The 144179-nt window shown below is 42.8% G+C and overlaps 1 protein-coding gene across 2 annotated transcripts; it reads left to right on the forward strand.

Annotated features, from left to right (window-relative positions):
- Positions 1 to 66322: 66322 nt before the first annotated feature.
- On the forward strand, positions 66323 to 119473 carry VSTM2B (V-set and transmembrane domain containing 2B). 2 transcript variants are annotated; one of them, XM_069968576.1, is made up of 6 exons: positions 66323 to 66780; positions 68116 to 68662; positions 69321 to 69505; positions 72394 to 72426; positions 76366 to 76741; positions 118784 to 119473. In XM_069968576.1, exons 2-6 carry the CDS (start codon positions 68581 to 68583, stop codon positions 118870 to 118872), a joined length of 765 nt encoding a protein of 254 aa, XP_069824677.1. In that variant the 5' UTR covers positions 66323 to 66780; positions 68116 to 68580; the 3' UTR covers positions 118873 to 119473. The 2 variants fall into 2 exon arrangements, with proteins under 2 accessions (XP_069824677.1, XP_069824678.1); XM_069968577.1 differs by lacking the exon at positions 66323 to 66780 and having other exon boundaries at positions 67808 to 68662.
- The last annotated feature ends 24706 nt before the right edge of the window (positions 119474 to 144179 follow it).

The following is a 144179-nucleotide window of genomic DNA, read 5'->3' on the forward strand; positions in this document are numbered from 1 at the left end:
GTAGCATCACAAAGGGGGACACTTATTAAAGGATGTAAATTTTAGACTGGTGCAAACTTCCCACAGCAACCAATTACAGCTCAGCTTCCAGCTCAGGTGAAAGGAAAGAGGAGCTGTGATTAGTTGTTGTGGCCAGTTTGCACCAGTCTAAATTTTACACCCTTTCATAAATCTCCCCTTAGGTATTTACTGTGTGAGAAAGAGGCAGAACAGCAAGGACAGGTGTGTGTGAGAGCCGGGGATGCAACACATGGCACTCACATTGTCACACAGTGCGGCTCCTGGCAGTGTCACTATGGTTGTGCCTCCTCTGTGTTACCTGGAGGAGGTGCACACTATAGAGAATGGAGGAGTACGGAGGTGGTGCACTCAAGAGATTGGAGGTTGAGGGGATTGAGCTGTGTGGGGAGAGGCAGTCTTGGATCTGTGTTTCTTTTGGTGTTTGGAGTAGAAGTTAATGTGGCCCAGGGTCTGAAGTTACATGTTGGGGTATGCATTTTAGGTCTGTGTCATACATTTTTGGGGGGTCCAGGTTATGAATTTATTTCAGGGTCTGTGGATTCCATTTAGTCAGACGTCTGGGATAATTTATTTAGGAGTCTGATAGGGGAACAGCACAATGACAGGAGAGCGGACAGATCCTCTGTAATGGTTCTGTATTCTACCTGTGACTGTCTGACCACTGCTGTATACTCTTCTATAGTCTGTGTGGTGTAATACTCTGCAGCATCTGTGTCCACCTGCTATCCGATATCACTGCTGTATACTCTTCTATAGTCTGCGTGGTGTAATACTTTACATATGTAAGAAAATAATGGGACAGTAGTAAAGCTAAAAAATGTTTTGCTTAACAGAGTTGGTGCAATAGGTGTGTGTGGGGGGAAATATATGTGGGCTGGTGGGGTTTTTGTGCCAGGGCTGCTTTTCAGCCCCAGTCCGGCCCTGTAGCTACTATACATAATATACTATTTTACCTGTTCTACATTACAGCATTTATATTGAGGATCAACTGTTACCAATTATGACTGTGACATTTGTTCAGTATCTCAGAAGCCAACTAATATCCTTGGTGAACACTCTAAACACATTTACGCAAGTTTTCATGCCTCTGACTATTATGAATATATGTTCATTTTCAGATGCAACTAAACATGTTAGGGTGTTTAAATGCTTATTTCATGAAATAGTAAACTGTGGCTATTTTCAAGGGTACTGGAGCAAGCTACCGTAGGTGGCTATCAACACTCAGTGAACAGGTAGAGAATACATTCAGCAGCACTTATTCCTTGTGTAGGCTAATTAAAATAGACTTATTGTAAGGCTGGCACCCCTGCTAAAGCAATTAGCAAGAAAATATACCTTTGGAGATAATTCATAGCAGGCATTAATACCAAAAGAATTGAGAGAGAGCGCTTATTGTCTTGATAACGTCTTTGTGATAGGATTATGCATGTCACCAAACATACCGACCTCTAGCTAAGCAGAATCAGAGCTCTATGTGGGCACAAGCAATGATATGTATGCAGGAGGGGAGGTAAATCAGTCTTCAGCTGAGACATGGTGGGAAACAAATTACACACTAGAGCTGCAACACAAGAATCTAGAATTCATCATAACATCCTACACAGTCCTTAAGATACCTTAGATCTTGGGCTTCCGGTTCCGGCGCCATGGTGTGAGGACGCACAGAGAAGCAGCTCCGCTCCTCAACCGACTGAACGGCCACATATACCCGCAATCTCCTACCATCAGGGACTATAAATGAGACGCTGATCGGGGCACAAGTTATATGGATCGTTTTGTGCAGAAAATGAGCCCGAAAGTGAAAGCTACAGGGAAAGGGAAACAGCCGAAGCAGCCACCAAAGAAAGACAAGATGGCGCCGACCGGTACCAGAGCGGAGGACTGGCAGTCGGAAGGTGAGGTGTCCGAGCAGGAGGGGGACGGACAACTATCCTTGCTAGATCACAAGAAAATCGCCATAGAGGAGGCTAAACAAATCGCCCCCGACCTACAAGAGGCACTATCTGCCACGGTGGCGTCGACATTGCAGAAGCTGCAGCAGGAAGTCACCCAGGCACCCAGAAGATGCCATGGAAGGTCTGGCTAAACATTATCCGAACACCTCGCCACCATCTTCAGCTGGGCCGAACGGATCTTCTCCCAGAGATCGTCGCCCTGCGGATCGCTCAGAGAGACTTTCTGGATCGGTGTGGTATGAGGGTCACCGGGTGGATGGTTCACGGGGAGTGGAGGCTCCAAAGGAGCAACGTAAAAGGCGCTCGTCATTACCGCATATTTGAGACATTGACTGCGAAACTGAAGTGGCCCGGTAGCACTACAGTAATCATAGCAATATGGTGGGATACCCCCCTGGTTGGTTAATGGTTAATGGCTGTTCTAAATGATAAATGCAGTTCGATATTAATATAGTTATGCTAAGGGGAGCGGAGCTGGGTTGACTCTGATAGATGAGGTCCTTATGTATTTCCGCCTCCTCACACTGTGGGAAGAAGGAAGCCAAGAGGCAATGTTTTTCCCTCATGGTTCTCTGCTGGAAGAGGCCAAGGAGGGAATGGGCCTGGTTTGAGAGTTTCCTATGTTTTTCTCTTTGTTCTATCTTAGTTCGGGTGGGGGGGGGGCAGGGGGGGCGGTTTTGTAGGGGGAGATTCTTGTTCGGGGGAATTACATGTTTTGGGAGGGGGGGAGGGAAGTCTCGCAGAGAGGGATGTTATATTGATATCAGTAAGTGGTTAAGTATTTCTCATTCTGCCACAGGATGCGGATAGTGTCATGGAATGTAAAGGGCTTGAGGTCACCGCAAAAACGCATGATGGTGCTTAGACATTTAAAAAAGCTGCGACCCGATATAGCCCTTCTCCAGGAAACCCACTTGGAAGAGAAGGACTTTGACAGAATGAGAAAACTGTGGGTGGGAACTGTGCTGGGCTCAGGGGCGGTAGAAAGAAAAGCAGGGGTATTAGTACTGCTTAGCAAATCCTTCGCATGCACCACAAGTCATCACATAGCAGACCAGGAAGGGAGGCATTACTCCTTGAGGGTTCATACCTCCTCTGATAACATCGAGATACACAATATATATGGACCTAATGATTCTAACAAAACTTTCTTCCTTTCCTTATCTGCCCAGATAAACACTAGTCCCTCCCCACATATACTAATGGCGGGAGACTTCAACTCGGTACCATCAGCTCTAGAGGATAGGAGACGCGGAAACTCTGGGGGTGGGAGACCGACTGCCAACGATGATAAACTCGCAATCTTTCTCAAGGATACTGGGTTGGTGGACACTTGGAGACACCAACATCCGGATGGGAGGGAATACTCATTTTATTCCCCTGTTCACGATTCCTGGTCTAGACTTGATAATATGTTGGCCTCGGTCTCCTTACTCAGCAGAGTGATAAAATGTGATATAGGAGACATGGTGATATCGGATCACTCCACACTTATATTTGACCTAGCGGATACTGTGCCTAGGGGCACTGACTACCAGTGGAGATTTCCATTGGGGGTGGCCAGGGGGGAGGATTTTCAGGCCATTATGAAGGGCTGGTGGATGGAATACGCAGCTCATAACGCTCCTCATGCTTCCAACCCCCAGCTCTTTTGGGATGCGGCCAAGGCGGTACTAAGGGGCCGTATTATGGCCTATGTTTCCTCTAAACGAAGGCAAGCAGCAGATAAGGTACTAACCTTTGGCCTCCGGCTGCGGTCTGCCTACACCTCCTTTTTGTCCACTCCTGATGTCTCCCATAAGGAACAGTGGCAGCAGGCGAGAAGAGACTATGAGGAGTGGCTGGCTCGCAAGGAGGATTTGGGAAGGTCGCAGTTAGACGCTCAGTTGTTCCGATATGGGAATAAGGCGGGGAGACTGCTTGCCAAGTTTGCTAAAGGTCCCCGCCCTATCTCCCACATATTGAAACTCAAGGACCACATGGGCACTATACATACTGACCCTAAAGATACCTTAGATCTTGGCACTTTAAGCTTTTCAAAGCCAAAAACACCAGATCATAGTTCTGTTTGCAACAATGCCCACAACCTGCAAGGTCTTGGATGCAGTTCATACAAATCAAGAAAGATGTTGGAGTGCTCACAAAGTAACATGCTTCCATATGGTTCCGTCTGTTATCCAATTATGCTGATTCAGATGGAATGGGTAAGGGGGTAGAAGAAAATTTAAAGACTTGTAGACTTCAAATCAGGATACTCCCTTGGATCAATCTTCACCAGAATCTAGTAACTACAACTTGTAATGTTATTTTATAATATAGTATTAATGGAAGACTTCTAAGCCCAGTCTAAACTAATTTATTTTGTTCACAATGACAACTTTCTCTGGCAGAGAGCTCCATAATTTTGCAGTAAAGAATCCCTTTCTATGTTAGTGTAGACGTTTTTTTTTCCATTAGATGAAGAGGATGCCCACTTGTTGTGGTTTCATTCACATCATTATTCCAAAGAAAATAATATTTGTTTGTTTTTTTAGGTACTATAGTCCACCCATTCCATTTTATAATGCTTTTGTGACCAGAATTATAAACAGTGATTTTTAAACAGGTAGAACAAGTGGCCAAATATTAACCTTTCCCATTGCTCCCGCACACAGTTATGTAGTGTGTACGTTTTTGCTCCACAGTTAAAGAACAACTTCGGAGTGGGCTGAAAAAAAATCTAATACAAAATCAAAAAGGGATCTTGTGTACTATGTGTATAGTAAACAATTGAACCCAGAATCTTCACTCTCCAACCCCTATATCGCCCATTTTTCAGACTGTCTATTCTTCCTTCACTTCTAGCCTAAGCTGCTGGTATGCTTAGCTGAGATCCTACATTTCCCAGCATCCTCTTTTTCTGCCAATTGAAAGTTCACCCACTTTACTTCTACTTGTTCCACCCACTCACTCAATGCTACCATCCTCCTTGCATCCTGCACCCGTTTTTGTGACAGTATGCGTCTGTGTGTTCAGCTCACTGGTTGTATCTCCTCCCACCATAATAAACATTTTTCCAGGATAACGGGACCTGCACCTGTGTGATGCATCAGATTGCCATTCAAAATGGTAGATCAATGTAAACACACATTACAATATTAGCCCGATGCATTTACGGGTCAAACACAGTATGATCAGGCTGGATCCAGTCCTGAGAAACTTTTTCCAGTTACCTAGGGCTGGATCCAGATTTTCCAAGCACCCAGCATGAAGCATCAAAGAGTTCAAAGGCAGACGGCTGAAAAGCCAACTACCAAGCCAACAAAGTGCATGGCTTTTTTAACCCTTTGAGGACCAGGCCCAAAATGACCCAGTGGACCGCGCAAATTTTGATCTTAGTGCTTTCGTTTTTCCCTCCTCCCCTTCTAAGAGCTCTAGCACTCTCAGTTTTCTATCTACAAGCCATGTAAGTGCTTGTTTTTTTCAGGAATAGTTGTACTGTGTAATGGCGTCATTCATTTTACCATAACATGTATGACGGAATTCCAAATATATTATTTATGAAGATATAAATAGGTGAAATCGTAAATAAGAATGCAATATGGTATCTTTTGGGGGGTTCCTGTGTCTACGTAATGCACTATATGGTAACAGCGACATGACACTATTATTCTATAGGTCAGTCCGAACACAACCATATGCAGGTTACACAGATTCTCTAATGTTATATATGTATTTTTTTATGAAATCCTTTTTTTTGGCAATTAAATATTAATAAAATGGGCCTATTGTGACGCTTATAACGGTTTTATTTTTTCACCTACGGGGCTGTATGGGGTGTCATTTTTTCCGCCATGATCTCTAGTTTTTATTAATACCATATTTGTGAAGATCGGACGTTTTGATCACTTTTTATTGATTTTTTTTAATATATAATGTAACATAAAATCGGTAATCTGCACACTTTTTCCCCTCTTTACGTGTACGCCGTTTACCGATCGCAATGACGCTTGTTATATTTTAATAGATCGGACAATTATGCACGCTACGGTATATTATATGTTTATCTATTTATTTATTTTTATATGTTTTATTTATATAATGGGAAAGGGGGGTGATTTAGACTTTTATTGGGGGAGGGGCTTTCAGGTAGTGTAATAGTGTTTTGAACTTTTTTTTTTTTACACTTTTGAAGTCCCTTTGAGGGACTTTTACATACAGTACTTTGATTTCTACACTGATGAATGCTATGCCATAGACATAGCATTGATCAGTGTTATCGGCGCTCTGCTCATTGAGCCTGCCTGTGCAGGCTCAGTGTAGCAGATCGCCGATCGGACCGCACGGAGGCAGGTGAGAGACCTCCGGCAGTCCGTTTCAACGATCGGGACCCCCGCAGTCATACTGCGGGGGTCCCGATCGGTAAGTGACAGGGGACTCCCCCTGTCACTTACACTTAAACGCCACGGTCGCTGCAGCGTGTCATTACCATTACCATTACCATTACACTTAATGCGCGATCGCTGCAGCGTGTCATTACCGGTGAGGTCCCGGCTGCTGTTTGCAGCCGGCCCCCACCTGCTATGAAGCGCGCTCCGCTCCGGAGCGCGCTTCATAGCGGGAAAAACACCCAGGACGTAAGGTTACGTCATGGGTCGTCTGGGGACAGACTTCCATGACGTAACCCTACGTCCAGGGTCGTCTAAGGGTTAATACTGTAAATTTGCTTATCTCTAATGACAATCTTTATATACTTGAAACAGGATGTCCTCTCCCTCTCATCATTGCTCTCCCCCTTCTGAGACATGGATCACATGTCCTTCGTCTCTGCAGCAGTACAGCTTATTGCATATAACCCTGCTTGAGATGGAGGACATGTGATTCACTGACATCTCTCGTGTGGGCTGGTCGGTGGGCGTGCCTTTGCCGATATAGTGCATTGAGTCAATGTACATATCGTCCCCCATCTCTCCCTGCTCCCTTATGTCACCCCACTCTGACAGCCTGTTTCCCCATGTCTCCCTGCTTTTCCATGTCTCTGTTTGGACTCTGAAGTACACTAATTAAATGGCAACAGGTAGATACATAACACCTCCAGAGCCTATCTCCATAGTCATAGAACGACAGCAGATTTCAGCCCAGAGAAGTAATGGTACCTGGACTGGGGCACACCAGGTAACAGAATAAAAGGTGATAACTTTGCACATCCACTCAAAGCCATCCAACCATGCCCTCCCTCCCCCATGTCTCCCTGCTCTGGCAGCCTGCTCCCCATGTCTCCCTGCTCCCCTCTGTCTCCCCACTCCAGCAGCCTGCTCCTCCATCTCTCCCACTTCTCTGCAGAGGGCCGGGTTAGAAGTGATTAACCGCTAAGACATGGGAGACATATTCCAGTCACAGCGTTGCTCCGGCAGCCTGCTCCCCCATGTCTCCCCACTTCATCAGCCTACTCACCAATGTCTGAGCAGATGGAGGAGGGGAGAAAGAGTGAAGACATGGAGGAGAGGAGGAATGGCTGGCACCATGAAGAAATCTGGAAAGGTCTCTAATTACTCATGGAGGGCTGGCTGATACAAAATTTAATTTAAATTTAATTTAATTATTTTAATTAAGGACCCATGACGTACCCGTATGTCATGGGGTCCCTTAGAAGGTACAGAGAGGAGTCACATCATTACCCCACTCTGTTCTGCACCAAACTATTAGCTGGCGAGGCCTGATCGCTGTGTTGGCTAATTAACCATGTAAATGCTGTTAAAACACAATCCCCAGTAGTTTAGTAGTGGGATTGCTCACCGTAATGTGATCACGAATGGGTCTTAGTGAAGTAATGACGCTGGTCCTGGCATGCCACTCAATTACCATGGGCTTCATGAGCCCTTAGCAACCAGATACATGGATCGATGCAGTATATATATATATATATATATATATATATATATATATATACTGCATTGATCCATATGACCAATTAGTGCATTGCTCATAGACGACCCCTAGGGGCACTAAAAGTTCATGTAAAAAAAGTTGTTGTTTTTTAATACAACCCCCCTTTCCATATAAAAAGTTTAAATCACCCTCCCCCCTTTCCCATTTTATAAATAACAATAAATAAATAATAATATTAATAAATATTACAAAAATAATAATATTAAATATTATTAAATATTAAAATATTAAAAAATAGCAAATATTTTCTATCACTGCGTGAGGAATGACCTGAACTATTCAATTATCACATTCCTGATTGCAGGGTAAACGGTGAACTCATTGACATGGCCAGAAAAAAAGTCTGTTTCTTATTCTGACTGGAAATTTATAGTATTGCAGAAATAAATAAAATTGGTCTATGACAAGGCACTATCCTGCAAAGCTAGTTATATGTCAACCATTTTCTGACAAAGGTGAAACTATCTTTATGTAGAGTGTTGTTTATCATAAGTCCATTGCTTACAAAATTCAGGCCATCTTCACAAAACCTTGAGAAAGCGTAACAGTATCTGAACCAGCCGTAGGCTGAGGGATTTCTGCTCATCTCAGAGGTCATATTATTACTTTGTGCCTAGAAATGAGGATACAAAGCATACATGCCACATTAGATTGCTACATAATATAAACTGAGCATCACCATCAATCTCAAGGTGATATGTCATTGTGCTCTTAGAAGCAACTGTGAATCTCTGACGCACTTAGGCATTAGGTATGGAAAGAATACGGTAGCATAGTGCCGGTGTCAATACTAGTAAATGTGCTACACACTTATGTCACCAAAACTTTAAAGGGGTAGTTCACAAAAAAAAAAAATCTTTCAAATCTGGTCCCAGCAAGTGCCAGAGATTTGTAATTTACTTCTATTAAAAAAATCTCAGGTCTTCCAGCAGTAGTGGATTATAATAGGGGCGTTTCGGGTGGCAGCCCGGGGCCCTGAGCTCCTGGGGGCCCATGACCACCCAAAAAGACTTTTACTTTCAGTGGTGTACTGTCTCCTGGCTACAATTCCGCCATGATTTGCAAAAAATCACTGTTTTTTATGGCAATTTTGCACAAATCAGGACATCATGACATTATCTGTCCTGTACTATGAACGCCAGGCTAGTGCTGCCATAGTTACAGTGGGGTGGGGGGCCCAGGCTTGGTGAACAGCCCGGGGCCTATGGTAAAGTTAATCCGCCCCTGTCTTCCAGTATGTATTAGCTTCTGTATGTCCTGCAGGAAATGGTGTATTCTTTCCAGTCTGACACAGTGCTCTCTGCTGCCACATCTGTCCATGTCAGGAACTGTCCAGGAAATCTCCATAGAAAACCTCTACTGCTCCTCAGACTGGAAATAATGCCACTTCCTGCAGGACATACAGCAGCTGAGAGGTACTGGAAGACTTGAGTTTTTTAATAGAAGTAAATTACAAATCCCTGGCACTTTCTGGCACCAGTTGATTTAAAATATATATTTTTTTGTGAACTAGCCCCTTTAAGTCATCCTGTGTGTGGCATGTTTTAAGGGAAAGGGGGTAATCTGTGAGGTGAGGTTTTCAACATAGGGGCCATTTTGGAACCAAGTTGATATTTTTTAAATGGGATGGGGTGCATGTGACATATTTTCATTTTTGTTTTTGCAAAAATCAATAGTCCAGGCGATTTTAAGAAACTTTGTAATTGGGTTTATTAAGCAAATATGACATTATCTCCTTTTAAAAAGACTTTTCCCAGCCCCCTCCTCTCCATTTTGTCATCTTCTACTCAGAATTAGGAAATCTCAATCAGGCGCATCCTGTCTGTGCTATGGAGAGGGGAGGGTGGAGGAGGAAGCAGAGGGATTAGTCGACAGCAGAGAGCAGAGAACAAAGGATTACACAACAGAGGGAGCTATTCAGAGTGCCATTCAGAGGTCAGAGAGGTCAGTGGTGACATCAGAGGAGAGAGCTGGTAGTGTAGCTTTTAATTAACTCTTTGTTGTCCTGTTTTGGTGCCTCATCTCCCTCTCTCTATAAGAGAACAATGAAGACAGGGGGAGAGCTTCAAACTGCTTTTTCATTATAAAAATTCATTTTTCGGCTAATAAACCCAATTACAAAGTTTCTTAAAATTGCCTAGACTATTGATTTCTGCAAAAAAAAAATTCAGGACAGTGACTCTTTAACCTTACCTGCTGCCATGTATCTGCAGTTGTTACATGACCAAGTGTTACTGTCACTACGTACAAAGAATATGGCCTAGTCCCTGTGTTACTCCAGCAGGATGCCCTTGACATGATGTCTGCAAGTTTTTGGATTAACAGTTTCCAGGGAAGTTGACTGGGCATTGTAGCCTGCTGGAGTAGCCCTGTGCTCACCACCCTCTTTGACTCCTACCTGTAGTGTCAAGTCCAATTTTTATGAAGTGAAAATTAAGAGTGTGCAGCACAAATGCAACAGCGGATCCTGAATGTAAGCACTTCTGCTGAGGTGAATCATGAATGAAAGAAGAGGATTGCTGTTGTGTTCCATGTTCCATGTTTCATGTTCCAAGGAAAATTCTTAATGATTTTGTCAAAAATAAAGGTATGTTGCATTTAAACACATATTGAAAATTTGAACTTTTTAAAAGGACCCCCATGTTGGGCATCACTCCTCATAGATTTGCCCACTTCCTCTTAGCAACATGCCATACACAAGATGATGTTCCGAACCACCATTTTCCATTTATTTAGGTGTCTCCATACATTTGGACCATTCTGTAGTTCTATTGTGATTCCATTGTGAAGGATGATGACTGTCTGTTAAATGTCTGTAAAATAAGAAATCAAATCACAGTCTTACATAGTCACTGCAATGCAGGTTAGACAAAGCATCTTTACAGACATACCCTGTGTTTTCGTTCTAAATAATAGAAGTTCATTTAAATGGCTATTACTAGAGATGAGTGAATAGTATTCGATCGAATAGCTATTCGATTGAATACTGCACTATTCGAAAGATTCGAGTTCGATCAAATATGTGATCGAATATTCAAATCCAAATTAACTTAACTAAAACAATAAAACAAAAAACATAAAACAATAAACTAAAAACAATTGTTTAGCTGTTTTAATAAAGTTTATGCTCCCTGGGAAAACAGGAAAGCAGTATTACAGGGAACGGTGTTACCGGCAACAGCAATTGCCGGCAATAATATCGCTCCCTGTATTAGTTAATATTTAATTAATAAAGCAAATTTTCATTCTAATAAAGCTATTTTCATTGTACAATAACTTAAAACGAACCAATGCTTTTGCAATTAAATATATTGTTAATAAAAAAAATAAATATATAAATGAATGTATATATATTTATTGATTGATTGATAGTATACATTGGTACCTTGGTTTAAGAGTAACTTGGTTAAGGGAGTTTTGGTATAAGAGCTTACAGTTTTTTAAAATTGTGACTTGGTTTAAGACCATTGCTTTGGTTTAAGAGCTCCCTGTACTGTGTGGGAGCGTGAGTGGAGGAGGGGCATAGTCTGCATAGCGGGGTCTACAGCCCAGGTACTCTGACCCAGGAAGTCTCCCTCACCTTCCAAATCATAGCAGATCCACTTCCGGCTGGGGCACACATCAGGGAACAGGACTGGGGAGGTCATCTCCTTATAGCTATAACCCCTCTCTCCCTAAACAGAGAGTGCTGCATGCATGTGCCCACATCTGCCCTGCTCATTCCTGCATGCTTCCTTCAGTCTCTGTCCACCCTTGTGTTTCCCATCCTCTCCATTACTGTACAGTAACTTATAATATAACATATTCAGCCGTTTATGAATGTTTGTTTCATTTGTTTTACATGTTATTCGGAATAATAAATCATTATTTTTGGGGTATGGAACCAATTGTCTGCATTTCTATGATTTCATATGGGAAAATTTGCTTTGGTTTAAGAGTGGATTTGGATTACAAGCACAGTCCCGGAACGAATTATGCTCATAATCCAAGGCACCACTGACTTTAATTGAAAAACTATGTATTAGTTTTAATTATGCTAATGTATAAAGAAAATAGTTTTATAAGAACGAAAATGTGCTTTATTAATTACATATCAACTATTACAGGGAGCTGTATTAATGCCGGCAATTACTATTGCCGGTAATACAGCTTAATGTAATACTTAATTAATACTTTACTTTAATTAAAACAGCAAATGTTTTTTCTAATTATGATATTTTTTTTTATCACAATAGCAACATTAGAAAAAACATTTTGATTTATACTGTATGTCCACCCAGCTGATCGGCTGAGTGGACATATAAAGAGCCGGAGCGGGCACACTGAGCTCAGTGTGTCGGGGACCGGCGAAGAGACAAGACCTGGGAGGGTGAGTAGAAAGCTCTCCCCCATTCCCTGCACTGCACCCATCCCAGCAAGGAAGTTAGCCAGTATAAAATGGCTAACACTAACCCCCCCCCCCCATTATTACCCCAGTAACGAATGCCACCAGGGGTACTGGGAAGAGCCGGGTGCCAGTGGTCCCAGAGCGTCAAAATTGGCGCTCCTGGACTAGGCGGCAGCAGGCTGGTAATATTAGGCTGGAGAGGACCAAAATAAATGGCCTTTCCCACCCTGGAGTTACAAGGCTGCTGTTGTTTGGTTTTTAACCTGGCTGGTTAGGAAAATAGGGGGAATCCTACGCGTTTTGTTTTTTTTAAATAAAAAAAAACAAAACACGAAGGGTTCCCCCTGTATTTTTAAATAAATATACTGTAAATAAACATATTATATATATATATATATATATATATATATATATATATATATATATTACATTTATTTATATATAAAAAAAATTATTAACAGTATATTTAATTGTAAAAGCATTGATTCATTTTAATGATGCTATTGTAAATGAAATATAGCTTTATTAGAACGAAAAAAGTTGTCACGGCCGCGGCAGCGGCCCGTGTTCCGGGCCGCCGCCGCGACCTCCTCCTGCCCCATGCAGCCGCCGGGGTCCTTGTGCAGGGACCCGGCGCTGCTGCTAGTTCGGCCCGTGGGGGCCCCTCAACTCTCCTCCGCTCCTGTCTCCGTCTGTGCCAGCCGGCGCACGCGTCCCCGCCTACTAGGGTGCGCGCGCGCCGGCTGTCTCAGATTTAAAGGGCCAGTCCGCCCCTAATTGGTGTTGCACACTATCACTCCCTATAAATTCCAACCCTGCCCCACTACAGGTGTTGGAGCCTCTACTCGCTTCCCATAGCATTTGGCCCAGCTCCCTGTTGTTCCTGACCTTAGTCCTTGTTCCTTGTTCCTGTCTTCAGTCCTTGTCCCTACTCCTTGCCCGCTGCCTTCCTATTGTTCCTGAGTCCTGTCCGCCACCTGCGAGCACGTCTACAGTCCTCTGCCGGCACTATCTCCTGCCTACTGCTCTTGCCACGCCTCGCCTGCCGCCACTAGCAACCAAGCCAGGGGTAGCGACCGGGGGGTCGCTTGCCGCAGCAAGTCCATCCCGCCTTGCGGCGGGCTCTGGTGAAAACAAGCGTCCCCTTAGACTCCGCTCCCTGGTAAGGTTAGTACCATCGCTAGTGACGGTCCAGTGGATCCACTACTCCAGGCGTTACAGTAGGCTCCAACCATGGATCCCGGCGAGGTGCCTGATATCCGTGACATAGCCCAAGTGGTCGCCCAACAGGCTCAACAAATCCAGCAACAGTCGCAGCAGATCCAGCAACTCACTGCCGCCTTTCAGCAGCATACTACAGCCCAGCGCACACCACCTCCTGCTGCTTTTTCTACACTTCGACTGGCTCTCCCAAGCAAATACTCTGGTGACTCCAAGTTGTGCAGAGGATTCCTGACTCAGTGCACTATGCATATTGAACTTCTAAGCAGTCAGTTTGCCACCGAGCGCTCTAAAGTGGCTTTCATCATCAGCCTATTGGAGGGTAGATCTCTGGCCTGGGCCACGCCGCTGTGGGACCGAGATGACCCTGCTGCTGCCAATCTCCGAACCTTCCTAGTTGAGCTTCGCTCCGTCTTTGAGGAACCTGCCCGTGCCTCTTCAGCTGAAACTGCTCTCCTCAACCTCTCTCAAGGGAGCTCCTCTGTTGGTGACTACGCCATCCAGTTCCGCACCCTGGCGGCAGAATTAGACTGGAATGAGGCCGCTCTAATAGCCACCTTCAAGAAGGGCCTGTCCAGTCGGGTGAGAGACGTGCTTTCCGCCCGAGACCTACCTACCTCCCTGAACGAACTCATCCTACTGGCCACCAGGGTCGATACTCGTTTTTCTGAGAGAGAGGAGGAGGTCTGGCATGAACGGCGACTAAGCCTGTCCCGTCGCCATCACCAGCTGGCGCCGGTCTTCCAGAATCCTGACGTTCTGGTGTCCCAGTCGACTCCTGAGATTCCTATGCAGGTGGAACGGGCTCACCTGACGCCTGATGAAAGAATTCGTCGTCTGGAGCTGAATCTCTGCCTCTACTGCGGTGGTTCAGATCACTTTCGGCTGAGATGTCCCCAACGTCCCCAAGCGTCCGGTGGGAGAGGTCTCCCTAAGTGTGAATGCCACCTCTCCAAGATTGTCTGTGCCAGTTTCCATCCAGACACCCTCAGGACAAACTCACCAGACTACTGCCTTTCTCGATTCTGGGTCAGCAGGCAATTTTATCGCAGCTACATTGGTCCAGAGATGGCGGCTACTCGTGACCCCACTAGCCAGACCCCTGACTATCTCCTCGGTCACGGGCGAGATTCTTACCGACCATGTGCACTACCAGACCGCACCTGTAGTCCTCCAGGTGGGCACTTCACATCTGGAGAAGATCTCCTTCTACGTCCTGCCCCATTCTTCTTCCACCATCCTCCTGGGACTCCCTTGGCTGCAATTACATGCCCCTAAGCTGGACTGGAGAACCGGGAAGATTCTTAGTTGGGGTCAGGACTGTTCCAACCAGTGTCTGAGGTCACCTCAGCCCAAGTACTCTATGTTGTCACCCGAGCCCGCCAAGCCTTTGTCCGGCCTACCGGCGGAATACCAAGACTTGCCTGATGCCTCCATCTGCAGGCAAGAAAGAGGGGGAGGCCAAAGGGGGGGGGGTACTGTCACGGCCGCGGCGGCTTCCCGTGTTCCGGGCCGCCGCCGCTACCTCCTCCTGCCCCATGCAGCCGCCGGGGTCCTTGTGCAGGGACCCGGCGCTGCTGGTAGTTCGGCCCCTGGGGGCGCCTCACCTCTCCTCCGCTCCTGTCTCCGTCTGTGCCGGTCGGTGCGCGTCCCCGCCTCCTAGGGCGCGCGCGCGCCGGCTGTCTCAGATTTAAAGGGCCAGTCCGCCCCTAATTGGTGTTGCACACTATCACTCCCTATAAATTCCAACCCTGCCCCACTACAGGTGTTGGAGCCTCTACTTGCTTCCCATAGCATTTGGCCCAGCTCCCTGTTGTTCCTGACCTTAGTCCTTTTCCCTTGTTCCTGTCTTCAGTCCTTGTCCCTATTCCTTGCCCGCTGCCTTCCTATTGTTCCTGAGTCCTGTCCGCCACCTGCGAGCACGTCTACAGTCCTCTGCCGGCACTATCTCCTGCCTACTGCTCCTGCTACACCTCGCCTGCCGCCACTAGCAACCAAGCCAGGGGTAGCGACCTGGGGGTCGCCTGCCGCAGCAAGTCCATCCCGCCTTGCGGCGGGCTCTGGTGAAAACCGGCGGCCCCTTAGACTCCGCTCCCTGGTGAGGTTAGTACCATCGCTAGTGACGGCCCAGTGGATCCACTACTCCAGGCGTTACAAATATTAACTAATACATAGAGCGTTATTTTTGCCGGCAATTGGTATTGCCGATAATACAGTTCCCTCTAACGCTGCTTTCCTGCTTTCCCAGATGCATTCCAGAGGTGTTTGCATCACTTTCTAAAGATGTCTTGGACTTAGTGACCTCCGATTTTTCGAGTCTTGATTTCCAGCTCCCATAGACTATAATGGGATTTTATATTCGGTTGAATAGTCGAATATCGGGAGCTATTCGAATCAAATCCAATCGAATTAAATATTTCACTATTCGCTCATCTCTAGCTATTACCATCCTATAAATATTTTTTTACTATATGTATATATTGTATATCAAAGTGAAATAAGTAAAGTCAGGGGCACCAGAGCTTCCAGTAAAAGTTAGCATTAATTCTCATCTTCATAAAAATTGAGTTTCAGCTTTGCAGGGTCATTCTCATGCCAAAAAAATGCAAGACTAACAAACACAGGTCGGATATGAAGCACTACAACTTACATTCCCTAACTACCCTGCCCTTGGGACACACCTATTATGCAAAAGCAACTGTAAGTATAAGCAAATAGTGACTGTTAACCCTTAGACGACCCAGGGCGTATAGTTACGCCATGGAAGTCTGTCCCCAGACGACCTAGGGCGTAACTATACGTCCTGGGTGTTTCTCCAGCTATGAAGCTTCATAGCAGGTGGAGGCCGGCTGCAATCAGCAGCCGGGACCTCACCGGTAATGACACACTGCAGCGAACGCGCTGCCGCGTGTCATTAACTCTTTAAATGCTGCGGCCGCAGCGTTTAAGTGTAAGTGACAGGGGGAGTCCGCCGTCACTTACCGATCGGGACCCCCGCAGTGTGACTGCGGGGGTCTCGATCGTTAAAACGGACCGAAGGAGGTCTCTTACCTGCCTCCCTGCGGTCCGATCGGCGATCTGCTGCACTAAGCCTGCACAGGCAGGCTCAATGAGCAGATCGCCGATAACACTGATCCCCGTAGGTGAAAAAATAAAACAGCTATAAGCGTCACAATAGGGCTATTTTATTTATAATTAATTGCCAAAAAAAAGGATTTCATTTAAAAAAAATATATAACATTAGAGAATCTGCGTAAACCTGCATATGGTTGTGTTCGGGCTGACCTATAGAGTAATAGTATCATGTCGCTTTTACCATATAGTGCATTACGTAGACACAGGAACCCCCCAAACGTTACCATATTGCATTCTTTTTTACAATTTCACTAATTTATATCTTCATAAATAATATATTTGGAATTCCATCATACATGTTATGGTAAAATGAAAGACGCCATTACACAGTACAACTATTCCTGTAAAAAACAAGCACTTACATGGCTTGTAGATAGAAAACTGAAAGTGCTAGAGCTCTTAGAAGGGGGGGAGGGAAAAACAAAAACACTAAGATCAAAATTTGCGCGGTCCACTGGGTCATTTTGGGCCTGGTCCTTAAAGGGTTAAATACAGGTTCAAATAATAATATGGTAAACGTCAAAAAAAGAGAAAAGGCATCCACTTTTTAAAAAACATCCGTCATTGCTGAGATTTGATTGACTTCAATGTAATGCATTGAAGTCAATGGGATGACGGACGTCCAATGCAAACAATGTATAAAAAAAAACGACATTGTCCGGACGTCAAAATGATGATTATGTCAATTATTTTCGGTTGTCTGTTGCAAACAGAGGACATTATTTTTTAGTTGTTTACACACAGTTTTTCTTTTTTCACCGTCCTTGCTCTGTTTTTACTATTAAATTCAATGGACTTCTCAATTAAAGCAACTCCGTACCCACAATCTGACTCCCCCCAAACCACTTGTACCCTCAGATAGCTGCTTTTAATCCAAGATCTGTCCTGGGGTCCGTTCGGCAGGGGATGCAGTTATAGTGATAAAAACAACTTTTAATCCGGCAGCGCTGTGTCTAACGGACGGGGCTTACATTTGTATATGCATTAGGCTGGCACAACCGGATCAGGTAATGTATAATGCACCAACACTTCCGGGTACATGGGCGGGGGTGGTGGGACACGGGGAAGGGGGCGATTCACAGACATAACATACATTACAAAGTTGTATAACTTTGTAAAGTGTGTTATTCTGTGAATAATTTTTTAGTGCCGCACTACCCCTTTAATCGATTTTGCATATTTATAGGGTCATGATGCTTTCTTTAAGAGATAAGCTTTTTGTTCTCCTAGTCACATGTGGCCCCTTCTTTAACATACAGTAGTTGCAGGAGAAAAGAGTCTAGAGAAGTCATTCAGGGAACATTCTTACACAGTTCCTCATCCTTCACATGCAAGAACTAGGTTTGCTCAGAAAAGTTCCCCATTCTGATTGAAGGCTCTATATCGTTAAAATATAGACCCCTTTAAAGGTGAATGCAGGGTCCCCTAACTTTCATATGTATGTATGTTAGCATATAACATACACACTATAGATAGAAAGGTTTCCATAATAGTAATAATTGACACTTGTCGAAACTGTAGGTATAGAAAAATATAAAAGGGACAGGGAGATGACACAGACAGTGGTCCCTCGCCTGGTCCCACCCAGCTGACCCTGCCTATTTGCATCAAACAGGCCTAGGCAGTTGTGGACAACCACGGTGACAATCCCTTACCTGAGGCTATAGTGATAACACAGAACAGAGACAAGCAAGACAAACACAAAGGAAAGGTCATACAGGCCAGAGTCAAACCAAACGGACAAAGCAGCACAAAATCAGGAATCATGGGACTAGTCAGGGAAAACAAGAGCCATGGTCAGGAAAGCCAGATAACAATGCTGACAAAGGAAATAGGAGACACTGGCATGCTAGTGAAAACTAGTCTAACAGCTAGCGAGTACTGGGAGAAAAAGAAGCATTATATAGGGGGTCAGGGGCTCAATCTAGGCAGATTGGACTGCCCTTCTGATCCTCACAATAATCACCTGTACCAAACTATACTGACACCTTCAAACTTTAATGCTGGGTGACACTGCGGCACTGTGGTTGCTGGAGATGCTGTCGGGTATCCCTGACCCCATCCAGCTAGGAGTGCGGCAAGGAAAACACGGAGTGCACACCTGCAGCATGCTTATTGTGAAGCTGCTAGAGTGTGCTCCTGAAGGTCTAGAGCTGTGCTTCAGCGGATGAAGAAGACATCGCTGGAGCGCTGGAAGGTAAGGATATAACAACACTAGATATATCCTAGACCAGTGGTTTCCATTGTATACTTGGCTTCTTGTAGGTGTTTACACAACATTGAGGATGCTTTTGTAAAGCTACAACTTCCAGTATGCATCTATGAGTTGTTGTTTCACAACAACAGAAAGCCATAGTGTAACACATGCACAGCTGGTTCCCGCAGCTGCTCTCCAAGGTGCTGAAGTTAAATTAGATAAAAAAAATAGTGCAGTAATCTACTAGCTGGATGCTGTAACTAATCTTTAGTGCTATTCCTTATCAGACTAATTACTGAGCATTACTTACTAGATTGATCCATCCAACTTACCCAACCTTGATAGTTACAGGTATTTAAATGTTTTATTAAAAAATAATTGTTATGTGAAGCGTAACATCATTAGAACTGTATGTCTGCAACACAGAATTCTACGGCACTCATAGTATAGGTTGAATGGACAGCAGTGGTGTGGTGAACATTGTGTTTTGGAAAGTTTATTTTTAGCACAAAACAAAAAAAAGTCAGTATACCACTAACCTTTTAAAGTGCAAAAGCGATCCTGAACGCCAAGGGTCAGTGTGTACTCATTCCGAAGATGCCACAGCTCCATACGTCATTCCTTTGTGACCTTGAAAATCTCATTATATATACAATTGTCAATGGTAATCTTTATAACATAGAAATTATTCCCTGAAGATTTCCCTGTAGAATCGCATTATAGTCTTATAATTAGCAGTTATAGGAATCTAACCCATAGATCTATAATCAATCTACATATGAACCTTCCCGCAAGTAGACCTTAATATAAAGTCAGGGCACTCTTGGCAAAAGTTGCAAATCAGTCCTCAGTCCACCATAAACAGAAAAAAAACTACAACCATACTTTTAGTGGCTTTCCTAATGCAGAGCTGTATTTGCAACCAAAAGACAACACAATGATAGGTCTACAATTCAACCTGCAATTTCTTTTGTGTGGCATACATTTAGTTTTTTCTCATCTCTATTGTTCTTCTTTATTTTACAAGCTATTTCTACTACCTTTTAATCCTTACATTACTTACTGTTGTAGTTGAGCACAGCTCCAAGTTCCTAGAATTCCATGTAGCATAATACATGATAATATCCAACTATAGCACATAGTACCAATGCACACTATTCTAATGGAAGATTAGAATACATAGAATGATACATCATGTGCTTTTTCTATTATGCTGCTAGGAGTTTTCCCAGCTGTGACTGTTACTGACACCACTATTATTAAGCCTTTGTTATACAGACCCCAGAAGGACCCCAGATAGGCCAAAACAGCATGCTGACTCCTAGTAGCGCCCTTACTGTGAAATGTTTATGCCTTCTCTTCACAAGTCATGTCGTAAGGCCGGCTACTTTGTTTACAGCATAAACATTTGAAAAGGCCAATTAGTAATTATCCAAAAGTCTTGAAAATAATGAGAAAACTGATACTAACATTTCTATTAGAAAAAAAAACACACTAAAAATTAAGACTCGGATATAACAATGAGCATTTGTAATCTGGAGACAGTGTTCCCCGTCCATTTCCTTCATCACCATAATTATCACTTAAACATGACTGCGGTAACATTGTTGCAATCCGTCTGATTACAATGGACCAGCCGATTCTTTCTGCTAAAACACTAACTTAATTAGAGACTGCATCATTCATCCGTACTTTTGAGCTTCTACCTGACCTTTAATTGCACAGGTATTAGCATCCACAAAAGAAGCAGGGACTAGACACAAGGAGCAAAATTAGAAAATTAAATAGAAGCTTCTGCGGAAAACTGGGTGCTGATGATTAAAGGGAATGTGTCACCTAAATTTTCTTTTACATATTAGAATCAGATACTAAAACTTATTCTTTTCTTCTAATCTGCTTTTTATATTCTGACTTAAATTTTTTAAATTCCCTTTTTTACATTGTTATGGAGGCAGCCATATTGCCTGAGCTGTTCTTAACGTAATTTAGCAAGACTCATAGACAACAATAAACAGAATCTTTCCCTTAGAGATGAAAGTAAAATATCATTGAGCGTGCTCTGTGACCTTTGAAAAGGTTATTCCACAGGGATCTACTGGTGTCACATGTCGCTGCAATGCTGTACAGATCACTTTACAGCACCCTCCTCTCATCACCACAGAGACAACAGGAAGTCTCAGCTTAGTTTTAGCCCCAATGGTGAGAATGAAAACTGCAACATTTTGGATTATTTTATAATATACATAGAAAAATGGAAAATTAGAAAAAATGCCACTAAAAATTCCTGACATAAAATGTTTAATCTAAAAACATTATTTAAGCAAACAGTCATTCTGATGACACATTCCCTTTAAATGAAATTCCTTGATATGCAATATGGTGCAATTGTCGCATCTATCTTTACATATTGGCCTAGAGTGAACTCCTCTGGCCTGGCACTGGGTAAGTTATCTTTTGTTTGCCTTTTTTTTACAAACCCCCTACTGGCATTTGAGACGTATTTTAGGTATTCATCAAAGTGGCATACATAGGGTTGTACCCTTAGGTGGTTAAGATTGGGAAATTGAATTTTCCTACATACAACACACGTGTTACTATTACTAAATGTTAATGACTGGCATGGGATTTAGAGTTTGAAAAGGTGTTATGCTTGCAAGTCCCCATAACTTATATACAGCCTTGTCTACCTGCAAGTACACAAAGAGACAAAGTGTACCCCAAAAGTGCAGCAGATGCTTTTTACTGGCTAAAACCCTTCCTCCCGGGCCAATCTTCATTTTTGTATTATCGTTTTTTCCTCCTCCTGTTTAAAAGGTCACAGCACTTGAATTTTTTCACTTACAAACCCACATGAGCCCTTATTTTGTGTGCCACCAATTGTACTTAGCAATGACAGACTTAATTTTTGCATAAAATATGCTGCAAAACCAGGAAAAAAAAATTAAATTTAAATTTAAAATGAAACACAATTTTTTTATTTTATTTTTTTGGGGGAGGGGGGGGAGTGTGTTTACACCATTTGGCCCTATGGTAAAACTGACATGTTACCTATGTTACTCAAGTCGATATGATTACAATGATAGGCAACTTATATTGATAGGATAACTTATATTTTATTTGACAGCTTTTAAAAAATGTAAACCTTTTAAAAAAAAGAAATGTTCCTTAAAATTGCTCTATTCCTATCCTTATAACTCTTTTATCCTTTGGTCTATGGGGCTGTGTGAGCCATGATTTGTACTTTCTATCAGTACCTTACTTTCTGATTGCTTTTTATCACAATTTTTCTGGATTTGATGCGACCAAAAATGCGTAATTTTGCCCTTTGGAATTTTATTGCTCTTTACCATGTCAGATGTGACAGAAATGTGACAATTTAACAGTTCGGGCGATTCTGCACACAGCGATACCAAATATGTTTATTTATTTATTTTTATTTATAAATTTCACATACATTAATTTGAAGCCTCCTGGGGGTCTGCTATATACACAGCACTGATCACCGATTGAGATCAATTCTGTGTATATAATAAAGCACTGGTCCATCAGATCAGTGCTCTATTATTCTGGTCTGCAACAGACCAGATACATGGATTGCCGAGCCAGGATCAGCATCATCCTGGGTCCCGGCCCGGACAGTGTACCGGTTTTCGCAGAGAGGGGGGGGGTTCGCCAGTAAACACCAGGGAGAGGGGCTACAAAGGACTTAAATCCAGTTGTCATGTTTGACAGCCGCATTTAACTGTCCTAATTAGCGTGTGCAGCGATCGGCCACACTCACTAATAGCCGCAGTCCCGGGCTAAAAAAAGCAGCACGGCCCCTCTCTAAACCTCCCCATCCGCCACAGGATGTGTCGGTACACATGTGTCGGGAAGGGGTTAAAGGAGGGATCCCAAGATAGCACAGTGTAGAAGTAAACCTGGAAAAATATTTGGACTGTGTAAAGACCAAATTAAAGGGGTTATCCAGGCTTTAAAAAACATGACTACTTTCTTCCTGAAACAGCACCACTCTTGTTCTCAGTTTGGGTATGGATTTTGCAGCTCAGTTCCTCAACTTCAGTAAATGTAGTTAAACCTGAGGAGAGATGTGGTTCTACTCTTGCAAAAAAGTAGCTGTGCTTTTTATAATCATGGATAACTCAAGCCAAAACTTCAATTAGATAATAAGAACTAGAATGAAACTTTATCTTACTCTTGAAATATTTCAAAATGATGCTTAAATAAAATAACTATCAAGGTTTTCCTTGTTCCCAAGGAAAAGCAATGGGCCGAGTCAGAATGACTTGTGTGGTAACCAGGGGTTGCCAGGTAGTGCAGTAAAGCTGGGTAAGACGGAGGCCCTTGTCACAGTGGCCAGGAGTAGTATGTGCTCACCTATGAACACACACTTTTTAATTAGAACTGGTGCAGGTGTAGGGTTAGGAAAACTGGTGAACTTAAACAGAAAAAAAGTTTACTGGAGGATTCCTTTTGTAGTGCAGTATACAACAGAGAGACCTAACTGAAGAGGACTTGTTAGGAAAGTCACTTGTACTAACGTTTGGAAGAAATACCGCCTAATGCCAGAAGTGATCACGGAGTGCCAGGACTGTGAACATGGGCCACAGGCCTATACAAACGGGGAACAGATATCCCCTCAAGATTACCAGAGTAGGCCAAGCGATGATAAATGGAGTCCGGGGCTTTATAGCAATTTGCTCAGCTGGGGAAAGTCCAGACAGTAGAATAGCTGAATAGCACAACTGAAGAAATAGTCACCTCCAGGCATAGGCAAGGTTTGTCTCTTTTTAGGTAGTTGCCCCTTGTTAGGTTTTAGCACTGCATACTGCCTGTGACAGGAACAGAGAGCTAATAAGGACTCCTCACTAACAGCTCCTCTGGATTACACTACCTAGCAACAACTAGCTCCAACTTTTTACCTCAGTAAATCTCCTGTTCTGTGATTGGGCAAAACTAAAATGCAAGGCCCTGTATACTAGCCTGTGATAGGTGGTTAAGGTGTGTGTGGTACCCAGCTCACAGATTGGCTACAGCAGAATCACCTAACAGTGACTGACATAGCATCATCAAACAGTTATATTTAAAGGGGTAGTGCGGCGCTAAACATTTATTCACAAAATAACACACATTACAAGGTTATACAACTTTGTAATGTGTGTTATGTATGTGAATGGCCCCCTTCCCAGTGTTCCCCCCCATTATATTCACCGAATTCGTGTCAACCCCCAGCCGCCATCTTGTGACAATGACGACATCTTTGGGTGCCGCGTCATCAGCTGCTCAGCCGCGAGTGGCTAATTTGTAATGTGTGTTATTTTGTGAATAAATGTTTAGCACCGCACTACTCCTTTAACCTTTACAACATATTTCTCCTTCAGCTGTGCATACGGTGTATACAGTGACCCTAAGTGGCAGAAAATAGAAAGTGCAGGCTGAAATAGGAAATACATGCAGAGTGCAGATACCCTTCACTCAGAGGGTCTTATAAGAAGGTACCTTACTACAGGCGGGCAAGAACAAAGCAGGGGCCGCACCCATTCTGGGACACTGCACTTGTTCAGCCCCCTTTTCCATACATTCAATACCCAAGGGCCATGACAATCAGACCTTCTGCTCTGCTTTTGCTTTAGACTGGAAGGCCTGGGATGAAAAGAAATTAAACTGCTGCCGGATCAGTGGCGAATGGAAAATGTAATAGACTCTACTGAAGTAAATTGTGGTCTTTGAGGATCTGTTTGTGTTTGTTGGTGGAGCGGTCCATTCATCTTTTTTTGTCAGTGGCAAATGTCAACTGTGACAGAGGCTAAGGACACAGTGTCAACCTAACAATGTATGAAAGTATATAATTTGAACATGCATATTACCATCAGCATCTCATACTATATATACCCAAGTTTTCAGTTTTACTGTTGCAATTTTGTGCTTTATTATGGGGAAACTCTAGCGCTAATCTTTTTTTCTACTCTGGCACAACACAACAATGTTATATAACTTTATAATGCCATGCTTTTACCTAATCTGCATCAACCTTTTTTTTTTAACCTCCCCTCCCTTCCCCCCTGCTGGAAGTCCAGTAGTTCCTACTTTTTTCCGGATTGAGTACACCTATGTTCCCTCTCGGTCACGACCATTATGTGACAATGCGTCACATAATATATTCAAAGCTGGAAGCTGGTCTTGAATCTGTCCAATAGCTAGACAGTGGCAGTCTAAAAGGTAAAAAGAGACATGGGAAAAGTCATAGATGATAACAGGCAATAATGAGATGATTTAAGCGGTAGCAAGAAAGTCACGTCAGTACCCATCTAACATTGTGAGAGCCTCCCAATTAGCAATGAGGACTATGAGGCTCAATCTGAACCCATTGTTTATTATATTGTTTGCCACTGCATTGCACTGTATTTTCTTTTTACATGTAGAATTACATACAGGGGTGGATCAAATTTGTTAAAAATTGTAAAAGTCAAAAATTCAAAGATATTTGTAAATTTTATAAACCAATCTACAGATCCAATGGTTACAAGAAGAGATGAGATAACCCCCCAAAACTGGTTTATGAAGAATTCACTGCTAATTGGCTGTAAATTTGATTCAGCTTTGATGGCTAATGTAACACGTCCAGCCCAACAAATGTAATGCGTAAAGTGCACAGCATCCCACTTACTCATTTTGGCTAGATAGTAAAAAGCAATGTGCTATGCTATTAAAATGACTGGAGTCTCTGCTCCTCTACATAGTTTCTGTGGCAGTATATGCTGGAGCGCCATAGAAACCACCTAGAGGAGTAGGAGACTGTATGCCTTCCTGCTATGGGAACACTTCTGGGCTTTTAGAAAATGGCAAAATGGCCATGAGATACATTTCCACTGGGTTCCATGTCATGTTTTTATAGGCCAAAAATAAATACATAAAAAACTAGAACCAGAATTTAGACAAATTAAAATATATATCAAATGTTTAAAAGCATAAAAAATTAGTTAAAAGAGGATTCTCCCCATGTGGGAATGTTACATATCGCTTATACCTGTTTGACTTGTTTTGTCCTTCAGAAAACAATTGAAAATCAAAGAGGTTGTTTCAATGTTAAATATTACGTTCATTATATAGATTATAGAAATTGTGTTTGACATTTATGTGCTCTTAAAAACGATCCAGTGAACAGGACAGACATTTTCTTACATTATGTAGTATGAAGTACAAAACATATAGGGCAGACTTTGCTATGATTGAGTTAAACATAGAAAATGGCATGGTGTGAGGTTTAAAAAGCAGCCAATAGAGAAAAAGGCATAAATTAAAATGTCTGTGAATATAATATTAGGTGCAAATGTAACTTCACAGAACATGAAATTATATTGAAGGTTGACAGATAAAGTCTTATCACTTCCAACTGAAAGAGAGCCAGGTTTAACTAAATATAATAAATGCTCATACTTGGACATCATCATGTATTTTAAATCTTAATTCCAAGCATGGCTTGGTTGGGGGCATCATATGAGGAAGAAACTTTTCAGCAGGGGAATTTCACCAAGGGAATTAATTTGGGGTACCTACTATAGGAGGAGAAACTAACTGGAAATAGAACCCTGTGGCCATGAAGTGTCTGTGTATGGTAAAGATAATCATTGATTTGACTATAAACTTATAGAATTAGATTTTTTTTTTTGTTATATATAAGGAATAGAGATGTAGAGAGTTTTCTAGGCGGTCCTCAGGCTGTATCCACCCTTTCCATGGAGCGGGCAGACAGCGGGAATCAGAAGCCGAGAGTTCAGGTTCATATGAACCCTAACCTCGGCCGGTTCGCTCATCTCTAATAAGGAACAATTGTGTCTCTGTTTGCTTAATATGTATCCCCCTATATATGTTAAGTCTCATAAACATTGAAGCAATGATGTTGTGCCTTATACAATATATATTTTTGTACATTCACTTTTCTAACTCAATCCACATATTGCTCCTAACCTTAACCCCTTAACGACCGCGGGCGTATATTTATGCCCTGTGGTCGTTAAGGACGTTCAGAGCGGGGCCGCGCGGCGGCCGCGCTCTGAACCGCGTAGGTCCCGGATGCTGCTTGTAGCCCGGGACCACAGGTATTAGCGGACACGGTCCGATCGTGCCCGCTAATACAGTAATCGGATGCAGCTAATACAGTAATCGATTACTGTTTGCAGCATCATCCCTGGTGTCTAGTGGGGAGACCGCTCCTCCGGGACGTTGTCCCGGAGGAGCGATCTCCGTTACTGAAGCCGGCCGGGGACCGCTCCAAGATGGCGCCGTCCCCGGCTCGGCACTCGTTTACTTCCGTCTGCAGCAGCCGGAAGTAAACGAGTGCCTATCTCATGGATCTCTGCAGCATATCTAAGCTGCAGAGATCTCTATGAGAGATCAGTGCACTTATACTAGAATTCCCCCATGGGGGCTTCTAGTATAAGTGTAAAAGTAAAAAAAAAGTGTTGTTGTCAATAAAAAGCCCCCTCCCCTAATAAAAGTCTGAATCACCCCCCTTTTCCCAGGTTATAAATAAAAGTAAATAAATAAATAAATAAATAAACATGTTTGCTATCGCCACGTGCGTAATCGCCCGAACTATTAATGAATCACATTCCTGATCTCGCACGGTAAACAGCGTTAGCGCAAAAAAATCCCAAAGTGCAAAATTGAAAATCCAGAAAAAAGTTAATAAAAAGCGATCAAAAAATCGTATATGCGCAATCAAGGTACCGATAGAAAGTAAACATCATGGCGCAAAAAATGACACCTGACACAGCCCCATAGACCAAAAGATAAAAGCGCTATAAGCCTGGGAATAGAGCGATTTTAAGGAACATATATTTGTAAACAATGGTTTTAATTTTTTACAGGCCATCACATAATATAAAAGTTATACATGTTATATATCGTTTTAATCGTAACGACTTGTGGAACATATATAACAAGTCAGTTTTACCCCAGGGCGAACGGGGTAAAAACACATATCCACTAAATACACAAAATGTGGTTTTTTTTTTTCAATTTCACCACACATTGAATTTTTTCGTGCTTTTGCAGTGTACTTTATGCAAAAATTCAGCCTGTCATTGCAAAGTACAATTAGTGGCATAAAACATAAGGGCTCATGTGGGTTTCTAGGTGAAAAAATGCAACTGCTATGGCCTTTTATGCACAAGGAGGAAAAAACGAAAACGCAAAAATCAAAATTGCCCCGGTCCTTAAGGGGTTAAAGTGTCACTGTTGTGATAACTTTCAAAACATAAACCAACAGAAGATGTGATATAAACTTGGTTAAACGGTGGTGCTGGCTGGGATTTGGTGGGGCTTTTTGGGTCTGGTCCTGTGACATTGGGGTTGCAGGGCCGTTCCATGGCCTCCCTTCCCTGCACGTGCACGCTTTGCGGGGTTGGCGGTCGCTGACCGACACGGTGTGGAGTTAGCGTAGGGACCCGTGTGGACCAGAGGACCTGCGCGGTGGTACACGGGGCAATATGGTTTGATCAATTCATATACAGACACTCTGGTGTTGATTTTTAATATAGGCCTAGCGGCATTAGTATCAGCCATAGATGGGATGTGCAGCGGTTCCATTCTCTCCAGTTCGTGTTTTGCAATTCTCCCTCTCTGAACAGCTAGCACTCCTTTATAAGACCCACATGACCAAAATTAGCAGGAGATGCCTGTGCTCACATGTCTGGACCCTATGTCTTCCCCATTCTGTGAGAGCAGCAATGGTAAGTGTAATACCATATCCATACTTGTGTCGTTTGGGGGCAGCCTTCCCCGCCGGTGGTGCTGGCTGGGATTTGGTGGGGCTTTTTGGGTCTGGTCCTGTGACATTGGGGTTGCAGGGCCGTTCCATGGCCTCCCTTCCCTGCACGTGCACGCTTTGCAGGGTTGGCGGTCGCTGACCGACGCGGTGTGGAGTTAGCGTAGGGACCCGTGTGGACCAGAGGACCTGCGCGGTGGTACACGGGGCAATATGGTTTGATCAATTCATATACAGACACTCTGGTGTTGATTTTTAATATAGGCCTAGCGGCATTAGTATCAGCCATAGATGGGATGTGCAGCGGTTCCATTCTCTCCAGTTCGTATATTACATCTACTGTTGATTTAGATTTTGAAAGTTATAACGACAGTGACACTTTCAGGTGACCATATAATTTAGAGCACGGTGGCTCAGTGGTTAGCACTGTAGCCCTGCAGAGCCGCGGTCCTGGGTTCAAAGAGTTTGAATGTTATATCCGTGTTTGCGTGGGTTTCCTCTGGGTGCTTCAGTTTCCCCCCACATCCAATACATACACATAGGTGAATTCAGATTGTGAGCCCTCTTGGGGACAGGAAGCAATAATTGGCAAAACTATGTGAAGTGCTGAGGAATCTGTGTGCGTTATACAAATAAAAGCATTATTATTTTTATAATTTATTATAAATCCACCAACTTTAATGGAATTGGTCAACCATCTAATATTTACAGGGCTTTCCCAATTGTCCCCCAAATGCAGATTTTGGGAAAGATAAGTCACTGCCAAAGGAGTCTGGCAGCAGCTTACCTCCATCTCTTCATTCCAAAAATAAGATGTACACTCAGCCAAGCTCTGCATATGTTTAAATGCTCTGGAGAAATAGCCATTGACCAAGCGTTCATACAGCCAACAGCTTTCTTAAGTGTTTGGGCAGCTTTAGAAGAAGACACAGTAACTGTAAGATTCTTACATTGTAAGTTGTTTATTTCACTGTGACTGGTAAAAATAGAGAAGCCAGGATTCCTATTCATTTTCCTGCAGTCCTAGATAATGAGAACACCCCCTGCTATGCCTGACGGCGTCCATTGTATACCAGGCTATTAAACCAGCTGTATATTCATATCTTCACATTCTGTGAATTTCAAGCTGAATCGCAGAGTGACATGAGCAAAGCTTATTGTGTCTCCTGTTGACCTTACTTCTAACTACTTTCTATTCAGAAAGTCAATGTAATGTTACTATAAGAGCATAGTAAAAGCATAATATAAACCTCCTACAAATAAAATAGAATGATAAACTGTGTATATACACATTGTATAATGATACATGCATACTACCATTGCTCTTTGTGTATAATGTTACTTATAGTCTGAACGATACTTATTATTTTTTCAGTTTTGTGCATTTTTTTTCTAAGTAATATGCAATTAGGAATAATATAGATAGCATGAGTTATGAAAAATCCATCATCTATATTCCTGTGTGCTTCTGTATAAGACTGTGGTGTAAGGCTACTGAGAGTACTTGAAGACAGTGTCTTACAGTCTACATTACCGCACTCTAATGTCATAAAAGCATTCAGCTGAGCTTATTTTGTAAAAAAAAAAAAAAAAAAAAATTTACATATATCATGTCAAGCCTTGATCAGTGGGGTCCAGGAGGTGATACCGCAACCAGCTGCAAAAACGAATTGGCAGAAGCATTCAGATCAGTGCAGTCTCTTTATGACCCAGCAGTAGTGGATTATAATAGGGGCGTTTCGGGCAGCAGCCCGGGGCCCTGAGCTCCTGGGGGCCCATGACCACCCAAAAAGACTTATACTTTCAGTGGTGTACTGTCTCCTGGCTACACTTCCAGTTTTTTTAATGGCAATTTTGCACAAATCAGGGCATCATGGCATTATCTGTCCTGTACTATGAACGCCAGGCTAGTGCTTCCATAGTTACAGTGGGGTGGGGGGGCCCAGGCTTGGTGAACAGCCCGGGGCCTATGGTAAAGTTAATCCGCCCCTGTGACCCAGGTACAGAGGAAAGGTACAGAGCACTTCTGTACCTTTATTTTAATGGTCAGTGTGTGTGTGGTGAGGGGTGGGTTGGTTATCAGACCCATCAAGACTTAAAGCATGTCACAATAACATATTAAAAAGCTTTTAAAAATGATAGGTAGCCTTTAAAGGGAACCTGTCACCAAGACAATGCTATCTAATCTATCACCATCATGTTATAGAGCAGAAAGAACTGAGCAGATTGATATATATCTTTGTGGGAAAAGATTCCATACAGCTTTAAACTAGGGATGGTCCGAACCCGCCGAGGTTCGGGTTCGGATGAACCCGAACGCTCGGCATCGGATCCCCGCTGTCTGCCTGCTCCGTGGGGCGGGTGGATACAGCGGGAGGACCGCCTGGAAAACTGGGATACAGCCTATGGCTATGGCTGTATCCCAGTTTTCCAGGCGGTCCTCCTGCTGGATCTGCCCGCTGCACGGAGCGGGCAGACAGCGGGAACCATTACCGAGGGTTCGGGTTCGTACGAACCCGAACCGGACTCGGTTCGTACCATCCCTACTTGAAACTTGTTGATTGAAATCTCTCATGATTCTGTGTTCAGGAGTCCAGAGGATAATGTCACTCAATGGACTGGACTCTTTAGCATGAAAACATCAGAGATTTCAATCAATAAATAAGTTATACTAAATATTTTGCAATAAATGTATTTATCAATCTGCTCAGTTCTTTCTGCTCTATAACCTGATGCCCATAGCTAAGATACAATGTTTATGGTGACAGGTTCCCTTTAAATCCAAAACTATTAATTTGGCCCGGCAAGTTAGCCAAGCTCCTAACTCCTCTGACCACTGCTAACATGCTAGTGACAAAGCAGGCATAGCTAGATTTCACCAGGATTTTCACCAGACATACATATGCCTAGAAGTACAAACATGTAACTACCCAAAAGAAGCTATGGGCACCATGGATTGGATGTGAGAGTAAATTAGGAAAATGAGCGGGGAGCAGGGTGCATCAGTGTGCTGCCCTTCCCTGCTGTCAATCATCTTTGTCCAGGCAGTCTATATGGAGATCACTGCGAATTACTTCTCCCAGCTCATTCTCTTAATTGATGGACATCCCTGTAACATGTCAAAAGTCCTTTTAATGACAGTACCCATTTAACTCTGCAGCAAGGAAACCCAACGGATATGAGACTGCAAGACCACTCTAATTGCCTTTCACTTTAGCACTGCAATCCTATCAACATCATTTCAGAATATGAAACAGAATCTCTGTTGTTCCTTAGTTAGATTTTTTCTCATTCAGCATACAGAATTACAGGATTTGTATACAATTCTGATATCCAAACAAAACTACAAAAATATATTTACATCTCCATCCGCCCGCCACTCATTACAGATTAGGAACTGGTGCCCAGCAACTTCCCGTTACCTTTCTGTAAGTGAGAGGTGGTTTCCAGCAGCAGCTGAAAGCAGACTCATTTTTATAATTTTTCTGTTGTAAAGTCCCTTTAGAGCAAAAACAATATCACAGTTCATGTTATCTTTACAATGGAAATAAAATATTGTAGGTTGTAAGAAAAAAAAATCTTCTAAATGGCTTTTCTCAGTAAATAGTAAAAAAAAAGCCAAGAATGAGGCTTGGTAATTCCTGACCCTTCCACTGAACTGATGTTCGTATTTCTTTGTAGAAGCATGCTGACCCCTCTCTGCAAACACTACTCAAGTCACTGAGATGACTTTCAATCTTATTATGCCAAAACATAACCAATCAACAGCCCGGGGCTGTATTTATACCTCTCCTACCTGAAATTGCTTTGAGACCGCACTGCACTTGAAATCGGGAAATAAGAAAGTAATTGTGTATATTGAAAGCAATGTGGGCCCTTTGAACTCATTGCATTCACGACCTTTGTTTGCTTCTTTTGGGAGACAAATATTCCATTGCTTTTCCTTTTTTGTTTGTCTGCTTGTTGGATTGGAGACCAATTCTTATCAGAATGTGGAAAAAAATTAAAAAGCAGAGCGATGGCGTTAACACTATGGGGACGGATGTTAAATCAGTGACATTTGAAACAGCAGCCAGGCTCTTAGGTGTTAGTCTGATGTTTTGTGTTCTGCTGATGTGTGATGTTCTCAAATCTACAATGCCTCCCCCACAGATGTTGATGCCAAATCTGGGTGGAAATAACAGTTAAAGGATATCACATACTACCAGTCTTATTAACTCCACCATACCTTGCCTGAGAGGTGCAATGTTTCAGGAAGCCAGCACTATTTTCACTGATATAGGAAAAGCAGATAATTGTAGATTCATTTATATTATTAGGAGGATCTATTTATGTGCTCTATTGAAGTGAACGTGGGCTTGGCTATAATATCACACAGAACCTGTGGACAGATGTGGTGCTGTTCCTAGCCAAACATAACCATGTTTTTCTAACTGAAACCCAGATAAAATATTATACTGTGCACATCCCAAGGAAAAGAGGCATGAATCAGTGATTTGAACAACAGCAGAGCCAAGCACCAACCCCTTAGACCCTGCTCCACACATAACAAATTGCAATTTTTATGACTGCAATGGGGAAAAAAATTTCTCTGATTTAAAGGGGTCCAGAGATGAAATGTTAAAAAAAAAAACACAATTGGTTTCTAAGTTATATATAGGTTTGTAAATGACTTCTATTAAAAAAAAAAAAAAAGCTGGTGTATTCTTTCCCATCTGACATGGTGCCCTGCTGCCAAAGTGATGACACTGCAGAGCATCAGCTGAAAATTAATCAGTAAGGGGGAGATTTATCAAAGGGTGTAAAATTTAGACTGGTGCAAACTGCCCACAGCAACCAATCACAGCTCAGCTTTAGGCAGTGCTGAAAGGAAAGCTGAGCTGTGATTGGTTGCTGTGGGCAGTTTGCACCAGTCTAAATTTTACACCCCTTGATAAATCTCCCCCTAAGTGTTCTGCAGGAGCCAGCTAAAGGATTTCCCCCAGTATACTGAACACCTTCACTTACACATTAATTTAAGTTAAAATGACTCCATAAGGTAGCACATAAAGGTGCATGTGGGACGAGTATTTTCAATAGAGCTCCAATTATTCCGCTTTTTAATTTGGCGTCCCTGTACTTAAGATTGCAAGGGACCCACTTGGTCAGAGACTCCTTCAATCTGGATAGTTTAACATGTTACATGCCGCCGTCAAATTAGAACTGTCATAATAATGTAATGGGTTTCAATAGTGTGAAGATGCTATACTTACTGACTGAAAGTCCAGCGACGAGGTTTGGTTTCCAAACATCTCCTTGGCAATTTCATGAGCCTTCAGCTGTAGTGCAGTGTATTGTATCAATGATTAGCAGATAACTGGTTAATGCATACTAGTGTAAAGTAAAAAAAAAAGTGAAGTAAAAGTGAAATAAATAAAACCCTTCTACCTCACAAATAGCAAAATTAAATTTTACTTCCCATAGAAAATATATTGTTACATAAATAAACTATACATGTTTGGTATAGTCATCTCCATACAGACCCAAGCTATAAAACTATACCATTATCTATATAGCACAATAAGACATAAGTATAAAAAAAAATTCCACTATCCCCCCAAAAAAGGGTTAATAAAAGTTAATCAATAAGTGACATTAATCCCAAAATGGTGCCAGTGAAAAGTAAAATGGGTCCTACAAACAACAAGCCCTCATATTGCTACTTTGGCCAAAATAAAACAACAGTATGACCCTTGGAGGGTGAGGATAAAAAAAAGTAAGACAATTGCTTGGTCATATAAAATGTGCAGTCACTAAGGGGTTAAGTAAAAGGACTACAGTGCGGTTTAATATTTTATAGCAGGAAGCACTTTGGGAAACATTTATCAAGAGCATTGTGTCTATTTTTTGGTGAAGTTCTATTTATGAACCAATATTCAACAGTTGACATTTTGAGTATTCATCCAGAAATTTGCACAATCCAGGATTTATACCTGGATTATCATTTGCCCAAACAGGAGCAGGCCTGTCCTTGTCAGTAGCAGGTGAATTATTTTGCACAATTTTTGCAGATATTCTGCCAATATTCGGCTGAGTAAAAAACAAACAATTACATGTTTTAGACTCTAGTGACTTGTTGCATTTAAAATCATTTGAATGTGATTTGTTTTATGACATTAGAAACCTCCTTTACGTAAAAGTGGGTAGGTCCATTTTTTTATATCCCTATCACTTTATGAAAGATGGGAATTCAACCCCTGGCTCCCCCACCAAACATAAATATGGAGGGGCTGCATCACTGATTTAGTATTGGATTTTTACAATAAGTACTGAGGTTGCAACATTGAACCAAAAGAGTTGAATGAACAAATTTTTTGTCGTAAAATCAAAATCTTCTTCTCCTAAGCAATACGGAGTAGAATTGAGGGCAAATTAATGGGAGCAACACATTCCTGCATCAGACTACACATAATGGAAACACAAATGTCGGTAAGATATCATAAATTATTTTGCAAAGTTTAGAGATTGGAGAAATGCAAAATTAGGCTATGTTCACACAACATAAGAGACTGTCCGTCCGGGTCATGGAACGGACAGTCTCTGAAAAGATCATCCCTGCCGATACTGCAGTGCGTGCTAGCATCAGAACTCCCCACAGCACACAGTGTGCACTGACATGGTTTTTTTGCAGCCGCTATTCAATGAATAGCGGGCGCCAAAAGCTGACATGTCAGTTATTTGTGGCGCCTCTAGGGATCCCGGCCAGAGCGTATCCTATGTGTATATCCTCCGGGCGGGATCCTATAGACAGCAATGGCACGCATATTTTTGTATAAATCACGGCCGTTCTACAACGGCCGCAGTTTTTTACGAAGATATACGTTGTGTGAACATAGCTTTAATTTGCAAAAGTATTCATAGATTTAACTGTTTAGTTAATCCAAGACTGTATGTAAATACCGTGGGTTGCATACATAGCTGTGTATAAGAAATGATCAGTAATATTTCATGCTGAACACCTACTTTATAATTGAATGGAAAAAGTGTATCATTATTTTATGCAAAGAGCATAAAAGCCTTTCCAGTGCACGCAGTCAGATGTATAAATCATCACTTTCCATCGCAGGAACAAGTGCGAACGGTTCTTGTGGTAAACAATATTCCAAATGCAAACAATATTAAAACTCTTTAATCTTCCATTCACAGCACAAATCAGCTTTCTACCTTGCATAAATCTCTGCAGGGGGTAATACCAAAGTAAAAGCCTTTTGTCTTCCTTTATATATTTTATCTCCAATTTTGTTCCAGTATTGCAAGTGAAATAAATATCTTGTTGTAACAAGCCTAAATCTAACTGTGCATACTGCAGCTATGTACCTTCTACTATTACTAGGAGAAAACCCAATGAGAATTTTCTAAAAGGTCAGTATTACTAGCCTATGCAGCAGGTATTATCCATGAAATAGGGATAGGGGAATATAGGCCAACACCAGTCCCCAATGTCCCCCCAACAAGTCATTGTGGTGACCCAGGGGTTGCTAGATGGGACTTACAAGGGCAGGAGTTGCGGTACTGCTGTGGCACTTGCAACAGGGATTGGAGTGGTATGTGCCCTCCCTGGATCCCAACACATACCCGTTACAGAACAGTGTAGGTGCAGGTATAGTGTGGAGATCCAGCAGTAACTTAAAGTGGTTGGCAACTTTATAGTAAAATTGCTCAGTGTACAGTATTGGTAACTGTACTCACTGTATATACTGACAGCAGCTCTCTGTGTACCTCATAGAGCTTACATCACACTCCCCTCCTCCAGGCTGGGATGCCCTGCTCTGTGGTGTTTCTGTCCACAAGATGGCTGACATGGAGCAGCATGTGACCATGCCATGCCCCAGTGTTCACCACTGGGCTGTGTATGCCTATGATGGACACAAAGGGCTGGGCATAATCGCATGCTCCTCCATGTCAGCCATCTTGTGGATTCACTTAAGAGCAGGGCAGCCTAGAGGAGGGGAGCCTAAGTTTAGCTCTATGAGGTACACAGGGAGCTGCTGTCAGTTAGGGCAGTAAGTACACTTACTAATACTATACATTGAGCAGTTATACTATAAAGTGGCCAACCCCTTTAAACAAGTTGGAACTTTTACTGTAAGGATTCTTAAAGGTGCAGTACACAAAAATAACAGTCTCTTGTAATCAAGGTTCAATATAGGTAGCTTTAGAGTTTGCAGGCTGAAATCCCTTTTAAAAAATGTTTCTTGAAATATTTTCAGGTTTACTGAAGATATTTTAGATAAATCACTGCATATAAGCAGTACACTTTTATCACTTCCTACCAGGTATACTGAAATTACTAACAATCAATCACTGCACTGAGAATAAAGTCTCTGGTTACCTGTACTGTACTGGACTTAGAAGACAGTGAGCTACCTTAGGGGGAACCTATCCAGACACTTGGTATTAAGCTTTAAGGGGCTCTAACCACTAAGTACCTGTATCTATGGCTATGAAGTTCCACCTGTTGCTATTTGAGGGCACTGAGTCCCAGAACACAGGCCCCCTCTTGTGGAAAAAAGCTAGCAATTGGGATTACCCTATTTTTCCTAGCATGTTTACAGCAGAGTTCTCAGCTTTAGTTGCTCTTTCTCACCTGCTGACTTCTAAGGTTCCTTTCTAAGTTATCAGGGCACTTAGAAGAGAGAAGATAGCCCCTGAGCGTGGATAAGTTTTGGTCCCTGTCTATAGTAGTCTTACTGCAGGTTTCACTAGCCCAGAATGGTTAGCACAGAAACACTCAGAAAAAGGAATGTGAAATGGGGATACTCTCTCTATCTCTTGCTAATACTGACTGATCAAACTACTACTCCCCAGAACAATATACTCCTCACTATATAAAGGGCTCAGGGAACTAGCTGACTTGTGGAAAAGAAATCAGGAGACATTAAATCTGAGCTTTGATAGGTTAACTCAAAAGAGGAGGGACAACTGTGAGGTACCCTCAACAAGGATTGGTCTCAGCCAACGCTCTGCTGGCGGCAAAACATAAAAAAGTACATGACTTTGGTCAATTATACAATTGACCCATTAATAATCTGTGTCAGGCAATTAATAAACATACTAAGACATCTAGTGGTGGGAGTGCAGTAAAACACCTTCAGCCCAGAATACACACATGGTAGTACCGACCTACATACAGTACAGAACAGCAATGATACACCTGTTGTGGGACTTTGCATCATGGTTTGAGGATGTGTCATACAAATAATAGCAGTGGTAATACCTGATGCACTAATTTTATCACCTGTGGAATACTAATGGAATCTTCAAAACATGACATCTTCAGGGTAAATGAGAACTAGAGTTGAGAAACACTGGTAGAGCAGTGCTGTTCAGCCTATGGTCTCTCCACTATAGCCACCAAAAGAGGAAAATCTAGCGTTCCTGCTGCCTGAGGCAAAACTGAACTAGCATTCCCCCCAAATTAATAAGTAAGAAAGTTTTGCTTGCAGAATATTTTCAGAATATAACAGTATTAGCACAGCCAACTGTATACCTGTACAGTGATCTCTTAACTTACAATGACCTCAAGATACAATGTTTTCAACATACAATGTTCCTTTCTGGACCATCGTAACTATTTTCCAGAATAACTGCTCATTCTGAGCTAGGTAGTCATGTGGACAGCCCTACTCATTGATTGACGGCTATCTGTGTATGGCCACGACCACCATAATTTTTTGGATGGTCCTGTTGTGGCCAAATAACATCCATTATTTTGAAATAACAGAAGTCATTTGGCTGCGACATCACGGCCATCCAAAAAAATGTCCATCAAACTGCCAAAAAAAGACGTTGTGTGGTCGTGACCTAGCACCATCATTGACTCCTTAGCCAAGAAAAAGAGATTTCCATAAGTAAATTAAACGTAATTCTGGAACTTTTCCCACAAACCTATATCAGTCTTTTCAACTCCTCCTGCTCTGTAGCATGATGTCTGCAGATTTCATTGTCAACCTGACAGGTTCCCTTTAAGAAGCATAACACAGCTAAACATTTTTTTCTTTTGACTCCAAACTCAATAATATCTGGATGTGACATTTAATGTCCCCTGTATATGCAGAGCTGGTGCAGGTTAATCTTCAGAGACTCAATATTAGGAGCCCAATAAGAGGCTTCCACATTCTCTGCATGACCTCACATGAAAGGAGTCACATTATTTTCTAGAACGCAGAGAGGCGTATGTGTTGTAGACATGAAAAAACACCAAAGAAAGACTCAGCAGGAGGTAGTACAGTAAAATGCCACATGCAGCAGGTCCGTGCCGAGAGCGTGTTTTATGTTTTAAAGCACCTGCTCTCTTTTAACATGCAAAAAAGGGATGTGGGGAAAGGAGAAAATAAGTGAAATGAGTTATGCTGCAATATTAAGCAACATAGCAACATGGTATTCTGGAAAGGTGATGTCCATCCACACTAAGGTTGAACAAAATTTTTTGGACTGAGAGCTACCTGCCTACCTGTGCTACTTAAGAGTCCGGAATAAAAATTATGGGGGGAGATTTATCAAACATGGTGTAAAGTGAAACTGGCTCAGTTGCCCCTAGCAACCAATCAGATTCCACCTTTCATTTTCTAAAGTCTGTGAGGAATGAAAAGTGGAATCTGATTGGTTGCTAGGGGCAACTGGGCCAGTTTCACTTTACACCATGTTTGATAAATCTCCCCATGATGCATACAATTCTAGATTATAACAGACTTGTGTTTTTTGGTATTTATTTAACCAATAAAACAACAAAATGCTTTCAAAAGTTACCTAAAATAAAGAAGAATCTTTTTTAAGACTTCTGTTGATTTCTGGAACAACAATGAAACAATAACTTGACGCTTCCTTTGGAAGATTTACGTTTTATAACTCATTGGTGAACTATCTCCACCCACTTTGAAACAAGCTTCTTCCAGTTGAAGAAAGAGAACAGAGATTATCAGTTCCTGGTCAAAGTTTTATCCACCTAAAAAATTCTATTGGCTAGAGAATGCAATATGATGGGTCGGAATAAAAAGGCAAAAGCAAAGAGGCAAGTAACATGTATGACACAAAACAATGTTTTGTAGTTGAACATTTTAAGTTCATAAAACATACCTTAAACAAATAAAAGTAAATTATTTCTAGTCCAAATATAAAAAAAACAAACAAAGCAGGCAGGGGTTGGTATGAATATAATAAACTACCTGTACTTACCCGTAATGTTGTCCCCAGCAGCTGTCAGCAGGTCTTCCCAGACCAGGAGCGGTGGCACAACAACTGCAGGGGTAACAGGACAGGTAAGTATTGCTTGTTTATTATGTTCACATTATCCCCTTCCCACCTTGTGTTTTGTTTTGTTTAGTTTTTTGCATAGGCTACCCCTTTAACCCTTTGAGGACCAAGGCCAAAATGACCCAGTGGACCGCGCAAATGTGTTTTCCTTTTTTACTCTTCCCCTTCTAAGAGCTCTAGCAATTTCAGTTTTCTATCCACAGGGCCATGTAAGGGCTTGTTTGTTACAGGAATACATTTTTTTATATGATGTAACAGAAAATTGGTAATCCTAGCGCTTTTTTCACTCTTTTTGTTTACGTCATTTGCCATTTGCGATAACGATTGTTATATTTTAATAGATCGGACAATTGCGCATGGGAAAGGGGGGTGATTTTAACTTTTATTGGGGGAGGGGCTTTGGGGTATTTATAAAAACTGTTTTACTTTTTTTTAATACACATTTTAAGTCCCCCCGGGGGACTTTAACATACACTTATTAGATCAAATACACTGTACAATGCTATGCCATAGGCATACCATTGATCAGTGTAATAGGCGTTCTGCTCATTGAGCCTGCCTGTGGCAGGCTCAATAAGCAGAAAGCCGATCGGACCGCACGGAGGCAGGTAAGAGGCCTCCGGCGGGGGTTACACTGCAGGGTTCCTGATCGGTAAGTGACAGGGGACTGCCCCTGTCACTTACACTTAAACGCTGCAACCGTTTAAGGGGTTGCGGCATTTAAGGGGTTAATGATAGGCTGCAGTGCGATTGCTGCAGCCTGTCATTAACAGTGATGGCCCGGCTGCTTACTGCAGCTGGCCCCCACCTGCTATGAAGCGCCTGCTATGTCACTTACACTTAAACGCCGCAACTGTTTAAAAGGGTTGCAGCATTTAAGGGGTTAATGATACACTGCAGCTGTCATTAACGGTGAGGGCCCTGCAGCAGGCCCCCACCTGCTATGGAGGGGGCTTCATAGCTCAGGACGTACTGGTATGTCCTTGGTTGTCTAGGGGATAATGGCATATGCTTATTTTAGTTCTCTTTAGCTCACTGTTATCTTGTTTTCTTCTGTTCAAGTGTTAGTGCTGGTTTTCCTTTGGCTTTTATATATGTAAATCCTAATTCATTTGGTTGATTTCTTACAATTCTGCATAAACATAAACTCCATTTTTTACTGATTTGTTTTTTTCTTTGCTTCATTGTATATTTTCAGTTTTGGAGGCATATTGCTCTGAACTTTCTATCCTGACACTTTCATGTTTTTCTTATCAATCAATCAATCAATGTATGTTGCCCTTTTATAACTTTCAAATTTTGTTTATACTTTTACCAATTTTATACACAGCTGCTTGGGAACAACCAACATCTTTTGCTACATCTGTAGAAGTTTCAGGGTGGGTTCATACCTGCTCATAGTGTGGCAACTGAAATGTTCAACTAATAAAGAACTATTGTTTGTATCATAATTATGTTATGTGTATTTGCTACTAATCATGGTGATGATGACATATTGTTTTCCAGGATTGAACAAGGAACAATGAGGGGGTAGCTGGGAAAGATGTGGGGCCTAAGGGAGCATGCCTTCAGGAACTGGGTGGCAGGTGGGATGCCTACAAGCTTTGGTTAGGTCAGGGTATAGAGATACAAGATTAGGGCTATAAATTGAACATTTTAAACACAATGGTTTTATGTCTGTTCCAAAATCTGTATGATTTGGTAAATATTTCCGGTGGCAGATTTTGGTGCAGAAATATGTGTGGCCATACCCTCAAGACCTCTCCTGATCTAGTACACCTCAATGTAGTAAATATGGTATTCTTCATAATTGTTGTCATCACCATCTTCATTCTGATTAAGGATTCATGTTTTACCATCTTTCTAAATGCAAGGTGTACGCACATAAGGTTCTCCAGACAACAAAACAAAAGAAAAGCATCTCAAGTCAAGGTTTCTAGATATGTAGGTACACATATAATACATTGATGCAGAAAACATGAAGCAGGAAACAATGGCTTTGACCTGCATCATGCTCTGGTTGTGTTTACCTATGATGCACAATGTGACTATGATAGAACTGCCAGCGTAAAAAAAAAAATGACAAAATCAATATTGTATGAGGACTGAGAATTTATTGTGTTCATGAAAAACAACTGAAGCGAAGCATCACCCCAGAATGTTACAGTAAAACATAACTGTAATGGTCTGACTGGGGAGGGGGGGGGTGACAGATGGTATGGTGCAGGGCTAGCTGGGCTCAGTAGTGTGTTGCATAGGTCGCTTGGCAGGGTGGTGTTGATAGCGTAATGTCCCTACTGTACCACACAGTCTTTGTCGTTAGGCTGCTTCAGTGATACAAAGTGCAGGCAAATGACTTGTAACATAAGGATCCCGTGAAACAATTGTCACTTACCTAAATGGTTCTTGTGCAAAAAACCTACAGTCTCTTATAAGTTGTTGGACTCCATTTTTACCCACACATTGGAATGCCTCTATTAGGATACTGATAATTGCAGGTCAAATGAAAAAAAAATATAGCTTTGTTGTTGTGGTTAACAGATCTACTTATAGGAAACTCAGTCCACCGCATGGCTGACTGGGGTTAATAGGAAATAATTTGTACTCACAAAAGAATTCTGCAGATCTATCACACAATACCTGAAGAGATGCATGCAGAAGCATAATCGCCAATGTGGAATCCTGATCAGCAACCCCATCTCGATCAGAGGCCTACTAAAAGAATGGTAGATGCCAAGAGGCTCTGGAGCAGAAATTATCCAACCCTGAACTAGAAGTGGATGCTATCCTTGCAGTGCGGACTGGTGGTATTGACTTGCTTGTAGCCGCTTTGGGAAGTGCAACTCAGAGACTCTCAGGGGACAGTATGCCTTGCTTGTAGGCTGTCCTACTCATAGATACTAAAGCTCTTAGAGGCAGGGTCTCTGTTTGTGGCTTGTTCTTCTTGCAGACACTTATGGAACACTTGACTTTGACTACAGGTTCGGAGGCCTTGAAAAGAAAAAAACATTAGAACAGAAGAAAACAAGATAACAGTGAGCTAAAGAGAACTAAAATAAGCATATGCCATTAACCCCTAGACGACCAAGGGCGTACCGGTACGTCCTGAGCTATGAACCGCGCTCCAAAGCGGAGCGCGCTTCATAGCAGGTGGGGGCCGGGTGCAGTAAGCAGCCGGGCCCTCACCGTTAATGACAGGCTGCAGCGATTGCGGCGTTTAAATGTAAGTGACAGGTTCGGAGGCCTTGAAAAGAAAAAAACATTTTGTCCCTTGGAGGAAAAATCTTTTTTGGCCTTACCTTTACTGTTGTCTAGAGGCTGCAGCTTGGTCTGGTAACTATCCTCCTATTTGCTTGTCTCTCCCTGTCTATGCTGTACTGAATGCTGTACACAGGATATTAAGAAATCTGTACAGTCCTGCTCATCATTATTGGCACACATTTAGTTTAAGCACATAATGTGGAATATCTTCTGAAAAAAGGAACCAGGTGAAACAGCTTTTTTGTTTAGAGCACTCGTGTTAAATTCAAAAGAGCAAATGATTAAAAAAATATATTTAAAACCAAAAAACAATGGGAGGAAAGAATAGAAAAACCTGAAACTTGATGTGGCATGGGTATTGGCATCTTTTACTTTTAAATAGTATGGAAACACATCTTGACTCACCTGTGTTAAATCACAAATGAGTATGCAAAAGAAGAGCCCGTGTAGCCTCATCAAAGAGTCTCGAAACACAGGTCTAGCCAGATATCCCTCCGGGAAGGACCCAGCCAAGGGGTGGCTCCTGTAAGGAAACCACCAAAACCACCATATTAAGTGGCCCTATAAATCAATGTAATGACAAGGGAAAAACCAAGGCCCGGTAACCATCCACATACAGCTGTTTCGGAGTGTTGCCCCTCTTCAGTGTGGATCAGGATTCTGGCTAGGTGGGAGCAATGCTTAGTAGAGCCATAAGAGAAACAGATCACTGATCTTAGGGAGACCGGCAAAACAACAACACCGCCGGCTGCTAGTGAAAGCGCTCAAAGCAGTAAAGTCCTAGGTGCATTGCCCCCTGGGAAACATGAATATGCAAAAGAAGAGCCTGTGGAGCCTCATCAAAGAGTCTCGAAACACAGGACTAGCCAGATATCCAACCAAGGGGTGGCTCCTGTAAGGAAACCACCAAAACCACCATATTAAGTGGCCCTATAAGTCAATGTAATGACAAGGGAAAAACCAAGGCCAGGTAACCATCCACATACAGCTGTTTCGGGGTGTTTCCCCTCATCAGTGTGGAGCAGGAATCTGGCTAGGTGGGAGCAAATCACAAATGAGAATCACCCATGATAAATTGTCGGTGACCATGTGACACGAATTAGCCAATGAGAGATGATTTAAGGACATAAAAAAGCCAGATGTTGAGTCCTGTTCCTTTGTCACAATGGTGAAGATAAAGGAGCTGTCTGAGAACATCAGAACTGCTATTATTAGCAAACACAGTCCTTCCAAAGGGTATAAGGCCATCTTCAAAGACCTTAGTATTCCAGTTTCAATAGTGTGCAATGTTATAAAGGTTACCAAGCATGGAACCGTCAAGAACCTCCCTGGACACAGGGGAAAGAAAAAAGTTGATGTCTGAGATGTCTTCATGATTTGTAAGAATGGTGGAAAAACACCACGTCAAACATCCAAAGACGTGAAGGACAACCTGAAACAGTCTGGGGTCATTGTTTCAACAAGTACCATACGCCACACACTAAACCAAGCAGAGCTTTATGGCCGAAGGCCAAAGAAGAAACCATTGCTGAAGAAAAAACTTAAAAAAGGACACTTTGCCAAAGAGCACTTTGACAAACCACAATCCTTCTGGGAAAATGTATTGTGGACAGATGAAACAAAAATCAAGCTTTTTGGCAATGCAAAGCAACAATTTGTTTACAATGAAGCTTATAAGGAAAAGAACACCCTACCAACAGTTAAGCATGGTGGAGTATCCATAATGCTGTGGGGTTGCTTTGCTGCGGCTGGTACTGGAGGCCTTGACTGTATCACAGACACCATGAAATCTGAAAATTATCAAGAGTTTTTAGAGCGAAATGTCCTAGCCAGTGAAAGAAAACTTGGTTGAAGTCGAAGATCATGGGACCTCCAGCAAGACCATGACCCAAAGCACATATGCAAAAGTACACAGGAATGGCTGAAAAAGAAAAATGGACTGTTTCAAAAAGCTCTCAAGGAGTCCTGATCTCATCCCATTGAAAATCTTTGATGTGAGATGAAATCTTCCATTGGGGAAGAGAACCCTGCAAACATCCAAGAGCTTGAACAAACTGCAAAGGAAGAGTGGGAAAAAATGCCAGATGAGAAGTGCAAGAAGCTTATGTATGGCAACCAGAAACATTTGGAGGCTGTCATCAATGTTAAACGGTGTGAAACCAAGTACAGTGGTACCTTGGTTTAAGAGTAACTTGGATTGAGAGCGTTTTGCAAGAAAAGCTCACAGTTTTTCAAAATTGTGACTTGGTTTAAGAGCATTGCTTTGGTTTAAGAGCTCCCTGTACTAAGTTGGAGAGTGAGTGGGGAGGGGGCATGGTCTGCATAGTGGGGTCTACAGCTCTGTACTCTGACCCAGGAAGTCTCCCTCACCTTCCAAATCATAGCAGATCCATTTCAGGCTGGGGCTTACATCAGGGGACAGTACGGTGGAGGTAATCTCTCCATAGCTGTAACCCCTCTCTCCCTGGACAGAGAGTGCTGTTTTTTAATTCTTATGCACTTACTATACATTATACGCCACATGCTGCTTGCTATGCTGTACAGTAACTTATACAATGACATATTCTGCTGTTTCTAAATGTTTGTTTCATCTGTTCTACTTGTTATTCAGAATATAAAATGATTATTTTTGGGGTGTGGAACCAATTATCTGGATGTCAGTGATTTCTTATGGGAAAATTTGCTTTGGTTTAAGAGTGAATTTGGATTACAAGCATGGTCCCGGTGTAGCAGGCCAAAATAAAACCCGTCCAGATTATACCCAGGTATAGTTTGGCCTAGGCCAGTGTATACCCTGGGATATAAAATAGCCTAGGCCAGAGTATACCCTGGGGTATAAAATAGCCTAGGCCAAACTATACTCCTCCAGGCCAGAATATACCACGAGGTATAAAATGGCCTGGGCCAGAGTATACCCCGGGGTATTAAATGGCCTAAGCCAAGGTATACCTGGTATATAAAATAGCCTACACCAAACTATACTCCAGGGTTTAACATAGCCTAGGCCAGGGTATACCCATCTAATGTTAAACTAGTCCACAGTATACTCCGGGGGATAAACTCTATACCTGGGGTTGTAAAACAGCCTAGGCCAGACTATATGTCTCTGGGCCATAATGTTATTACTTCACTGGATTTCTCACCCCTGGCCCAGGCCACAGTATATTTTTGTACCCAGGGGTGTAATTTAGCCTAGGCCATACTATAAACCTGGGTATAATCTAGCCCATGTCACTATATAACCCGGAGGATTAACTCTATATTTGGGGGTGTAAAATAGTCTAGGCCAGACTATATCTCCCCAAGTTATCATGTCACTGGTTTTCTCAGTTCTAGCCTAGGCTACTGTATATCCCAGGGTCAGGGCCGTATTAACAGCTGCTGCTGCCCTAGGTGCTATACCTCAAGACGCCCCATCTTGGGGAGCATAGAGTAGAGTGGTTTCGGTCACATGCATCTCTCTACATGTAGAAACATTTTCTGAAACCTGTTTTTCATGGTTTTTAACTGCTTAAAACATGAACAAATTTCCACATTGAATCAAAGCTTAGAGCCGTCTGCACATTGTCTGAGGGAATTGGTAGATTGGTAGGTAATAGCTCCAGGCCTCACATATACCACCGCCACACTAGACCTGACCAATACGCCATACTGTGATTGGATAACACGGCCATACCAGACCTGGCCAATACCACCATACCCCCTCCCTCAAAAAGACACCAGATTTACTGGCAAATCTGAAGGGGAGGTGGGAGACTAAAAAAAAAAAAAAAAGAAAAAGATGTTTCCTTTCCCCTGCTCCCTGGTGCTGCCCCCTGCAAGGTGCTGCCCTAGACACCGGACTACGGGTGCCTAATGGTAAATACGGCCCTGGGCAAATGGATATATTTTATACCAGGGGGTGTAAAATAGCCTAGGCCAGACTATATCCATATGTCATGTTATCACTTGACTGGTTTTCTCACTTTATCTCTAATTTCTCTAATTTGTTGAAAAGTGCGCAGATTTTTTTTTATTTTTATTTTTTAATCATACTCGGACACATAGCTCCTTCCTCTTGTTGGGATATACAGTACAGTGCTTACATGGAACTGACAGTAGATGGCGCTGTCCCATCAGTGCATCATCTGCACTATTTTTTTTAGCAGGAGGTGGTTTTTATGGGCTGCACAAAATTTTACGGTTGTTGCGCAGAAATCATCATTAGACGCCTCGATACATCTTGCTTAATTTATTCTACAATTTATGCCTAAGGCTGGGTTCACACTGCATTTTTTGCAATCCGTTTTTTTCATCCTTTGTTTGTAAACAAAAAAACAGATTGAAAAATAGATCAAGACACCTCTTTTATTTAACGTACACACGGCCAACCGCGTTTATTGTGTAGGCTAAAAAAATGGATTCATTTTCATCCGTTTTTTGATCCATTTTTTATTATGGAAGTTAATGGAAAAACTGCTAAAACAGCTTGGTTAAAAAGCTACGTTAGGTAGGTGGGTAGGATTTTGTGCAGAAAATGAAAATTTGCACATGATAAATCCAATGAAAACTGGTTAAGAGAACACCCCCCCCCCCCCCTTTGCAAACATTGGAAAAAAGGTGCAGGCATTGGAAACTGATGTAAAATAGCGCAAAATCCTTAATAAGTATTGCATAGATATTTATGAAGTGCACAAAATCTCCTTATTAGACCAAAAATAAATAAATACAATAGAAAAAAATTGTGCAAACACAATGATAAGTGTCCCCTATGGGGGAGAGTTAACAAAGATTTTTAAGATTTCCATTAGTAAACTCAGCAGACAAAGCTGAATCCCCAATAAAATGTTGAAAAATTAAGTATTTCTTGTGCATATCACTCACTGCTGCTGATTTTATGAGGGTATAAAATGGCCTGAGGGGGTATGAATTGGCCTAGGCCAAAATATACCCCAGGGTATAATCTAGCCTAGGCCAAAATATACCCGGGGTATAATCCAGCCTAGGCCATTTTAACCCCAGGTATAGTCTGGGCTGGGGGTATACTCTGGCCCGTTACACCGGAACTAATTATGCTCGTAACCAAGGCACAACTGTAGTGTGGCGCTAAACTTTAATTCACAAAATAACACACATTACAAAGTTATATAACTTTGTAATGTGTGTTATGTATGTGAATGGCCCCCTTCCCCGTGTTCCCCCACACCCACACTAGACCCGGAAGTGTTGGTGCATTATACTTACCGCATTCGATCGACCCCCGGCCGCCATTTTGTGACAATGACGTCATCTTCGGGAGGCAGCTCCAGCCGTCCCTTATGCCGGCCCCCCTCTGGCGCTTCATCAGTTGCTCAGCCGCGATTGGCTGAGCACAGTTATGCTCAGCCAATCGCAGCTGATGACACGCCAGAGGGGGGCCAGCATGAGGGACAAGCTGTGGAGGGCACCAAGGGCACCTCTGCCATCAGGCTAGTTAGCAGAGGCGCCTCTGCTAGAAACACCTTATTTAACAGTAAGAGCATCGATAGGAGGCCCTTGCAGTTAAAGATGGTCTCCAACCCCTCAAGACAGATTGTAGCTGCAGAAGTAAGTTACAAATAGCCAAAGTGAGGAAGTCCGGCTAAATTTTTTTATTGTATTGCCCAAAAAATGTATACAAATCCCCAATATACACTTATTATGGAAAAAGGAACATGAAGTGTTTTCCCTGCACTTACTACTGCTTCAAGGCTTTACTTCCTGGATAACATGATGTCTCCCAGAGCTGTGCGGCTGTGGTTGCTGAAGAGGATGATGGCAGAGGGATGCTCAGTGTCCCTCCAGTGCCCCGTGTCCCTCAGTGTCCCCCTGCCATCATCCTCTCCAGCAGCCACAGCCCACACAGCTCTGGGAGTCGGGTTGTGACATCACCATTTTATCCAGGAAGTGAAGCCTTGATGCAGTAGTAAGTGCAGGGAAAAAAAGCACTTTATAAGCATTTCCCATAAGTGTATATTGGTGATCTGTATAACTTTTGGGGGGCAATACAATACTTTAGTAAAAATTTTCGCTGGACTTCTCCTTTAAGCGATTTGTGTAACTCCCATTGACTTTAGTAGGAGTTGCGTAAATGGCGTAGCCATTAAGTAAACACACTAAGGGGGACATTTATAAAGTCCCGCATTTTTTACGCCGGACTTAAAAATGTCCCCGCAGCTCCGCAGCTCAGGGGATTTATGTAGAGGCGCATTGCCTCTACGTGAATCCCGATCGCACAGAGCCAATCCGTGCGAAAATTTTGAAACCTACTCCAGCTAAGAGCTGGCGTAGGTTTCAGTCTAATTTTTTCCTGGAAAAAATGATAAATACGGCGTACTCAGAGGCCACGCCCCCTCTGCGTGCAGCCGCATCCCCCGTAACGCCCCCTCTCCACCCTACTGGCAAAGGTGGCACAGATGGGGCAGATGCAAAAAAAATATTCGCAAAAATACCGTTTGCAAATATTTTTACGCCGATTTGCCCCATCTGCGCCTAAAAAAGGCATTTACGCCTTTTTTATACATGTCCAGCTAACTAAGTGCTCAAGAGTATGCTGCAACCCTTTTTTTGTAGGGTTTTACCCCATTTTGTACACACTTTACTTTTTGTGGCAGCTGTGCTTAGATATTGTAGGTTTTTTCCACTGGATGTTTTTTTTCATAGATGAAAAACTCACTGCCAATGAAAAAATTAAAAGTGTGTGCAAGTGTTTATTATAATGAATATAAGTGGGCTGAGTGATGCAGTGTTTACACGGAGCGATTCGACCGATCGTATGATTAACGATTTCAAAGTAACAATTTTTTTATTTTTTAGATGGAACGATATATCGTACGGAAAAATCTTTTGCGATCGTTTTGCGATCGCTTAACCCTATCTTGCACATAGGTTAAATCGTTGAACGACTGTTTACATGGAACGATCTGTGAATTTTTTGTGAACGACGATTTAAGAACATGTTGTAAGATCAAAATTAACGATTTCTCGCTCGTCGTTTGATCGTTCCCTGCGTTTACATGTACGATTATCGTTCGAATTTGATCGTTATCGTGCAAATTCGAACAATAATCGTTCCGTGTAAACACAGCATTATGCTGCGTTTACACGAAGCGATAATTCGCCCGATCGTACGATTAACAATTTCAAAGTAACAATCGACAGTAGACGGTAGACGGAACGATATATCGTACGGAAAAATCATTTTGCAATCGTTTTGCGATCGCTTAAGCCTATCTTGCACATAGGTTAAATCGGTGAACGACTGTTTACACAGAACGATCTGCGAATTTTTTACGATCGACAATTTAAGAACATGTTGTAAGATCAAAATGAATGATTTCTCGCTCGTCGTTTGATCATTCGCTGCGTTTACACGTATGATTATCATTCGAATTCTATCGTTATCGTGCAAATTCGAACGATAATCGTTCCGTGTAAACGCAGCATTAGGAACACTTATCAAAACTGCTAGCTCTGTGACTGACACTAGCACTGCACAGCAAATCTATATCTGCTCAGGAAAGAGGAGGAACAAAGCTCCAGAGGTTCTGTTGGACTTGAAGTGACCTGAAGATTATTTGAAACTCTAACCATTTGGTTTCTGTAGTTTGTATTTTTCACTACACGTAGTATGTCTGCAGAGGCCCGTTCACAGTGAAATCCATTTGACACCTCATCTGACAGCTTGTTCCCCAGCCGCTGCTGCCTTTTCCCGAGGGACATATCTAAGCCCAGGTGTGATCAAATCAAAGTCGATTAACATTATTACTAAGGAGAAGGCAGCATTAGCTTCTGTGGCTTGTTATACACAGTGGTACACAGAATCTACATAAGCCACATTATTAAAGAAAAAATGATGTAAAAATGTATTACTTTTTTTTTTTTTAATTAGTTCACAGTGCAGTTTATCTTCTGGTTTGTCTGCCTCATACTCCTGCTTCATGTCCATGCTCCAGCCTCTGTTTTCTATCTAGACCATGGGTGTCCAAACTGCGGCCCTCCAGCTGTTGCGAAACTACAACTCCCATCATGCCTGGAAAGCTAAAGCTTTGGATTTAGCTGTCCAGGCATGAAGAAAAATGTAGTTTTGCAACAACTGGAGGGCCGCAGTTTGGAGACCCATGATCTAGATACTAGAGGTGTCTCCATGTCTAATTCCAGCTCCTGGAATTAGCAAGCAGCAAGTTACTATGAGTCAATACTCCCAATTACACTTCAGGTTTATAAGAAAATACTTACAAACCACATACAGGATTCTATTGAACATTAAAAAAAAACAGGGGAAAAGCATATCGAAACAATAAGTTTTTCAATGCATGTAATCTTTATTTTTAGTCTAAATGCATGTTCACACTCTGTAAGAGACCGGCCGTTCCATGACCCAGCCGGTCTCTGCACAGATCATCCCGACCGGTACTACAGTACCGGCCGGATGATCTTTATGGCCGCAGTGTTCTGATGCGGGCGCATCAGCGCACGCCCGCATCAGAACACTCCACAGCACACAATGAAGCAAGTGTCCGGAGCTGCTCGCTTCATTGTGTGAACTAACAGAGCTTTCTGCGGCCACAATTCATTCAATTGCAGCCACAGAAAACTGACATGTCGGTTATTTGCGGGTCCGCATGGTATCCCGGCCGGAGCGTATACGATGTGTATATTCTCCGGCCGGGATCCCATAGCAGATAGGGCAGTGTTCACAGGTAGAATACATAGGGGGTATTACTATTAGGGACTGCTCAAAGGGGGCCATTACTATAGGAGACTGCACAGAGGGGACTGCACGGGGGGCATTACTGTAGGGGATGGCACAGAAGGGGGGCCAAACTACTATATAGGGACACAGGGGATCTAACTTATTTATGTAGTAAAGCATGGACTAGTGATAGTGGTCATGGTGTGGCAGTATTATATAGTGGTGTCATTGGTAATGTCTTTCTGTTTTGTTCATTAGCAATATGGAAGCCAGATTTAATCACTTTATGGTGGTAATCATGTTATATCATAACTATGTTTTGGGGCATTATACTGTGTGCAGAGACTTAGAGTGTGTCCTTAAAGGGGTTTATGTAGGCAGTAAAAATTACTAGTAGTGCAATGCCTACACAGTATTCAGTATGCCTATGCTCCCTGTGTACATTCTGGTCTCATCCTGTTGAATCTGAGATTCTGACTGCGCTTTGTTGTACAATGGTCTTTTTGGGGGGTAGCACCAAAAGCAAATTCTGCACAGGGAGACATCTACCCTAAGGCCGGTCCTGATGTCTTTTAGAATTAATAAATATTTGGTCACTGTCGGTTTAAAATGCAATGCACTTTCACCAGCACTACTTAACGGCAAAGCAGAGAGGAACATGTGATCCACTGTACTGTGCTGTGACTGGCTACAGAAGTCTGTAGCAAAGAAAGAACCTGTGTGTACCTCTGGCAAACAGCTGAGATAAGAAAAAGCTATATATCACTGAGGGGACTCTCAGGCACTCTATAACTTTTTAGTTCAATCGGGAGGTCTTAATTCCTGGTGGTATCTGAGAGTATTGGTTTGGATCCAGGAAAGGTGACTGTGTTAGGAGAAGCCCAGATCTGGCCTCTAGTGGTCAGCCAGAACAATACTCACATTACTGATTTTGTACATTGGGCATCTGTGACAACAAATACACTACCGTTCAAAAGTTTGGGGTCACCCAAACAATTTTGTGTTTTCCATGAAAAGTCACACTTATTCACCACCATACATAGTAAAATGAATAGAAAATAGAGTCAAGACATTGACAAGGTTAGAAATAATGATTTGTATTTGAAATAACATTGTTTTTACATCAAACTTTGCTTTTGTCAAAGAATCCTCCTTTTGCAGCAATTACAGCATTGCACACCTTTGGCATTCTAGCTATTAATCTGTTGAGGTAAGCTGGAGAAATTGCACCCCACGCTTCTAGAAGCAGCTCCCACAAGTTGGATTGGTTGGATGGGCACTTCTGGCGTACCATACGGTCAAGCTGCTCCCACAACAGCTCAATGGGGTTCAGATCTGGTGACTGCGCTGGCCACTCCATTACCGATAGAATACCAGCTGCCTGCTTCTGCTGTAAATAGTTCTTGCACAATTTGGAGGTGTGTTTAGGGTCATTGTCCTGTTGTAGGATGAAATTGGCTCCAATCAAGCGCTGTCCACTGGGTATGGCATGGCATTGCAAAATTGAGTGATAGCCTTCTTTATTCAGAATCCCTTTTACCCTGTACAAATCTCCCACCTTACCAGCACCAAAGCAACCCCAGACCATCACATTACCTCCACCATGCTTAACAGATGGCGTCAGGCATTCTTCCAGCATATTTTCATTTATTCTGCATCTCACAAATGTTCTTCTTTGTGATCCAAACACCTCAAACTTGGATTCATCCGTCCACAACACTTTTTTCCAGTCTTCCTCTGTACAATGTCTGTGTTCTTTTGCCCATCTTAATCTTTTTCTTTTATTGGCCAGTCTCAGATATGTCTTTTTCTTTGCCACTCTGCCCTAAAGCACAAAATCCCGCAGCCGCCTCTTCACTGTAGATGTTGACACTGGTGTTTTGCGGGTACTATTTAATGAAGATGCCAGTTGGGGACCTGTGAGGTGTCTGTTTCTCAAACTAGAGGCTCTAATGTGCTTATCTTCTTGCTTAGTTGTGCAACGCGGCCTCCCACTTCTTTTTCTACTCTGGTTAGAGCCTGTTTGTGCTGTCCTCTGAAAGGAGTAGTACACACCGTTGTAGGAAATCTTCAATTTCTTAGCAATTTCTCGCATGGAATAGCCTTCATTTCTAAGAACATGAATAGACTGTCAAGTTTCAGATGAAAGTTCTCTTTTTCTGGCTATTTTGAGCGTTTAATTGACCAGAAACACAATCTGCTCAAAGGAAGGTCAGTTTTGTAGCTTCTGTAACAAGCTAGACTGTTTTCAGATGTGTGAACATGATTGCACAAGGGTTTTCTAATCATCAATTAGCCTTCTGAGCCAATGAGCAAACACATTGTACCATTAGAACACTGGAGTGATAGTTGCTGGAAATGGGCCTCTATACACCTATGTAGATATTGCACCAAAAACCAAACATTTGCAGCTAGAATAGTCATTTACCACATTAGCAATGTATAGAGTGTATTTCTTTGAAGTTAGGACTAGTTTAAAGTTATCTTCATTGAAAAGTACAGTGCTTTTCCTTCAAAAATAAGGACATTTCAATGTGACCCCAAACTTTTGAACGGTAGTGTAGGTCTCTTCCTGGAAGTTTTTCCTCACCATTGCACAACCCCTAGCACCATCTACATTATCAACAACTTAAACACAAAGTGCGGAAATCATCAAGGCTGGTACAGATGCCTGGCACAGACATTGCAAAAAGTTTTTGCACAACCAAAGCATTAGCTCAAAAATATGTGACCTTTCACAAGATCTGTCTCACGGTTGTCAAGGGGCTGGGGGGGGGGGCAGCACACCGAGGTGGTTTGGCCTCCATACGTGCTACATTTATCACACATGCGTAGATTTCAGTGACAGCACACAGGCAGCTCAGCTGTGCCTAAATTTAAATAGAGGCTAGCATCTCTACAATAATCCAGAATGGCCATGCAGAAATGGCAATCTTAAAAACCTCCATAGTTTAGGATCTATATCATAAAAATGAAAGTCTGTCTGTCTGTCCCGTATAGACTTCCAAACGCCTGAACCGTTTGACCAAAAATTTGGCCCACAGATACATTGGGTGTATGGGAAGGTTAGAGCTAGGGTCCCGTTCTTGCCAGATGTACAGGAGGGGAGGGGGAGGGGGAAGACCATAGAAATGAATGGGAAAATCTCCACACTGCATACACAGGTGACATAATTAGTGCTGCAGCTCTCCAGAAAAAATGTCAGTTGGAAGCCTTAGCAACCAATAGGATTACTACTTTCATTTTCACAGGAGCTGGAATGTGATTGGTTGCTAGGGCCAGCTGCCTCACAACAGATCCTTAGAAATAAATACAGTAAGGGTGCCTTCATACCTACCGGATCTGCAGCCGATTTAACACTAGAATTCCCAGCGAACTCCGATGTTGATCCAGTGTCATTCAATCCTATGACACTACATCCCATCCCACTGCAATTATGTAAATTAACCCCCTCGGCGGCCGGAACGTAACTTACAATGACAGAGGCACCCATCATCCCGCCCGCACAGTCCGCTGTTAGATCGTGCAGGCTCCCCTGCAGTGTGTTCAGCGCTGTGCTGCTGCTGCCAGGCACAGCTCTCTCCTCACGGCTCTGGACACTGCACACACGAGCTGCGAGGAGAGAGCCGCGTCCGGCAGCAGCAGCACAGCCCTGAACACACGGGGGGGGGGGGGGGGCCTGCACGATCTAACAGCGGTCTGTGCGGGCGTGATGATGGGTGCCTTTGTCAGTGTAAGTTACGCTCCCGCTGCCAATGGAGGTTAATTTACATACTTACATACTTGTCTCGCTGCGAGTATGTAGTGTCATAGGGTTGAATGACACTGGATCCGCAGCGGATTTTGCTGCGAATAAACAGCTTGAAATCCGCTGCAGATCCGGTAGGTGTGAAGGCACCCTAACAGTGTAAAGTGTTTATACAGTGTATACAGTAAGGGGCTTACCTACCGGGAGTTTGTATAGCATGGGGGCTACCTGAAGGAGGGAGTGTATACAGTATGGGGGCTATCCAGCCTCAGACTGGGCCACCGGGGAGCCAGGGAAACTCCCGGTGGGCCCCTCCCCCTTCCTCCCTGTTGGTTGGCCCCTGCAGAACCGAAATCCACGCAGAGCTATGGAAACTTAAAGGAACACTGGCATTACACAGAGTACAGTGATATGTGCAGCTGTCATCTGACTGGGCCCTGGGTGATCTTTCCCAGTCAGATGACAGCCAGTGCCAGGGCCCCCTGCAACAGGCAGACTCCCTGGGCAGCTGTGCTTGATCCCTCAGTGGACCCCAGCATGCTGGTCCTGCTGTCAGGATGTGCAGAAGGAGCAGGACGTTGCACAGGTCACATCACAGGAGCTGTCCCTGCCAGGGGTGGATTAACTTTACCATAGGCCCCGGGCTGTTCACCAAGCCTGCCCCCCCCCCCCCCCCCCACTGTAACTATGGAAGCACTAGCCTGGCGTTCATAGTACAGGACAGATAATGTCATGATGTCCTGATTTGTGCAAAATTGCCATTAAAAAAACTGTGATTTTTTGCAAATCATGGTGGAAGTGTAGCCAGGAGACAGTACACCACTGAAAGTCATGGGCCCCCAGGAGCTCAGGGCCCCGGGCTGCCGCCCGAAACGCCCCTATTATAATCCACTTCTGGTCCCTGCTCACCTCCTCACCCTGCTCTGACCAAGTTGCAGTCACCTCCAGTGCTGATAAGACGAGTGGCTGCCCCTGAACAATCGTCCAGTAGAGGTCAACTTCCTGTTACCCACCCTCCTTCCCTCCCTCCTCTGCTGTCCAAGGAGTGTCAGGAGGAAGAAACTCCCAGTATACTGCCAGGTATAGTGGGTTAATATAGAGGGAGAGCTGTTATGAAACACTTTTGTAATACTGTTTGGTATCAGACGGCGGAGGCAAAGGGCACCCTAGGAGTACTCAGAGTTCCTTAATTATATTAAAGATAGAGATTCTTTATCTATACTTTATATCCTGTAGAGCATTCTATTGTTCTTTATAGCAAAATTGTTTTCAAACTTACTATATTGTATCCTATTTATATCTCCCTTTGATATGTAACTGTATTGTTATTGATAAAATTTGAAAAATCCAATAAAAATATTTTTAGGTGGGACTCCGCTACGACCGCTAAATGGCTGAGCGGCCTTGAGACGTCACGATAAGAGCCGGTTGGCTGAACATAACACCAGCACTGGGCTCAGCTGCCCCCTACTCCGGTTCCTGATCCCCTGGCCGCTTCTTGGTCTGGATGAAGGACAGTGGACCCCAGCGCTGGAGTTGGGGAGGTAGGTGCATGGTACGTTCAGCCACCTGCTCCCCAGCTCTTGCGTAAAAAATGTCCGACACCGGACTTCTCCTTTAAGCCCCCTGAGTTTTGTGTGTATCACCCCAATGACAGGGGTACAGATGGTCTGGCTATGGTATCCTCTATCTGATGGACAATCCAGCTGCTCTCAGCTGACCAGAGTACTGCCGATGGTATGCTCCATGATAGTTATAGCAAAGAGACAACAAAAATAGGGGGCACTCCACGGGGGTCAGCGCTGCCAAAGAAAATGCACAGAATATGCGTTTCTAGAGACGGCTCCCATTCTTAGTGGTCGTGCACTATAGTTTGCTAAAACGCGTTTTTTCTCTGCATTCTATGTAAATCACATTCTTTTTAATTTATATATTTGATCTCCGGACATTCTTCTTGGGCAGCGATGACTCCTGGGGAGGACCTCCTATTTTTTGTTTATTTTCTCTTTCTTGTAACTACTATATGGACGCACAGAGGACACCTATACTGTATGAGCAAGAAGACTAAAGGTTTGTCTGGCAGATGACGAGTTGTGGCTAGGAGAAGTCTTCATAATGGCTGAGGTGAGATGGAGAAGAAAAGGAAAAGTGACCGACTCGCATCAGAGAAGACGCCCCTGTGAGTCACTGTATGTAGCTGCACTGTAATCTTTTATATGGTGTGCAGAGTCTGTGTACAGCTGGTATCTGCCTCAGAATGGGTCAGTGTATGGGGGGATACTGGTCTTTATATACTGGATGTTAATTAGTAATGTTATTAGTTACTATGTGGTGGTAATGGTAGTGGGGTGACAAAATATAGTGGAGTTTATTTACACCGGTGCAAATAAACTCCACTATACTAATATATTGTTCCATGCGGTCCTGTTCTACTAATACTGTATTTACGTTCTTAAACTTGTGACAAAAATATTTGTTTCATATACGGTATTATTTGCCCTGGTATACTGGATTTTAGTAATGGTATGGTGGTATTAGTCACTGTGTGGTGGTCATGGGGTGGTGGAAATTTGCCCCTTGTACTGTACATTGGTAATACTGGATTTGGCCAGCAACAGTGTATGATGGTATGGTCATAATATAGTAATGTTATCTATATCATAAAAATCAAAGCCTGTCTGTCTGTCTGTCCTTCTGTCTGTCTGTCCTCTATAGACTTCCAAACGCCTGAACCGTTTGACCCCAAATTTGGCACACAGATACATTGGGTGCCCGGGAAGGTTATTGCGAATGTCCCGTCCCCGCCAGATGTACAGGAGGGGGAGGGGAAAGAGAGGCGCCCCATAGAGATGAATGGGAAAATCTCCTCACTGCAAACACAGGTGATATAATTAGCTGCAGCAGACACGGCAGTTGGAGCCTTAGCAACCAATAGGATTACTGCTTTCATTTTCACAGGGAGCAATGGTTGCTAGGGAAGCTGCCTCACAACATCCACAGTAATAACTGGTAGACCCCCTACTCCATCTATACAGTACATGTATATACAGGGCCCCCTACTCCATCTATACAGTACATGTATATACAGGCCCCCCTACTCCATCTATACAGTACATGTATATACAGGACCCCCTACTCCATCTATACAGTACATGTATATACAGGACCCCCTACTCCATCTATACAGTACATGTATATACAGGACCCCCTACTCCATCTATACAGTACATGTATATACAGGGCCCCCTACTCCATCTATACAGTACATGTATATACAGGGCCCCCTACTCCATCTATACAGTACATGTATATACAGGACCCCCTACTCCATCTATACAGTACATGTATATACAGGACCCCCTACTCCATCTATACAGTACATGTATATACAGGGCCCCCTACTCCATCTATACAGTACATGTATATACAGGGCCCCCTACTCCATCTATACAGTACATGTATATACAGGACCCCCTACTCCATCTATACAGTACATGTATATACAGGGCCCCCTACTACATCCATACAGTACATGTATATACAGGGCACAACAGGTATACCAAACTGTGACTGGGTAACACTGCCACACCAGACCTGACCAATACCGCCATACTGTGACTGGATAACACTGCCACACCAGACCTGACCAATACCGCCATACTGTGACTGGATAACACTGTCATACCAGACCTGACCAATACCGCCATACTGTGACTGGATAACACTGCCACACCAGACCTGACCAATACCGCCATACTGTGACTGGATAACACTGTCATATAAGACCTGACCAATACCGCCATACTGTGAATGGATAACACCGCCACACCAGACCTGACCAATACCGCTATACTGTGCTGGATAACACTGTCATACCAGACCTGACCAATACCGCCATACTGTGACTGGATAACACTGCCATACCAGACCTGACCAATACCGCCATACTGTGATTGGATAACACTGCCATACCAGACCTGACCAATACCGGCAAACTGTGACTGGGTAACACCGCCACACCAGACATGACCAATACCGCCATACTGTGACTGGATAACACCATTATATCAGACCTGACCAATACTGCCATACTGTGACTGGATAACACCGCTATACCAGACCTGACCAATACCACCATACCGTGACTGCATAACACCGCCACACCAGACCTGACCAATACAGCCATACTGTGACTGGATAACACCGCCATACCAGACATGACCAATACCGACACACTGTGACTGAATACCACTGCTATACGGGTAAATACAACCCTGCAGGTATACAGGACACTACAGGTATACAGGACCCCAAAACTATACACTACAGGTGCAAGGGACCTCCACAAAACTATATACTACAGGTATACAGGACCCCAAATTTTACACTTCAGGTATACAGGACCCCAAAACTATATACTACAGGTATACAGGACCCCAAACTATACACTACAGGTATACAGGACCCCAAAACTATACACTACAGGTATACAGGAACTCCACCAACTATATACTACAGGTATATAGGACCGCAAACTATACACTACAGGTATACAGGACCTCAAAACTATACACTACAGGTATACAGGACCTACACCAACTCTATAATACAGGTATACAGCACCTTCACCAACTCTATACTACAAGTATACAGGACCCCAAATATACTACAGGTATACAGGAACTCCACCAGCTATATACTACAGGTATATAGGACCCCAAACTATACACTACAGGTATACAGGATCTCCACCAACTCTATACTATAGTTATACAGGACCCTCAAACTATTTACTACAGGTATACAGGATCCCCGAACTATATACAACAGGTATACAAGACCTCCACCAATTATACACTACAGGTATCCAGGACCCTCAAACTATAAACTACAGGTATACAAGACCTCCACCAACTATACATTACAGGTATACAGCACCAACTATATACTACAGGTATAAAGGCCCCCTGAACTATACAGTACAGGTATACAGGACCTTCACCAACTGTACACTGCAGGTATACAGGACCTCCCTCAACTATACACTCCAGGTATACAGCCCCCCCAAATACACACTACAGGTATACAGGACCCCCCCCCCCCCAAACTATACACTATAGGTATACAGCCCCCCCAACTATGCAGTACAAATATGGGAGACCCCTAAAAACTATACATTGTGGGTATACAGAACCCCTCCAACTATGCACTACAGGTATATACTAATTCCACTGATTAACTCAGATGAAACAATACCTTTAGCTTGGCCTCCTGGGCACCTTAGAATAAATCTAATTAACACACTGATACTTTATACCCGGGCAGCGCCGGGTAAATTTTCTAGTATAATATTATATATATACATATATACATATATAGGCTCTATTCCCTATTAGTGCTGTTCTGGGGTCACTTACACACCCTGGGACCCTACACATCTTTGTATTTTGATCTCCCACAAAGCCTCCAGTGTAGACATAGGATCCTCCAACTACAACAGCTGTAAATACTACAACTCCCAGCATTTACTGACATCACACAGTCCTCAGGATATGATGGGAGTTGTAGTACATCTGAACGGGCAATCCTCTGATAATTGCTGGTGCTGTAAAGGGATTTATTAGTGGATCTTCAGGGCTGATGATTGTGACAGACTGCAGCCTCCAGAAGCCTCTACACAACCATCACTTATTAAAGGATTGTCCAATTAGAAACTACAACTTCCATCATAACGTGACAGTTTCATAAGTGTCGGGCATTCTGATTCTGTGAGTTGTAGTTCAATCCAGCATAGAATCGGGTCAGCATGTCGCTTCTCAACAGTTCTTCATATACAGTATGGGGGCTACCTGCAGGGGGGGAGTGTATACAGTATGGGGGCAACCTGCAAGAAGGGGGGGAGTTTATACAGTAAAGGGACTACCTGCAAGGGGGAGATGTATAGAGTATAGGGGCTACCTTCAAGTGGGGGGAGTGTATGGAGTACGTGGGCTACCCGCAGGGGTGGGGGGTGTGGACAGTATGGGGGCTACCTGCAGGGAGGGAGTGTTTACAGTATAGGAGTACCTGCAAAGGGGGGGGGGGGGGAGTGTATACAGTACGGGGGCTACCTGCAGGGGGGGGGGGGGCTGTATACAGTATTAGAAACTTTGAAACCTCATCTGTGTTGTCCTAACCAAGAATGAAAGGTAGTGCCTAAGAGGGCCAGATTATGATGATGTAGGATTGTGTATGCACTTATTATTATAAGCTGCAGGTTTTCTGCACACACACCTTACTTATGGTCTGCAGTTTTCCGGGGGGGGGGGGGGGGACCACAAACTGAACACTACAGGTTTACAGGACCCCAGAACTATACACTACAGGTATACAGGACCTCCACCAACTATACACTGTATATAATATTGCTAATGCTCTATATAACCAGGCTGTATATAACACTGCCGATGTTGTATATAACCAGGCTGTATATAACACTGCCAATGTTGCATATAACCAGGCTCAGCATAACACTACCAATGTTTTGCATATCCAGGCTGTATATAACACTGCCAATGTTGTATACAGGGTCCTGACCCAGCCAAATAAAACAACGCGTACCCGGCACTCCTCGTAACCAACACCCCCCCCCTGGCCCTGCAGCCGCTCACCTGTCCTGCCGCAGCCCTCCCGTCCCCCCGCAAATGCTCACTGCTGTCCCCGCTAATCGCGGCCCCCACTGACCCAGGGCACTTCCGACTTGCTGGAGGGCAATGACAGCTGCTGACTGACGGTGAGTGTTGGCGGCGGTACAAGACGGCTGGACAGATGAGCGGCTGCAGGGCAGCTGTCTGCCGCCCCCTGCAGGGGCGCAGAATCTGCCGCCTGAGGCGGAACACTCATTCCGTCATCAGTGATAGCCGGGGACCTGCCGGAACTCTCAGCAAGACCGCAGTATGTATAGGGCTCCGCAGAGACGATTCTCCCTCTACAAGTAAGATTTAATTAATCAGTTCGCAGAGCCCCGATGCCTCAGAAGCCTCAGGCTTCCGGTTTCTAGCTACGGAGATTGGCAATGAACAGGAGGAAGGGCAGGACGCGCGCCGGGCGCGCAGCCGTGCACTCTGCCCCCTCCCCTCTCTACCTTGCCACTGTCAAAAGATTATGACAGCGACAGGGGACAGCAGAGAGTGGGCAGACAAAGGGGACATTAACTATGGGATCATTATGATCCCAGAAGCTGATGTCAAATCATGACCTGGGCATTGAGGCATCAATGATCCCAGGTCGTGAAAGGGTTAAAGTTTTTAGTTTATTTCTAACCTACAATTTACATGAACAGTGCAGAACTGCCGGGGTTATATAGCGTATAAAGGGATATATAGGGCTCCTGGCGATTTTCCCTGAAAAAAAACAAGGGCAGAGATTTGCCTCCTGAGTGACCTTGGAACAAATCTAATTAACACACTGACACTTTATACCCAGGCAGCGCCGGGTACATTTTCTAGTATTGTATAAATTTATGTAAATTCGGATCATCAAAAACATCCCTCAATGGTGTCCTTAGCATCTTCTTGCTCTACCTATCCCTGTCTTCTGGGGTTAATGACGGTGGACTTCTGGGCATGCTGGACTATTCTGTAGATTTATACAATGGGTATTATGTATATATTTAGAATGTTTCTGCTCTTTTTCTGGCTTCTTGCTCTTTTATGAGCTCTCTGCTTTGTCGGCTCTCTTCCTGTAATGGGATTAATTAAATCTTACTTGTCCTACCCTTATGAATGCAGCTGCACTCACCTATTGCATTAACTGGTCAGCTTCTAAGCTTCATCACCATCCATTTTCATGTCAGTAAAACTAAGACATTTACAGTACTGTATTATTTTCAGAAGAAAATGCTTGAAACAATGCTTGAATTGCTTTTTATTAGATTGTAGTTTTAAAGCTAAGTATGACTCCTGCCACCTTAAGGCCCTATTACAACGAAACGATAATTGGCCTTATTCAGCCGATATCGTCCGTTAATCGTCTTGTGTAGATCGTAATCGTCGTCTGTAGCAAGGATTTGCTGCCGTCGTTCCGTGGATTAGGAGCAGTGGCAGCAGACCGCTGTTATTTTCTATGGGCTGCCCGACGTGTGTAAGAGCGCCAGCAACGAGAGGGGAACGAGGAGCAAGCGAGCGCTGACAGAGCTCATTTGCTCCTCAACATCGCCCTGTGTAATAGCGGCTTTACTCTTACAGATTTTTTTGCATACACAGAGGGGGGATTTATCATTATGCGCCGCTGGTGTACACTACGAAAAAGGGACAGATTCACCCCTTTTCCGTGGCGTACGCCAACCGCAACCCTGGCTCGCCTGACATCAGCCGTATCCCCGCTCAATAAGGTGGGGAGGAGGCGTGATTTATTAAAGTTTACACCTCGGAACAGGCATAAACCAGACAAAAGTCTATACCTGCTTCAGAACAGGTGTAGATTTTTGTGCAATACCTGCACCAGGCGCAGGGCCGGCTGGCTGTACTATGAGGCGTTCGCCTCTTAGTAAATCCAGATGGGGGAAAGCAGGTGGAGCTTTATTTAAAGTGACACTGTCACCCCCTTTGTGCATTCTGACATCTTTACACAGGTGTAAAGGGTAAACTTAGCGTTTTTCATACCTTATTTCATATCATACGTCATGGTGCTTGTTCAAGTAAAAAGTGTCCTTTTATCAACTGCAGATTGTATTAAGTGGGCATTAGCGCCACTTAGCCCCGCCCACAATGGCACCGTCGGCACCTCCCCCTTGACGCCCATACAAAAGTGTATGGACCCTCAAATTAATCACATTGAAAACTGTAGCCATGAATGGGCTTCCATTCTCCAGTGCAAAGAGCTGAGGTTGGGAACTGATATAAGGTGATAAGATATGGCATACAGTTGGTAATCCAGTTCATCCCTTTGTGAGACCACAGAGAGCAACATAGTTAGACCTGAGCTCAGACATGAGAGTATTCTAAGATTGTATTAACAACATGCAAAAATCTTATTATATACTGTAGATGCCCCTGTAAGACTTATCCTATAAAATTTCAATCTAAACATCATAAATATTTTACTTCCTACTAAATATATATATATATATATATATATATATATATATATATATTAAACTGAGTGCAACTTTATCTATCGTCCCACAGTTCTATGCATCTTGAGGTAAAAGACACGTGGAGGTACTGTATGTGCTGACCATTAATTTTACTGGGAGCTCCATGAGATTTTCCACTGAGTAGGAAGTAGGGAGATTGCATGACAAGGTATGGAAGAGAGGTATGGCATGTTTCATAAATTATAAATATGTCCAGTAAAGTAGCAAAATTATATTGATCTGTCAGTAAATGGGTCTATTGTCATCTATGAAGGGTATTCAGCAAAGATTAATGATGTTCAAATGACCAAATTACTAAAAGGACCTTTTTGTTACTTTCTAGCTAAAGTTTTGATGGTAAGTAGTAAATATAATATTTAGCCATACTTGCTACATGTAATGATGCTACTCAGGGTGGGTAACCAACACTAATAAAATAAGGTCTTATTCCCTAGTTAACACCTTCAGTAACACATACCCCCATACTTGTTAGCTCTCATGAGAGCCTCCTTCTATTGATATAGGCAGCACTGTGGGGCAGCTTATGTTATATTGCATCTTCATAGCTACAGACGGAGGCAGCCCATAGAGCTGCTATGGGACCAAAAGGAATAGTGGCCTATCTCAGGTAACCTATCCACCATTCCTTATGGCTGTATAATGCATTATAGGTGAGCCTTCCCCATGCACAACTGCAACAAGTAAAAGGGAATCTAGCACCACCAAGGTGTATAGTTACATAGAGATGGGGCCCCCTCTGGTAAAGCTAAACTACGAGACTACTATTTGACCCTATAAACTTAGTAAATATGTCCATGATAATCAAGCATACTTGGCTCGATTCTACAACCTGTGTTACAACTTGGACTACAAAAAATAATGTTAGGGAGAGGGTCAGCGGAGAGGCCTTAGTGTGTATACGCAGACTCATTGCCTAGTGGACAGTATACACCGAGGACGCAGATGCAGGATTTTACCACAATGAGCCACCTTTAGTTATCCTGATTGGCATACTACATTTATGTACTGTTATTTGTAGACATCACCTGTACCTGCACTTTACAAGGCTTATAAATAGGATATGCTATATGAGATGCTCATCACATCGAAAATAAAGAAGCCGCCTGCAATACTGACAACCTGTAACCAAGCAACACTGGCGGTGTGCACCACTGAACCCCCAACATCTACACCCCAATCTCTTTTATAATGTGAGAAGCACATTAGCATTATTTACCTTAACCCCAGGCGAATGGTTGGAGAAAAACTGAGCCTCTCGGAGACAGAATATATTACCCTGGCTATTGATGAACTACAAGTCCCAACATGGCAAGACAACAAGAGCACAACAGGTTGACTCCTTTTGCTCTAAATACTCTCCTAGTTCAGTCCTCTCTTCTTCCATCTCCTCTTCTTTACCATTACCCCCATCCTCCCCTCCTTACAATCTATAGGACCCTCTTGTAGCAGCTTCACATGAGGATCAGACAGTGGAAACTTAGAGGCAGTACGCCCCCTCCCTGTGAGAGAGCCACTGCCTGGATTTTCCCAGTCCCAGCTTTATGGGAGGCTGAGATCCATTGCTGCTTGATCTGCAGTGCATTCCTGTCTAGGAGCATGCAAAGGAAAACCTAAGGAGAAGAATCACATGTAAGAAGCAGGCACAAGTCCCTCATTGCTGGCAAAGACCAGTGCAATGCACCCCTCTACTGCCTGTAGGGGAATCATGTGAAATTTTTATAGGAACAGGTTAATTTCTTCCCTATACTGACTGCTAAGCGACAGCAAGCCTGTTCCATCTGACTGCATAGACTGGGGAGTGGGGGAAGCTGGATTCAGCATTGACTGCTAACTTTGCAGAAAGGAGAGAAGCCAAAGACTGGAAGACCCCTCATTCCTGAACCATAGAATCTAGAGGCAAGCTTCCCAGCTGAGGGTCCCTGGAAGGATGCTATCTGCAGCTCCTGTCATCATCCCCTGCAGTTCTTGGATTTTCTCTGAATCAGACACCAATGCTACTGTGCATGATCTTCAGACTGCATGGCAGAGCTGAGAGGTGAGCAATCTATTTTGTCTGCTGCTGCTGCTGCTGAGAATACATGTGTAGGGTACCTGTTCCCCCTAGCTGTGCACCCCCCTAATAGTCATAGATTGCAGAGATGCTCTATACAGCCTGACAGGATAATATCTTTTATTCTGGTCCTGGACAAATCATTGCATTAAAAAATGACGAGTAGGACTTCATTTTCTTGTGCTCTGGGGCAATGACTTCATTATTGTTTATACTGATGGTGCAGGTAGCTTGGGCAGTTTTTGGTAGGGATTGGCGGTATAGGGTATAAGTTTATTATAAACTAAATCTGTTTATCTTCAAGACAAGGAAAGAGCTAAGTATCTATTCTTGTGAAGGGGTCTCTAATGTATGTGCGTGTCCTTCACCATTCCTTTATCCACAGTGTCATTTAGCTCTCACATAAAAGGCAATTCAGTGTACAGGGCTTGAGTGGGTGTTCAGTGTTTTGCTATAGGACAACTCAAGTGTAGCGAAAATAAAATGCTGTATTTAAGATGAGCTGAATAATAAAAGGTATTATTAACCCATAAGTATTCAAAGGGTGGGGGGATGTTGGGTCTGTGGCGTAAACCTGCACTCAACAGGTTAAATGGAGTGTGGGGGGGTTGTAATTCTTTTAATCTGGGTTTTAATCCTTAAAGCGTGATAACCTTTAAATTAGATACAGTTGCTTTCAGTTCATGAGCCTGACAGGAAGCTGGTGACAGGTTTTTGTTCCCAATTACAAAGCCATCAGTTGGGTTCACTTAACCTCAATAAGAGATTTTAATGCCCCTATTGTTGCGACAAGTGCATTCCCCTGCTACACTGATTCATAAGCCCCCTGTAGTCTCTCTTCCTCCTTCCTGTAAACAAAACAGTCTCTATATTCCCCCCCCCCCCTGAAAAGAAAGGAGAAGAGGGTTGTCCTATAGTCTTCCGTTTTAGAGGTGGGTGTAGGAGACAGTAAGTACTGATGAGCACTATATGGCAGTGAAAGCTTTTCCAGCCTTACAGGGGTTAAACAGACGTGCTCTATCACATCCCTCCCCTTCTGGTTTTAGTGAAGTGGGCACCAAGGCACATGAAGTGATTTTTTTGGCCAAAGTGGATGCTGGCTTCTGCTGCTTCTGTTATTTGATGTTCCTAAAGGACCTTTCCAGAATTTTTGGTCTCTTGGTTTTATTATTGTACCCTATCCTGGTTTATTTCACTGGATGAAGGGATGATGCGGAACTCAGTTTTTCCTACCTGTTATGAATTTGTTGAGGTCATCTTTGTTGATGTGGATTTTGGAGTGTAAACGAAAAATATCCAAACCTTTGGTTCTCCTTGCAGATCTGTCCTACTCAATTTGGATCCAGAGAGGAGAAAGGACAGACGAGTGATCTGGATGATCCAAAGTAGATCACGATTATCGCTCTCAATCCTAGACAAGGAACAAAAAATATAAAAGCCAGGTCAGAAAACAACAAGGAATCAATTGCCTCACTGATCAAGAATGAGATGAAGACTTCTCGTTGAATCGGTAGGGTTTCTGTAACCACCAGGTTTAATATTGGCATGGGTTTTGAAAGGATCTGGTATCCACTGGATCACAGTTGATCCAAAAGGAGATCCCTGCAGTGGATTTTATAATTGGGATCCCATTGGAAAGGCTTGAATTTCTGAGGAAATAACACTGATAACTTTCCACCTTTACCTCCTACGTGTTCTCCACATTTGCCATGGGATTGGAAATTCCCTAAATCTGTTGGAAACCAGCTGTGTATTTTGTTTCCCGGCTTATATCCTACAATTGACATGTATGAAATGGAAAAGCAAGGATTATTCAGTGCTCTTTGTTACCTGATGCTCAATTCCCCTCTTCTGTTCACTGTACATGGTGAGTACCTAACACATTTTACTGGTACCTACTTGGGGCCCCTCCAGCTAGTGCCCTGCATGCCTGCATGTTTTGACTCCTGCACCTTTCTTTAAGGGACATTCAGTTTTACAGGTGCAGAATGCAATCCGTGCACCCTTATAGAAAGCAAACAATTTGAATTTCAAATGAGAGTTTTCCGAGCTGTAGAAGACAATATAACATCTGGACAGGAAGCCTGGGATATAATAGGCTAGAAATATGTATATGAGGGAAGGGGGGTTAGCATAGGATGTAAATGGTCACTGTGCAGGTAATCTAATGGGGGAGTGTGGGCATTATGTGCATTGGGTTTGCACAAACAAGTGGCCTGTTTCCAGTATGTCTTCCATTTCAACAATTGCTTTCGTATTGGTCTATGGGAAGGGGATAGGTCTGCACTAAGGTGAAGGGGCTGTCATCATCAGTTAAAGTAGCCAGAGATTGCTTTCCATGGAGAAGTGGACAGGGATGCTGAGTAATATTGTATTACTTTACTTTTTAATCCACTGGAGTCTCATTTAACAGACTGCTGTAGACCCCTGAGTAAAGCCAGATCAGATTAGAGCAGAACAGTCTGATCTTGTCTATTAATCTCTGCTGTTAACCACCCCCTGTAAATTCTATCTTCTGCTCTCAGCCACATTCACTGAAGTCCCCAAAGATGTGACTATAAGGGAGGGAGATGATATAGAGATGCCTTGTGCTTTTCGTGCCAGCGGTTCCTCATCATTCTCTTTGGAAATCCAGTGGTGGTACCTTAAAGAGGCGACCAGGGAAACGGCACTGGAATTAGCTATCACTGCTCCCGGGAGCAGGAACAAGGTAATGAGTACTCTCCATGTCAGCACTGCTAAATGTAATGTAATGTACAGTAAGAACACGGACACATGATTGACAAGACCCCCACATTCCTGCGACCACTCCTCATTATTGTTGTCCACAACCAATAGGAACTGGAGAAGTGAGCAATGAGTCATTTGGAAACAGAAGGGCATAGGGCTGCCATCATATGCTCAATGAGGTGCCACCAACTCATCAATGCACCCCCAAAACACAATACCCAAGATGCTCATGGTCCCTCCCAGCTTACATGCAGAATGTAGCTGTACATCTTCTCCGTCTGATCCCCCAGTCAGCCTCCCAGCCCTCCAATTAGTTATTTAAATAGAGGTAAATAGATATTGACAGGCAGAATTATTGAGCTAAATGTATGCAAAGAAAGGCAGCCGCAGGAACTGAATGCATTGAGCTGCCGCTTCGGCTGCCAAAAACCATTGCACAGGATGAGATGCTCTACTGAGCACCCACGCTTTAAATGGAGTATTTTCTATTTTGGAGCTAGAAGTCAATTGACCCCTTTTTAATATGGGGGCAGCACTGTGCTACTGCTATCATTTAAGTTTATATTATTTGGCCCAGGATCTAAGGAGGATCTGCTGTCCAAGTACAGAATCCATGCAGCTGCAAATGAAAGATCTACAGGCATAGGGGGAGGGAGGGGGTCTTTTTAACAAACTAATATTGTATTTATACCGAGGTACATAAGGGAATGTCTGGTTGTTAGTTTGGAAGGACTAGGAGGAGAGATGACACAAACAGGTGATACATAAAGGTGATATAGGATAACTGCACACTATTAAATAGACATTCATATTTAACTCTGCAAATAATCACTCCCCCCCCCTTCTCTTCTCTTTCTCTCCTATTATTTTTTGCCTCTCTCTCTCCTTTCCTCCATTTTCCTGTATCTCTGTCTTTCTTTCCTCTCCCCCTCTCTCTCTCCTTTCCTCCATTTCCTGTACCTCTGTCTTTCTTTCTTTCCTCTCCCTCCCCTCTCCTCTCCTCCTTTCGCAGGTGCTTTCTCTCTTTTTTCTCTCCACTTCCTTTCTCTGTTGCTCTCCTCTCTGTATGCTTTCCCCTCTCCCTATCGCTCCTCTCCTTTCTACGGTTCCTTTCTCTCTCCTCTTTTTTCCTCCTCTTCTGTCTTTCTTTCTTTCTTGTTTTCTCTCTCTTTCTCTTCTATGTCTGTCTTTATATCTCTCCATATCTCTCTTTGTGCTCTCTCTTTATCTCTTCTCCTTCTATCCTGTCATTCTTTCTTTCACCTAGCCAACTGCTACTCCGTAAGCGCCATTCAATATCGTTTATATAGATACCGTCTTATTTAGTTATTTCTTCCCGCCCCCCCCCAGTTCCTTTTATGTATTCTTTCTCCTATACCATATCAATTAATCATATTTAATTAAAATCTGTGTATTATCTATCTGCTAGTGTCCTATCTATCTATCTATCTATCTCGTAACTATCTATTTATCTATACATCTATTGTATCCTTGTATGTATCTATTTATCTATTATTTATTTCTATCTATCTATCTATCTATCATCTATCTGTCTACTAGTATCTATCTCCTATCTATCTATCTATCTATCTATCTATCTATCTATCTATCTATCTATCTATCTATCTATCTGTCTAGCTATCTATCTATCTATCTTTCTAATTATCTATCTATTTATCTATCTATTTATCTATCTATCTATCTATCTATCTATCTATCTATCTATCTATCTATCTATCTATCTGTCATATGTGCCATTAAGTTACCCTTCTATGTATCTATCTATTTATCTATTATTCATTTCTAAAATCTATCTATCTATCTATCTATCTATCTATCTATCTATCTATCTATCTATCTATCTATCTATCTATCATATACAGATGTAGCCAGGGTTAACTTGATCACAATGACGCATTTAACTCGACACTCTAATTGACTTACAGTATGTCTTGAATTTCTCTTTCTTATTTTCTTTCTTTCTTTTTTTTTCTTTTCTTAAAATTATCTATCCACCAACCTATTATCTATCTATCAATCTTTCTCAGAAATATGCCTATAATTCAATCTATCTTTCTATCTGTCTATGTGTCATCTATTTATTTCATGCCTGTCTATCTGACGGTCTGGCAGTCATCTCATATCTATCTTTTGTATGGCTATTATAATCGATCTATATCTCATATATATTTATTAATTTATGTATTTATTTTATATCTTTTTCATATTTAACATCTATCTATCTATCTATCTATCTATCTATCCTTGTAGTTCACCTGAGCTTAATCCATGTTCTAAATATCTACATGTTGACAATAAGAGGTGATGTAATGAGACCTGTACTTTACAGTAGATTTACACACAATATTTATATTTTTGACTCCTCACCGTTGTGTTAAATGTTTGTATGTTGTGTGGGAGGACAGCTCAGAGACTGCAGCAGAGATCTGCCATTTATCCGTGCTACTTGTATGTGTAAACACCATTGTGGCAGTCGTGCACACTGGGACGCAGCACCAGGCTCCTGCTTACAATATGGTGATTACTATTATGACAAGGCGGCCTCTTTATACACATACAGCACAGAGAGGACTTCTGGGTACCAGTTTCATTTCACTGGTTGCAGATTGGATCTTTTATACCAATCATAATTTAGCATGAGGTTAAAAACCAGGTAAGAATGGCGCCTGGTAACTAGAGAAAGTCAACTTTTCCATTATTTTAACATTATGTGTTATGGTGGGCAGAAAAGTGCCACGTAATAAAAATGGCCAAAGCATGAACACAACCACAGCCACTCGCAAACCATGATATTACAGCGCATCATAACATCAGTGTGAACTTACTTGTATTTGTCTTATTTTTCAGGTCATTGCAAATAAGGATGGGACAAAAATCAGTGTAAGTCACCAGAATGCTTTTTTATTTTCCACATTTTTGAAGAAATTACAATGGAGATATCGGTTAGGAAAGATTGCTCCAATACAGGAAAAGTGAAGCCACAAATACAGCCAAGCTGTGGCTCAAAATGGTGGGCAAAGAGAGTCAATTCCTGAATTGGTGACATGTTGGCTTTTTGGTTTGGTCATATGGCTGGTTTTGTAAGTAGGTTGTGTTTGTTCAAAATACAGAGTTGAATGTGTCATAGGTAATGGTAGGGCTGAAAGGGTGCCCAAATCACTCTACCACTCTGGTTTGGGTAAGATATTTAATACAGGACTAGGATGGAAAATAGAATATTTGCCCCAGAAAAAATAAATGTTTAGCAACTACATTTAAGATACTATAAGTAGGTAAGATTAACATAATAATAATATGCTTTGTGCCAAATGAAACACTCATCTCTGCTCTACCTGGCACTCATGGTGCAACTCTGTTTAGAGAACACATCTGGCAAGCTCTTCTCTGTGACATCTAAGCTGCAATAACACTAAAACGACCATAATGACCATGATGCAATTAATAATTATGTCTTTTGTAGCTATAGCAATTGTCAGTAGGCTTTAAATCCTCACGTCAGAACGGTCAGAGGTGACTGGACTGCCTTCCAGACAGTCACCCACAAGAAGTGAAAGTGACCTTTGACCTTTTAAGGCCTCAGAGAGCACATTTTTACACAATGCCTTGGTTACAAGCTGCAGTACAGTATTTTCCATTGTGATAGGGTCATAGCCGGGAGATCTGAAAGGTGCCATGTATACATGAAGCCTGTAAATGCAGTGAGTCTGGTGGGAAGCAGAGCGGCAGGTAAAAATTCTTACAGATGAGTCCTCCGCATCACTCACATCTCATAAATGTCACCGCCCTGAGAAGCGAAGAATGAGGGTTAGCTACCCCTGGAGATGGCAGCAACTGACTTTAATGGGAAATTCTGATTGAGTTAAAACCGGCTGCTAATGCCAGGCGCTGGACGTCACAACTGGTGAAGAGCATCTAAGCTGATAAAGGTGGCACAGCAACATCTCAGTATTCAGCTAAACACCATCCCCTTCTACCAAGTGGTGTTTTTGAATATCCGAGTAGAAAAGAGCACAGTTTGTGAACAAATACGATAGCCCATGATAGCTTATTATTATGATTCTCCTTATTTTAAAGAGACACTGATGGTAAAAATATATATATTTTTTTAAAATCTGTGAAAGCATGGTCAATGTGCCATAGGAAGAAAACGTACAGCAATGTTCTCTGCCTATTGATAGAAATTGCTCAATATTGTTCTAAAAAGGTACATTTCAGGTAGCTCACTGTGCTTTGACTGGCTGGCAGAAACTGCACTGACAACCGCTATTATTTTCTCACCTTCATGTTTTAGAAAAATTTTTAAAAATAATTCTTCCTCACCAATTTCAGTAACATCACCAATATAACTAGTGGGGGTCATCTGCTATTATTTTACTTTGATAACACATTTTTTAACTATCCTATGGTGTTTTACAATTTCAGCCCGTTTTTCTAGGGACATGTGTTGACATTAATACGTGCTAAAGGACAAGCTACATAAAAATGTATTGTGTCCTGAAGACCCAATCATATATATATATATATATATATATATATATATATATATATTTATTTATTTTTTTTTATTCATTCTTTCACTTCAGATCAATAGCTAGTTGAGCTTAAGTCACGGATATGTGAGGAGCAATCTATTGGCGTTGGGCCTGTAATAAAGGCCATTGACAAGTCCTTTATGTTTGGTCAGCTTAAGTCTCAACAGGTGAAAATTGGGAAGAAGCGAAAGACGGAGATTATAAAGCTAGATGAAGCAGCAATCATAGTCCCTCACAATAGAGGCCTTTATATTCCAGCAGGAGCAATCTGCAGCCCAAGGGAAATTATATGGGCCCTGTTAGGTTCTATTGCCTCTGTTGTCTTCATCATACCAAGATTTTAAGCCCTCCAACCCATTTAGGCCAAGCACAATTTTGTATATAACAAACTTGTGGGTGGGCTTCGTATTAATGCCCTAACCCTTTATATATGGACCTTGGCCAAAAAAAAGAGTGGTCTGTTGGCACCTCTAGTGGGGAGGGGGCACACAGAATGCAATGAAACAATCGATAAAGCCAAACTACAGTAAAGCCCATATATCCACTGCATATCCGATATATGTAAGGGCCCAATTGGAGATACAAAGCTTCTGAGGTTGTGCAGATTGGGACAATGTTTAGACTGCAAGAAACATGAAATAGTGAATGGAAGCATTGTTGTGTAGATTCAGGGACAGAAAACATGTACAGATTTAGTACATTACTAGCGGATCATCAACGCTGTAAACAGCCTAGACTTAGCAGATATATATTTACACATAAACTGTAGACATCCATACAGACAGCTCATAAACCATGGATTCACATGGCAGACTACTGAAATATTTAACAGATTATGAGGTAACCAGGATAATGTATGACATTGATGTGTGTTTTCAGTTAGTAACATTAAGAGTGATGCGTCTTTCAATATTAATTTTATTACACAGCCCCCAGCAAATCTTCCCATCCATATAATCGCTCCCCACCCCCGCAGAACATAAATTATCAATGTGCTCTGTATGTAAGAACAAGAAGAGCATGAAAAACAGACCAAAGGGTATATTACTAGAAACAAACATCATCTTCCACCTCCGTAATGACATGAGTAGGTGAATATATAATAGATACGAAAAAGATAGATAGATAGATAGATAGATAGATAGATAGCAGAAGTGTTACCTAAAGAGCCTAGGCCCCAATGCAAAATCTATAACAATCCCCCCAACTATAATGTTTCATTTATAGCACTGGCCACCTCAGTGCATCCCCTATAGCTACTCGATAGATAGATAGATAGATAGATAGATAGATAGATAGATAGATAGATAGAAAATAGATAGATAATATGAAATAGAAATATTATATTAAAGATAGATGGATCTAATAATTAATAGGGATCTGAACACCCAGACCATGACTGATCAAAACTTTGACATGTCTCTGTGACACTTCAAGTACCATGTCCAAACAGGAACTTCCCCACATAACACATGGACTTAGGATTAACTTGCTGATTTTTCTTCTGGTTGACGGCTAGCGTTTCTAGAGCCCTGCATGGCAGTCTGTACGAACTACATAATCTACAGAGATCTACAACATCTAATATACTTTGGGGGATTTCTTAAAGGGGTAGTTCACCAAAAATCATTTTCTTTCAAATTACTTGGTGCCAGAAAGTGCCAGAGATTTGTAATTTACTTCTATTTAAAACAATCTCAAGTCTTCCAGTACTTATCACTTGCTGTATGTCCTACAGGAAGTGGTGTATTCTCTCCAGTCTGGTGCATTGCTCTTTGCTGCCACCTCTGTCCGTATCAGGAACTGTCCAGAGAAGTAGCAAATCTTCATAGAAAACCTCAGATTGCCTCAGATTGGAAAGAATACCACTTCCTGCAGGACATACAGCAGCTGAAAAGTACTGAAAGACTTGAGATTTTTTTTTTTATAGAAGCAAATTACAAATCTCTGGCACCAGTTGAATTGAAATAATTTCTTTTTCGTGAACTACCCCTTTAAGATTGATGTATTTGTTTGCAGGTCCCACCTAAATCCCACCCCCATGTCCCCCACCTTACTTATTGCAAGGTGTACGCCTTTAGTAGACTATATTCTATTATAGTCTATGGCTGTGCCAAAATATTTACCCGCAAATGAGCCCCAAAAGTTGTTGTGCCCTTACAGAATGATTTAGGCAGGTTTTTAGCTTTTGGCTTTAAATAAGAATGTTTTATCCCTGTTGCATTGTTGTTTTATGCATATTGTTAAGCTGACTTATAGTGAAATTATTGTCCACTTGTCATTGCAGACTGTTCGTGTCCAAGGCAATGACATCTCCCATCGGCTGAGGCTCTCCAACGTCAGGAAGCAGGACGAGGGAGTGTATGAGTGCCGGGTGTCAGACTATGGAGACGATGAGACTCAGGAACACAAAGCCCAGGCAATGCTCCGGGTCATTTCACGTTATTCCCCACCTGACATGCAGGCAGCCGAGGCTGTATCCCACATCCAAAGCAGTGGGCCTCGGAGGAATAACCCTGGCAATAGAGCAACCCCAGAACCTGGAAACAAGCGCCCCAACCCTCCAGGAGAAAGCCTGGCCTCATCCCCAGCCACTGCAGCATCCTCCTCAGCTTCTCCTGCACCTGGGAAAGCAGCTATTCTGCGGCAGCAACATGGTTCTGGTGAGTTATTTGCTGGATTGCACTGCCATCTGGTGGATACTGATGTGTACTGCTCAGCAACAAAAATTCAATTTGATTTGGGATAGTTCTCTATCAAAAAGATGAAAAAAATGTTACAAATATAAGAATCCTTTATTAAGCTTTAGGTCTACCAGAGGATAATATGTAATGAAGTAAACAGTATTGTGACTTTTATATTATTGCCATATTGTCATATTATTATCTTTAATGGAGTTCATAATATATCAGTTTATACTGTTGTTGATTTCTGTGGTGATCAGATTAACACGGTTGGCTACTTCCATGGTGAAAAGCTTGTTCTAATTCACTAGTTATACTTATGTTCACCACTTACAAGACTAGAGACACATGTCAGCTTTCATGCAAAAATAGTGCCATACCTGCCAGTAGATGGTGTCCGGTGCTGCAGCTCAGCTCTGTTAACATTAATAGGGATGAGCTGCAATACCACACACAATCTGTAGACAGGTGGGGCATTGTTTAATGTCTCCCTAATCCTGTACAATTCCTTTAAAGTTCCTGAATGCTGCAAATTGAGACCACTAACTCAATTGTAGAATCTCTAAATATCAGAATGTTATTTGGTTTTCTAAGATAGAGTAATAAGCTAAAAATTGTTCTTCTTATGATGATGATGATGATGATGATTAATAATAATAATAATAATAATAATAATAATAATAAAATTAATAGTTTCTTCTCAGAATTGCCTTTCCCTTCTGCTTCACAGGGCTGTGAGCTTAAATGCAGTCCCCCCAGTACTCGCTTTAGTTACCTTATTGACCACACTTATGCCAATCTATGATAAAACGATATCCCCTATGACCTAGCTCACTCTAATGTACAACCTAAAAGAAAAGGGGAAGGTAAACTACACAGTCAACTTTCCTCCCCACCAATGGTCCCTATAACCAGCATTAGGAAATCAAATGTGAAACATTAAAGGAGAAGTCCGGCGCTGCCATGATTTTTTGAGGGGGGTGAGCTTACTAACCACCACTGCTCACCTGTCCCCGTGCCTGTCCAGCGCTGGATAGCCACTCTGGGACCCCACTAGGCTCCGGGATCTTCTTCTAAGCGGATGTCACAACCCGTTTCAGACATTTTCCTCCAAGTCCTAATGTCATCGCAATTCTGGGGAAAATGCCTTCCACCGAGGGTCCTGGAGTTGGTGGGGCAGTGCTTCATGGGAATGGGGAGAGGTTAGTAGTGCTTGGTTATTTTTTTTGCCCCTGCCAGCGGAAAGTTGTTTTTTTTCAAATTGACGGACTTTACATTTAAGGGTACAGTATGTTGACACAGCCAACAAAAAAAGTAAGCGAGGGTTTAGGAATCTGCAGATCTCCACAGGAAAACCATGGCTTAAAAAAAGACTTCTCCCATTTGTCTTAATGGGAGATTGAAAACTGCCAGTAAAACAAGTAATGTCACTTTTGTCCACATGGTCCCACTTTAAAGATTCAATTGAAGAGAACCACAGTACAATCCCGCATACAGGTGATGTTATTGCCATTTGTACGGTCCTAAAGAAGATAGTTTTATAGGCCTCAATATATTTCTATGTTCTCTACACTGTAGTGAAGTAGACACCGCTATAGTCAGGTTTTCTCGCTTCTTTTACATGCTACTAGCAGAAATGCCATTATTATGTCTGCACCATGGCACGTAACACTACTGAATCATTACAGGAACCTGGAAATCAAGCAGCGTCCCTTGCTGGAGGTGGCATCCACTGCTAGACAGCCACCTAAAGTTAGTGGGCATTAAAAGCAGTCTGTGGGGGGCCCAATATGTGGTGGGTCACTGATATTTTGGGGTATGCAGAATGTGTAATTCTGTCATATGACTGGGCAAATAATGTTTACATGCACTACCCATGTAATACTTTTAAAAAAGCCCCTTATATCAGCATGCTGTATTAAATTCCATCATATAGTTCACATTTGTTACTATCATACAGATGGGGGGATTCATGTAACCAGGAATCAGGGCACAAGGCTACAAAATTACTTAAAGTGTCACTGCCGTTAAAATTTTTATTGCAGAAATCAATAGTCCAGGCGATTTTAAGAAACTTTGTAATTGGTTTTATTAGCTGAAAAATTAATTTTTATCATGAAAAAGCAGTTTGAAGCTCTCCCCCCTGTCTTCATGGTTTTCCTATGGAGAGGGAAAATAAAGGCAGCAAAACAGGACAACAAAGAGTTAATTCACATTCACATCATAGGCTCTCTCCTCTCACAGTCATCAGGGACCTCTCTGACCTCTAATTAGGGCTCTGAATAGCTCCCCTACTGAGCAATCCTTTGTTCTTGGCTCTCAGCTGCAGGATAATCTCACTCCTTCCCCCTCCCCCCTTCCCTCTTCATAGACCAGACAGATCCGACTGATGAAAAAACAGTCGAGACTTCCTGATTCTGAGGAGTGGATGACAGAAAGGAGAGGAGGGGGGGACCTGGGAAAAGGCTTTTTACATGCAGATAATGGCATATTTGGCTAATAAACCCAATTACAACGTTTCTTAAAATCGCCTGGACTATGGATTTCTGCAAAAAAAAAATTTACGACAGTGACACTTTAAAAGAACTTAATTTTTTAAACTAAGCACAGATCAAATTGTGGTTTTGTTTCATATGTGTTCAGAATGCATTGGTGGAAGTCTCGCCCCTTCTCTCCCAGTAGCCACAAAATGTTGCAAATAATCCCGGCAACATTGTATGGCTATTGGGGAAGAAATGAGGGCTTGGTTTCCACTGCAACTCCAACACACACGTGAAAGCACAGCCTAATGGCCCCTTGTAATCTTATATAAACTTTCTGTTTGTAAGACTCATTAATAAGTAAAGTAGTTTATTTTTTCTGGAATTTCCCTTTAAGAGACAGTTCAGTAAAGTAGCAGCAAGGAGTATGTTGTAGGCTCTTGGATCAAAACTCTGCCAGTAGGGATCAGATGACCCAAGCTCAAAGCATGTGCCGAAAAAGCCATTTTTTGTCTATTTGAATTTTAAATATCCAGTAATGTAATGAAACTCTTGGCCCTTGAGGCCCCGGCTGCAATACAAAGTGCAGCCAGGCACTATTGAAATTAATAATTAATAGCACAAACAGTGTGGTTAGTCGATCTGCTCTCCTCGGGAGTCCCAACAGCCGGAGGTGATGAGATGAAAGCACCACTGGCTCTGGCGTCTTTTCAATGAGACCAGCCTGCTGCTGCCTGGACTGAGATCCCTAGATATCACTAGTGAAAAATGATATTGAGAACTGAGGTTTAAAGGGGAAGCTCACATTCATGGATTTTCCAAATACATGTAAATGGAAGTGTGCAGTTTTTGGACCAATGGGGTCTAATATTAACAGCTGGTTTAAAACTACAACTCTCAGCATGCACTGAAATTAGATGGAATTTTATCCATAAGGACTTGATTTAGAAAAGGTAATATTAAAGGAAAATTATTATGAAAAAAAATCACAGGCAGGCAGGGGGTTCAAGAACATAATAAAGAATGTATACTTACCCCTCCCTGGACCCCCGTTGCAGCAATTTTACCACTCTCAGACAGATGTCATTTTTATCCAGCTTACTAGTATGCCACAGCCCTGGCTCCTGCTGCTGCAATGTCATGGCCCCGCTGATGGATTGCCTGGTCCGCCAGTGAGTGACTGCAACAGTGTGCCGTTCCAGTCAATGATTGGCTAAGAGGTCATTCCATCAGCCAGGTACAGGCAGTTGCAGTAGCAGAAGCTGCAGGAAGCTGGCAACTATCAGAGATCAGGAAGGCAGCGCTGCAGGGATGGCAAGGGGATGGGCAAGTATACTTTCTTTATTCTATTCCCGCATCCCTCACACCGGCTTTTGATTTTTTATTTTTTTTTGTGGGACTTCTTTAGCTTCTCTCAGCTTGCCCTAAAAGTAAATTTAACACAGTATTAGTTTAAGACTACTGATATCCAGCTGTCCAAGGGTCTAGTTCTCTACTCTTTAGCTGTTGCAAAACTGTAGCTCCCAACATAGCCTGAAAGGAGAGGGAGTTTGCTTCCTTAGGATCTTGTTTTAGACTAATAGTCTCCAACTTGTGGTTCTCCAACTTATATAAAACTACAGCTGATAATATGCCCTTGCAGATAGGAAATTGTGGCATATGTCCCTATACAACTTGCTATTCAGGAGCCTTTGAAAGCTGAGTGACTACATTTGTGGAATCAGTACTAAAAGCCAGGAATGTGATTATTCAGCTTTCCCAGAAACAGATATAACTATATATTGCTAGAAGGGCACACACTAATGGAGTGACTCACACAAGGTCAGCAGAACTTGGCACCAGAATAAAACTTGTCTGCTACAAGAGTCTAATGATCCCAGAAACGCATCTCCACTTGGAGGGAATCTATTTATCAAAATGGTAAGAGCATCCAGAGAGGGACTGTGTTAATTCTGCAATCATTTACATGCAATCTTCTTATATAAAGTATGTGCTGCGTGACCTCAAGTCTGATGTACTGCTCAGAAGAGCACTGAACGCAATGGGTTTTAATCACTGTTTGTCTAAGCTCCTTGTAGCGTTCATTCTTCATCTTCTCATTGTCCCTTTCACATTGATGTGAGCGGTGACAGGACAACCTGTAGCCGGTCATAATGTGGGAATTCTTATAGCGATATAGGAGGAGAGTTCTGATTTTTGTAGTAGGTTAAATGGCTCCCTATATCAGCACAGGGTTTTGATGAGAAGAGATTTATGTGACAGGTGCAGTTGTATGATGTCAGGAAAAGAATAAACACAGAAGGGAGGATGCAGACTAAATAAAAACATCAGCCGTTGTGCTGACCTAACATAACTGCAGGGTCAGACTACACACTGTCTGAATGTAGTCTGTAACCATGGAGACATATATGGTGTTAGTGGCATTGGAACAATGCAGGTTGCATAATAGTGACATTGTAAGGGTATTTCCCTACTAAATAAAAATGACAGCTGCCTGGAAAAACTGACTTGTTTTTCCAGGCGGCTTTAATTTTAGCGCTTATATAGTGCATTACTGCAGTGTTTCATACAGTATATAGTGCATTACTGCAGTGTGTCATATAGAATATAGTGTATCACTGCAGTGTGTCTCCCACAGTATATAGTGTATCATTGTGGTGTGTCATAAGGGATACACTGTGGTACTGCAGTGTGTCATACAAGATAAAGTGTGTTACTGCAGTCTGTCCTACAGTATGATAATGATAGTGTTTCATACAGGATACAGGGTGTTACTGCAGTGTGTCATACAGGATATAGAGTATATCTGCAGCATGTCATACATGATATAGTGTATTACTGATGTGTATCATACAGGATATAGAGTATATCTGCAGCATGTCATACATGATATAGTGTATTACTGATGTGTATCATACAGGATATAGAGTATATCTGCAGCATGTCATACAGGATATATTGTATTACTGCAGTGTGTCATACAGGATATAGAGTATATCTGCAGCATGTCATACAGGATATAGTGTATTACTGATGTGTATCATACAGGATATAGTGTATCACTGCAGTGTGTCATACAGTATATAGTGTATTACTGCTGTGTATCATACAGGATATAGAGTATATTTGCAGCATGTCATACAGGATATAGTGTATTACTGCTGTGTATCATACAGGATATAGAGTATATCTGCAGCATGTAATACAGGATCTAGTGAATTACTGATGTGTATCATACAGGATATACAATATATCTGCAGCACGTCATACAGGATATAGTGTATTACTGATGTGTATCATACAGGATATAGAGTATATCTGCAGCATGTCATACAGGATATAGTGTATTACTGCTGTGTATCATACAGGATATAGAGTATATCTGCAGCATGTCATACAGGATATAGTGCATTACTGCTGTGTATCATACAGGATATAGTGTATTACTGCTGTGTATCATACAGGATATAGTGTACCACTGCAGTGTGTCATACAGGACATAGTGTATTACTGCAGTGTATGATACAGGATATGGTGTGTTACTGCAGTGTGTCACACAGTATATAGTGTGGTACTGCTGCGTGTCATACAGGTTATAGTGTAATACTGCAATGTGTCACACAGTATATAGTGTGGTACTGCAGTGTGTCATACAGGATATAGTGTATTACTGCAGTGTGTCACACATTATATAGTGTGGTACTGCTGCGTGTCATACAGGATATAGTGTATTACTGTAGTGTGTCACACAGTATATAGTGTGGTACTGCAGCGTGTCATACAGGATATAGTGTATTACTGCAGTGTGTCACACAGTATATAGTGTGGTACTGCAGTGTATCATACAGGATATAGTGTATTACTGCAGCGTGTCATACAGGATATAGTGTATCAATGCTGTTTATTATACTGTATATTGTGTATTACTGCAGTGTGTCATACAGGATATAGTGTATCAATGCTGTTTATCATACTGTATATTGTGTATTACTGCAGTGTGTCATACAGGATATAGTGTACCACTGCAGTGTGTCATACAGGATATAGTGTATCACTGCAGTGTGTCATACAGGATATAGTGTACCACTGCAGTGTGTCATACAGGATAAAGTGTATCACTGCAGTGTGTCATACAGGATATAGTGTATCACTGCAGTGTGTCATACAGGACATAGTGTATTACTGCAGTGTATGATACAGTATATAGTGTGGTACTGCAGTGTGTCATACAGGATAAAGTGTATCACTGCAGTGTGTCACACAGGATATAGTGTACCACTGCAGTGTGTCATACAGGATATAGTGTATCACTGCAGTGTGTCATACAGGATATAGTGTACCACTGCAGTGTATCATACAGGATATAGTGTATCACTGCAGTGTGTCATACAGGATATAGTGTATCACTGCAGTGTGTCATACAGGATATAGAGCATATCTGCAGCATTTGATACAGGATATAGTGTATTAATGCAGTGTGTCATATGGGATACAGTGTCATAAAGGATGCAGTGTATTACCACAGAATGCCATACAAGATACAGCGTACCACTGTAGTGTGTAATACATTATATTACTACTGTTTGTCCAACAGCAGGGTTTCTTATCTCCAGCCATCAAGTACTCCCAACAGTCCATGTTCTGAAGCGTTACAGGTGATATAATTGTAGTGCATCAAGTATCACCTACAGAAGGTACCATGTTAGCACAGTATATGTTTTCTTCCGGTATTCCTCTGCAGACCTGGACCCTTCCCCAGCTGTTTGGTTAGGTTGGTGTGCCACTGCTGTCTATTGATTCATATAGTTCTCTTGTGTGAGAGGGGAGACAGAGGCGAGGTAATAGTGGAGTTATAATGGATAGCTGCTGATTCTGTATCCTTGTGAGAAGATAGGGTGATGGATGGCAGGAGGAAGACTGAATGTTGAGGTGCTTAAGATTCCTATGAAGGTAGCCAAGGTTCTGGACTGAGGAAGGGGCACTTTAAAAGATAGAAGCAAACCTCTCAAAATGTTTGGGTTCAGCAAATGCTCAGCGTCTGACTCGCCTCAGCTGCAGAAGTTTAATGCCGCCCTAGGGAGTCCTGAAAAACATGGACACAGCCACAGGCTGTTATCCTGGCAGCCCTATGGTGGCATCCAACCTCTACAGCCACGGGGAATCAAATACTGAGCGTTCAGGTTCGCATAATGTTGCTGAACCCAAACATTTTAACAGAAAAACTAAAGAGAATGTCAGGAAGTTGTGGTCAGAGCAGTGATACATCAATGGGGAGGTAAAAGGTCACCGTTGATAATGGTGGTGATGTCCATTGAGAGGGAGAGTAGATGCAGATAAAATGTACTTCAAAGAAAGTAAAGGCGAGAGTAGGGAGAGATGGAATTGGCATGAAATAACCATTATCTGACAGCAGCAGGCCAACACCACCATTAGAAAGGTGTAAGAAAATGGAAGGCCACCCTAGAAAAGTACATTGGTGGATACTGTGTCAGAAGGTGTCAGCCATCTTTCAGTTAGGCTTAGAAAGAGTAGGTTGTGGTCAATAAAAAGTTTATGGATATTTATTCTAGGCAGAGCGTGCGTTCCAAAGTGTGCCAAAGAAAAGGACAGGGGGAGCCCGGAATGGAAAGGAGCAGAGACAGGGATGGTAGATGTGAGGGTGTGAGGTGGTTGGGAGGGTTTGGGAAGAAAGGTTTTGATGTATGGAAAGAGGATGAGAGGAATCAAATTGTTGGGTAAGAGGGATGGAGAGATAAATAGATTGTAGCTTGGTGTAGGTTCTGGGGGAAGCTATATAGGTGGTCAGAGTGAACATTTTAGATTCTGTGAAGGGGCAAACAAGAGTATGTACAGTATGGAATTAAAGTGTAACTATCATTTGTAATAACTTTTTTAACATGTCATAGCGAGATGTCAGAAGTGTGTATGTGTGGCGGTCCAGGTGCTGAGACCCCCGTCGATCATTAGAATGAAAAGGTAGAAGGGCTCAGCAGCGCTCTGCCCCTTCATTTCCGCAATAACTGCAGTCTAATGAATTATAATGTAGCCTATGAAACTTCCAGATGGAAGTTCAATAGGCTCCCATTATAATTCCATAGATTGCTTGTATTAGCAGCCTACATAATTCATCTCCATATAGCGGAGATGAAGCGACTCGAGGAGGGGTCTCAGCACCCAGAGCCCCATTAATACGCACGTATGACGTGTCATAATGACTATGTCATAAGTTTTTACAAATAATACTTACACTTTGAGGCTGGGTTCACACTACGTATATTTCAGTCAATATTGTGGTCCTCATTGCAACCAAAACCAGGAGTGGATTAAAAACACAGAAAGGATCTGTTCACACAATGTTGAAATTGAGTGGATGGCCGCCATTTAATGGCAAATATTTGCTGTTATTTTAAAACAACGGCTGTTGTATTGAAATAATGGCCGTTATTTACTGTTATATGGCGGCCATCCACTCAATTTCAACATTGTGTGAACACATGCTTTCTGTGTTTTTAATCCACTCCTGGTTTTGGTTGCAATATGAGGACCACAATACTGACTGAAATATACGTAGTGTGAACGCAGCCTAAAGTGTAACTACCATTAAAAAGAACTTCTGGCATATTATAGCGACATGTCACAAGTGTATATCTGTCAGTGTCCGGCTGCTTAAACCCCGCCGATAGCTAGAATGAAGGGGCTCCCTTCATCTCTGCCATGCCACAGAACGGCCGCTGTCTGAGATGTTAACGTGGATGAAACTGCAGTATTGGCCGGGTGAACATCACTTCATCTTAAAGAGGTTATCCAGAGCTACACAAAAATGGCCACTTTCTTCCAGAGACAGACCCTCTCTTGTCTCTAGTTTGGCTGGGGTTATGTAACTCATTTCCATTGAAGTGAATGGAGCTTAATTGCAAACCACACCTGAACTGGAGACAAGAGTCATGCTGTCTCTGTCAGAATGCGGTCTCATTTTTGTAGCACTGGATAAGCCCTTTAATTAGAATGCGGGCACATTCAGGTGTGCCCACACTCCAATTAGTCTTAGCATACAATGTAAAGTATGTCTGAGAGTAATAGGGCCATAAGATGCAGGTGTATTACCTCAATATGTCATATAGGATATAGCATGCCACCACAGTTTGTCATATATCACACAGTGTATTATTGCAGTTTGTCATCCTGAATTCTGTGTATTACAGTAGTATATTGTACAGCATGCAGTGTATTAATGCAGTATGTGACATTTCATATTCCAGGTGCCCTTCAGCACAAAAGCAACCTGGATATCAGTAAGCAGGCCATAGTGTCAGTATTTCTTCTTGAAATGATGGATTTGATGCCATTTTCCCAGGGGCTAAAACCAATGCAAAGACGTATTCCCCATACTCAGAATAAGTACAGATCTATCAAGGGTAAATACAAGTCCTATTGCCTCGGATAGAATATGTTCTATATTTAGCAGATGTTATAATCATTATTAATGTCTTACCTTCGAAGTGGAAGTTGTATGTTCAATCTGCTATAGGTTGGGTCAATAGCTACTAATTCTAGGTTTGCAGAATATGGAGGGTGAATATATGGGGGTATATATAATTTTCTGTGACGTGGGATATTAATAAAGGTGACATTGGGAAAGCTAGTGTTATGAGAATCCAACAGCTGTCATTGGATCGCCAATATCAATGTGTGAACTGAATTGAAAGGGTTAATAAAGTTTAAAGACCCTTACTTCATATTGGGGGACCTCACTGATTGTGAAGTCGTTCACATCTTAGGGCCCCCTCACGTCCTGTCAGCTGTTTTTGGTGAGGGAATCCAATGTGCGCTTGCATTTCTGCAGGAATCCCGGCACCTTCTCTGCCCTGTGGACATCCATATCCAGTCACTACTGATGAAGCTTATGTTAAAGCAGATCTGTAGTTCATGTAACAACAGCACAAAGGTTTGACAATGAGGAACAGCAGTATTGAAGGTTAGGAAATGTAACTTATCATCTAGGAAAATAATGTTTTGCAGTACAATAGTGATGGCTGTGTGTAGTGATCTCTAAGTAAAGCAATTGGAATAACATGACCTGTTAAGGGCAGGGCTGTCATTCACATTGCTGTTCTTCCCAGTGACCTACAACTGCTTCAGGTGTCTAAGCATGTTATTAAGGCATGGTCTGAGAATACCCTGGGGACCTGATAAGGTGGCCTTCACCATGGTCAATGAACCTAAAGATTAACTCCACCTGAGTAGTACAGTAGTAGATGTTTGGAACAAACTTCCAGCAGGTGGCTGGATAAGGCTAAAAAAAGACATACGCTTATCCAGTGTAACCTATTACCCTATAATGTTGATCCAAAGGAAGGCAAAAACCTTATGAGATAGAAGACAATTTAAAGAGAAAAAATCCTTCCTGTTAACTTTCTTCCATATTCTGATAAATAAATCTCTAGATCAACAACCATAGTTCAGAAATAATTGACTAGAACTTATAATACTACTAGGGCCACATTACATGGGGTGATAATAGGCAAATTAGGTCAACATCGAGTTTGACATCGAGTAATAGGACTAGAGATCAGCTGATGCATGAGCAAATGCTTGTTTGTTGACTGCTCTGACAATTTTGACCTGCTGAGAAATTATCTATCTTTATAGTCTATTTCGGGCTTTGGCTTCAATATTTGCAATAGAAAATCTGTGTAAACACACCCATAAGGCCCTATTACACACACAGATTTATCTGACAGATCATTGAAGCCAAAGTCAGGTACAGATTATAAACAAAGAGTGGGTCATAAAGCAAAGACTGGGATGTATCCTTTTTTCAAATCCATTCCTGGCTTTGGCTTTACAAATCTGTCAGATAATCTGTGTGTAATAGGGCCTTTAGGCTGTGTAGAGCACCCCCCCCCCCCTCCTCCAATCTCTTATTTGTCCTTCAGGTTTGTGTTATCTTGGAATACCCCTTTAAATTCCAGGTGCTGTAGGACAGTGGAAGGATTAATGATTGAACTCCTTGTGGTCTAGAGCAGTCAAAGGGTTAAAGGGGTATCCTGCCTCCACTGATTGGCTGAGCAGGCATTTCCTGCAGAATTTAAATGTTGCAAAAGGCAAGCAGCGTGGACAAGCAGCCATCAGTATGGCAGCTGCGGGGAATTGGGGTAGATGAGTATGCATTATTTGTATTTGTCATTTTGAAAGCTACCACTACGTGCAGTCACTCCACACATTACACTAGGCTCTCCACTCATCATTTTTATATCGACCAAAACCTTCACATACCTCCCTATGATGGCTCCATTGCTGGATGTCACCCAGCTTTTCCAGGACTAGAAATAACTAAATTATATTGCAGAGCAACCATAGGACTAGTAGTGGTGATTTTAAGAGAAACCCAATCACATTACTCCTTTACTTATGGAGTCATTGGCTTCACAAGACATAATAGTCAGAGAAGGCATGACTAACAACAGATGTAATGCCTCCCTGGATTGTAGTCAGCTATCTCTAAACTCTACCAGCAGAGAAATCTGGCAGGATGCTGAGCCACTATTTAATATTCACTGCACTCTCTGCAGGGGCACAGGGGGGCAGATAATTTTCTGATATTTTATTAATTTGCCCATCAAGTAAACAAAAAGAAAAGGATTATGCTGATTTCAAGGGCAGACATGATTTGAAGCGTGTCAGACATATTTAGTCTCCAGCTCCCAGAGACAAGTTACTGGCTGATTTCAGGAAAACTGCTGGTCTTTCCGCTTTACCATTAGGGAGCAGCACAAACTGATTTCTGCTGATTGTCCATTTACAAACAAGTGGTTTATTACTGGGAAACAATCTGTTTATTGGTTGTGTCACATGGTTATAATGGCAGCAAATCTACTGTATATGATTTATCATGTCTCATGCTGGTATATTGTGGGCTTCTACTAGTGTTTTTAAATATATACTGTATGCACAGCTGCCATAGCATAGGCATCAGCTTATAAACAGTAATATGAACCTTACTAATGTAACCTGGGAATCTTCAGGTGTACAAGATTATACGTACAGCTGATAAGTTATACACCTTCTTATACATAGTTATATAGAGTCAACAAAATCTTCCAGGTGGCAGTAATGTAAGTTACACCTATATTTTTAGCACCTCCCCTGATTTCCGTCAGAGTGCTTTTTAAAACCAGACTGTCAGGTTAGGGAGCAGGTCACAGCTGGACAGCACTGAAACAGAGAGATGAGGGATGCCTGGCTTCTCTTTATCACTTTTGAAGCTCACTCTTTTGCTTGTTTCTATTGGATGATCATAATATGCAGTACTTACAGGGACTGTCCAGCAAGATACAATTTTAAGAAAGCAGACAGGTTAAAAATAAATAACTTACCAAAAATTAAAAAAACAATACACACCTCAATGATCCACCACTGCTGCCGTTCAGATGATGTCTGGGTCATCACCGGTCTCCACTTCCTGGTCCCTGTCTTGAAACAAGTCAATGTCCACTCAGCTAATGATGGCTGAGGCAAGTCAGTGACTGGCTGAGCCAACATTTCATTGTGAACAGGGATCAGGCAGTGGAAATCACCAGTGACCAAGGCACTGTCAATATAGCAGTAACAGGGGAACAGGTGAACAGTTAGAGTACTGCCCCCCCCCCCCCTCTCCTTTTTATCTTGACCTGTTATAGTTATTTATTTATTTTTAGGGGGAGGGGCTTTACTGGCTGCATTCCGATGACTACTGTTTGTCACACTACTACTACTGTTTGTCACACATTTTAAATTTCCTACAACAACAAATATTGGCCTAAAGACTGATAGCTAATCATAGTGATTTCATCTTGTATTATTTATCAATTACTAGAAAATGTACCCGGCGCTGCCAGTGTGTTAATTAGATTTGTTCTAAGGTGCCCAGGAGGCCAATCTAAAGGTATTGTTTCATCTGAGTTAATCAGTGGAATTAGTGTATACCTGTAGTGCATAGTTAAAGGGGTTCTGTATATCTACAGTGTATAGTTTTTAGGGGTCCCGCATATCTTTAGTGCACAGTTAGGGGGTGGGGGGCTGTATACCTATAGTGTATAGTTGGGGGGTCCTGTATACCCGTAGTGTGTAGTTGGGGGGGGCTGTATACCTGTAGTGTATAGTTGAGGGAGATCCTGTATACAAGTAGTGTATAGTTGGGGGGGGCTGTATACCTGTACTGTATAGTTTGGGGGTCTTGTATACCTGTAGTATATAGTTGGTGCTGTATACCTGTAGTGTATAGTTGGTGAAGGTCTTGTATACCTGTAGTATATAGTTCGGGGGTCTTGTATACCTGTAGTGTATGGTTTGAGGGTTCTGTATACCTGTGGTACACAGTTGATGGAGGTCCTGTATACATGTAGTGCAAAGTTTGGGGGTCCTGTATACCTGTAGTATAGAGTTGGTAAAAGTGCTTTATACCTGTAGTATATAGTTGGTGGAGTTCCTGTATACCTGTAGTGTACAGTTTTAGGGTCCTGTATACTTGTAGTGTATAGTTTGGGGTCCTGTATACCTGTAGTATAGAGTTGGTTGGGGTGCTGTATACCTGTATTATAGAGTTGGTGGAGGTCCTGTATACCTGTAGTGTATAGTTTTGGGTTCCTGTAAACCTGTAGTGTACAGTTTGGGGTCCTGTATACCTGTAGTATATAGTTGGTGGAGGTCCTTTATATCTGTAGTGTAAAGTTTGGGGGTCCCGTATACCTGTAGTATAGAGTTGGAGGAGGTCCTATATACCTGTAGTGTATAGTTTGGGGTCCTATATACCTGTAGTATATAGTTGGTGGAGTTCCTGTATACCTGTAGTGTATAGTTTTGGGGTCCTGTATACCTGTAGTATAGAATTGGTGGGGGTGCTGTATACCTGTATTATAGAGTTGGTGGAGGTCCTGTATACCTGTAGTGTATAGTTTTGGGTTCCTGTAAACCTGTAGTGTATAGTTTGGGGTCCTGTATACCTGTAGTGTAAAGTTTGGGGTCCTGTATACCTGTAGTATATAGTTGGTAGAGGTCCTGTGCACCTGTAATGTATAGTTTTGGGGTCCTGTATACCTCTAGTGTCCTGTGTACCTGCAGGGTCGTATTTACCATTAGGCACCCATGGTCTGATGCCTAGGGTAGCACCTTGCAAAGAAGCAGTACCCTCCCTTTCTTGTCAGAAAATCTGGTGTCTTTTTGAGGGGGGGTATGGCGGTATTGGTAAGGTCTGATATGGCGGTGTTATCCAGTAACAGTGTGGCGGTATTGGTCAGGTCTGGTGTAGCGGTGTTATCCAGTCACAGTATGGCGGTATTGGTCAGGTCTGGTGTGGCGGTGTTATCCAGTCACAGTATGGTGGTATTGGTCAGGTCTGGTATGGCATTGTTATCCAGTCACAGTATGGCGGTATTGGTCAGTTCTGGTATGGCGGTGTTATCCAGTCACAGTATGGTGGTATTGGTCAGGTCTGGTATGGCCGTGTTAACCAGTCACAGTATGGTGGTATTGGTCAGGTCTGGTATGACGGTATTGGTCAGGTCTGATATGGCGGTATTGGTCAGGTCTGATATGGTGGTGTTAAATGTGACCTCTGGAGCTATTACCTACCAATCTATCATGATGCTAATTAGTGAGTGAAGATGGGGCGTCCTCAGGTTTAGTGCTTAGGGCAGCAGCAGCTGGTAATACTGCCCTGTATACATGTACTGTATAGATGGAGTAGGGGGTCCTGTATACCTGTACTGTATAGATCGAGTAGGGGGTCTACCAGTTATTTCTGTGGATTTGTTGTGAGGCAGCTGCCCTAGCAACCATTTACATTCCAGCTCCCTATGAAAATGAAAGTAGTAATCCTATTGGTTGCTAAGGCTCCCAACTGCCATTTCCTCTGGGCAGCTGCAGCTAATTATATCACCTGTGTGTGCAGTGTGGAGATTTTCCCAGTCATTTATTTCTATGGGGCGCCGCTCTTCCCCCTCCCCTCCTGTACATCTGGCGGGGAGGGGACCTTCACTCTAACCTTCCCGGGCACCCAATGTATCTGTGTGCCAAATTTGGGGTCAAACGGTTCAGGCATTTGGAAGTCTATAGACAGACAGACAGACAGACTTTCATTTTTATTATATAGATTCCTGCTGCACAACATAAATTATGGCTGTGAGCAGATGCCGTACTATTCACCTCTGTCCTTCCTAGTGGAACATGGGTGGAAGCTGACCTGGCCTGAGTGCATTCTGGTTAATGCCCAGGATTTTCTGGAGTGAATTCTACCAGCACTTTAATGGTTAACCCCTTGCTTTGCCAGTGTTTAACAGCTCTATCCTCCTGTCTAGGTTTTTGTCTGTCTTCCCCAATCACCTCTGATACCGGGACTTTGTTTCTTTTAAAACTCAGTCATTCTCTATACCTGATATAGTGTATACCTTGTGTGTCTATACTGGCTTCCTACCCTGTGATATCTATCCTGTCTTATTGGTTTCCTGACTTTGGCTTATGTCCCTGACTATGTGTTTGTCACCTAACTTGGTCAGTATTTTGTCCTCTGTCTTTTGACTCATTGACCCAGTTTATTGTCTAGCGATATTGTACTATTATTTGCCTCTCCTAGTTGACACTAGCTTCTGTATTTTTTGTCCTAGTCTCGTAATTGTCTCAAGTTTGTCTTGTTTTGGTCTCATTTCCTGTTCCAACTCTATTAGTCCCCGTTCCCACTGAGCAAAACTAGCGGAATTCAACAATTCTGCCGTGGAATGCCGTTAGCCTCCCTTTTATAATGGGAGTCTATGGGAGGCGCGCGCTCCTTCCCTGTCCGCGCTGAAGAATGAACATGTTCGTTAATCAGCGCGAACAAAGCAGGAGCGCGCGCCTCCCATAGACTCCCATTATGAGAGGGAGGCTAACAGCCGCGGAATTCCACCAGTTTTGCTCAGTGGGAACGGGGCCTTAGCGTGGGGAACATCTCCAAGTTGTCCAGTGTCTTCTAGGACACATTAAGGCAAGTAGGCAGGGACAGTGGGCATGGGACAGTGTCAGGGCTGAATTTGTCTCTGTGTCACCTGTGTGTACCCTGACCTGTACTGACAATTATGTTCTCATATGAAAATTTATTATGGATGAAACACTATTTGTCAGGCATATTGGATTTATCTCTCATCAGGGCCATATTTACCACTAGGCACCCATGGTCCGGTGCCTAGTGGTAAATACGTTCAGACTTGCCAGTAAATCTGGTGTCTTTTTTTTGGTGGGGGGGTATAGTCAGGCAGGGGCGTAACTAGAAATGGCTGGGCCCCATAGCAAACTTTTGATTGGGGCCCCCCCGCCCCACCCCCTCTCGATCGACCACTATGCCATCAACACACTCAGCTCTACACAGGTTCTGTACACCATATAAATTACAGTACAGTTACATCAGGTGACTTACAGGAGACGTCTTCTCTGATCGGAGTTCTTCCCTTTTCATTTTCTTTTCCATCTGCCCTGGGCCGTTATGAGAACCTTTCCGGGCCACGAATCCACAGAATCTGCCAGACAGACATATTAGGCTCCACACTCTGTCACCATCCTCATCTCTACCAACTGCACATCTGTATTGGCCCCTTTACACCCACATTTAGTGGGTAGGCTGACTCTATGTGATCCCATTTTAGTATATGGCCCTCCTCTCTGTCGCCCCTCCTTATAGATAGCTTCCTTATGTTGCCCCCCCCCGCTGTCCCCCTTATAGATGCCCCCCCATGTTGTCCCCTCATAGATGGTCCCCTATGTTGCCCCCCCTATAGATGGCCCCCTCTTCCCCTATATTGTCCCCTTATAGATGGCCCCCTTTATTGTCCCCTTATAGATGTTCCCCTCTCCCCCAATGTTGTACGTTTATATCCCCCTCTCCCCCTATGTTGTCCCCCTCTCCCCCTATGTTCTCCCCTTATAGATGGCCTGCTCTCCCCCTATGGTGTCCTTCCCTTATAGATGGCCCTCTCTCTCCCCCCTTATAGATGTCCCCCTCCCCCCCCTTCCTTATAGATGGTCCCTCTCTCCCCCCTCCCTTATAGATGCCCCCCCTCTCCCCCCTTCCTTATAGATGTCCCCCTCCCCCCTTCCTTATAGATGCCCCTTCTCTTCTCCCCCCATTCCTTATAGATGCCCCCTTCTCTTCTCCCCCCCTTCCTTATAGATGTCCCCTTCTCTTCCCCCCCTTCCTTATAGATGCCCCCTTCTCTTGCCCCCCCCTTCCTTATAGATGCCCCCTTCTCTTGCCCCCCCTTCCTTATAGATGCCCCCTTCTCTCCCCCCCTTCTCTTCTCCCCCCCCCCCTTCCTTATAGATGCCCCCTTCTCTTCCCCCCCTTCCATATAGATGCCCCCTTCCTTATAGATGCCCCCTTCTCTTCCCCCCCCTTCCTTATAGATGCCCCCTCTCTTCCCCCCCCTTCCTTATAGATGCCCCCTTCTCTCCCCCCCACCCTTCCTTATAGATGCCCCCTTCTCTCCCCCCCCTTCCTTATAGATGCCCCCTTCTCTCCCCCCCTTCATTATAGATGCCCCCTTCTCCCCCCCCTTCCTTATAGATGCCCCCTTCTCTCCCCCCCCCTTCCTTATAGATGCCCCCTTTCCCCCCCCTTCCATATAGATGCCCCCTTCCTTATAGATGCCCCCTTCTCTCCCCCCTCCCTTCCTTATAAATGCCCCCTTCTCTCCCCCCCCTTCCTTATAGATGCCCCCTTCTCTCCCCCCCCCCCCTTCCTTATAGATGCCCCCTTCCGAGGAAAGCAAGTTTAAAAAAAAAGAAAAAAACTCACCTAACAACACGCTCCCCCGTCGAGCCTGTTTCCTGTCACCCCCTGTCTGATGCGCGGCTGCCGTCTGATGCCGCGTCCTAGCCCCGGCAGCGCGCGTATCATAGAGTTCTGTGTGGGCCTGTGGCCGCGACTTCCGGCACACGTCTCTGTGCCGGAAGTTGAACCGCAGCACAAGCCCACACAGAACTCTATGATACGCGCGCTGCCGGGGCTAGGACGCGGCATCAGACGGCAGCCGCGCATCAGACAGGGGGTGACAGGAGCGCTGTGGACCGGTCCCGTGCTCCTCCTGGCCCAGTGACTCCTTTTCCCTATGGTTGGGGAAAGGAGTCTCCGGGTCGGGAGGAGCACGGGACCGGCCCCCGGCTACAGCACCCGGGAGGCATGCTCAGCCGCCGGGTGCTGCAGGATATGTAAGCTCCAGGGGCCCGCGTCACAGGCCCCTGATGCGGCGGGGCCCCGTAGCAGCCGCTACGGCTGCTACGGCGGTAGTTCCGCCAGTGTGGTCAGGTCTGGTGTGGCGGTGTTGTTCAGGTCTTGTATGGCTGTGACGCCGGGAGCTATTAACTTCCAATCCACCAATCCTGTGGTGAGAATTCCTTTAGAAAATAAGCTGACGGCTATAATCATTGATTCAATGTGGAAATTTATGTTTAAAGCTGTTAAAAACCATGAAAATGCGATTCAGACAATGTTTCTACATGTAGAGAAATGCATGTGTCCTAAACCACTCTCCCCAAGATGGGGCGTCTGCAGGTTTAGTGTCTAGGGCAGCAGAAGCTGTTAATACGGCCCTGTCTGTTATCTATAAATATGGGGTGGTATCACTATCATCACACACCCTGTCTTTAGGCCCTGTTCAGATCACATTTCTTATCATGTTTTCTATGCTAAGAAAAGTACCCAGCATAAACACACAAAGCATATCTATGGTGTTTGTGTTTTTTTGGTCTCCATCAGGTTGGTATATGTATATGTATAATAATACATATTATTGGTCGATGTATCCCAGTCTATGCATATACAGTTGGATATAGGATTCCATCCATGGTAAGGCCATGTACAGACGTGTTAAAACAGCGGCCGTTCTGTAACATGGCCGTATCACAGAACGGCCACTGTCTGAGATGTTCAACCCAGTACCAGCTGGATTAACCTCACTTCTTTCTAATTGGAATACGGACACATTTGGGTGTGCCCGCATTCCAATTACCCATAGCAGATAATGAAAAGTACGGCCATAGCTGTACTTTACATTGTCTTCACAGTCTACACAGAGGCCATTAACATGATCTGAATGGGGCTTAAGGGTTATGTTAACAGAGAGTTTTTTAAAAGAGTAAAATTTAGGTTGTAAGAGAAATGTCAGTAGTACAATGGAACCTATGACTTATATTAGTAAGACAAAAATTATATGTCAGTTTACAACAAATATAGGATTCTGAGTTAACAGGAGGAAAAGATTTTGGGGGACATTCATGATACTTACGGCAGGGATGCACGCGAGGGAGAAGGCACAGAGTCGTCCCTTTTCCCTGGCACACGCCTGCTGTATTCCCCGCTCACCCGATGGGGGGGGGGCGGCAAGGTGGTAAGGAGGCGTGGCCTCCTCCTGCGCCTCATTTATTTTTTATTATCATCATAATCTGCTCGCAGACGTAAATAATGATAGAAATCTACACCTGCTGGAAGCAGGTGTAGAGTTGTTGTGCCAGGCACAGATTTGGGCGTCCAGCTGGCTGGATTCACTAAGAATCATGTGCCTTTTAGTGAATTTGGCCGGGAAAAAGGGACGGGACCTACTTTAAACACTTGCATAAAAATACGCCAGTCTTCATAAATTCCCCCCCTTGTGTACAATGTAACACATGGCAAAGGCTACATGCGTAACCTGTGTTTTAAGTGCACCTGTCATCATAAAACACTTTTGACATGTCATAGAGACCTAAAAACGTGGTGTGTTGGAACATTCTATTTGATCAAATGGTTTGCCATGAACCTCACTTTTATTTTATTTTTTTCAGTGTTCAGACCAGGTCCGATCAAAACTTTTCACTTGTCTCTATGACATGTCAAATGTTTTTTTATGATGAAAGGTATCCTTTAAGAATACTGCCCAACCGGACCAATACAGAAACTCGAAAATCTTATAAGCCCACCCAGTTGTGAAAGGACAAAACATAGTAAAAGAAGAGATAAATAAGAGCACCGAAAGGAGGAGAGGGGAAAAAGAAAGAGATAACAAGAACATTTTTTTAATGCTTTTACATTGAGACAAATAATATAGATGTATGTCCTAGTAATTTTCTTTATTTTTACATTTTTCTTCTTAGGTATGTATGATGTGCTCTTAGGCCCCTCGTAGGCCTTAGGCTTTTTTACACATCCACATAATGCAGTCCACATTTGTGGGTCAAAAAAAGGACCCATTCATTTCTATGGCCTCATACACACGCCTGTAGGTGTTACAGGTCTGTGCCACAAATGAACAGGCAAGCCATTATACGGACCACTTTCTCGAAGAATGGGTTAGTGCTAATGCAGATGGCTACAGACGTAGTGCTGTCCGTAGCTGTCTTGAGGCTGTTTCAGCAGTAAGGACCATATTGGCTTATTAAGGAGTTAAAGGACAACTCTCATGAAAAACTTTTTCCCAGCAATTGAAGCACATTACAAAGTTATATAACTCTGTAATATGCTTCAATCACCTATCTGCCCCCTTTCCCTGTCTTTTCCCCCCTCCACCCCCACCAGGAAGTGCACTAAACCCACACATACCTAATTATTGTCGTCACCAGGCTCTTCTCTCAGCTCCTTCTTGTGACCATGAGTCAGCAGCAGGAGGGCTGGTCTAGCTCCTGTTACACCAGCCTCCCCCTCTCCTGCCTTGTCAGGTGACTCAGCTTGCTCAGCTCCCATTGGCTGAGCAACTGCAAGCCATCTGAATTATGTAACACTTGTTTATCTTCCCTCTGACAGACTCCCTGCACATAGGCAGACCCCCCCCCCTCCCCTCATACTCTCTCCTGCTGCCGAGTGGACTCAGTGAGTGAATGAGTCATGTCACTAGGGAAGATAAGCAAGTGACATGGACTCAGATGGCTTGCAGTTGCTCAGCCAATGGGAGCGGAGCAAGCAGAGCCACCTGACAAGGCAGGGGAGGGGGAGGTGGTGTAACAGGAGCTAGAGCAGCCCTCCTGATGACTCATCGTCACAAGAAGGAGCTGAGAGAAGAAACTGGCGAGGACAGTAATTAGGTATGTGTGAGTTTCCTACACTTCCTCGTGGGGGGTGGAGGGGAGAAAAGACAGGGAAGGGGGGCAGATAGGTGATTGAAGCACATTACACAGTTATATAACTTTGTAATGTGCTTCAATTACTGGAAAAAAGTTTTTCATGGGAGTTGTCCTTTAAGCAAATGTTGCCAAACACACAGGATTGAGAGGCCCTCTAAAGTGTATGCGGGAGACCCTCTCACAATATGCTGTTTTAACTTCGCATCTCTTGGTGTATAATTATATATGTACAACTGGAATCGGCTACACATCATCTTGTATATAATGATATGGACTATGCTGGCATACCCTTGGCATCTTCTGATATATAATTATATATGTGCAGCTGGTAAAGGTTTTACACTATCTTGTGTATAGTTATATGGACTATTCTTGTGTAATCTGGGTATCTCCTGTATATAATTATATATGTACAGCTGGTATGTTATACAGCCTTTTGTGTATAGTTATACAGGCCGTGCTGCTATAACCTGGGTATCTACTGTATATAATTATATATGTACAGCTGGTATGTTATACAGCCTTTTGTGTATAGTTATACAGGCCGTGCTGCTATAACCTGGGTATCTACTGTATATAATTATATATGTACAGCTGGTATGTTATACAGCCATTTGTGTATAGTTATACAGGCCGTGCTGCTATGACCTGGGTATCTACTGTATATAATTATATATGGACAGCTGGTATGTTATACAGCCTTTTGTGTATAGTTATACAGGCCGTGCTGCTATAACCTGGGTATCTACTGTATATAATTATATATGTACAGCTGGTATGTTATACAGCCTTTTGTGTATAGTTATACAGGCCGTGCTGCTATAACCTGGGTATCTACTGTATATAATTATATATGGACAGCTGGTATAAGTTATATACATCTTATTGGGTATAGTTATTTGGACCATGCTGGCATATAGTGATATGGACTGCTGGTATAATATGAGCATATTCCAGTATTTGACTAGAGGTTGGAGAAGGGTGAGTGGAATTTGATAGGGCTATGATTTAGATTTACATAGTCTTACCAGAGGATGTGAAGGAACTTGGCTTGTTTTGAGTAGTCATACAATTTTTTTCTGCCAAAGTAAATTATGCTGCTGAAATTAAAGTAGCATTTATGATAATGAATGCAAAGAGGAAAGAGGTTACTGAACATTCCTCAGTTCCTCAGTTCCTGCTGTTATTGCTTTACATGGAGCATTTGCATTTTTTGTCTTTTGCTGAAAAAATAAATAACCTTCATCCTGGTATCATTGCTGCTATAACATCCTTTATACAATCTTCTATCGTCTGTTTTCTTGTTATTTAAAAGAAATGTGTTTTTAAGAATTTTTGGCCATGTATGTTTTTTTATTTTCCATTTTACTATTTAAATTATAAAGTAATCCTAAAATCTTCTAGTCTGGCCTTTAAGTCTAATATTAACCTGATACTTCTATTCTGTCTTTGGTGATAAGAAAAAATAATAAAGAATAAGAATAAAAAATAAAGGTGCACTCAGAAAATAGAAATAGATGAGAAACAAGAACATATTTCGCTACCAGGCTCTAATCAGGAAAAAAATATGACACATTCACTTTAAGGGGACCGTAATATTGATGCCTTGTCTCTTTGCAACCCTGTCAATCAGTTAAAGGAAGGGTCTGGCTGATCAGTTAGCACCACATTACACATGGCTGGGACTAGGCCTCGTACCTCAGCTCCTTCACTTGAATGAGAATGAGAGGATTTGAGCTGCAATTCCAAGCAGTCACAACCAAAGTATATTAGGCCCCACTGAACAGATTGTATGGGCCTATCCTAAGAAATAGGGCATTAAAGGGGCATTCCGAGTCTAAAAGTGTGCTGCTGGGGGAAATAGAAAAAAAGTACTTACCTAGCCCCGGTCCCCTGCTGCTCCCCTACAGTCTCTAGCGATGTCAGTTATTTGCTGAGCAGACAGACAGGTCTTGCCCCCAAGCACTTGTCTCAGAAGCAGGAGGAAGAGAGAAGATCAAGAAGATTGTATGGAGGTAACCCAGAGCTTCAGGGGTCCAGGGTTAGGTAGTATGTTTGTGTTTTCTTCTATTACCCCCTACCCCAGCATCATATACATTTCTTCAATGTGGCTGGAATTTCCCCTTAAGTGGTCAGCTAAAATTGTGCTGTCTGTCTCAGGGTGGCACTGACTGCAGATTCCTGCATCCCAGAGAAGGATGGTTTGTCTAGCAATAACAGCAGCCTGGCATTCCAGATGTGTTACACAATACTGTATATTTGCCCGCTGGCTTCTCAGTTGGAGTACCTGGTGTGTGGTGGCTGTTGCTACAGATAATATGGGAACAGTGGATGATATTGTGTCCTGTAGATTACTGACCCTGCTCTAGAAAATACTGACTGTTCAATCATGAGTGAGGTTAACACTTTAGCTGCTGCTCATCTACACTCTTTCTTTATAGGATTTATAGAGCAGAATAATAATTCACTGTGCACAGTGCAGGAGGCCATAGAAAGCATGTGCCTGTGCATTGGTGCTTTTGTAGACAGTATTGCACCAAATGTTTATGACAAATGTTTTAGAATTGTCATATGTGGCTTGCACCAGGGAAATTTTAAGACACTTTTCTGCTGGTGTGGTCAGTGTAAAAAGGCTGTGGCTTCATGTAGGGGTAGCATGGTCCGAGATCACTGAATTGCGGCCGCAGAAAACTGACATGTCAGTTCTTTGCGGCACCGCATGGAATCCTGGCCGGAGCGTATACTAAGTGTATACGCTCCAGCTGGGATCCCATAGAAGAATAGGCAGTGTTCCACTCCGTACAAAGTATGGCCGTTGTTGCCGAGGGCAACGGCCGTACTTTTACGTAGTGGGAACATAGCCTAAAACTAAAAAGTGGGCATGTCATTGATGTGTCTCTTTAATCCCTTAAGGACAGAACCTAAAATAGCCTTAAGGACCGTCAGGAACAGATGCATTTTGTAATGGCACCTTTCAATCTACCATAAAATCAATGACGAAACCCCCAAAATATAATTTATTGGGTGCAGTTGGGAAAAAAATAAAATTCTGAAAAAATTTTTTTGGGGGTTCCGTATTTACGCAATGCACTTTACAGTAAAACCGTCATAACATTATTCTATAGGTCAGTCTGAATACAGCGATATGTATGGGTTTTTTTAATAGTAAAACTTTTTTTTGCAAATACGTATGATATAAATTGCCCTATTTTTTCACCTATGGGGCTGTATGGGGCATTATTTTTGTGCCATGATCTCTAGTTTTTATAAGTGCCATATTCATGTAGTATTGATCACTTTTTATTCATTTTTTTTTATATAAAATGTAATCGAAAACAGAAATCCTGTTTTTTTGGGGGGCTTTTTGTTTACGCTGTTCACTGTGCGGAAATAATATTATTTTATTTTAATAGATCGGACAATTACGCATGCCTATTTATTTATTTTTATATGTTTTATTTAAAAAATGGGAAAGGGGGGTGATTTAAATTTTTATTGGCGGAAGGACTATGGCATGTTTTTTTTAAACTTTTTAGATTTTTTATTTAACACTTTTTAAGTACCCCAGTGGACATTTTTACATAACATTTCTAACACTGATCATTGCTATGCCATAGCATAGCACTGATCAGTGTTATCTGTGATCAATGCACAGAGCCTGCCTGTGGCAAACTTTATGCAAGGATCGCCAAGCTGACTGCCGGGAGGATGGCAAGAGACCTCCGACAGCCAGCTACAACGATCGGAACCCCCACATTACGCTGCAGGGGTCCCAATCGGACAGTGACAGGAGTAAAGCTCCTGTCACTGTCCGATTGGGACCCCTGCACTGTAAAGCTCCTGTCACTGTCCGATTGGGACCCCTGCACTGTAAAGCTCCTGTCACTGTCTTTTTAATACAGCGATCGCACCACTACAGGGGTTAATGGCAGGCTGTCATTAACAGTGAGGACCCCAGCTCCTGAGCTCACTTCATAGCGCCGCTTGACCCACTGGCGTATGTATGGGTGCTTAACCAACCATAACCGACATGGATTTGAATTTTCCGTTCTAAAAATCAGCCATCCCTAATACAGTAGGAAGGTTGGGTTTAAGTTTTGGCGTGTGAAAAACCTGACAAATTTACTAAGGGTAATCAGGCACTTTAATAAATCTATCCCTCTGGGAAAATAAAACGTTGATGTGAAGGGTTGTTGAAAACCTCCCAGTCTTAGTAAATCAGGGCGATTGTAAGCGAAATGCTGGTGCAATTTAAGCCAACTAAATCTAAAACTTAAAATCTTTTTCTTTCAGATCAACTAGTTTCAGAAAGTTATATAGATTTGTAATTTACTTCTATTTAAAAATCTCAAGCTCATACTTATCAGCTGCTGTATGTCCTGCAGGAAATGGCTGGCATGCTACTTAATCTACATTGCTTGGGAACTGTTGTATAGTATACAGGTATAGTATACAGATAAATCATGTGGCAGCTGCTGTGTATAGTATGTGGTTAGAATTATAATGTATGGACACTACTCTATATTTTATGGGCACTGCTGTCAACAAGATGTTCTTGCCCTGTGCTCTTTGTTTCAGCCATAAATATAGGTCTAAAATTGGGACCACCCTCTACTGACTGCTTTGGTGCAAGATATGCAGCACTTGTCAGTATGTATATACACTGACCGGCCACTTTATTAGGTACACCTGTCCAACTGCACATTACCACTTAATTTCTAATCAGCCAATCACATGGCGGCAACTCAGTGCATTTAGGCATGTAGACACAGGCCCGTATCTGCCATGAGGCGAGGTGAAGTCTTGGCCTCAGGCGGCAGAACACATAGCCCTTGAGGGGGGCGGCATCAGCGTCCTGTGTCCTTATCATTACAACTAGTTACGGCTCAGTGCCCAGCCGTGTTTCCTGTCAGTTGCCTCATGAGAAGCGCTGAGGAGGCACTGGAAGCCTCGTATTCACAGGTATTCACATCACATAAGACATAGATATAGTGTCTCCTGCTGTTAACCCTTTCAATAATGCAGAGTTATTATACTCTGCATCACTTACACACTGTAGAAAAGAAAAAGTTAACAGCAGCGGGGACGCTATATTATGTCTTCTCTGCACTGCCGACCTCCAAGCTGACCTCAGCATAGTGCAAGAGCAGGAGAAGAGGCATAAAAGTAATGTTCTGCTCTGCTGTTAACTTTCTGTATTGCAGAATGTAAGTGATGCACAGTAATACTCTACATTCTGCAGTACTAAAAGAGTTAACAGAGCAGCCCGTTTTATGGCTCTTCTCCGGCTCCTGAGGTCAGAGGTCAGCAGTTGCAGATTGTTGTTTGTTTTGAAGCTCTCAGGGGGCCCATAGTGGCTCAAACAGTTAAAAAAATTTGGTCACCGCACAGCGCACACTGTTATCTATAGTACTGTCCCATACACACTGCGGTAATGCACAGTGCCTGTCCTGGATCTTCTCTCCCTGACTATTGCTCTGAGGTCCCTGCAGTTTAGACTGCTGTCAGGTCACAGGATAGGATACTCAGCTGAGGCATTAATCATGTTGAATGGGGTGACCTGGGAGTGCTGGAGTTCTTGTATGGGGAATGTGAGGGGCACTATGGGCATGGTGATATTACAGGGAATGTGAGGGGCACTATGCACATGGTGATATTACAGGGAATGTGAGGGGCACTATGCGCATGGTAATATTACAGGGAATGTGAGGGGCACTATGCACATGGTGATATTACAGGGAATGTGAGGGGCACTATGCGCATGGTAATATTACAGGGAATGTGAGAAGGGCAGGGGGCATGATAATCTTGTAGGGGGAATGTGGGGGAACAGGGATATAATGCTGAAATGCAATTTTTCAGTTCATTTAAGAACACCTCCTAGTACTGCTTCATCTGTGTCTTGGTGTATTTTTTCTGCTTATTTAACATAAAAATAGAAAATCGAGATTTAAATCTGGAATTGTCTCAAAATTAAGAAGAAATAAAAAATAAATTGAGATTTTATTTTTTGGCCATATCGCCCGGTGTGTGTGTGTGTGTGTGGGGGGGGGGGGGGGGGGCGCTTTGTCAGTTCTCGCCTCAGGTGGCAGAGAAGCTAGAATCGGCCCTGTGTAGACATGTTCAAGACAATCTCCTGCAGTTCAAACCGAGCATCAGTATGGGAAAGAAAGGTGATTTGAGTGCCTTTGAACGTGGCATGGTTGTTGGTGCCAGAAGGGCTGGTCTGAGTATTTCAGAAACTGCTGATCTACTGGGATATTCACGCACAACCATCTCTAGGGTTTACAGAGAATGGTCTGAAAAAGAAAAAACATCCAGTGAGCGGCAGTTCTGTGGGCGGAAATGCCTTGTTGATGCCAGAGGTCAGAGCAGAATGGGCAGACTGGTTCGAGCTGATAGAAAGGCAACAGTGACTCAAATAGCCAACCGTTACAACCAAGGTAGGCAGAAGAGCATCTCTGAACGCACAGTACGTCGAACTTTGAGGCAGATGGGCTACAGCAGCAGAAGACCACCCGTTACTAGCATGGTGTACCTAATAAAGTGGCCCGTGAGTATATATATATATATATATATATATATATATATATATTCATATTACAAGCCACTGACCGCATGAAAGTGATTGCACAGATCCAGATTGCAGGGCTAGGGTCTGGACTTTTCTGCCCAGCACCATTCTATTTGGAGGGGTGTGGAGCCATTGAGTAGCTGCAGCTCTTTGTGTGGCTCTGCTGCCTGCTCTTGTTGCTCTGATAATGTATTTGATTAGATTTCGTTTTGCTTATCTCTGATTACCATCCCCTGTGCAGCTGCCCGGTATAGAAAAACCTAAGTCGTTTGTGCTGAGGCCACCAAACATGATAATTTTCATCTTCTATACATTCACGATGTAACCCTGATTGCATAAAGCAGGCACAATGAGAGCGCTGAAAGCTGCAGACTGAGGCCAATCAACAGATCAAAATATCACTGATTAGATATTATATGTGAAGCGCACGTCTTTTCCACATAGATGAGTGTTCCCGTTGGCCACATCTTGAAGAGGATTAGTCGTCGTTCGGCACAATACAATCTCCAGTGCTGCCCCTAAGAAGGCCTTTTATGCAAAGGGAAACTTAAGTGACCTCTTTGACATTGATTTAACATGTAGAGAATATCAGGAAAATAAATACCTGCAATAGCTGAAATACTTAAACAGCCACTACACCTAAAATTGTCATCTTATAATAGTACAATAAGAAGGCGGCTGAGATCAGTCATATGTAAATGCTCATGAGGGCAGTCATCACTGTAGATATGTGAGATAAAATACTGATGGGGTACATATTTTTCTGGCTATTACTCATCGTCTCATTATAAACTAGTATATTTTATCCAGTGGAAAATGGCTCGTTACAGGGATCAAGTGATGATGTTATAATGCACAGCTGATAGAGAGAAGCTGAGGTTCAAGATTATTGTCCCTCTTGGTCTCCCTGCCTCCATCTCATCCTACAAGCTTATATGACTACATAATCATGTTCCTGCCATTGGCTCAGACATTCTTATTCCCATTGAGTGCAATAAGACATGTACAGGGGAGAGAGAGAAGCAGAACAAACATATAGGGTGCCTTAACACGTACCGTATCGCTGCGTATTTATTGCGGTGAGTTTCTTGCACATAAATCCACAGCAATACTGATTGCTATCAAGCCAATGTATGTTTATTCTCGCTGCATGTTTTGTGCAATTTTTAAATGCGAGTATTTTGATTTTCACATGCGAGTTCAACACCACAAAAACTGCAGCTACTTTCGTGCGCGTTTTGGGCGAGTTCTGTGCGATAAATACGCAGCGATACGGTATGTGTGTGAGGCTATGTTCATACAGGGTGGATATACTGCAGATTTTCTACAACACACACAGCATTTTCACTCCAAAATCTGCAGATTTGGAGAAATGTTCAAAAATTGTTATATGCAAATCAGCATGTTTGGTGCACTCGGTGCATTCCCTAGCCACTAAGAGCACTGCTGCACCCACTGGTGCCTCCATATCCCCCATATCAGCAGGTTTGTATTGCCTCACCTGCTGACAGATCCCCTTTAAATCCACAGTGTATCTGCCATGTGAGAACATACCTATAAAGCCCTTTTACAGGGACCAATCATCCTAGAAATGCTCATTGCTGACAATTGTCCACCTTAAGGCTATGTTCACACTACGTATCTTTCCGTAGTGCGAACCGCGAATATACGCACGTAGTTTTGAGGTTGAGGTTGAACTGATTTTTAGATCCTAAAGGTTCTGTGTGTTTTATTGGGCTGGGCGAAGATTTCCAAGTAAATTACCTGTTTCAGATCGCTTCGAAACAAGCTAGGGAAGCATAACTGTACTACGGGCGTATGTTCGCGGTTGGCCCGCATGTTCGCAATCCGGCCGCATGTCTATTTTTCCCACGGCCGTACTTTCAGCCGCACATGTACGGCTGCGTACGAACTACGGCCGGAATCATACGTAGTGTGAACATAGCCTAATGGTGTATTTACACAGACAGATTTATCTGACGCATTTTTGCAGCAGAAGCCAGGAACAGACTATACACTCACCGGCCACTTTATTAGGTACACCTGTTTAACTGCACGTTACCACTTAATTTCTAATCAGCCAATCACATGGCGGCAACTCAGTGCATTTAGGCATGTAGACTTGGTCAAGACAATCTCCTGCAGTTCAAACCGAGCATCAGTATGGGCAAGAAAGGTGATATGAGTGCCTTTGAACGTGGCATGGTTGTTGGTGCCAGAAGGGCTGGTCTGAGTATTTCAGAAACTGCTGATCTACTGGGATTTTCATGCACAACCATCTCTAGGGTTTACAGAGAATGGTCCGAAAAAGAAAAAACATCCAGTGAGCGGCAGTTCTGTGAGCGGAAATGCCTTGTTGATGCCAGAGGTCAGAGGAGAATGGGCAGACTGGTTCGAGCTGATAGAAAGGCAACAGTGACTCAAATAGCCAACCGTTACAACCAAGGTAGGCAGAAGAGCATCTCTGAACGCACAGTACGTCGAACTTTGAGGCAGATTGGCTACAGCAGCAGAAGACCACCCGTTACTAGCATGGTTTACCTAATAGAGTGGCCGGTGAGTGTAAACTGGCTTCAAAAATCTGTCAGATAAATCTGTCTGTCTAAACGCACCATAAAGCCCAGCAATAAGCCGATGAATGAGCAAACACCCATTTGTTGGGTGATTACTTAGCATTTAAGGCATCATTGTCAGCCAGACATCGACCTATGTTAGAGTATGTTCACACATGCTGGAGTGTCATTGCGTTAACACAATAAAGGAGGGCCAGATGGCAAATAAATGATTAATTATTGCAATGAAGTGATGCAGTCAGGCTACGTTCACAGTGTTTTTAAGTGTTAATTAAGCGTTTTTGCTCCAATTTGAAGCTATTTTTCAGCAAATTGCTGCAAATTTGCAGCAAAACTAGCTATTTTACTGCAGCCGCACAATTTACTGCAAAATAGCCTCAAACTTAACAGGAAAAAAAACCCTCTTTAACGCTAAAAAATGCCATGTGTGAGCATAGCCTGACCCAATGAAATGATGTAGCACTGCAATGAATGATCAATTACTGCAATTAAATGATGCATTCACATTGCATTTTCATTGTGTTACTGCATGTGAACACGGCCTAAACAAGTGATATGTGGATAACAATGATGCATTGAATGGGCCACAGCAAAAGAATGCAAATTACAGTTAAAGGGGTACTCCGGTGAAAAATCTTTTTCTTTCAAATCAACTGGTGTCAGAAAGTTATACTGATTTGTGATTTACTTCTAATTAAAAATCTCAAGTCTTTCAGCATTTATCAGTTGCTGTATGTCCTGCAGGAAGGAAGGGGAGTATTCTTTCCAGTATGACACAGTGCTCTCTGCTGCCACCTCTGTCCATGTCAGGAACTGTCCAGAGCAGGAGATTGGGATTTGCTACTAATCTGCAAATTTCCTGTCTTGTACAGAGGTGGCAGCAGAGAGCACTGTGTCAGACAGAAAAGAAAACACCACTTCCTGCAGGACATACAGAAGCTGATACGTACTGGAAGACTGGAGATTTTCAAAGAGAAGTAAATTACAAATCTATATAACTTTCTAAAAGCAGTTGAGTTGAAAAATATATATTTTTTCGCCAGAGTACCCCTTTAAGCACTCGCTTGCTGCAGCCCCACGGCTGTAATTGTGGTGTTTTTATTAAAGAGAAAGGTCTTGTTAGGGCTGTACCTGGACATCTTTTTTTAAAATGTTATATTTCTTTCAGAAAAAAACGAGTTTATATAAAGACACCCAATAAACATGATAAATTCCATATATAGCAGTTACACTGCTTATTGATGTTTTTCCTATAAGTAAACAGGTGATTTTTATAAGTTTAACAGGCAAAACAAACTGATGAGCTATCCACTGATCTTCTTCAGCTCCCGCTCTACACAGTGGACCAGGTTGTTAGCCACTAGTTCCAGTCGTCTTGTAGTGGCTAGGCCTGCACTGAATGATGGGTGCTCACTGACTAATGGTCCGTTAACACAATAATTTGCCCAATTGATCATTTAACGATTTTGTAGCAACGATTTGGTTTTTATAATGATCAACGTTTAGACAAATAAATCGTTAGAAAAATTGTTATTGTGATCATTTTTTAGGATCGCTTAAGCCCATCTCAAACACAGGGTAAATCTTTGAAAGACTGTTTACATGAAGCGATCTGCAAATTTTTAGCGAACGACCAACGATGATTTGAGAACATGTTGAAAGATCACAATGAACGATTATCTCTCAAATGCGATCGTTATTGCAAAAATTCGAACGATAATCGTTCCGTGTAAACGCACCATTAGGGGGCATTTACATGATCTCTGCAATCTGACACAGATAGAGTTCTGCGGACTGTATCTTGGACCTCCCTGAATCATGATTTATTATGATGTCGGGAGCTCCAATACTGCTTAAGGGTGCGTTCACACCTACAGGATCTGCAGCAGATCTGCAGCAGATTTGATGCTGTGTTCAGTTATTTAAATAAAATCTGCCGCAGAAAATCAGCTGCAGATCCTGTAGGTGTGAACGCACCATAAGGTGCGTTCACCCCTACATGATCAGCAGCAGATTTGCAGCAGATCCGCAGCAGGTTTGATGGTGCAGATTTGATGCTGTGTTCAGTTATTTAAATGAAATCTGCTGCGGATCTGCTGCGGATCCGGTAAGTGTGAACATACCCTAAATGTTTTTGTTGGTGTACTGACACAACCACGCAGCTGTGTCAGTACACTAGCGCAAACTTTTAAATAGTATGAGAGCTCCCGGCATCATAATTAGTCATGATGTGGGGAGCTCCAAGATCCAGTCCGCAGGACACCATCCATGCTACGGACAGATTGCGGAGATTGTGTAAATGTCCCCTTATGATCTATCCTGTTTATAGTTCATCAGCATGTTGTGCCCACCCAAAAACGTTAACATAAGCTAAAAACAAATTGTGGACAGAAAAAGGTAATAATGATGTTGGATTTTACACTGCCTATTAAACGAATAATAGGGAAATGTGGAGCATCCCATTAAGTAGCCCATGTCACACGATGATCATACTGCCACCTAGAGCCCAGATCATATTGCAGCTTAGATGTATGCTCTTATTTTTATGTACATTTTAAATATTTTTGTCTTGGTCAGAAACTGTGACAATCAAATATTCTGTCTAATTTTTTCATCTTAAAATTCTGATTCCAATTGTAGGTTGGCTAAGGAGAATTTATCAAATCATGCTGTCAAAAAGTCATTGAAATCAGAAGCTTAAAATATTCTTCCCTGACAATTGTTTCTTAAAAATAGCCGCTAATCAACAGGAGCGAGCTAGAAAGTGACAGACGAGCCCCAATACTGGCTGTTTATTCATCAGTGTCAAGGCTGCCCTTATACTCCAGTGTCCTAGCTGCTCCTGACGTTATTCTTGAAGGAGTGATGACATTTCTGGAGGAACAATGTATCAACTATATGACAGTCGCATGGTGAGGAAGAAGCAGACGATAAGAAAGGCACTTTTTATTAAATATTTTTCAGATTTTTCATTAAAGTGAAGGAATTGTTAATAATTTTAGGATTACATTATCATTGCTATTTTTTACCTTAATATTTTGATATTTTAATATGTGGCAATAACCAAATATCCAAAATGTATTATAAAGTATATTCTATGTATCTGTATATCTATATATCTGTCATATGTCACTGTCTCTTTAGTAATATCAATCAGTTATAACATTAACGTCAACCACTGAGGAAAACTATGAGCGAAAATTGATGGCATCCTTAAGCTGACCCCAAAATCATTAATGGTTTTAAAGTCCCTCAGTGAAAACACCCATAGATCACAGTATATAGATACAAATGCAATTGCGATCATTTGTGGTCTATAAACAAACACAATTTTTCTTCTCCTCTAAATTCCTATCATTTAAAACAAAATATCGTCAATTCTCGTTCGCTAAACAAGCGATTAAGCGATTTATCTGTGCGTGTAAAAGGACCCTTATTCTATTAATAGAGAATACTCCTTTATGGGTGTCTAGTGTTAGACCCTCGCCTATCTTACATTGATGTCCTGTCCAGAGAATAGGCCATCACTTTTAAAAGGTTGGAACCCCCCTTTTAGTCTTGTAAGTTGTTAGGTGGGCCTCTATAAATGGGATGTGTTTTTGACTACTGATTTATAAGAGGAGGACGTCATGCTCTTACTAGGGCTGGGGAGTTGTCCTGCACTCACTGGTCTGTGAGAGGATGGAGCTTGAAGGATAAAGTGGTCTGGGTTTAGATTAACTTCAGTGTCTATTCAGGGTTTAGAAACTAAACCATTTAGTCACTGTCCATACTTGTTTTTACGATGGTCACCAAGGGGCTTTAGGTAGCCCAGCTGACCACAGGAGCTGTTAGTATGACAGCCGGGCTCCAGCATAAACTGCCAGGATCAAAGAAGCCTCCTAGCCCTGGTAGTTTAACCCATAACATGCTGCAGTCAAATCATGACTATGGCTGGGTATTCATGGCAGCACCTAGGCCTACCATACATATGCTTGTATATAAACTGTAATATTTAATCATTCTCTATACTGCATAGAGACTGCTAAAAAAAAAAATACAAACGATAATGACATTAATTTGTTAATTCACCTTCCAATAAAAATGAAAAAAGGGCAAGTATACATATGTATCTGAAAATCATTATACCAAAAAAAACTACAAGTTAGCAAAAAAAAACAATCCTCAACAGTATAAATTTGGTATGGCTGTAATCACACTGACCTAGAGAATAAAAGTATAGGGGTGTGGATTTATTTATGGGGCTGGTTTTATATGTGTTGCTAATGAGGCTAGATAGAGATGGCTGCAAAACCAAAAGGGGCCAAACAGTCTGTCAGCAAACTCTGCAGTCTTTGGCTATGTTCACACAACGTTTTTTCAGCTCTGTTTAAAATGACGTCCGTCATTTTGAGCCCAAAATAACAGACGTTATTTAGCAGCCTGGCCGCCTTTCCTCTATTTTTGACGTGTGAACATAGTCTTTCGGAGACGTCATCATGGTGGTCTTAGTCGGGGGGCATACCTAGAAATGGCTGGGCCCCATAGCAAAATTTTGATTGGGCCCCCTTCCTGACCGACCACTAACATAGTAACATAGTAAATAAGGTTGAAAGAAGACAAGAGTCCATTAGGTTCAACCTATGGAAACCCTACTGTGTTGATACAGGGGAAGGCAAAACCCCCACGAGGCAGACGACAACAGCCCCACCACAAGGAGAAACAACCGAATAATCCCTGGATTAACATATCACCGGAAATCTAATGCCCATAACTTATAATATTATATTTTTCAAGAAAAGCATCCAGGCCTCCCTTGAACTTATTTAATGAATCAGCCATGACATGATCATGTGGCAGAGAGTTCCACAGTCTAACCGCTCGTACAGTAAAGAACCCGCGTCGATGCTGATGGTGAAATCTTCTTTCCTCTAGACGTAGAGGATGCCCCCTTGTCATGGTTACAGTCCTAGGAGTAAAAAGATCACTACAAAGATCTCTGTACTGTCCATTCATATATTTGTACATTGTGATCAGATCATCCCTAAGACGTCTTTTTTCTAGTGTAAATAACCCCAAGCTTGATAACCTGTCCTGGTACTGTAATCCACCCATTCCCTTAATGACCGTTGTTGCCCTCCTCTGCACCCGCTCCAGTTCAGCTGTGTCCTTCTTATATACCGGTGCGCAAAACTGTACACAGTATTTCATGTGTGGTCTGACCAGTGATTTATAAAGAGGCAAAACTATGTTCTCATCTAAAGCATCTATACCTCTTTTGATGCATCCCATTATTTTATTAGCCTTGGCAGCTGCTGCCTGGCACTGATCACTAAAGTTGAGTTTACTGTCCACCAATACCCCCAGATCCTTTTCGGAAGTAGTTTTATCCAGTATTTTATTATTTAGCACATAACTGTACTTATTATTTCTATGGCCCAAATGCATAACCTTACATTTATCCACATTAAACTTCATTTGCCATTTCACCGCCCCAAGCCTCTAGCTTCTCCAAATCCCTCTGTAATATATTATCCTCCTCTGTGCCGATTGCTCTACCCAGTTTATTATCATCTGCAAAAATGGAGATTCTACTCTGTAGCTCCTCTACAAGATCATTAATAAAAATATTAAAAAGTGGACCCAATACTGACCCCTGTGGTACCCCACTAGTAACTAAAACTCAATCTGAATATGTTCCATCAATGACCACATTCTGTTTTCTGTCACACAGCCAGTTACTTACCCATTTGCATACGTTTTCCCCGAGTCCCAGCATCCTCATTTTGTAGACCAACCTTTCATGCGGCACAGTATCGAATGCCTTTGAAAAGTCCAGATACACAACATCCACAGCCTCCCCCAGGTCCAGTCTATAACTTACCTCTTCATAGAAGCCGATCAGATTAGTCTGACAGGACCGATCCCTCATAAACCCATACTGGTGCTGCGTCATAAGATTATTTTCATTAAGATACTCCAGTATAGCATCTCTTACAAACCCCTCAAATACTTTACCTACTATAGATGTTAGACTTACGGGCCTGTAGTTTCCATTAAGCCGACAAGTTTAGTCATAACTGCATAACTGCAAGCACTGTTGAAGAGACATTTTCAGAAACTGGGAGGCCACCAGTTGGTGCAAATGATGACTGGGCTCAGGGGGCCCAGTGTATTGCAGGAGCAGGCCATGAGGCCCCCTGATGCAGCGGGCCCCATAGCAGCCGCTATGGCTGCTACAGTGGTAGTTACCCAACACATGAAAGACTGCCTTTTGCCGATCCTCACTCTGGTATAAAGGGAGCTTGTTAATCCCTACTGCAGTCCAATAAATCACATAATACCAGAAGTTCCATGAATTGCTGCTGCTTTTACTTTTCCAATATAAATGATACAAAAAAACTTTTCATGTATTCACCACAAGTGCACTGTTCAGACAATACGTTACAGTCATAAGGTGGCACAATCTCTCTTTATCGCTTAGCCGAGCTTCTCATGGGACATCGAGCCGAAGGTGATCAGTAGTTACCCCCCTGGTCTTGGTCAAATGGAGTAAACATTACTGGATATATAGAGGACATGTCCACTGTTCTGACATGTCTGAAGTGTTGTATTTGCCAGAACAATCCTGGAGTATCCTGGACCCTTACTCCTGGAGTGATTCTGTAGTTTTTTTTTCTCTACTTGGGCTGGAAAACATGCAGCCATAATTATATCTGTATGAGCTATGTTTCATGAAGCCAGGATTTCCAGCAAGTAAACAACAATGTTGTGTGCCTTATCTGTGATTTCTGGATGAGGGGGATGGTCTTGTCCTCTAAAGACCTGTTCTTATCATATTTTGTATCTTGTTGAAACTTCCTGTTTTTTCCTTCAGGGTTAGAATAAAATGTACTTTTTTAAACAGCATGTAACACAAAGTCTATCCTGTTTACCTTTTACAACTGGGAAATATATTCGCTTTTTATACAGCCTGTTCTCTCTGCTTAAATGTTTTTCTTTTCTTAGAAACCACAGCATTTAGGGTTTTCACATGAATCCGTAACAGCAGGATTCTTAGCAGCAGGCCACCGTCTAGTACATTATTGTACATAGTATATTAAGAACAGATTTACAAAATGTGTGTGTGTGTGTATATATATATATATATATATATATATATATATATATATATATAATATTTTTACACCCCTCTGCAGAATTAGTAGCAGACAGGCTCCTGCTCCTGCTCTCCCGTCCGGCCAATCAGTGTGTTGCCCAGCCGCAGCCACTGATTGGCCGGACGGGAGAGCAGGACGCCGGACCCGTGCAGCGAGGACAGGTAATGTATGCTTACAGAGGGGGAGCCGGGCGGGAGCAGAAGGGGTTAAGGGTGGTAGAATTACATACTTGCTGCGGTCGTTTTGACCGCATTGAGTATATGGTGTGTGGGAACTGCCAGGACCTGCCGGACTCGCAGCGATAATCTCGCCGCGAGTCCGTTCGTGTGAATATACCCTAAGGGTACAAACACACAAGCCGTATACGCAGCGTATTTACTGCTGCGATACACAGCAAATACGCAACAAACACACAACAAATACGCAGCAGAATAGATATAAATAACTGAACACAGCATCAAATCTGCACCATTAAATCTGCTGCAGATCTGCTGCGTATCTGCTGCGTGTACGGTGTGTGTGTTTGTACCCTAAGGCTACATTCACACGTCAGTATTTTTCATCTGTTTTTAGGGACCAGGAAATCTGGAATTATTTTCAATGGTGCTATTCATACATCCAGTTAATTTGCGGATCCGCAATCCGTGACAAAAAAAAAAAGGACATGTTATAATACGGTCCGTAATTACTGAACGAACTCCCCAATAGAAATCTGCGGAGAGTACATTGCAATCCGCAAAAACATCCTCAAAACCATCCGTATCACAGATCCGTTTTTTTGTGACATCACCAAGCTCCTCCTGCCAGAAATATCCTGCCTGATAGAAATGACTGTAAAATGGCCCCCAGACAACCAGGTGACCTTTTTTTTTTTTGGGGGGGGGGGGGGTTGGGACAGCAAATTACATCATTTTTGCCATCCCCTCTTTTTTCTTCACTACACCTTTTCTTGCAGATCCGCAAAAAAAACAATAAAAATACTGAACACAATACGGATGCAGAACGGATGATTTTTTGCGGATTGTGGATGAAAAATAGAGGATCCAGATTTTCGCCCTGGAAAATATACTGACGTGTGAATGTAGCCTAAATGTTACAGATCACATCGGCTATCACATAGAGTTCTGTGAAACGACGATGGCAATTTATTATGTGACATAGATACATATTATGGTCCTCGGTGAGAGGGATTTATCTAAACTAAGGGCCCTATTACACCAACAGATTATCTGACAGATTTTTTGAGCCAAAGCCAGGAATGGACTATAAACAGAGAACAGGTAATAAAGGAAAGACTAAGATTTCTCCTTTTTTCAAATCCATTCCTAGCTTTGGCTCCAAATCTTTGGCAAATAATCTGTCAGATAATCTTTCTGTATAAATGGACCCTTAAAGAGAACCTATCACCTAAAACTAACTATCCCTATTATCAATGTGCATCTCTCCCTAAGTCTATCTATGAAGATACAGACTGCCTTTGCAGTCTGTATCTTATACTTTACCCAATTCTTTTTTTCCTGGCACGAAGGCTGGGCGCCGCCATCTTGATGACGTCACTTTGCGTTCCACCGCTGGAACGCAAGTGACTTCATCAAGATGGCGGCGCCGGCCTTCGTCCAGCGGACAAGAGGATCAGGTAAAGTATAAGATACAGACTGCAAAGGCAGTCTGTATCTTCATTTTGTCTGTATACGAAGATACAGACTGCCTTTGCAGTCTGTATCTTATACTTTACCTGATCCTCTTGTCCGCTGCAGCAAGGCCGGCTCCGCCATCTTGATTACATTACTTGCGTTCCAGCGGTGGAACGCAAAGAGACGTCACCAAGATGGCAGCGCTGGCCTTGCTGCAGCGGACAAGAGGATCAGGTATAAGATACAGTATAAGATACAGACTGCAAAGGCAGTCTCTATCTTAGTTTTGTATATTTATCTTATAATTTACCTGATCCTCTTGTTCGAGCCGGGCGCCGCCATCTTGATTACGTTACTTGCGTTCCACTGCTGGAACGCAAATGACGTAATCAAGATGGCGCCCCCCCCCGGCCTTGCTGCCGCTGTGCATGACGGGAGCTTCCTGTCTCGCGCCGGCTCTTTTGAAAAGAGCCGACCCGAGACAGGTAAGTATAAAGTGAATAAATTAAAAACTCAGCAAAAAAATAATTAAATATATTTACAAAGTTTAATAAAATGATATTTTACATATAATTAGGGGGGAAAAAAATTTTGATTTTCCTCCATGATTGGTTCTCTTTAAGCAAAGTAATAGTGGAGTAAATTACCCTGGCAACCACTCAAATTCGATGATTCAGTTAAAGCAATCACGTGATTGGTTGTTATGGGCATTGGCTCCACTTTTCTCCTGTCTTATTATTCACCGCAGTTATCCCATAATAAGAGTCCCAGCCCCAGCCGTGATCTTCATTACTGACACTGTTAATAGTTAAAATGACATCATAAACGATATTCTCATTATTGATATTCTGTTACAAAGATAGTTGCCAGCAGGGGATGGGTAAATCCTAACATTTATATTTCTCCAGCCTTGACAATCTCAGAGGACCTGTGCCTGCAGGAGTCTGATCACATCTCATTTGCAATTCCATGAATAAACAAATGCGGGAAGAATCCTGACATGTTTACTTGTCATTATAAAGCTCAGCTCGGTAATTCTGCTTTGCGGTGTATACAGCTCTCTATACGGGGAACACGTGGAGGAGAGTAATTGAATATAATGTGATTTTGCAAACCAGCACACATAGGATGGTTGGCTGCACAAATTGAAATTGCATCTGTAGGCACAATATGTTGCAGCTGTTGTGACAAATATATAGGGGACCAGATTTTGACATAGGTAAAAGTTATATTTGTCTATCCCCATGGTCTCAAAAATGTGAAGTGAACCTTAAACTGAAGCTTTTAGATACAAATCAAGGTTCTATTTCTTTAAATAACATCACGTCATACTTTGTGAATTGTGGAACATGATGGGGATGATGACTTGACTTGACTTTGGACTTTGTTGTGTTCTGTCTATTAATTGCAGTGTCCACCTTTTAACACTCCTTGTTTTGAGGTTTACGGTTATGTTGGCACAGCGTTGAAATGTCAGACATTTTCATTGGACAACCATTGTTTGTCGCTAAAAGACGTCCATCCAATAAAAATATTCATCATTTTGGCTGTGTATGAACATAGCAATGTTGTAATATGTCTTTAAATCACTCAAAGCTCTAGATCTCTGCATGACAATAAGGTCTATGATACTATTCTGCCTGCCTGCAGTCACCTCCAGGGGGAGCTTACCGCAGACGTTTTATACTTTGATCACAATAATAAAACAATGTGTAGTAAGCTACTAAACTGTCCTAGTGGTGGTTGCAAGAGAATTAGGTCTTTTAAAGAAGCACTCCCAGTAAAAAGGTTATCCTGTGTCCTGTCAGCCACCTGCAGTGTACAACGTGTAGTTAGGGTCCATTTACACACACACAGATATCTGACAGATTATCTGACATTTTTGAAGCCAAAGCCAGGAACAGACTATTAACAAAAAAAACAGGTCATAAGGAAAGACTGAGATTTCTCTTCTTTTCGAATCCATTCCTGGCTTTGGCTTCAAAAATCTGTGAGATATCTGTGTGTGTAAAAGGACCTTAGTTTATCTACCTGTGCCTGAATGAGTAGATTATTGGCTCCATTCCTGCCTTAGCCTGGACCACGTGTCTAAAATTACTATGCACTGAAATTTGGAGCAGGTTATCACTCATTCCAAAGAGATAATCGATTTGCTTTTCATTTAAATGAATAGAGAAACTGATGCCACATTTGGTGGGGATCAATGCAGCCCTGCTCTCACCCACGCCATTGTCCCTACCACCATAGACGATCTGACCAAAACTGTACCGCCCCGAACTGGACACTGTGTTAAAGGGAACCTGTGACTCCAGGCAGGTGCCAGGTCCAAATCATCAGACAAAGGTAAAGTCAAACATAAGGAGGAAATTAGGATACTGGAAAAGCTGGATACTAAACTGTATACACATTAGTGAGGCTCAGAAGAACCAATAACAGAAAAAGACAAATAGACAGATATCTCAACAGTTGGCATGTATAATATTTAAAAATGAATGCATTTTAATTGGGTTTTCTGTTGTCTTGTAGGAACAGGACCGAATCTTGCCAGTGATCCAATCCTCTACACGTTCCTGTTGATATTTCATCAGCTCGTCTTCTTACTATTCAACCACTGATGGACCATTTTGTGAATCATTCCTGAACCAACCAAACAGCCAATATGAACTTTATCCAAATTCCTCCCTTAATGAAAGCTGCAAATTTAGAAAGGACAGAAAAAAATAAGACTGAATGAAGCATGGCAAACACTTCACAGTGAAAAATAAAACAAAAAAAGTAAAAAAAAAAATACAAACATATTTTTGGAGAAACTTATAAGAAATGAGCCGCCCAAAATGACGCATTTAGTTTCCGACAAAAAACAAGAGTCTAGTCTCTGCCTTGCTTCACGCACGGCCTTTATGATTTCCGAGCATAAGATCCATAACTTATCTGGCATTTTCTTAAAAAAAAAAAAATCTTTGTTGGTCTTTGTTGGTGCACGAACTGTTGAACAGTTATTTTTATGATGATCTGTAAATTTGAGTTGACAGAGACATTCTCCCGAAGGAAAAACGAGATATTTTTAATTAGAATGTGTTTAATGGTTTTTTCCTTAATTTTTCTTATTTTGTCCTTTTTTATTAAATTATTTAATTTTGTTTTTGTTTTGTTTTTTTGTCAAAAGGCACATGTCGAATCCATTATTACTCACCATCAATAATATTTATTTTTAAATAAAGATTGGAAACAAGAAAAGAAAAATTGTTTATAAAAAAAAAATGTATTGTATAATGCTGAATAACAGTTGAATAAAATGATTTTGAGATAAGATACCCATATCCTATACTCAGTAAAAAGTTCTTCTGAAAAATATATATTTGGTTGTGAAAAATAACTAAGAAATAAAGGGAATCTAACCAGAGTGGTAACTTGTAGCTCCTGGGCCCTAATGCAAAGCCTGCTAAACAAATGTAATAGAACTCCTCTGTGCCTGAAGGGAGAGTATACAAAGAACCTCCGGGACCAATGGATCATTGATGCTGAAGTGGAGGGCAATTTAGCAGGTAAATAAACTTTCCTTTTTTATTTTACAATAGTGGTTGTAATAGGGTTAGTTTAATTATTTACATTTTCAGATAACCCCTTCAAGAATCACCAGCTATTCTGCCTATTGTTCCCTTAGGTCCACGTGATTGAATTGCTAATTTGCATTGTGGAATCTAAAGGTGGTATAACACGGGCCGATGGGGGCCCAATAATACCTGTAAACGACTGCTGATCTGCTAGATCAGCGCTTGTTTGCTGGGCCTATTACACGGGCCGATAATCATTTAACAAGGGCTGCAGGGACATTGTTACCAATGTCCTTGCAGCCCTTGTTTAAATTGTATACATACCTATCCACGCTGTTAAGCTCCTCTTCCTCTGTGCTGTGGGTCCCGCGCGCTGCAGCTTCACATCGGCCTGTCTCAGCTGACAGGCCGCTCAGCCAATCACTGGCCGCGTCGGTCCTGGCCTGTGATTGGCCGAGCGGCCTGTCAGCTGAGACAGGCCGCTGTGAAACTGGACCCGGAGAGAAGCACAGAGGAAGAGGAGCCCTGCAGCCTGGATAGGTATGTATTCCTCTTTGCATATCATCAGCGCCGGCCGCGCACCGCTATTACACGTAGTGATGTGTCGTCGGCGCCCGGCGATTAAAGGTCAGAACCTATATCAACCTATATCGGCTGATCGTTGTTTTTATTACACTGAACGATAATCGGCCATAATCGTTTTGTGTAATAGTACCCTAAAGATTATCTAACAGATTATCTGCCAAAGATTTGAAGCCAAAGCCAGAAACAAACTATAAACAGAGATCAGGTCATAAAGGAAAGCCTGAGATCCATTCCTGGCTTTGGCTTCAAATCTTTGGCAGATAATCTGTCAGATAATCTATCTGTGTAAATTATATTAGTATTGTAATTGTACATGGGTTTTTAAAAACCCCATCCACACCTAGTAAAAAATATATATATAAATGGAACATGTACATTCTCATCCAACTCCATAGGGAACATTTTTTCAGAATATCTTGACCTGCTACAGATACCATAGTGTGAACAGCCTAGGGCCTATTGTGCACCTGATCTGCCACTGCATTCAGACTGCAGGGCCCAGTTACACATAGAACCTTGGCCCTACATAGAATTACCATTACATCCCTGAATCTGTCATTAGGACAGATTTCTTTCAGATTCAGGCTATGTTCACACATTGTATTTCTGTCAGTCTTTTTTCAACCAAAATCAGGAGTGGGTTGAAAACAGAGGCTGTGCAAATCTTTCCACTGACTTTCACTGTCAGTTCTATTCCTGATTTTGCTTGAAAGAATACCGACTGAAAGACTGACGGAAATACTATATGTGAACATAGCAAACAGGTTTTTTGGACAAAATGGACTGATAAGCTATCCACAGCTCATCAGCCACTGTTTGGCGGGGTGCCGACACACATTTTGTCTATATTCACTAGCTCACAAATTATTTTGTCTGGAAAACCCCTTTAAGCAATCCTGCCAAATCTGAACTAAAAGGCACATCCCAGACTTCATCAAATCAGTTGATAAAACAAAATGTACCTCTTCTGGCAGTACTGAATAAATGTGTGGCAATCTACTTTGCAGCCCCTGAATGGCACTGTGGGAAGCCCTCTAGGGCGTAATTTAGGTGTAAATTAGGCCTGTTATTTTAGCATTATTGAGCCATTCAATATGAATAATTTTGATTAATAAATAATATATGATAATTTTTTGCATTCCACATATTCATTTCTGGGCTTTTCATACATGAATTTGATAAAATGTGGTTGTTACTGTTAACATGGCCATAGTAGATCCTGTATTTTCATCTATGTTGTAGTCCTGAGACCAGAAAATAGGCTGCCACCACTAGTCATACCATAAAGTCTGTAAACTGCCTACATAAAACCTAGAAATCTCTGTTCTTCATTATTTACAAGTGGATAGCTTAGGGAATCTGTCAGCACTCGGACCCAACCCAAGTTGCTTACAGTGTTAGGCCATATTCACATGTCGTATAGGGTCACGGAGCGGTCGGTCTCTGAAAAGATCATCCCGGCCGGTACTGCATCTTTCCAGCCGCAGTCTCCTGTTGCGGCCGCATCAGCGCGCACCCGCATCAGAACTCCTCACAGCCGGAGCCGCTCACTTCATTGTGTGAACTGACAGCTTTCTGCTGCCGCAATTCACTTACATGTCAGTTGTTTGCGGCGCCGTATGGGATCCCACTCGGAGTGTATACTATGTGTATACGCTCCGGCCGGGATCCTATAGAAGAGCATGCGGCATTCCTAGGCGTACAAAGTACGGCCATTGTTGCCGATTGCAACAACGGCCGTACTTTTACGCTGTGTGAACATAGTCCTATATAGGTGACAGCACCCTAGTGAACATGGTACCTCCGTTTTATCTGTCCATGTAACAGAAACCACGCAATCCACATTGTTTTTGTTTTACTGTAGTCAGTCAAAAAGGTGTTGCGGCTGTGTGGCCACACCATTGGCCTGTCATACCTAATTCCTGTCACACCTAGTTTCCTCTTCCCTTTTCCATCTAAATAATAATTTTGTCTCAGCCTCCATTTTGCTGATGTAAAGGGCTGCGCACTTCCTGCATCCTAAGTTTGTGAAGGCACCATAGCCGGAAGAGTGGCGCACATGCTCTGACATAAGTTAGCTTCAGCTTCTCAGCATGCGTGCTTCTTTATGGCTATGGTGCCTGCATGGGCTTAAGATGAAGGACGCACACGGCTCTCTACATCAATCAGGGAGGAGGAGCCAGGGATTTGGTGTGCATGGCCACAGAGCCAAAACAGTTGCTTCTTTTTACTCTTGAAAGAAGTCGTGGATTGCGTGGTTTCTGTTACATGGATAAACCAGAGGTGCCATGTCCACTAGGGTGCTGTCACCTAAATAACACTCAGCAACTTAAGTCGGGTCTGAGTGCTGACAGATTTCCCTTAAAGCGAATTCCTGTGTACGGCGCCATTCTATTCCGGGGCACCGGCTGGGGGGGGTGTATGGGGAGCAGTGGAGGCGCCCCCAGTGGGAGAAAACCCCGCCCCTCTAAGATGCAGCGCCATTCTATCCATTTGAAAATCTTAAAGCGAATGTACTGCTGGTAGGGGTACAAATGTATAAGTTTGTGTCTAAGAGACCAGGTGGTTTACATAACTGGATACCACTGTAGCAAACCCTTAGTTGTTAGAGGTATAAAGTTGTTATAAGTGGGAACATCCTATTCAACTTGAGCCTATGTTCACACAATGTTTGTTTTCAGACATATTTTCACCTTGAAATGTCAACTGCCCAAAAATACGGCCAAAAAACAAACGTTGTGTGAACATGTGGCAAATGAAAGCTCTGGCAAATAAAAAAAATTAAATATATAAGGAAGTTGCAGAACTTTTTCTGATTGTATGTTGCTAGGTTTATTATTTTTGCCCCTTTCCCCACCCCCCTACTCCTAGGCCAGAGCCAAGTCTTAGCTCTGTTCTGTTGAGAACTACTGAAATAATTTGATTACATGTCCATTGATGTGCATGGGCTTCCTGTAAAGTGTTCATTTCTTGACAGGTAAACCACAGTTCATGGCTGAGTTTATAACAGAAACCAAGATGCAGAGCAGGATGTGTCACACAATGCATACCAACAGTGCCTGACAGACCCCACTGACTTATAATGGGGTCTGTTGGGTTCTACCGAGTGTGTCATTTTGACAGAGAAAATAGCCCTGCATGCAGTGCTTTTTTTTGCTGTCAATTGTGACAGAATCTGTGACAGAGACTCCAGACAAAGCCTCGACACAGATGTGAATATAGCCATAAATTGGTAAGGGGGTGTCTTTGAATAGAGTTACCTTTAAACAGCCTTGCAGCTTTATAGCATTAACACGCTGGAGCTCTCACCAAGTTTCCAAACACCCCATGACTCGAAACATTTAAGAAAAACTTTGCATATTGTACAACTAGATGCCAAAAGAAATAAGAGGGAAGAGTTCTCAGCATGTACCATTAGCGGATATTTTTAGACCTTGGTACCTGTGAATTTGGAAAAAAAAAAGAAAAGAGAAAAAGCCAAGAAATTCCATTCTATGGAAGTGAATTACAATACAACAGGCAAGGAGCACAGCAGGGAATTAAAATGAGTGGAAGGAAAGATGGAAAATATATGCAGATGCCAATGAGCAGACATTTAAAAGTATTATCTCTGCTAAACAAGAGCCCAGAGTGTTGATGAGAAGACAGCGAAAGCGACAGAGGTCACATCACCATCTTATTGTGCAGACATAAAACACAGCAGTACGGGGAGAGGGGGCGAAAGAGGGGGGGAGGGGGAGAAACCAATTTACTTATCATAAGACACTGAAAGGTGATCCAAATTCTAAAGAACAAGGTGATCCTGGGCCATAGAGAGGAGAAGGAATGACAAGGTACATTTTTAGCTTCATGTATTTCATTTTTTGTGCTTTTTTTTTTCATTCTTAGATTTAACATCTTAGGACTAATGCACACATCCACAGAAACATATCCGTGCACGGACAGTGTTCTGCAGACTGGACCTGGGGGCTCCCAGCATCTAGCACGAACTTTCAAACAATATCGGAGCTCCTGACATCATAATTAATCATGATGCGGTGAGCTCCGGGATCCAGTTTGCAGAACACCATCTGTAGACTAACGTGTTTCTGCGGATGTATGCATAAGCCCTTAGTCTATCTTCACGCACCGTAAAAGGCTATGGGGCATATTTATCAAACTGGTATAAAGTAGAATTCTCTTAGTTCCCCTAGCAACCAATCAGCTTCCACTTTTCATTCATCACAGATTCTTTTGAAAAATGAAAGGTGGAATCTGATTGGTTGCTAGGGGCAACTGAGCCAGTTTTACTTTACACCAGTTTGATAAATCTCCGCCGATGTTCGCAAACAGCATTTTGCTCAGTATTTTGGTCAGTACTTTTTCAACCAAAACCAGAAGTGGGTAGAAAATCCAGGAATCGTTCAAATCCTCCATTATAACTGTTCTCTGTCGATTCCACTCCTGATATGGCTACAACAACTGGCCAAAATACTGACAGAAATTCTGAGTTTCTGCGCACGGTGGGGAAGATTTATCAAACATGCTGTAAAGTGAAACAGGCTCAGTTGCCCCCAGCATCAGATTCCACCTTTCATTTTCCAAAGAATCTGTGAGGAATGAAAGTTGGAATCTGATTGGTTGCTAGGGGTAACAGAGACAGTTTAACTTTACACCATGTTTGATAAATCTCACCCTGTGTATTTTTTCTCACAACATTTACCAATGCAAATTAGCTAGATTTTTCCATTTTATGTCACATTCACCATTTCATGTTTTTGTACCAGAAGGGGGCATGGTTTCAGATTAGCTAACTTTTTCAGCTAATTTAATGTGCAACTTTTAAATTGTTGTGCAAAAACTGTGCAGCAGTACTTCACTTTTGCCCTAGCATAGTTTTTTAGCCAAGCTGTTTAAGGAAAAAATTGAGCAAGAATTATCATTGTATATTTGCCATGTAAAAAATTTTGCACAAGGATACCAAGAATATACACAGTGTGTAATAACTGACACCTGTGCAAAATTGCAGATGATACATTCCCCTTAAAGGAGAAGTCCGGCCCAAATAAATTTTTGATATTTTTGAAAAGTTATACAAATTTCTAATGTACATTAATTATGTGAAATGCACATATAGGGCTATTTCCCTTAATTTAGTAGATCAGGAAGTGTTAGAATTCTCTCAGATCCAGTGACGTAACGACCAAAGGTGTAATTCCTATGGAGTGTCCAGCAGAGGGGGGCTCTATATATAGAAGTCTATGGGACTTGATTGTGTCTATAGATGTCTATGTAAAGTAATGTAATGTAGTGTAGTGTAGTGTACAGTATGCTTTATTAAATGAATACATCTATGGAATACTTTGGGGAGCAAGGGTACTTGCTCCCTAAAGTATTGCATAAATGTATTTATTCAATATATTAGGATATCACAATAAGCCCGCCGATCCGCCGCATTCCCGCCGATCCGGACTATATACACTGAAATACAGCTCCCATCATCTGCTTATAGTATGAACAGGTGATGGGAGCTGTAGCTGGGTTATGGATATGACTTGCCTGCCACCGCTGATGCCACTGCTTATGCCGCCGGGCGCAGGGGGGAGCCGCTCAGTACACAGGAGTGCTTCCCCCTCCTCCTCCTTCTTCCAGGATACCTTCCCCCTATACCAGTGCTGACTCCCCGCCTGGCCGCCGCTCTCCGCTCTCATATACCGGCTCCCGATGCATCCTGGTGTCTGCACTGATGCATCGGGAGCCGGTATATGAGAGCGGAGAGTGGCAGCCAGGTGGGGAGTCAGCAGTGGTATAGGGGGCTCCCCCTGTGCCCGGCGGCATAAGCAGTGGCATCAGCGGCGGCAGGCAAGTCATATCCATAACCCAGCTACAGCTCCCATCACCTGTTCATACTATAAGCAGATGATGGGAGCTGTAGTTCAGTGTATATAGTCCAGATCGGCGGGAATGCGGCGGATCGGCGGGCGGCGGGAATGCGGCGGATCGGCGGGCTTACTGTGATATCCTAATATATTGAATGAATACATTTATGCAATACTTTGGGGAGCAAGTACCCTTGCTCCCCAAAGTATTCCATAGATGTATTCATTCAATAAAGCATACTGTACACTACACTACACTACATTACATTACTTTACATAGACATCTACAGACGAAATAAAGTCCCATAGACTTCTATATATAGAGCGCCCTCTGCTGGACACTCCATAGAATTTACACCTTTGGTCGTGACGTCACTGGATCTGAGAGAATTCTAACACTTTCTGATCTACTAAATTAAGGGAAATAGCCCTATATGTGCATTTCCCATAATTAATGTACATTAGAAATTTGTATAACTTTTCATAAGTAACAACATATCAAAAATTTATTTTGGCCGGACTTCTCCTTTAATGACTATTTACAACCGGAATTTGGAAGCTATTGTTTTTCAGTAAATATAGCTGGATTCGGGAGCCAGCTTTAATAGACAGTAGTGATGAGCGATCATGCTCGTCCGAGATTGGTACTCATTTGAGTTTTAGGGCATCTTCCTCTTCCTGCATGTTTGGCGGCTTTTTTTCAGCCAATCATCATGCAGGAGAGTCTTTGGGAGCTCGTAGCATCACATGGGAACCCTACATGTCGATAGCAGCGATTGGCTGGCCAGTTCAGATGACCTGGGCATATAAGAATCAGGTCCCGCGATTCTCGCTTCAGACGCAGGCTGGAAGAGATTAGGGAGAGAGCTGCTGTGAGTCAGGGAGAGTGTTAGGCAGGAAATTAGTGTGCGGTTAGGCAGGAATCCGACACGAAGAACCCAAAAGTCCTTCTAAGGGCTTAAAAATTTTTGCTACTCTTGGCTGCTTGCTTGGACTTGTAGTGCAGCTGTCAGTAGTCAATTTGTTCTGTTGCTGACATTCTCTTGGCTGGCTGGGATCTGTAGTTCAGCTATACCTATCATCACTGTGCAGTGTCCTTTGCACGTGGTGCTTTTAAAAAAAAGCACCAGTTTCACACGTACTCTATATGACTACCCACAAATCTGCTGTCAGTGAACAATTTGTCCTGTAGCTGACATTCTCTTGGCTGTCTGGGATCGGTAGTTTAGCTATACCTATCCTCCCTGTGCTGTGTCCTGTGCCTCCGAGGCATCCATGCATGCTGCCCCTGCTGTTTCCTGTCCATTTCTGTGTTGTTTCCATAATTTTCTGAGGTTTCCAGGTTTTCAGGCAACCTTCCCTGTGCAGAGCTTTGGTTCCCTGAAAAAATGCTCGAGTTTCCCATTGACCTCAATGGGGTTCGTTACTCCAAACGAGCACCTGAGCATCGGGAAATATTCGTCTCACGTATCGAGCACCCGAGCATTTTAGTACTCGCTCATCTCTAATAGACAGTATTTTATGATTTTTTTAAGTTTTATTTTTGGCATTATTATTTAAGCCATATCCACACGCTGTAAAATAACGGCCGTCATTTAAATTGAAAATAACGGCCGTTGCTTTCATTCTTCAATGATTGCCATTGAGGTCTATGGCCAAACATTCATTGGTTCACCAATGTATAAAATAACAGCCATTAGTTCATGTCATGTTCATGTCATTAATTTGCAGCTGTTAGGCTATGTTCACACAACATAAAAAATAGAGAAATGGCGTTCGCTTTTTCTATTAAAAAAGACGTCCGTTCTTGCTGCCATTTAACTGACTGCAATGCAATGCATTGAAGTCAGTGGAATGACGGACTCCCAATGCACACAGTGTATAAAATGACGGACGTCAAAATAATGATCATGTCAATTATTTTCAGACGTCTTTTGCAAACATTATTTTTTTGTTGTTCACATGCAGTTTTTTTTCCCTGTCCTTTCGCCATTTTTACTATTAAATTGAATGGACTTTTTAATTGAAGACACACCCAAAGGCCAATTAGTAACCCCAAACTAGAATAATGTACCAGCAGCTTTTATTGGCGGGTGGCCAATCCTCAAAATAATGGACGTCATTTCAAAACTTATAAACAGACAAGAAAAAAACGCTGTGGGAACATAGCCTTATTGTGTGAACATCATCTGTTATTTTAAGTTGTTCACACACAGTTTATTAAATTGACCATCCATTCACTGTCTTTTGCATTAAATTCAATGGAAAGGGGTCATTGTTCTATTTGTGCTAGAATAATGTTCCAATAGTCGTCATTGCAATGACGGCCGCCAAATCATGCTAAACCACAGCCGCTGTTTAATACTCAAAACAACGGCCATTATTTTGAGTATCAAATAACGGCCATTGAAAATCATTGTGTGAACATAGCCTAATCCTATTCTTTTATTATTTTCTATTATTTCTGTTCATATTATTATTATTATATTTTTATAATTCTTAATGTTATTTATGTTTTGCAAGCACTAAATTACTGTTACAAAACACTAAAAGGTAAAACCTAAGGAATTTTAGTTTTGCTCTATTAACACTGGTGCTTCATACACGTGCTATACCAGTATCTATCCCCCAGTATTTTTATTAATTAATTTCTTAGCCAGAAGTGAATTCAAATGTAATAGAAAATAATAAATAAAGGTAAAACTTATACTTCTTTGCCTACTAGGGGGCAACAGCTTTAAAAATATGACGTTGGGTCTATATTTTATAGAGAAGATAACTTCGTGAACCCAGTAAATCCTCCATTGTGAGCATCTGCTATGACTCCTTTAAAAAAAAAGGAAAAAAAGAATATGAATTTCTAAGGATACAGGTGGATAGTAGTGATTTAAATTAAAATGGAACACGATGAAGCAGGCGCTGGCTGTGTGGAGAATGCAGGATTTCATAAGCCTTTCGGAGGGGCTCACTGGCTCAATCTATTGTAAAAAAAATTGTTCATTCCTGACAACATAATTAGATTACTTTCAAAGAAGTGGATAATAAGAGATCTCACAGGGCAACTGTGTGCTGCAAACTTGGGTCTTGTTTCGGAGCGGTAATTACCATCCTATCGGTGGTTTTGTATATTGTGTAAAAGTAATGGAGTTTTTGTGTGTAAATAAAAACAGGAGAAAATACATATTTTTCCCACTAAGAAGATAACAAAAAAAGTTTCAGTACTTTAATCTTTAATATTTTAATCATTTTTCTTTACAGTTTTTATGTGTTCATAATGTTCAGTCAGCAGTTTGAGCTTAAATAAAGGTTAGTTTCCCACTGTATTATAGAGTGGACGTAAACATACAAATTGGGGGAAAGCTGGCGTATGCCTATGACAGATACCATTTAGTAGCATCTCTAGGTTTTTGTCATGTAAACAATCAGACCAAGAGGAATATTTTTAGAATTGTTTCCACCAATCTGCACAATTCAATTGAAAAACAAACTGAAATCTTTTAGGGTAAAAAAAAAAGAACTAAAATGACATGTCACATTAGACCTGGCAATCTTTAGTCACTCTTCCTTGCAAAGGTGCTTCAAATCTCTGTGAGGGCATTTCCAGTGTACGACCCCCTCTTCCTGTCAACTCCCAGGTTTTCAATTGGATTCTGGTCTGGGCTCTGGCTGGGCCAATCCAAAACTTTGATGTTCTGGTAAGTCATTCTTTTGTATGCTTTGGAAGTATGCTTTGAGTTGTAAGGTGAAATTCCTCTTCATCCTCAACTTTTTAGCAGAGACCTGAAGGTTTTATGCCAAAACAGACTAATATTGGGGACGAAGAAATGATAACTAGTAAATCGTCAGTGCTCGTCAGTCTTGTATGATTTCACTATATGTGAACAATCCCAACATGACAAAGAGAATCCTCAGGACTCCGAGGTAAGTTATCAAAGTTTGTGGACAGTGTCGGACTGGAGTGCCTTGGGCCCACCAGGGGAAATCATTCTTAGGGCCCACCCTTCAGCCACCATACTTATCTATGGTAACATTAATAAGGGTCCAGTTACACTGCGTGATTTGGGGCAGTATGGGGCTGCAAGCGATTGCTAATCAGCAGGGCAGGAATACACAGAGATGTGCAGCCGACAGCAATGATTTTTACAGCCGCACAAAAGATCAAATCAGCCGACTATGGGGCATTTGCTTGTCAGCTGATCTCTGACACTTTTACATGGGGCTTCCTAGGAGCGCTTGTTACCGATAATTGGCCGGTGTAATTGGGCTATAAGACAATTTCCTTTGTATGATAACGCTGTATACTTAGATACAAAAGTCATACAGCTACCAATGACACCAGTATATAAAGAGCAAATATCTCCACACATATTACCGCCATACTATTACTGACCAGATCCTGTATACTGAGACTGATTTTACCAATAATACCATTATATAGGCGGGAAATATTATCACCATACATATTACCGCCACAATTACCGCCATACTGTTACTGACCAGATCCTGTATACTGAGAGTGATATTACTAATAATACCAGTATATCAGAGGGAAATATTATCACCATACATATTACCGCCATACTGTTACTGAACAAATCCTGTATACCAATAATACCAGTATACAAGGGGAAAATATTACCGCCACACCACAACCAATACCATCACTATATTGTTACTGACCAAATCTAGTATACTAAAAACAATAAAAAAACAGTACCGGATTACAAGCAACAAATACCACCACATACTGACAAATACCACCACATACTGACTAATACCACCACATACTGACTAACGCCACCACTGCTACTGACTAATACCACCACATACTGACTAACACCACCACTGCTACTGAATAAGATTCACTGTACACAGATCACCATCACCTCATCCAGTCATATAGAGGTAGACACAGCTCTACACAGGTTCTATACACCATATACATTACAGTGCAAATATATCAGGTGACTCACAGGGGACGTCTTTTCTGATCGGAGTTCTTCCCTTTTCATCTTCTCCATCCGTCCTGGGCCATAATGAGAACTTCTATGAGCCACGAATCCACAGAATCTGCCAGACAGACATATTAGGCTCATCACTATGTCACCATCCTCATCTCTCTACACACTGCACATCTGTATTGGCCCCTGTACGCCCTCACTCTCTCTCTCTTCCTTACAGTATATGGTCCCCCCTCTGTTGTCCCCCTTATAAATGGCACCCCATATTGGCCATCCCCCATATAGGTACCCCCCTTATGCTGTCCATCCCCATATATATAGCCCTCTCAAGTTGTCCTTCTTCAATATAGATATCCTCATGTCCATTCACCCCATATGGCCCCCTCATGTTGTCGATTCCTCAGTAATAGCCCCCTCATGTTGTCCATTGCCCCCTATAGCCCCCTCATGTTGTCCAACCCCCCATAGCCCCCTCATGTTTTCCATCTCCCCATAGCCCCCTCATGTTGTCCATCCCCCCCATAGCCCCCTCATGTTTTCCATTCCCACTATAGCCCTCTCATGTTGTCCATCCCCCCCTATAGCCCCCTCATGTTGTCCATCCCCCCCTATAGCCCCCTCATGTTGTCCACCCCCCCTATAGCCCCCTCATGTTTTCCATCTCCCCCCTATAGCCCCCTCATGTTGTCCACCCCCCCTATAGCCCCCTCATGTTTTCCATCTCCCCCCTATAGCCCCCTCATGTTGTCCATCTCCCCCCATAGCCCCCTCATGTTGTCCAGCCCCCCATAGCCCCCCTCATGTTGTCCATCTCCCCCCATAGCCCCCTCATGTTGTCCAGCCCCCCCTATAGCCCCCTCATGTTGTCCATCCCCCCTATAGCCCCCTCATGTTGTCCATCTCCCCCCTATAGCCCCCTCATGTTGTCCATCTCCCCCCTATAGTCCCCTCATGTTGTCCATCTCCCCCCTATAGCCCCTCATGTTGTCCATCCCTCCCTATAGCCCCCTCATGTTGTCCATCCCCCCCTATAGCCCCCTCATGTTGTCCATCCCCCCCTATAGCCCCCTCATGTTGTCCATCCCCCCTATAGCCCCCTCATGTTGTCCATCCCCCCCTATAGCCCCCTCATGTTGTCCATCTCCCCCCTATAGCCCCCTCATGTTGTCCATCTCCCCCCTATAGCCCCCTCATGTTGTCCATCCCCCCCTATAGCCCCTCATGTTGTCCATCTCCCCCTATATCCCCCCCATGTTGTCCATCTCCTCCCCATGTTGTCCATCCCCCCCCTCATGTTGTCCACCCCCCCCTCATGTTGTCCACCCCCCCCTCATGTTGTCCATCTCTCCCCCCCTCATGTTGTCCATCTCTCCCCCCTCATGTTGTCCATCCCCCCCCTCATGTTGTCTATCTCCCCCCCCATGTTGTCCATCTCTCCCCCCCATGTTGTCCATCTCTCCCCTCATGTTGTCCATCTCCCCCCCCCCTCATGTTGTCCATCCCCCCCCTCATGTTGTCCATCTCTCCCCCCCATGTTGTCCATCTCTCCCCCCCATGTTGTCCATCTCTCCCCCATGTTGTCCATCTCTCCCCCATGTTGTCCATCTCCCCCCCCATGTTGTCCATCTCTCCCCCATGTTGTCCATCTCCCCCCTCATGTTGTCCATCTCCCCCCCCCATGTTGTCCATCTCTCCCCCATGTTGTCCATCTCCCCCCCCTCATGTTGTCCATCTCCCCCCCTCATGTTGTCCATCTCTCCCCCATGTTGTCCATCTCCCCCCCCCCCTCATGTTGTCCATCTCTCCCCTCCCCATGTTGTCCATCTCCCCCCCCATGTTGTCCATCTCTCCCCTCCCCATGTTGTCCATCTCCCCCCTCATGTTGTCCATCTCTCCCTCCCCCATGTTGTCCATCTCTCCCCCATGTTGTCCATCTCTCCCCATGTTGTCCATCTCCCCCCCTCATGTTGTCCATCTCCCCCCCCCTCTCATGTTGTCCATCTCTCCCCCATGTTGTCCATCTCCCCCCCTCATTTTGTCCATCTCCCCCCCCTCTCATGTTGTCATCTCTCCTCCGTGTTGTCCATCTCCCCCCCCCCTCATGTTGTCCATCTCTCCCCTCCCCATGTTGTCCATATCCCCCCCCCCATGTTGTCCATCTCTCCCTCATGTTGTCCATCTCTCCCCTCCCCATGTTGTCCATCTCCCCCCCCCATGTTGTCCATCTCTCCCCCCCCATGTTGTCCATCTCTCCCCCCCATGTTGTCCATCTCCCCCCCTCATGTTGTCCATCTCCCCCCCCCTCATGTTGTCCATCTCCCCCCCCATGTTGTCCATCTCCCCCCTCATGTTGTCCATCTCTCCCCCCCCCCATGTTGTCCATCTCCCCCCCTCTCATGTTGTTCATCCCCCCCCCCCCCCCCCCTCATGTTGTCCATCTCTCCCCCATGTTGTCCATCTCTCCCCTCCCCATGTGTCCATCTCCCCCCCATGTTGTCCATCTCTCCCCCATGTTGTCCATCTCTCTCCCCCATGTTGTCCATGTCCCCCCCAAGTTGTCCATCTTCCCCCCCCAAGTTGTCCATCTCCCCCCCCATGTTGTCCATCTCTCTCCCCCATGTTGTCCATCTCTCTCCCCCATGTTGTCCATCTCCCCCCCCCCATGTTGTCCATCTCTCCCCTCCCCATGTTGTCCATCTCCCCCCCCATGTTGTCCATCTCCCCCCCTCTCATGTTGTCCATCTCTCCCCCATGTTGTCCATCTCTCTCCCCCATGTTGTCCATCTCCCCCCCATGTTGTCCATCTCTCCCCCATGTTGTCCATCTCTCTCCCCCATGTTGTCCATCACCCCCCTCATGTTGTCCATCACCCCCCCTCATGTTGTCCATCTCTCCCCCCCCATGTTGTCCATCTCTCCCCCCTCATGTTGTCTATCTCTCCCTCACCCACCTCATGTTGTCCATCTCTCCCCCACCCCCCTCATGTTGTCCATCTCTCCCCTCCCCTTATGTTGTCCATCTCTCCCCCACCCCCCCTCATGTTGTCCATCTCTCCCCCACCCCCCCTCATGTTGTCCATCTCTCGCCCACCCCCCTCATGTTGTCCATCTCTCCCCTCCCCTCATGTTGTCCATCTCTCCCCTCCCCTCATGTTGTCCATCTCTCCCTCACCCCCCTCATGTTGTCCATCTCTCCCCCACCCCCCTCATGTTGTCCATCTCTCCCCCACCCCCCTCATGTTGTCCATCTCTCCCCCACCCCCCTCATGTTGTCCATCTCTCCCCCACCCCCCCTCATGTTGTCCATCTCTCCCCCACCCCCCTCATGTTGTCCATCTCTCCCCCACCCCCCTCATGTTGTCCATCTCTCCCCCACCCCCCTCATGTTGTCCATCTCCCCCCTATGATAAAAAAACAAAACCGAAACTCAACTCACCTGTCAACACGCTCCCCCGTCGTTGGTCTCTACTCCTCTGTTCCCCGACAGACGAGCAGCTCCTGGTCCTGGACAGCGCCATCAACACTGAGCTCCGTACGCGCCGCAGCGGCTGGGACTTCCGGTATGCGCTACGTGAACCGGAAGTCCTAGCAGCCGCACCGCGCACAGAGCTCAGTGGTGATGACGCTGCCGGGACCAGCAGCTGCTCATCTGTCGGGGCGGCGGCGGCGGCAGCACCCTTGTGATCGCAAGCTTGCGATCACAAGGAAGGGAAGGTGCCGGCCAGCTATCGGCGGCTGAGTGGGCCCCCCAGGAGCACGGGGGCCCCCGATGCGGGGGGACCGTGCTCCCTGACTGGGGGGCGGGGCCTACTCCTGCTTGGGGCCCACCGTGGGTTTCCCCGGTCCCCCGGTGGCCCAGTCCGCCCCTGTTTGTGGATATTTTAACCTAAGCTGAAGAGATCGTGAAGTTTTTCACTAATTAATATTTGGAACTGTTCTTAATTTCCTCCACTTTGACTAAAGCTCCAGTTCCAGGTGCAGAAAAATAGTCCCAAAGCATAATTTTGCCTCTACCATGCCCCACTGTGGGTATGATCTTTTTTTGTGATATGCAGTGTTGGCTTTGTGCAAAACATACCTTTTGGAATAATGCCCCAAAAGTTCATCCTTGGTCTCATCAGACCATAACACTTTTCCACATGCTTCTGGCAGACTTAAAGCGACTCTATACCCACAATCTGAAACCCCCCCCCCCCCCCCCCCCAAAAAAAAAAAAAAACTGCTTGTACCTTCAGATAGCTGCTTTTAATACAAGTTCTGTCCTGGGGTCCGTTCAGCAGGGTATGCAGTTATTGTCCTAAAAAACAACTTTTAAACTTGCAGCCCTGTGTCAAAAGGTGCCTAGAGTGTCTATGCCCTAGGCTTGCACCGCCTCTTCTTCCCTCCTCCCTTCCCTCTTCATCATTAGGAATACCCCAGGCAGGTTTTCTACTCTTCATCACCTGTCTGAACACTGCTCGTGTGATCTGGTGGATCATTAGGGCACCTGTGTAGTGTTCAGACACGAAAGGAATAGGAGAAATTCTGCCAGGGACATTTCTAATGATGAAGAGGGCGGGGAGGAGAGACGGAGAGGCGGTGCAAGGTTAGGGCATAGACACTCTAAGCCACGCCAATTTAACACGGGGCTGCAAGTTCAAAAGTTGTGTTTTAGGAAAAAACTCTATCACCTGCCGAATGGACCCCAGGACAGATCTTGGATTAAAAGCAGCTATCTGAAGGTACAAGCAGTTTGGGGAGGTCAGATTGTAAAACATAGCCAGGCTTGGATGAAAAGGCTTTCTTCTTCGCATCCTACCCACTAGACATGAAGAATACAAGAAATTGTTGTTGCATGCAGTACACAACCACTACTTGCCACCCTACTCCAAAGACCAGACATATAAGGAATAGAAGAGATTATTGTTGCATGCAGTACACAACCAATGCTTACCAGTGCTTCCTGTAGATTCTTTCATGTTGCAGTAGGCCTTTTCACAGGCTCCCAGACCAAATTCCTTCTTATCCTTTTATCAATTTCTGAGAGATGCCCAGTTCTTGATAATGTCACTGTTGTGCTAAATTTAATCCACTTCTTGATGCCTTTACTGTGTTCCATGGTACAGTATATCTAGTGGATTGGAAATTTTTTGTACCCTTCTTCTGACTGACACCTTTCAACAATGAGATCCCTTTAGGCTATGTTCACACTACGTATATTTGAGGCTGTATAGCAACTAAAACAAGGAGTGGATTGAAAACACAGAAAGGCTCTGTTCACATAATGTTGTAATTGAGTGGATGGCCGTCATTTAATGGCAAATATGTGCTGTTATTTTAAAACAACGGCTGTTGTATTGAAATAATGGAAGTTAATTACCGTTATATGGCGGCCATCCACTCAATTACAACATTATGTGAACAGAGCCTTTCTGTGTTTTCAATCCACTCCTGGTTTTGGTTGCTATGAGGACCTGACATGAGGACCAAATACAGCCTCAAATATACATAGTGTGAACCCAGCCCCCATGTGTAAGCTGTTTATGGACCATGGACACATTCTTTGATGGCAGCTGTGTACTGAATAGTATTTAGGCTATGTTTGTTATGGTCATTAAATTATTTTTTCATTATCAATTATTTTTTGCCCATCCTTTTGTGGTATCCCACCACGGGTGTTTCGTGTTTCACACCTGTCGCAAAAGTCTTTTTACTCAAAGCTAAGTGGTGATGAAGGTAGTTTCTTATTTCACCACTAGATGTCAGTGTTTTCTATGTATATTCTTTTCTATTGTGTAACTGAAGTAAGCAAAAGGTTACTGTCTCTTAAGTATTATGCAATGCACAAGCCAGGTAGAGAAGAAACAGAAAGGTAATCAGTAGCACTCACCAGTCTTCAGGCAGTACGTATCTTTATTTCAGGGTGACATCAAACAGGTTGGTGTGGGGCAGGGGGAGACAGATCCAGCAGATGCCGTGCCCTCAGGCCCTCCGCCTGAGGGCAATCCTGTTACCCGAGATACCAAGAGTGACACTTCCTACACTTAACCCTTTGAGGACCAGGCCCAAAATGACCCAGTGGACCGCGCAAATTTTGATCTTAGTGTTTCCGTTTTCCCCTCCTCCCCTTCTAAGAGCTCCAGCACTTTCAGTTTTTTATCTACAGGCCATGTAAGTGCTTGTTTTTTACAGGAATAGTTGTACTGTGTAATGGCGTCATTCATTTTACCATAACATGTATGATGGAATTCCAAATATATTATTTATGAAGATATAAATTGGTGAAATCGCAAAAAAGAATGCAATATGGTAACGTTTGGGGGGTTCCTGTGTCTACGTAATATACTATATGGTAAAAGCGACATGATACCATTACTCTATAAGTCAGTCCGAACACAACCATATGCAGGTTTACGCAGATTCTCTAATGTTATATATTTTTTTTAAATGAAATCCTTTTTTTTGGCAATTAATTATAAATAAAATGGGACTATTGAGACGCTTATAACGGTTTTATTTTTTCACCTACGGGGCTGTATGGGGTGTCATTTTTTCCGCCATGATCTCTAGTTTTTATTAATACCATATTTGTGAAGATCGGACGTTTTGATCACTTTTTATTAATTTTTTTATATATATAATGTAACATAAAATCGGTAATCCGCGCACTTTTTTCCCTCTTTTCGTGTACGCCGTTTACCGTTCGCAATGACGCTTGTTATATTTTAATAGATCGGACAATTACGCACGCTACGGTATATTATATGTTTATCTATTTATTTATTTATTTTTATATGTTTTATTTATATAATGGGAAAGGGGGGTGATTTAGACTTTTATTGGGGGAGGGGTTTTGGGGTAGTGTGTTAGTATTTTTAACTTTTTAATCAGTGTTATCGGCGCTCTGCTCATTGAGCCTGCCTGTGCAGGCTCAGTGTAGCAGATCGCCGATCGGACCGCACGGAGGCAGGTGAGAGACCTCCGGCGGCCCGTTTTACCGATCGGGACCCCCGCAGTCACACTGCGGGGGTCCCGATCGGTAAGTGACAGGGGACTCCCCCTGTCACTTACACTTAAACGCCGCGGTCGCGCCGCGATCGCGGCGTTTAAGGAGTTAATGACACGCGGCAGCGCGATCGCTGCAGCGTGTCATTACCGGTGAGGTCCCGGCTGCTGATTGCAGCCGGCCCCCACCTGCTATGAAGCGCGCTCCGCTCCGGAGCACGCTTCATAGCGTGAGAAACACCCAGGGCGTACAGTTACGCCCTAGGTCGTCTGGGGACAGACTTCCATGGCGTAACTATACGCCCTGGGTCGTCTAAGGGTTAAAACACATTTGTGAACACATTCCTCACCACTGAATGCGATAGTGCCGACATCTCTTTGAGGCTTGTGTGTCTTAAGTATTATGTACTTTTATTGACCAATAGAGATACTATTCTTTTTTAGCCTATCCTTTCTCTTCTTTACACATCCCTGTAGGAAGTATTCACTTGGTGGGAGGAAGTGTAGTGTCAGTCTTACTCAGATTCTCGTGGGAGGAAGACACACAGAACAGAAGTCCCTTCTGTAGCCAAGCCAGGGACTGGCTTTCCCAGGTCCCCTGTTTGGGATCGGTCTAGTTAGAGAGTTGGTCAAGACACACGTGTATGAGTCAGCCAGAGACACTTAGTTTCTTCAGGCTATCTACTAGATCTTCTTTGCAGTGCTAGACACCACAAGAGGGACAAAAGTCAGGGATTAACCCAGTTCACACCGAGAACGACTCTACAAAGTGCAGGGCAGTATCCTGATACACAGAGGAACTAGCCTGGATAGAACAAAGATACCAGACAGTCTAAGTATTCTATCTCGCAGTGCAGGTGAAACAATGACACCCTAGGACACTTAGCTTCACCCAGGTAACCACTGCTGGGGCTTGTATCACCCTATTAGGATGGGGAACTCGACACTGCAGGGCAGAAGGTGGTCAGAAATTAGTCTAAACACAGGTACAAGTATCTCTCTCAAGTCTCAAGTATTTTTCAAAGGTTCTAGCAGAGTACAAGTACTACATTTGGTTGGTTGGCAAACTCCTCTCCTCTACGCTGCTCCACTCTATACCTATTTTCAGCACTTTCAAGTATCTCTGCAGAACAGATCCAGTTAAGCACTTAAGTCTGTATAAAGATTATCTATCTTCTGCCAAAGTGTTCTGTATTATTCAGAGACTGCACAGTAAAGCTGTTCTATTTATTCACTGATACTCAGTCATCTCTTACTTTGCACCAGCTCTATACACATCCACTACACACCTTGGGTCATTTTTCCCCTTTCTGTGGGTGGCGGTACCGATAGTCTGGATGGGTCATTTGCCACTCAGGACTACCATGACAGGAGCCCAAGGGACCCATCACAGCCCAGCAAGTCACCGACCATTTTGGGGAGTACAGCCAGCCACAACATAGAGCAGGTACCAACACCACACCTGTGTGTTGGACTAGCACTGGCATCATGAAATGACCATCCCTGGCTGAGCTGTACAACACATCCGACCCAACCACCACAGAAGTGGGGTCACTAGTAATATCACAGCACAAACACCAATCGAGTACCACACTTTTCAACAAAATTCAATGGACCACACCCAAAAGGGTGTTGAACGCAGCCATCACCCAAGCTACACTTAAATAATGTACTAACTAACTAATGTACCAAATAACTGCCTTTATCTAACATATTTTGGCTACCGCCAAAATATGTTAGATAAAGGCTGTTATTTGGTATTCAAAATAACAACTACACCCCCAATTATAAGAGGGTGTTCACATTTATGCAACCACTTTATTTTAATTTTGTTATTTCCACTATTTCCCCCCTCTGAATGATTTTAAAAATGGATGTTTTAAAATGGAATTGTACAGTCAACCATTTTGAAATTAATTGTGGAATGTCTGGCCACCCAGACATCTATTCACACAACTAAGGGCCCAATTACATGGTCCTATATAAAGGAGCAAACGAGCGCTTGCACGCACCAACAGTGAGCGGGAAGGAAAGGGGGGCACTGGGTACGCTGCGTTCCTAGCTTCTGCAGCTGCAACATCACGGCCTGGCTGAGAGATCGCTTGCTCAGCCAGTCAGTGACTGCAGAGGTTTTCAGTCTCAGTCACCAATTGTCAGAGCGGGCAGTCTTTCAATGAGGTATGTGACATTGTAACTGGGGGAGCTGCAGGATAGTGGCAGCTGTCAGGAATCGGTAAGTCAGCGCTGCAAGGGAACGGGGATGGGTAAGTATGCTTTCTTTATTATGTTCCCGCACCCCCCTGTCTGCCTGAGATTTTTTTACTTTGGTTGGCTTCTCCTTTAAGAGGTTATCTGTCCTGAGAAACCATTTTCAATCGAACACTGCCTGGAGGTTTAATGATCACTCCAGGTTTAGCTCAAGAAACCACAATTGATCATCCATTAATATTGTCCAGCCAAATTGCCCTTGGATGCGCTTTGTCCAGCAGAATGGGGTAACCCCAATTAATAAAATATGCAGTTGTGCATATGAAACAACTTAATCTTATGTAGTGCTTCCCAATTCCAGTCCTCATGGCCCACCAACAGGTCATGTTTTGAGGATATCCCAAACAAAGAACACCTGTGATAATACCTGATGCACTATAAACCACTGTGAAATACTGAGGAAATACCATGTGTGAACGTAACCTTATACAGTGTCCATTCAATTTGAAGGGGTTATCCAGTGCTACAAAAACATGGCCACTTTTCCCCCTCTCTTGTCTCCAGGTCAGGTGTGGTTTGCAATTAAACTCTATTTACTTATATGTACACTGAGAACAAAGATGATGCAGCACTCATTCAATACTGCAAATCGGTGTTTTATTTTTCACATGCTCGTGGATACAAACAAGTAACAATAGGCTACGATCGCTTCACTCTCTCACCGCGCTTCCTCTCGGCCCAAGGTCCTCTCGGTATGGGCCCAGAGGAAGTGCGGTGAGAGCGCAAAGCGATTATTACTTGGTTATATCCACGAGCATGTGAAGAATAAAACACCGATTTGCAGTATTGGATGAGTGCCGAATAATCTTTGTTCTCAGTGTACATATACTCAGAGACTTTTCTCTAATGTGCTGAACACCATTCAGGAGTGTCCGGTGGAAGGATAAGCCGACCAGCTGCCCCCAGTGGAGATACAGCTGGGCAGTTGCGGAGGTACGTCTTGCTGGATCTGTAAACTCTATTTACTTTAATGGAACTGAGTGTGAAACCACACCCAATCTGGAGACAAGAGAAGGGGGGGATGTGGCCATGTTTTTGTAGCGCTGGATAACCCCTTTAAGCTCCTTTCATTTCAATGGAACTGAGTAGGAAAACCCCGCCCAAGCTGGAGACAAGAGTGGTGCTGTCTCTGGAAGAAAGTGGCCATGTTTTTGTATTGCTGAATAACCCCTTTAATGGGTTGTCTGTGTAACAAAGGACAGGATAAATCCTCCAGGGATGTTCTTTGTATCTAAGAAGAGGATCCTGAACAGGGGACCCAGGGGATCTATTACAGGGTATAGGAAAATGGATTTTTCTACACTGGATAACACCTCTAAGAATAAAAATATATTCATTTAACAATTCAGCCTGAGACAAATCTCTACAAAAAAATGTTAAAAATTCACCACACTAACAGATGCCTCAATGTTTTGTTATGAGCGCAGTTATAAATAGGCACAAGAATGTTTTTTCTTCTCCTGAAGAAATTCCTGATTACATCCCCATTATTTTTCTGTTGTAATAATTTCCTGTCATGCGGCAACTACCACTTGGCAGTTGCATGTCAAAGAGGTTTTATTTTTAGGAATCACAGGCCAGACCCAAAAAATATGGATTTTTTTTCATGATTTCAGTGACAAAAAAGCATTCTTTCAAGACTTGACATTCCCTGCACACTAAATAGTTGCAAGAAGATGACAGAAAACAAACAATGTTTTTCAGATCCAATGTGCTAAACCTAGGTTTATCTGTTTACATGGCAGGCAGACAAAGGTAGACAATGGTAATTCATGTGCAAATGTGCTTGTCGAAGAATAAGTCGTAATTCTGTTACAGACCCACAAACGATGAAAAAAAAAAAAAAATACAACATAATTCAAAGGCTGTAGATTTTCTATATATGCCCATGGATTGCAGCCACTTTGTTTTGCTCTTCCTTGCCAGTGCATGTAAAAGAAAGAGTCTAAAGAAATACTGCAGGGGGAAATGTTACACCTATTGCAGAGCCTTAGGAACATGTCTTCAGTCTTAAGGCCAGATTCACACATCCATGCGCAGTCTGCGATATACGGTCCATATGCTGGTTGTATATAACGGACTAAACTTTTTATAACGGGTCTCCCTGCATCATAATTTATTATGATGTACAGAGCTCCCAAATGGCAACAGCAGTAACTACTCAACTGACACAGCCATGTCAGCTCAGTAGCAGAGTGCTTTGGCTGAAATCACTGCATAATAATGAATTAGGAGGCAGGGAGTCTGAAATAAAGTAATTCATCTATGCTTATTCATTATGCAAATAAGCTCAATTGGTGCACTGAGGTGTTATCGATAAGCCCATCTGCCCACTCCTGTAGCCCCACTTGCTCACGAATACTTAGCAGCCCCTCTTCCCTGGATAACAGAGATACAGAGGGACATAATAAAGGTACCATTAAGATCACAGTAACTTGCCCTAATAGGCAAATTAACACGCTCAAATCTGCTGGCAGACTCTTTAAAGGGGGTATTCCCATCTTAATAAATTATTCCCTATCCACAGCATAGAGCATGCTTAAAAGATCACTTGGGGGTCCACAATCTTAAGTAAAGGGGCCCTAAAGGCCTTCTCTACAGAGCCATCAAATGCAGCTTTTGGCTTTCTTCAGTAGCTCCATGGAGAGTTAATGGAGTGGTGGCATGCATGTATATCCTGCAGGTCCATTCAGTGGGGATTCGGGGGTCCCCATCATTGAGATAGTGGGCAGGGGACCCAATAAGGTGCTTCCAGAATCTGTGGGCTTGTGTCTTGACTTAACTAAGATTGGATTCAAAAAGGAAGGAATTATACTTCTGCTTCATGCTGGATCCACTTCTGGTACTAGCTGAAAAACAGCAGTGGCTGCTTTCCCTAAAACGTGTTGTGTGTGACGGCAGCCTTACACAGTATACAGTGGGATCACTATATTTCTAGTTACGCAGCCAAACTGTCAACTTGCTTTGCCTACTATCAGGACATACCATTTGAGGCTGTCAGATATCACTATCCCTAAATCCCTCCTTTCTAAATTCCTCTGTAACTTCTTTGCCAACATGAAACCATCAATACTATACTCAGAGGATTGCTTCTCATGAGCATTTTTTTTTTTACATTTGTTAACACTGAACTGCGGTCTCCTTTGTTTTACCACTTGTACAGTAAAGCTAGACCCCACCAAGAATATAAATACTATTGCACATTTTTCTGTCATTGCCAAACAGGGCAACCTTACCTACCAACCCTTCTCCTATGTCACTTACAAACATATTAGAGATAAAAGAACCAAGAACTGACTCAGAATGCTCACCATGAACTACTACACACCAATATCTATCTTATATCTTCAATGAAGACAAGACATGTCCCTTGGAGACAGACAAATAATTGTTTTCCTTTTCTTTCATTACTAAGTTGACTGATGTTTTTCTCAGTAGACGGATAAATATCATCTGTTATTTCTTGATCAGTGACTACATGATATTAACCAATCCAGTCCAATGAGCCCTAAAAAAAGTGATTTGGACTTAAACAACAAGGAAACACAAAAAAGAATGAGAGCATGAAAGTGGTATAGTGTTGGCTTGAGTTAAGTTTTCCTAAATACTCTTTGTACAGAGAAAATATTACCTTTGCCTATTTTATTGCATACAGGAACTGATTTGCATTTGCGCCCTTTTCATTAGCACTCCCCAATCATTTACACTTTTTT

The sequence above is a fragment of the Dendropsophus ebraccatus genome, chromosome 4 (genome assembly GCF_027789765.1).
Source record: "Dendropsophus ebraccatus isolate aDenEbr1 chromosome 4, aDenEbr1.pat, whole genome shotgun sequence".
NCBI classification, from domain to species: domain Eukaryota; kingdom Metazoa; phylum Chordata; class Amphibia; order Anura; family Hylidae; genus Dendropsophus; species Dendropsophus ebraccatus.

Bases quoted from the DNA above. Each gene is read 5' to 3' on its own strand.
- VSTM2B (XM_069968576.1), top strand. From the start codon at position 68,581: ATGTATGAAATGGAAAAGCAAGGATTATTCAGTGCTCTTTGTTACCTG. The intron at 69,506-72,393 runs GTAATGAGTACT...CTTATTTTTCAG, and splicing joins CTCCCGGGAGCAGGAACAAG to GTCATTGCAAATAAGGATGG. The intron at 76,742-118,783 runs GTGAGTTATTTG...GTTGTCTTGTAG, and splicing joins GCGGCAGCAACATGGTTCTG to GAACAGGACCGAATCTTGCC.